Source organism: Phycodurus eques, chromosome 16 (assembly GCF_024500275.1).
Source record: "Phycodurus eques isolate BA_2022a chromosome 16, UOR_Pequ_1.1, whole genome shotgun sequence".
NCBI lineage: Eukaryota > Metazoa > Chordata > Actinopteri > Syngnathiformes > Syngnathidae > Phycodurus > Phycodurus eques.
The window spans coordinates 3,157,639-3,298,275 of record NC_084540.1 but is presented as its reverse complement, the minus strand read 5'-3'; the positions used below and the strand labels follow the sequence as shown (position 1 = coordinate 3,298,275).

General features: G+C 43.5%; 9 protein-coding genes across 15 annotated transcripts; 6 read left to right on the top strand and 3 right to left on the bottom strand.

Annotated features, from left to right (window-relative positions):
• Positions 1 to 10,441: 10,441 nt before the first annotated feature.
• On the bottom strand, positions 10,442 to 40,229 carry mybpc2a (myosin binding protein Ca). Of its 2 annotated transcripts, XM_061700893.1 has the most exons (30): positions 40,202 to 40,229; positions 32,434 to 32,451; positions 32,267 to 32,287; positions 31,537 to 31,551; positions 30,732 to 30,815; positions 29,618 to 29,766; positions 29,382 to 29,499; positions 29,148 to 29,196; positions 24,835 to 24,891; positions 24,588 to 24,760; positions 24,357 to 24,489; positions 23,711 to 23,835; positions 22,195 to 22,300; positions 21,949 to 22,118; positions 21,031 to 21,196; positions 19,954 to 20,060; positions 19,852 to 19,881; positions 18,712 to 18,851; positions 18,473 to 18,632; positions 17,407 to 17,511; positions 17,129 to 17,317; positions 16,161 to 16,295; positions 15,535 to 15,702; positions 15,361 to 15,449; positions 13,600 to 13,795; positions 13,149 to 13,288; positions 11,836 to 11,995; positions 11,366 to 11,502; positions 11,114 to 11,300; positions 10,442 to 10,560 (listed from the first exon to the last, which is right to left on the bottom strand). In XM_061700893.1, the coding sequence occupies exons 1-30, from the start codon at positions 40,221 to 40,223 to the stop codon at positions 10,526 to 10,528; spliced, it is 3,384 nt and encodes a 1,127-aa protein (XP_061556877.1). In that variant the 5' UTR covers positions 40,224 to 40,229; the 3' UTR covers positions 10,442 to 10,525. The 2 variants fall into 2 exon arrangements, with proteins under 2 accessions (XP_061556877.1, XP_061556878.1); XM_061700894.1 differs by lacking the exons at positions 10,442 to 10,560; positions 11,114 to 11,300; positions 11,366 to 11,502 and adding an exon at positions 12,995 to 13,059 and having other exon boundaries at positions 11,905 to 11,995.
• Positions 40,230 to 41,955: 1,726 nt separating this feature from the next.
• emc10 (ER membrane protein complex subunit 10) lies at positions 41,956 to 50,106 on the top strand. Of its 3 annotated transcripts, XR_009770129.1 has the most exons (9): positions 41,956 to 42,095; positions 42,217 to 42,283; positions 42,444 to 42,556; positions 43,929 to 44,042; positions 45,280 to 45,464; positions 47,000 to 47,093; positions 47,323 to 47,449; positions 47,856 to 48,049; positions 49,579 to 49,668. XR_009770129.1 is itself a non-coding variant. In XM_061701541.1 (8 exons), the coding sequence occupies exons 1-7, from the start codon at positions 42,003 to 42,005 to the stop codon at positions 47,407 to 47,409; spliced, it is 753 nt and encodes a 250-aa protein (XP_061557525.1). In that variant the 5' UTR covers positions 41,956 to 42,002; the 3' UTR covers positions 47,410 to 47,449; positions 49,579 to 49,667. The 3 variants fall into 3 exon arrangements, 2 of the variants coding, with proteins under 2 accessions (XP_061557525.1, XP_061557523.1); XM_061701541.1 differs by lacking the exon at positions 47,856 to 48,049 and having other exon boundaries at positions 49,579 to 49,667; XM_061701539.1 differs by lacking the exons at positions 47,323 to 47,449; positions 47,856 to 48,049 and having other exon boundaries at positions 49,579 to 50,106.
• Positions 50,107 to 54,140: 4,034 nt separating this feature from the next.
• zgc:195001 (uncharacterized protein LOC567531 homolog) lies at positions 54,141 to 60,716 on the top strand. Its single transcript, XM_061701289.1, has 4 exons — positions 54,141 to 54,209; positions 58,537 to 58,599; positions 59,410 to 59,549; positions 60,094 to 60,716. The coding sequence occupies exons 1-4, from the start codon at positions 54,188 to 54,190 to the stop codon at positions 60,490 to 60,492; spliced, it is 624 nt and encodes a 207-aa protein (XP_061557273.1). The 5' UTR covers positions 54,141 to 54,187; the 3' UTR covers positions 60,493 to 60,716.
• Positions 60,717 to 60,781: 65 nt separating this feature from the next.
• On the bottom strand, positions 60,782 to 74,255 carry akt1s1 (AKT1 substrate 1 (proline-rich)). Of its 3 annotated transcripts, XM_061701288.1 has the most exons (6): positions 74,108 to 74,253; positions 67,235 to 67,874; positions 65,095 to 65,359; positions 64,443 to 64,526; positions 64,189 to 64,367; positions 60,783 to 62,418 (listed from the first exon to the last, which is right to left on the bottom strand). In XM_061701288.1, exons 2-6 carry the CDS (start codon positions 67,604 to 67,606, stop codon positions 62,281 to 62,283), a joined length of 1,038 nt encoding a protein of 345 aa, XP_061557272.1. In that variant the 5' UTR covers positions 67,607 to 67,874; positions 74,108 to 74,253; the 3' UTR covers positions 60,783 to 62,280. The 3 variants fall into 3 exon arrangements, with proteins under 3 accessions (XP_061557271.1, XP_061557272.1, XP_061557270.1); XM_061701287.1 differs by having other exon boundaries at positions 60,782 to 62,418; positions 64,189 to 64,526; positions 67,235 to 67,640; positions 74,108 to 74,255; XM_061701286.1 differs by having other exon boundaries at positions 64,189 to 64,526.
• Positions 74,256 to 75,165: 910 nt separating this feature from the next.
• tbc1d17 (TBC1 domain family, member 17) lies at positions 75,166 to 83,818 on the top strand. The gene is made up of 17 exons (XM_061701232.1): positions 75,166 to 75,285; positions 76,180 to 76,275; positions 76,352 to 76,429; positions 76,506 to 76,617; positions 76,719 to 76,902; positions 76,996 to 77,107; positions 77,785 to 77,943; positions 78,939 to 79,064; positions 79,160 to 79,263; positions 79,369 to 79,463; positions 80,241 to 80,357; positions 80,449 to 80,549; positions 80,965 to 81,064; positions 81,136 to 81,233; positions 81,992 to 82,108; positions 82,185 to 82,271; positions 83,284 to 83,818. Exons 1-17 carry the CDS (start codon positions 75,244 to 75,246, stop codon positions 83,440 to 83,442), a joined length of 1,887 nt encoding a protein of 628 aa, XP_061557216.1. The 5' UTR covers positions 75,166 to 75,243; the 3' UTR covers positions 83,443 to 83,818.
• Positions 83,819 to 87,521: 3,703 nt separating this feature from the next.
• On the top strand, positions 87,522 to 90,153 carry ccndx (cyclin Dx). Its single transcript, XM_061700870.1, has 4 exons — positions 87,522 to 87,776; positions 88,206 to 88,421; positions 89,111 to 89,413; positions 90,016 to 90,153. The coding sequence occupies exons 1-4, from the start codon at positions 87,522 to 87,524 to the stop codon at positions 90,151 to 90,153; spliced, it is 912 nt and encodes a 303-aa protein (XP_061556854.1).
• Positions 90,154 to 90,758: 605 nt separating this feature from the next.
• Positions 90,759 to 99,700, top strand: nucb1 (nucleobindin 1). Of its 2 annotated transcripts, none has more exons than XM_061701027.1 (12): positions 90,759 to 90,831; positions 91,999 to 92,119; positions 92,184 to 92,424; positions 92,608 to 92,711; positions 93,243 to 93,428; positions 93,510 to 93,600; positions 93,678 to 93,736; positions 94,682 to 94,774; positions 94,848 to 94,937; positions 97,547 to 97,717; positions 97,788 to 97,902; positions 98,536 to 99,700. In XM_061701027.1, exons 1-12 carry the CDS (start codon positions 90,821 to 90,823, stop codon positions 98,625 to 98,627), a joined length of 1,374 nt encoding a protein of 457 aa, XP_061557011.1. In that variant the 5' UTR covers positions 90,759 to 90,820; the 3' UTR covers positions 98,628 to 99,700. The 2 variants fall into 2 exon arrangements, with proteins under 2 accessions (XP_061557011.1, XP_061557009.1); XM_061701025.1 differs by having other exon boundaries at positions 98,533 to 99,700.
• Positions 99,701 to 101,267: 1,567 nt separating this feature from the next.
• Positions 101,268 to 131,920, top strand: ppfia3 (PTPRF interacting protein alpha 3). Its single transcript, XM_061699809.1, has 31 exons — positions 101,268 to 101,457; positions 103,446 to 103,944; positions 106,443 to 106,544; positions 107,547 to 107,786; positions 107,882 to 107,935; positions 108,959 to 109,087; positions 109,224 to 109,316; positions 109,751 to 109,803; positions 109,872 to 109,965; positions 110,042 to 110,176; positions 110,964 to 111,047; positions 111,135 to 111,266; positions 111,597 to 111,659; positions 111,747 to 111,826; positions 112,009 to 112,171; positions 112,459 to 112,652; positions 112,935 to 113,175; positions 113,251 to 113,384; positions 113,467 to 113,621; positions 113,723 to 113,822; positions 113,889 to 113,970; positions 114,041 to 114,241; positions 114,728 to 114,793; positions 115,226 to 115,252; positions 117,055 to 117,230; positions 121,328 to 121,425; positions 122,249 to 122,424; positions 124,316 to 124,384; positions 124,588 to 124,750; positions 127,810 to 127,877; positions 128,792 to 131,920. The coding sequence occupies exons 2-30, from the start codon at positions 103,600 to 103,602 to the stop codon at positions 127,860 to 127,862; spliced, it is 3,702 nt and encodes a 1,233-aa protein (XP_061555793.1). The 5' UTR covers positions 101,268 to 101,457; positions 103,446 to 103,599; the 3' UTR covers positions 127,863 to 127,877; positions 128,792 to 131,920.
• A 539-nt stretch (positions 131,921 to 132,459) lies between these two features.
• On the bottom strand, positions 132,460 to 140,274 carry LOC133414451 (uncharacterized). Its single transcript, XM_061699810.1, has 2 exons — positions 139,874 to 140,274; positions 132,460 to 135,138 (listed from the first exon to the last, which is right to left on the bottom strand). The coding sequence occupies exon 2, from the start codon at positions 135,117 to 135,119 to the stop codon at positions 133,962 to 133,964; it is 1,158 nt and encodes a 385-aa protein (XP_061555794.1). The 5' UTR covers positions 135,120 to 135,138; positions 139,874 to 140,274; the 3' UTR covers positions 132,460 to 133,961.
• Between the last annotated feature and the right edge of the window lie 363 nt (positions 140,275 to 140,637).

The following is a 140,637-nucleotide window of genomic DNA, read 5'->3' as shown; positions in this document are numbered from 1 at the left end:
TGAAACGCACGCACGCGCATGAGCTCGCAGACCCTCACGTGAGCACGCGCCACGCGAACGCACACACTCCAAACACAGCCATGCGCACCACATGCCGCACTTCCCATCGTCTTTGTTGTTCCGCTGCAGTCCTGTAGGTGGCAGTAATGAGCATTAAAGGGTCAGGTGCACATTTTGATTTGTTTCGTGGCAGCTCCATCTGCCGGGCCCCACGTGGACCCCAATGCAAGTAGACTGTAACGGCAAAAGTGAAAATAAATGGTTTGAGCTGCACCTTTATCGCGGTCTGGCGGTCTCGCTGCACCACCTGGTGATGATGCGAGCAGACCACAGCGGGACAACAGGAAATAGGTTTTTCATTCGCATCTTGAACTGGATTGGTGGGTCACTGCCCCACTTCGGCGAAATGAGAGCGGACTGCTGTCATGGCGAAAATTGTTAATGAATTCCTTGATACTTACCTTTATGTGGAGCTCATGGGTCACTGCCACTCTTTCCCCCAATGCAAGCGGACTGTAACAGGCCAAAACCTTCCACGGAATTTGTTTTTGGAGTAACTCACTAAATCCGTTTGAGAATGTTGTTGCCATCGTACGTGTACTTGCCGGGCGCGCACCTGACCCTGCGGGCTGTTATGCTCCTTCGCCGTCGAATCGGCAAATTCCCTAATCTGGTTGGCCTAATCCCGTTAGACTCGTGTGGATTACGCCTCCAATTTCTGTGCACATCCACGAATCCACGTGACATCCAGGCTTTCGCCAAAAGGCTAATGCTACGCCGCACGCTAACCTCATTATGCAAGTGTGTCAACACAACAAGACAGTGAGTGAATTTTACCGAGCGGCAACATTAGCAAGTTCTTTTTTGTCACGTAGGCAGGGTCGCTTGTTGCTAGGCAGAATTCATCGGGCTCAATCAGAAATGCCCCATAGGGCTGCTTTTTAATGAACCTTTTAATCCCGGCATGGTCGCTCGTTGCCAGGCAGAATTCAGGGGTCTGAAACAGAAATGCCTCAAAGACTAGATTCAATTGTCTATAGGTGTGAATGGTTGTGTTTACGTGACCTTTGGTTGATTGGCGATCGGTCCAGGGTGGACCGACTTCTCTTTCCAAGTCAGGTGGAATAGACTCCAGTTACCCTAACCCGAAGGAGGACTTAATTGTTCATTGGTGTGAATACAAGTGGTTTTTTTTTTGCCTATTTGTGCCCTGCGATTGACAGGCGACCAATTCACGGTGGAACCCACTTCTCTTGCAAAAGACTCCGGATTCCTGCGAGCCTAATGAGGATTTAATTGCCCATAGGTGTGAAAATGAATATGAATAGTGGTTTGTCTATATGTTGCCTGAGGTTAAGTGGCGACCAGTCTAGGGTCACGCCGACTTCTCTAACCAAGAGACAGCCAGGATAGGCTGCAGTTATGTGGACAAGAGCTACGAAAAAAGGGATTGATGAATATTGTGGAATAGTTGCTTGTATATACAGTATTTGCCCTGCTATTGACTAGTGACTCATCCAGGGTGGACCCCACTTCTCTCACCAAAAGTCAGCTGGGATAGACACCAAACCCTAAATTGTCCATCGGTATGAATACGAGTAGCCGTTTGTCTACATGGGCGTTGCGATCGAGTGGCGAACCCCACTTCTCTCACCAAAAGTCAGGCAGGATAGGCCGCAGTTACAAGTTATGAGGACAAGAGAAAATGGATGAGCGGATATTGAGAAATTGTTGCCAAATGAAAACTAACCAGGGCATCCGTTAGATTGGAGACAAGTTCAGTTTGTCCCTCTTACTGCATTTAACTTCAACACGCGCGATTGGCCAGTGGGGGTGATGGAAATCTCAATTCTCCCACATGATTGGAGTCTAAGTGATTTCTCATGTTGCGCCTGCTCGATCGCTCGCTCGGCCGGCCGGCGTGCGGAAGAGGGGGCCGGCGGGCGTCGTCTGCAGGTCAAGGTTGGCGTCGGGAGCCTTTGACGGCCCTTGTGAAGGGCGGGCGTCATCGTGCCCCACCCGCACCTCCCTCCATCGATCCCTCGTTCTAGCGTAACCTTGGAGATGGCGTCCGATCCTCTTCTTCTTCTTCTTCTTCGTGTCTTTTAGTGTAGTGTGTCAATTATCCTCACTCATCCTCTTTGTGTGTCCGCTGGAAGGACGGGGGGGGGGGGGGGGGGGGGGGCGTGCAGGGAGGATGGTCGTTGAGAGATGAGTTATCGATTAGACAGCAGGATGACAACAGGATGCCACTCGGACGGATGGACGGACGGATGAGCGAGGGGTGGGGGGGGCGAGAGAGAGACTAAAAGCTGATGTTGCGTGACACGCAAGCTTGCAGAATGCAACACACACGTGCTGCAAGTGTTGACACAAGTGTACCAGACACTTTATTATTTGTTTGGGAGTGACTGTTTGTTTCCGAGCCGGGATCGGGAACGCATCAAAAGGAGCGCTCCTCTGCCCACTTTTCTTTTCACCCACAGCATTCCCGAGCAGGACGACAAATGCGGAACGTCCACCGTCCTCTCACGTTTCTCTCAATGGTACGCTCGGAGAATGTGAGGAAATCGATTGCCGTGTGAGGCGCGTCGCCGGTCTCCATGGCGACCGCATCCCTCCTCCTCCCTGGCCGGCTGCAGCATTACGCCATCGAAAGAAGACGGAAGGATGGAAGCTCGTCGTACACGCGTGGATGCACCTGACTCACTGTGCTGAGCAGAAAATCATATTTTTCTTTTTGATTAAATATTAATAATATTTAATATCTCATAATATTGCACTCGTTTTCTCTCGAAAATAAAACTTTAAACTTTGATTTTTTTTTCCCCTGAAAAAATACAACTGCTCTTGAAACAAAACTTTTTTTTTCCAGAGAAAATCTACTTTTTCAAGAAAAATGATTCTGCTAAAATAATTTGGACATGCTGAAAAGGAGAAACAAATCATTTTACTTTGAGACTACAGTTGGAATTTTGTGATTTGTTTTAGTTCATATTAGTCTGTTTTTTTTTTTTAATTTTATCTTGATTGTTTTTCCCCCACACGAATTAATTGCATTTAGAATTTGTTTTAATTTCCTCTCATAATATTATGCACCTTTTTCCCCTAAAGAAATACACCTTAGACTTCAAAAAAAAAATCTGATGTTCTTGAAAAAAAAAAATCTACTTTTTGAAAGTGAATGATGTATTTCAAGAACAATCACTATTCTTACAAAAATTGTGACATGCAGAAGTAGCGGTGGAAAAAAAAATCATGACTTTTTTTTTTCTCCCAAAAATCTAATTGTTGTCAAAAAAAATCTACTTTTTGGAGAAATACAGTAATACATTTTAAAAATACTATTATTGAAAAAAATTGGGACGCAATTAAAAGGCAGAAAAAATAACATTACTATGGGAATGAAGTTGGATTTTATTGAGAAAAAAAATATTTAATCTCATAATATTACACTCCTTCAAAAAATATTCAATTTTAATCCTGAAGGTTTTTTAAAAAAAAATACAACTTTCTTTGAAAAAAAATTATTTTGATAAATTATATATTTCAGAAAAATTGAAAACTGTTTTTCAAGAAATCTTTTTTTTTAAAATAAGTCTAATTTCTTGCCACTATTCTTGTAACGTACTGTCTTATTCTGGAAAACCTTACATTGGTTTTTGAAAATCTACTTTATAATGAAACAAAATCATCTATTAAATAAAAAAAGTTTAAATCTACTTCATTCTTTAAATATTTTTTTTCAAGAATAAATTAAATTTAAAAGAAAATTCCTTGTCACTTTATTCTTGTAACAATACAACTTTTTTCAGAAAAAGTACAAATACACATTTTTCCTTGAAATACAAAATAAAAACATTAGAACTTTATTCTCGAAAAACATTTTTTTTGTTTGTTTTAATTCTTGGATTTTTTTTTATTATTATTATTTTTTTTTTTACTTTATTCTCCAGAAAATATCACTAAGTATACTCGCAACAATTGTGTCATTGTGAAATTTACAAAAAGTCAGAATCTTACAATTATTAGGGTGTATTATTATTATTATTTTTTTCCCAAGGAAATACATTGTGCTCTCAGGTCAAAGGGATATTCTTTACCACAAATCAAGTTGTATTTTTATTGTAAAAGTAAATTAGTATTTTTCCAAGAATAAAGTCAGATGTCTCGGGGGAGATAAAATACATATATTAGATTATTTCCCCCGATCAAATAGGAGGATTAAGGTTGCTTTTGTCAATGAAAAGTTTTTGAGAAAAATGTCCTTGATTGATTAGATTTTTTTTCTTTCGTACAAGGTGGTATTATTTTTTTTTTTAAGTGCTTGGCGAAGGATGTCGGCTGCAGAGCGAGCGGGAAGCGAAGTCGAGTGTTAACGAGGAGTAAATGCGAGAAGCTCGAGGGTTTAATGGCAATCGAGCAGCATTAGTATTGTTCACACGGGCCCACGCTGCCCGCGCCCACTGCCTCCCATCCCTCCATCCCTCCCTCCCTCCGTCCTCTTGCGGCCATCGCTCGCTGCAGCGTTGCCCTGGCGACGGAGGGACGCGGCACTACTTCCGTCCTTCGCCGTGACTACGAGCCACGGATAGAAGGAGACGAGAAGGAAGTAGGGAGGGAGGAAGGATGGAAGGATGCCGGAGAGAAAACAAACAAATGTGCAAAGCTTCCGTGAAGGACACTTGACATGTTAATCAGCAGCAGGCTCCTATGGATTGACCTGCCGCATTGCCATGGCAACCATCTCACTTGTTTACCCCCGTTAATCCCCCCCCACCCCCCCGACGCCACCTCCCTGCCCGGCTGGATCTCACCTTGCCGCCAACCTGCCGCAAAGATCCGCCGCCGCTCTCTCGCTTTCGTTTTATCGGCAGGCAGCATTTCCATGGAAACATCCAGAAACCATGGCAACTGTTTGAATCGAGCCAAAGGCTCTCGCGCAAGTGCGACACTCCGCTGAGGCAGACGCGTGACAACAGCAACATGGACGCACCTGTTATGCTCGGGACAACCCTTGAAAAAAAAGAAAATAATCGTCATACTATGAGTGCAAAGAAAAGAAGAGAAAAATACTTGAGTTTTGCAAAACTATGCTCTTTTTCTTTTTTTTTAATTCCTTTAAAATGAACAACTTCTCTTTACTTTTCTTTTCAGAAATTTTCCTTTTTTTTCGGTGGAATTTTTTTTTTAAATGGACTTTTCTTCTCCGAAAAAGATTTTTTGCTCCAAAAAAAAGTGTGAGTTTTCCCCCCAAAATCTTTTTTATGCATACTCCTAATTTTTTCCCCTAAAATGGGGATTTTTGTGCTTTCGAAAATATTGCATTCTCAAAGAAATATTTATTTTAAAAAAATGATGCTTATAAAATGGTCTATTGTTTTCAAACAAAAACATTTTTATCCAAAAATGTAGATTTTTCTCTCTTAAAAAAATCGTTTCACACCCCCAAATTACCTACACTATCAATTAGATTTCCCCAAAAAAGCTTTCAAAAAATGCAACTTAATTCTCATGAGAATGAAATTTTACTTTCCCCCAAAAAATTCTCAAAAGAAAAAACACATTTATCCGAATTATCTTTTATTTTTTTAAAAACAAAGCCATTTTATGTCACTTATTCTATTGTGATTCCAAAAAAACTAACTTTTCTTTAAAAAGCACTTTTTTCTTAATAAATGACGATGCTTTTTCAAAAGAACAACTTTGTTGCCTTTAGCAAATTAGTTATTGAAAAGGTTACTTTTCTTTTCTCTAAAAATATTTGTTTCTAATTTTATACATTTTCTAAAAATGAATAAATAAAGCTACTTTGGGCTTTTACATTCTTATTTTCTAAAGGACATTTCATTGTAAAAAAAAAAAAATAATCAAATGCACATTTTCCCTCAAAAATATTTAAAGTGAAATGACTTTTCCAAAAATAAAATTCTAAAAGAAAAATTACTTTTTCTTAAAAAAAAGAAATTCCAAGAAAAAGATTTTCCGAAAAAAACCCACTTAAAAATGCAACTTGCTACTTTATTCTTGTATGATTAGAACCTGTTTCTCTCAAAAATGTACTTTTAAAAAATGACTTGTTTTCTCATAAAACTACCATTTTTATTCCATTACGAGTATTTTTTTCTCAAAACATTTTCAAGAATTCAAAAAAAAAAAAAAAACATACGTTACTCTTACGTTATTTTCAAAACGATACAACTTTACTCTTCTAAATGTATACAAAAAAATGTTCCCTAAAAAAAAAATGTATTTAAAAAGTTTTCTTTTGTGAGATTCTGATTTTTCTTTTTTCCTCAGAAGACTGGAGCTGACTCCTTAAAAAAATAAAAAAAAAATAAAAAAAAATAAAAAATACAGCTTCATTCTTGGAAAATAAGCACTTTATTTCCATCGTGGTTGCGAGTTTGAAAATGTGTCAGCGCTCATCCTTTCCCCTGACTCGTCTTTCAAGTCCAAATGTAAATATTGGGCCCGACTTGTTTGCGCAGCTGCTCATGTGAAATCAGCCCAATTGTTTTTAATGAAAACACCTGAAGCCGTTTTCACCTTCTCGCCGTCGGGTGAACACAAGAAAATTAAATCAATCAATCCATACAAAAATACAAACCCGGCCAACAAAAGCAAAACAAAGCTTGGCCTAATAATCCAGCTAATAATAGCAATCCCATTATTGAACAGAACGCAGACGAAATGTGTTTGTGTGTGTGTCATTTTGTATCTATGTGAATGTCTACAGAAATGTGTATATGAGTATATGCGTGTGCGTGTGTTTGTCTATGGAAGACAAACTATAGCAGTGTGAGCGTGTGTGTGTGTCTACGACTATAGAGTCAATGTGTGAGTGAGCGTGCGCGTGTGTGTCTACGCGTGTCTCTTTTATTTATGTGAATGTGTGTGCGTGTTCACTTGTCGATAAAAGTGTATATATTTGAACATAGGAGTTCGGCGTGTGCGCACGTGTGCGGTCGTGCGTGCATGCGAATGTCTACGGAAGTGTGCGTGTATAAATTGTGTGCGTGCTTGTGTGTCCGTGTACTATAAATGTGTGTAGATACTGCGAGTGCAATGTTGTGTGACTATAGATTGTCATTTTTGCGTGCGCGAGTGCATGCGTGTATGCAATAATGTGAATTTGTGTCCAACTTGTCGAACGTGTGCATCCAAATAACAGTTTGAATACTGTGAGTGCATGTGTGTGTATGTTAATGTTTGTGTGTGCCGATAGTCTGATGGTGTGAGTGCGTGTAAGTGTAGATCATTGCGATTTTGTGTTTATAAATGCGTGTGTTGAAAGTTGCTGTCAGTCTCGAGTGATGTCGGTGTTTGCGTGTGTGCATAGAAATGCGGTCGCCGAGCAACCATGCTTCAGTGACTGGCGTGCGTGCGTGTGTGTGTGTGTGTGCGTGTGTGTTCTCCTCTAGCCCCACACGGTGTGTAAGTGCATGTGTGTGCTTGCGCTTTCATCCTAGGAAGACGCCCCCCGCTGGCTTGCAGGGGAAAAGAAAAAAAACATTGCAGCGGCTCTGTGCTGCACTGCCGCCATTCAACATTTTGTGCCGATGTCATTTGAACACCCTGATAAGATGTCGCACGTAAGTACGACATAAGGTAGAGTATGTTCTTTGATGTTTTATATATGACCAAATAATTTTTTTGGGGTTCATTTGAATATTAAAAAAAGAAAAGTTTGTTAAAATTCTTTTTTTTTTTTTCCCCCCCCCAAAATGTCAATAATTCTATTTAATGTAAATAAGTGAGTTTTTACAGGCCCATTTCCCCCCAAAGTTACCGAAAATTATTTTTCAAAGATTCGGTAGCTTAATTTTAATTTTTATTATTTGTATTAAACGATTTCAAATGTTTATTAAAATATTTTTCAAGGTTAAGTATTTATAATTATATTTTTGTTATACCTATCAAAATTGTTATCGTGTCTTTAAAAATAAAATTCAGTTGAATTTGAATTAGGTTTTTACTTTAAAACCTGAGAAATCCGGCCTTGGCGATCCAATCAGAGGCTACAGAGGCTGGCTCTAGGGACGTGGAGGTCCGTCTCCGGCGGGGAAAGAGCCGAAACCGGTATACGAGGTCGAGAAATTCTGACCAGACGTTGTCGGGCTCACCTCCGCACACAGCTCGGGCTCTGGTCTTGAGAGGGGTTGGACTCTCTTCCACTCTGGAGTTGCCCATGTTGAGAGGCATGCTTGGAGTCCTTGGAGGGGCTGCTGGAGAGCGCCCCTGCTGGGGACTCCCTCGTTCGCGAGGACTTCAACGCTCACGTGGGCAATGACAGTGACACGCGGAAGGGCGTGATTGGGCAGAACTACCCCCCTGACTAGTGTTTTGTTACTGTTTGTGCTCGTCACAGACTGTCCATAACAAACACCATGTTTAAACATAAGGGTGTCCAACTTGGCGCCAGGAGACCCTTGGCCACTGTTCGATGATTGACTTTGTGGTCGTGTCATCGTTCTTGCGGCCGCATGTCTTGGACACTTGGGTGAAGAGAGGGGCAGAGCTGTCAACTGATCACCGGCTGGTGGTGTGTTGGCTCCGGTCGTGGGTGAAGATGCCAGTCGGACCTGGCAGACCCCAACGTGTTGCGGGTCTGCTGGGAATGTCTGGTCGTGTCCCCTGTCAGAGGGAGTTTCAACTCCCATCTCCGCCTCCGTTGTTGAGGCACAGAACAAGCCGCCCGACCAGAGCTGTGGCTGTGCAGAGGCGGGTGCCTGTCGGGGAGGCGATCCCCGAACCCGGTGGTTGACACCAGCGGTAAGCGATGCCGTCAAGCTGCAGAAGCCTTTTTGGCCAGTGGGAATCTGGAGGTAGCTGATGGATACCGGCTGGCCAAGCGAAATGCAGCTTTGGTGGTCGCTGAGGCAAAAACCCGGGAACGGGAGGAGTTCGCTGAGGCCGTGGAGAAAGCTACGGCTACGGGAAAATTCGAGTGCACCGTCAACTCTGTGCATAGTGGGGATGATGTGCTGCTGTCCTGAACTCATGACGTGAGTCGGTGGGCTCATTTCCAGTGAGGGTTGGACTCGGCCAAGGCTGCCCTTTGTTACCGATTCTGTTCGTTATACCTTTATGGACAGAATTTCTCGGCGCAGTCGAGATCCCGACGGGGTCTGGTTTGGTGGCCTCAGCATTGCGTCTCTGCTTTTCACAGAAGTTGTTCTGATGGCTTCATCAAACTGTGATCTTCTACTCTCGCTGGAGCAGTGCCAAGTAGTACAAGAACCCTGTTGATTTTGACCCTGATGATCCTACATAATCTTGTTCGTATAGCTCGTGCGGTCACGTCTGCGAGGGTTTTGCCGTCCTCCCTATAGGCTGCGTCGTGTATGTTTTGCGGCCCGCCAGAATTAGCGCTAATTGCTTTGCTCAGTGGTGACGTGAGAAAAAGAGAGAGAACGAGCGAGAGCAAGCTAATTAGGCCGCTGTGGTCGGTGTGCCTTAATGAGCCTCTCGTGTTCCGTGCTAATGAGACCCCGATACCCGGTGTTTGCACGAATGGGTCAACACTCAACAGTGTGTGTGTGTGTGTGTGTGTGTGTGTGTGCGTGTATAGCAGCGCTGTATTAGCTTATACTGTAACAAGCCCAAAGGTGGGAAGCAATTCAGTGAAAATATAGTGCTACCTCGATTTAAGAGTGGCCTGACTTACGAGTTATTCCCAGATTTTTTTTTTCCGTCTCGAGCAAACATTTTGAGATCGGAGCACGACATCGTGGCAGCTCACTTCACAACAGGCATAAGAAAAACTAGCATCAATGTCGCGGTGATATAACCCTTTAAACAAATATTCGAACACGGACAATAGCGACACATGCATACAGCGCATACAATAATATTCACATGCATATATTCTTGATCCTCTGCGAAAAACGACTATTACTGCATCTTACTGAGCAGTTGTGATCGCCTTCTTCGTGTATATTTAATTATTTACATTCAATTCATGTTATTAGTATATCTTTTTATGCAACACAATACTGTGGAGTTAAATTTTCCGTATTGAAAAGATTACATTTCCGTTGGTATTTTTTTTTTTAGGCCGCTGGAACAGATTAATGCCATTTGCATTCATTTCAATGGGAAAAGATGATTTGAGATACGTGTTTGGCGTTACAAATGAAGTCACGGAACAAATCAAACTCGTAAATCAAGGCACCACTGTCGTTTGTTGCTGTATTTCAGTAGATTTGACAGGTATCTGTACTTTACGTGACTATTTATTTCACAGACTTTTTGACTCTTACTCCATACATTTGAAAACATATCGGCAGTTTCGACACCTTATTTTCTCGAAATAAGCTTATGTTTTTCCACCTCCGCAGATGATGACACGTGACGGGAAATGCAAGCGGCATCGAAAGTGACGTCAGAAAGAAAGAGACGGACAGACGACAGCAGCAGCTGTACTTGAAGGATTTTATACTTGAACAAAGATGTGAAACTAACAGTTGATGGCATCTTAAATCATTTTTTTTCTCAGCAGGTCATCCATTCAGGTCTGTCCTCATTTCTTTTCCTCCTCGGCTTTCTCCCTGACCACTGTGGGGGGGGGGGACAGGATGATGACGTGTTGATGTGTGATGACGTCACGGACCGAAACTCAAGCCCATAATAATAATGCTCAAGATATTATTGGTGTTATTATAAGAAAGAGCCATACGACTGACGCAATCGTTGCCAAACTAGAGTGCAGTTTAAAACATAACACTTTATTAAAGTAAAAAAAGATTTTTTTTTTATTTGATAAAAAAAAAAAACTTCTTTCATACATAAAATGCTTTGTGAAATTATAAACATTAAAAACGTTTTTTTTCACAGCTGAAAAAAAACTTAAAATAAAAATACTTAAATTAAAAAAAAAAACTATAATAAAACACTGTTATTACATAAAAAAAATTGAATTTAAAAATAATCCAAACAAAAAAAGAAATTTTAAGATGGTCACTTATGAATCCACTTGCTGGTTTGTGTCCCGCCTTCCTACATTGGTTGGCTTTTGAGTCACTGCTGATCGAGATGCTTAAACCTCCTCATGTAAAGACTGACAAAAGATTCAGTGCTGAATTGAACTCGATGAAATGTTTTGTCCTACCTCGAACCTCCAGCTTGCACTCCACCTCGTCCTCTCCAAGCGCGTTGACGGCCTTGCAGGAGTAGCGTCCGCCGTCGTACAGGCTGGGTTTGCGGATGTTCAGCGTCAGCACGCCCTGGTTGTTCTGCATCAGGAACTTGGGGTCCTCGCCAATGATCATCTTGTTCTTCATCCAAACGATCTTCGGCTACAGCGGGAAGAGAAGAGCTCAAGATTGAAGCTAACGCTAACTTGGCGTAAAAGTGGCAGTACCTTCGGGTAGCCGCGGACGGCACAGCTGATGGCCGTGGTGTAGCCCGCCACCACACTCCGGTCCACCAGGGGCGCTGTGAACTTGGGGGACGCGCTCTGGTCCTTCTCTTTGAAGGGCGGAGGCTTGCATTCCAAACCTGGAGGACCGATCAGGCAGTGGTGCAAATACTTCCTCGGTGTACTTAAGTAGATTTTTCAGGTATCTGTACTATACTTGGCGGCACGGTGGGCGACTGGTTAGCACGTCTGCCTCACAGTTCTGAGGACCCGGGTTCAAATCCGGCCTCACCTGTGTGGAGTCTGCATGTTCTCGCCGTGCATGCGCGGGTTTTCTCCGGGTTCTCCGGTTTACTCCCACATTCCAAAAACATACTTAAGTACAGTGAGCAAGTACTTTTTTTTCCTCACCTCAGCAGTCAGGTATATTTAGCATTTTAATCTTTAACATTTTAGCACGGCGTGTCGCTTACCCGTCTTGCAGACGAGCGCCGTGTTGGTGCTGATGCCAGGCTTCTCGCTCGGGCCGCAGACGTTCTCACTGAAGACTCGGAAGGAGTACTCGTTGCCCATGACCAGGTCGGACACGGTGCAGTTGGGCCGCCGGTTGTGCTCGTACACGGTGAACCAATCCTGCCGTGATTGGAGACGGACGGATGAGCTGAGGGATCATCACCTTCACACTCGTAAATCAGTTGTAAAAATGTACTAAGCGTGTTAGGGCAGGCTGAAGTCCCTGTAAAGTGAAAATAAATGTCTTGTAAGGTCATCACACCGCAGAGGCCCTGCCAAATTTGAACAATTAAAGAACAAACCAAAAAAATGCCAATTACATCAAATCAGGCATCAAAATGATGAAAAATCGAGACATTTTCTCAGCTCTCAGATGCTGTGGGTGTGCGCTTGAAACCGCACTCTACTCATCTGTCAACTACCAATCAAACACCTGGAAAAATTGGAGGTTATCTCGTCTAGTTTCTTTCTTAAGCTGACACATAACTACCGGTACATGCTTGGCCTAAAAAATATACCCACTTAAAGCATATACATTTTGTCGGACGATATATATTTTTCCAAAAACTATCACGACAAACGACAGTATCGTTGATGTTTTTTTATGCCACTGATATAATGATAGTAGAGCTCATAACTCATGTCCATCCTTCAAAAGAACAATTCGCTTTTCATTCCAATTCGAAGAAATTGTAATGTATGATTCAAGATTTGTGCTACTTTTTTTGCAGCCGTGCTTGAAACGCTGCTTCGTCAACATGTTCAATGGCTACATCGCTTACAAATAATAGTGAGTAACGCTATACCGCATACACATTTGTATTTGCCTGGTTGGGCAAAGGGTTCCGTCATTGCAAGCTGACGTGAAACAAGAGATGTCCTGTGTTTTTTGTTTCCGGCTGAAGACATTTGGTGGGATATATATGTATATGCGGTTTTGAGTTAGGCTTAGGGGAAGGGTTGGATGAGTTGGGGTTAAGGTTACAGTTTGGCTTTGGTTTAGTCGGGTTTGAGATTAGGGATATGGTTGTGGATTAGGGAGATGGTTGAGGTTAGGGTTGGGTTGAGGCTTTAGGTTAATGGTTTGAGTTAGGGTTAGGAAGATTAGGGCAGAGTTACCGTTTGGGTTCAGGTTACGGGGTTCAGGTAAAGATGAAGGGTAGGCTGCTGTTGCCCACCTTGACCTTTGGGTTATTGTCGGGAGTTATTGTAAAAAAAAAACAACAAAAAAACAACAAAAAAAGATTGATGGATCCAGTCGGAGATGGCCGACCTTGGTCTTCATGTCGGCCTTCTGAATCGTATAGCCAATGATCTCCGCGTTGCCGTCGTCTTTGGGTGGCTTCCACTCCAGCGAGGCGTTGAAGCCCCAAACGTCGGTGACGCGCACCTCCACGGGGGGCCCCGGCTTTTCTACATCAAGAAACATGACAGAAATGTTCTTTTTGGAAGATGATTTGAGAGCGGGGGCTGGTGGGGGTTCATCTTCTCATTAGCTCAACCTTCTCAAGCGTCAAGTATGAACCTAATCCCGGTCTCCATACAAATAATCCTATGGCGTAATCCCTTTGACCTGTGAAGAGATGAGGAATGAGCTGGCGGTCAGGATTAAACCACCGCTTTGATGACTTTGGGAAGTTGGGAATGAGGAGTTGTGATCACACGAAGAGATTTGTGCGCATCCCCGCCACATTGCGGGCACATGCGATGAACCTGCGACTCACCAACGACCTGGATGCGGATGTCAGCGCGGTCCTCCATATTCTCGATCTGCACGGCCAGCGTGTACGTGCCCGAGTGGACCCTCTCGACCGAGCGGATGAAGAGGATAGTGTCCACCTCGCTGGTACGTGTACCCACGCTCCGGTCCTCCAGGGGAACGCCGTCCTTGTACCAGGCGGCAACCGGGCGAGGTTTACCCTGGAAGGATCCAAGATAAAGACAACAGACAGTTTTTCTTTTTTTTTTGGTTTACCTTTTCAATCTACCTTTTATTTTGTATTTCTTGCGATGTAATAGTTTTCAAGCATAAAGCCAAAGGCTCCGCCCCGGCTGAACCCCGCGCCCAAGACTCCTGAGTGCATTTAGCACATTCACACACAAAAAAAAAAAAGAATAAGAAAAAGATGGGAATCAAATATTAAAATGAGCAAGTCAGCAGTTCTAAATCTGCCAGTCGTTACTTCACCGCCACTTGACCTACTTCGTGCCAACGCACTGACATTTTTTTTAGGATATTTCTGGCTTCTTCACTCTGCTTTTAAATCACAGCTGCATGTTTTTGGTGAGTCAACAATAACACAACAGGAGATTACTAGAAAAGCTACCTTTCCCGAGCTCAAACTGTAACCCTACTTCTCATGCCTGGCTCAGACTACAAGAATTTACCCCTTGTTAATGGCCTCATTTGCTATCGCAAATGATTTTTCAGATAGGGCGGGACATATTTTGCCAGGAACGAAGAATTCCCTTGTAGTGTGGCATGATCTCAAAATGATTCGGCCCTACGAGAAACCCAACGATGCCGAAATGAAACGTTCAGCACGATTGATCTGTTTGGGAGGCGGTCGGGTGGGCGACTGGTTAGCACATCCGCCTCACAGTTCTGAGGACCCGAGTTGAAATCCGGCCTTCCTATGTGGAGTCGGCATGTTCTTCCCATGCCTGCGTGGATTTTCTCCAGGTACTGCGGTTTCCTCCCACATTCCAAAAACGTGCATGGTAGGTTAATTGATGACTAAAATTGTCTTGTCAGCGTGAATGTGAGTGTGAATGGTTGTTAATATGTGCCGTACGACTGGCTTGGCGACCGAGACCAGAACTCACAGAGACCAAGACTTCTGGGAGTCGAGATTGAGTCAAGACCGAGACAAGCCGAGACCGTGAGACAAGACCATTAAAAAAAGACATTTTCAAAACCATGACAAGGTTGGGGGGTTGCCTCAGTCACAACACCACAAAGGTTGCAGTCGTTACAGGGGTGAAGAATAGATGACCAGTACTGGTCTCAATGGAAAATCCTGAGTCCGGCCAGTACGAGCCCGAGACAAGGACCAAGACTTTTGGGAGTCGAGTCAGAGACCAGAGCAAGATCTTCAAAATGTGGTCTTGACACCGGTCTTGAGACCAGGACCTGTCTCGAGTGTTACATCACTACCAAACCTTCCACTCCGGAGGACCTAGTGACAACGCCACATGTTTTTTTCTTCTTTTGTTCTTTTTTTTTTCAACACAAAACACTGCCACAATCAAAACTAGCGCCTCTTCCTCAATGACTGTTGTTGTTGCCGCTATGGCAACGGCCGCATCTGGCAGCATTGATACATTTTCATTCCCCCCGCGGTCGATTTGCAAGTGATCTGACCGAGACACGGCAGGATTTTATGGCAGTAGTCTGACATAGTGCCATCACGTGAGACGAAAGTGGATCTAGGCATAACCCTCAGCACTGTCCTAAGTAGGTGTAAATCCAAAATCAGGCTGACCTGGAAGGGGATGACCAAGTTGACCTTCTCTCCAACAACCTTAATCAGTCTGGTTCTCAGCTGGCGTGGTAAGCGGATCTTGGGGTGTTCTGCAGAACAATGTAGATAATATAGAAGCTCATTGTTGACAGCTTCCCTCAAGATCGGTCTTGACCGCGACTTCGCTTGTCTGACCCATGATCTCTCTGATGGTGACGCCCTGACAGAGCGTGGCTGGGGGGCTGCGCCCGGCAATGTTGATGGCCACCACCCGGAACAGCATCTTCTCCCCCACCGGCAGATCTTTCACCCGGTACTGGTTTTTCTCCACTGGCTTCTTGTTGGCCGGCACCCACTCGTCACCTGAAGATGACTTACAGGCTATTTAGCTCATTTAGCTTTTTTCAAACCTGAGCAACACATTGTAACTAAAATAACAACATTGCAAATCGTCTTCCCTTTTTTTGATTGCAAACATTTTTCTCACCAATCCCCATTTCAAAATAAACTGAATTAACAACTTTCTCCTGGCTTCAAATATAGTTATTCATGGGTTTGTGTGTGTGTGTGTGTGTGTGTGTATATGTAATAACATGAGGCAATTGTACATTTACTGTATATGTGTTCGCGCTCATGACGGCCCTCGGAGGGAAACCATAACTACGATGTGGCCCGCAGCAAAAAACTGAGTTTGACACCCCTGGGTTAGTTGCTCGCTAACATTGTTGTCTTTGGAGCTGCACTTTCTTTAAAAAAAAAAAAAAAAATGTTCCCATGAATGCGTTCAGGGTCAAGCACGCCCCAACGTCCGTCCAACTTACTTCCTTCTTTGCAGTACTCAACGATGTAACCGTCAATGCCGCCTGGTCCCACTTTCTCCGGAGGAAGCCACCGGAGAGCACAGGTGGAATCTGTCACGTCCTCCACCAAGAGACGAATGGGCTCGCTGGTGGGGGCTGGCGAGAGACAAAAGCCATGTGAATATGTCGTGGAAACACATTTCCCATGGTTGCACTGCTTCCAGGAAGTGTATGCAGCTGTTCGATATTTCGTCCAATTAGATTTCAGCCTCTACGTGTTGCCATGTCAGTCTCATCTGCCGAGGGCATTCAGAATCAGTATTGCTGGCTGATTCAACCTAAACTTAATTAGCGATTGGATTGTTTCTTGTTTCTGCCATCGAGAGCCCTTTCTCAGTCTTGTTTTGCTGTTTAGAAGTTTGAGGTGTCACAAAAGCGAAAAACAAGTCACTGTTTCTTTTCACAAAAAGCGTTTGCTCTGCTGTTGGTCAAAAACTGCTGTTTTTGGTGAAATCTACCGATGTTCCACAGCTGATTACGAACGAACGGAAAAAGCTAGAAACGGACTTTTTTATTCCGGTGAAAGAAGAGCGTCTACTCTTTCTTCTGGTAGGTGGCTATATTGTTACAGAATGCGATATTCCGTGGGTCCTGAAAGATCAGATAAAATGCATTAAAATAGCGGGCAATAAATATGGGGAACTGAGCTTTGAAAAACAGCTGGCAGTGAATGTGTTAATGTTATCAAACAATTCTGAACCGCTCCAGATCCAGACGATGAACGTGGCACACCTGAATGCTATTGTATTGTGTGTTGTTTGTTTCTTTGTCTGTTTTTTTAATCGTATTGATGGCTTCTATAATTGTGACGTGATAGTTTTGGTATTAAGAGGCGGATTAAGTGCCCGCTGAAGGCCCATATATCAAATGCGAGGCCCTCCACTGCGTAAATGTGACATGAACACGTAAACATTTGAGTGTCTGTGCACCGATTGGCATGAAGGGCTTGGAGTTGACACTGGGCTGCGAGATCCCAACGCCATTGACGGCAAACACTCTCATCTCGTAAAGGACGCCCTCGATCATCTTCTTGGCTTCGTACGTGGTGGACTCGTACACGTCAAAATTGAGTTTGGTCCACCTGGATGAGCCGATCTTCTTCCTCTCCATCAGGTAACCTGGAGCCATGAGGCCAGAGATGTCACTACGCAATCCAATGTTAGATGGAAAATCAGTTTTGGTGGCTGGGGGAAACGGGTAGGGTCACCTTTAACGGGAACGCCGCCATCGAACGCGGGAGGGTCCCATGTGATGGTGGCGCAGTTCTCGCCCACCGATGTGCACTTGACATTCTCGGGAGGGTCGGGCACATCTAGCGTGCCAAGGAACAGCACAAGGACAAGGACAAGAGGAAGAAGAAGGCGAAATCATGTTATGTGTAAACAGAGAAACATATTGTTGGGTTTGCATCATTTTATCCAACTCACTGAAACATATCCTAACCCTTACTCTGAACATAACCCTAACTAATAACCCAATGCTAACCATACTCTAACCCTTAACACCAAACCTAAGCCTACCTAGCCTAAACTCTAACCTTCACACAACTACTACCATAACACTAATGCCCACCCTAACCAACCCTTCTTGCATTAACCATAACCCAACCCTGACCTAACCATACCTTAACCCAATGAATGGTTCTCAACTGTCAACCGCATTTTCCAATTGTTGCAAAGTCACAACCGACTTTCATCGAAGTTAAGAGCAAGAAAGAATGTTTTTTGTTTTTGTTTAAAAATAGCCTCTTAAAAACATATCTGCAGTATATTATATTTATTTTCAAATTAGTTTGCTCTCCACCAAAGGCATATTGCTTGCCATGATGTCCGGCAGCCAAGGGCTGCGCTGCACTGTATTTGTCGACAGATTCAAGTAGCGGCTAGAGAAGTAACATTCCTTCTCACTTTCCCACTATGGTCCGTGCGGGAACTTAGAACGCCTTTGTTTTGTACTGAAAAAAAAAAACATGTCATTTTATACGAGCTGTCTGCGACCCACCCAAAATGGGTCCGCGACCCACTTTTAGGTCCCGACACACCAGTTGAGAATCACCGTCCTAACCCTTAAAAAACAAATCTAACTCTATGGTCCCGAAAACCAAATTTAACCCTAACCATAGCCTACTGTTAACCCAATAATGACTGAACCCCTAAAAACCAAACACCCTACCTTCTCTAACCAAGCGTAGTGGTATCATAGCATACCCTATCCTTATACTGCCCCTAATAGCGCCGTAACCCAAACTAAAAAAACGCTCATGCCCAACTAACCCACGACCTTGACGAAGAGCTCAGCCTTGTCCTCTCCAGCGGGGTTGGTGACAGTGAGCGAGTAGAAGCCTTCGTCCTCCTTCTCCGCCCCCTGGATGACGAAGCTGCTCAGGGTCTTCCTGGTCTCCACGCGGACCCTCCCTTCCGCCTCGCTCACTGTCTACGCCGCAGTCCATAAAACACGCCGTGATGCGAACTCGGCACTGAAATCACGAGACGACAACCACCGCCTCGCTCACCTTGTTGCCCTTCATCCAGCACACGACGGGTGGGGGATCCCCCGAGATCTCCACGTCGAAGCGGAGTTTGTTCCCGGCCACCACCGTTATGGTGTTGTTGCTCCCTGTGCCGCTCGTGTCCAGGTGGATCTTGGGAGGGTCTGTCACGTCACATGTATTAATGTGGTCGTATCTGATGAATACTACTAGAATAATACAATAATTACTGCTTGATAATAAACCATGATTTATGACTGAATATTACGAAAATAATCCAGTAATTACTCATGAATAATCATGTAATAAGGAATTACTACTGAATAGAAATGTTATCATAATTATCTGAACCCTGTGAATAATCCAGTAATTACTACCGAATACTCACGTAATGATCCATGAATTATGATTGAATATGAATCCAGTATTTATGTATTTAAAAAAAAAATAAAACTATCGATTAAAAACCCAGTAATACTTTTTTAGTTCTTGTGTCATGATCAAGTTATTACTACTGAACAGTCGTGTAATGATCCGTATATTTTTTTACTGAATACCACTAAAAACCATATTGAATCAAGAATACCTACCCCATTATAATTGGTTGGTACCCATCTAATGAACCCGTAATTAGTATTGAAACGCCTTGTAAACTATGATTTATGACTGAATGACACTAAAATAATTCAGTATTTACTCAAGAATACTATCATCATTATCCAGAAATGATTACTTAATAGTACTGGAACATTTCAGTTCATACTGCTCGATACCTGTGTGATAATCTAGTAATTACTAATGAATATTTTAACGATGGAATACTAACAAAATAATTTAGTATTTACTCATTAATACTAGCATAAAAATGAAGTTAGCTGTAATACTGCTTAAAACTCGTGTCCTAAAACTAATTATAATAAAATATTCAAGTAATAATTATTCCCAACTCATGATTACTTCTACAAACTTTAGTAGCTACTAAAAAAAAAAATAGGAAGGAAATCATGGTAATCAACGGCCTACTCATCAACATTACTGAAACAATTTGGTTACTAAGGTTAAATAGTGTGTAATAATAGTAATAATGATTCACGATTAACGATTACGATTAATAATCGTAATAATAATAATTGAATCATAAAGTGCTAAGTACGAGGGACTCACCTTGTCTGGGAACGTAGTCAATCTTGATTTCTGCAAGAAAAGAACACGAGTCAGCTCACATTTGCGAAATATAATACTTAAAATGATACTTTACCGGCTCACCCAGGAAGTTGAGCTTGGCCGATAGGGAGAGCGCGTAGCCGTCGGGCACGAAGGTATAATCTCCCACGTCAGAGGGCTTCACGTCGCTGATCGTCAGTTTGTGTGTCCTGGAGACATCGCACGGTTACCATGGACACCACAGTCTTTGCTTGAGCGGCAATTAAGCAACAGAGAGGAGACGTTTCTTTTCCCCGGCAACAAAATCACCCCAAATGGTTTTCACCTTGCGTGACCGCTGTCGCCTTAGCATGTCTGTGATGGAGGGATTACGCAGAGAAGCCGACGACCCTGGGGGCGTTTGTCTGCAAGTATGTGTGTGTGTGTGTGTGTGTGTGTGTTAAAATGGCTCCACTTTTGCTGATTACTCCCTATCTGAAAAATGGGTCAAACACTAAGAGAAACATTTGGTATTGATCGTATGATGTCTCGAGTACAACAGCAGAGTGGACAAAGTGACTATCTTCACCGTCCAGTGTGACCAGTCTGATTTAGATACCTTCCAGTGGGACTCAGATGCCTTGCAGTCCATCATTGATATCTTCAGGAGCGACGGTGATACCGATCAGAGTCACTCCGATATCTTCGAGTGTGATAAGTGCGACTCAGATATTTTCCAGGGCGACTCCAAGACCTTACAGCGCGACTAATACAACTGATTCGTTGTACGACTCCATTGTAAAAATTGTAAAAAAAAAAAAAAAACAAATAAAAAAAAAAAATCATCTTTAATAACAATACAGATTAGCTGGTTCCGTCATGTAACAAATCACCTGAATGAAAACACACGTGATTGCTGCTTTGCGTGCGTCCGGTGACCTCACCGCTAGTAGTGACTGAACTACTGTTATATAACGCTATTGCTAGCATTAACACATACTGTACCTAGAGGCACGTACGTATGTAGGCAGCAGTGAGTGACGGGCTGTACTGACTCCGTTGTGTGTAATCACTTGAGTGACACTCGAGTGAGCGAAACTAGGAGCTCGACGGACGTGAAACCAGGAGCTCGACGGATGGCTCGCTGCGGAAACTCACGGAGCCGGGGCGAGGAGGCGACTCTGACTGTGACTGAAATACCTTCCAATGTGTGTCATCTTGATGCGCTCGCCGGGCTGCACCTCTACGCCGCCCTTGAACCACTTGCCCGTCACCTTCTCGTCAGACACCTCGCACTTGAACACTGCCTGCTCGCTGGCCTTCACCGTCAGGTCCGCAATGCTCTGCAGGACCTGCAGCTCCTTATCTGCACACAAGAGAAATGCAGCACATATTAGTTGTTAGCCTAGCAGTTAGCAGCTGTTTCCAGTCCGAAGACTACAAACCTTCTGTTTGTTTCGCCAGAGTTTGGCTATTTTGAGGCAACATTGAAGGAAAATTCCAGAGATTTAGCTGCATTGCAGGGAAGATGAAGACGCAGATGGGACCCTGGCGTCACTTGCGGACATGTAGAGCAAATTACCCTGACGAATGACGCCAGGATAGGCGGACTCCCAGATAAATTGAGCAGTATTAATTATGGCCGGAACTAATTGATGAGCTTCCACGCTTGTGCGAATGGTAAACATCAACATGTAGCGACAGCTAACCTAATTGAAATACCTGTCAGCAAACGTCCCGCCGATGCTGACGGCCAATTAGTTCGTGGCTCAGCTCCCATTAGCTTTCATTTTGGTTTCACGCGCTATTTGATGCGTTATCCTCGTTTAAGATTGAGAACAGCGTGACGCTGTCAGCTAGATTCACAAATCTGCGGCAAGGCAGAGGTGGGAGTGAGTCCCCTATGTGCAAGTTAGAAATAACTCTCGTGCCTTAAACTTCTGGTTTCAAGCAAGTCCCAAGTGACTCTGAATGTGCGTCGCTTTAAGCGGCGGAGCCTGGCCTGTTGAGTGAGGTCAGAGTCAGAGAATGAGAGTGAAGAGTTGGCTGACTGGTAAATGGCCAACCCACTGGACTCGAGTCAAGTCGAGTCAAATAACACGAGGAGCCAAGCGGTACCTTCTACTTCCAGCTCGGCCTTGGACTCTCCGCCGTTGGTCAAGGCAAAGTAGGTGCCGATGTCCTCCTTGGTGGCATCATTTATGATCAAAATGTGCTTCTTGCCGTCCTTCTTGAATCTGTACTTTGAAGCTGCGCTCTCTTTGGTCAACTCCTCCCCGTCTTTCATCCTGAAGACCAAACGCGCACTCGTTCAGGACCCTCGAGATGCGGTGATCATTCACAAAAAGGAACGGTCTCGCTCACCATTTCACGTGCGCGCCTTCCTCGGAGACCTCCACCTCGAACTCCACTTTCTCACCCACCACCGTGTGGACGTCATCTAGAAGCTTGGTGATGGTCACCGGAGGCTCTGAACGACCAAAGGGGAAAAAAAGTCAAACATATACAAAGCCTCACATTTCACACACCGATTCGCACACACATTCATTCGCCAATGGGTGGCTGCTGCCATACAAGGCGCTGACAGGCCCACTGGGAGCAAAGTAGGGTTCAGTGTCTTGCCCAAGCACACAAGCATCAAAATAGGAAATTCCTAATATGTACATATTTTGAATAGCACATATGAGTTGTTCGCTACTTCAAGACGCCTTCAAAGGACGCCTCCAAATGATGAGACGTTCATTCATTTGTGCTGCCCAAGCATGACGCGACACCATAAATATATTCAATATTTATAGTAGAGTATATTAAAAAAAAAAACGTCTTATTTTATTTGGAGTAATTGTATTATTTATAGTTATTATAATTGTGGAGTATTTATTGTCATTTTATGTTGAGTTATAGTATTTATTGAAATTGTATTTAATTGTATTTGTATTTTTCTGTATTATTATGATGATATAATTTATTGAAATATATAATATTATTCATAATAATAAAAAGAAGAAGAACAACGACAACAATAATAGCGACAAGAGCAAGAAGAAGAAGAAGAAGAAGAAAAATGTACAATTTTCTTTGTAACTGTATCATTATAGTATGGACTTTTAATCGTATTGTTATATTTTACTGATGTGATTTATTCTATTGTGTTTATTTTAATTGTATTATATTTTATTGAAATTGTATTTATACCTTGATTTTTAGAAATGTTCTTAACATTCACAGTAGTTAAATCTTTTAGTTTTGATGTGGTTACTGTAATGTTATTTGTATTCATTTATTGTATTTATTTTTCATTGTCTGCTATGTATTGTATTACCTTATTTATTGTGTTTATTGTAAATTTATGTTGCATTATTCTCTATTTATTTCAGTTGTATTTTTATGTTGATTTTATTTGATAAATTATTTTAATAATTCTTTACAGTACTTTGTATTAAATTTTATACATAAATCATATTTACTTTAGTATATTATTGTATTTGTCATTTTATGTTAATTATTTTATCATTTTATTTTGATTTTTCACTGTAGTCATTGCTTATGTACTGTTTTCTTTTTGAAATTCTTATTTTAGAAACAAAAATTCATTCAGTTTATTGAATTTAATATATTGTATATTTGCGATGTGCTTTACATTTCCCAGCACATTTTGTACACAGCTTTCCGGAAACGATATCACGTTCCCCTGCACAGTTAGCACGTTGATCACCGTAATCCTTTTGATGCTTTTCATATGACTAGCATGCCTGCTTCGTCTTGTGTGCCGTGCGGGGACTACTGAACGGCGAATATTCCCTTTTGGAGGAATAAATGATTTTCCGTGCAGATGACTTTACGATGACGCGGCATCAAGACAAACAGGTGAGTCAGCTACCTTTGACAAAGACCTCGGTGAAACACTTGTCGTCGCCCACCACACACTCGTAGGCCGCATCGTCCGACAGGTTGCACTTGTTGATGGTGAGCGTGCGCCGATTGCCCACGCTCTCAAACACGTACCTGCCAGACAAACCGTTTGTCGAATTTATGAATTGTATTTGTATTCATTTAATTTCCAAATGAGTTGTATTTTTTTCACAGCAAATGCATTGCATTCTATATATTTTTTTTAAATACTTTTATTGGAATACTTAATTATTATTAGTATTATTATTATTAATAATATTAATAATAATAATAATATTATTCATTTTCCGTACCGCTTATCCTCACTAGGGTCGTGGGCGTACTGGAGCCTTTTTTTTTTTTTTTTTTTTAACTTCCGTAACCTTTTCAAAAAATCTTCATCATTGTTCGATATTGTGCACTTCCTATACTTTATCATATATTTACGTACCGGCCATAATTTCTAATAACGTATCAGTTTAATAGAATCATCTTTCCTTTTAATTTAGACTTTTTTCCTTAACGTCTTTGCTGATTGGCTGCGAGCGATCACGATTCTGCTGTTACCGATATGCAAGTATAACCATCGTCATCGTCATCATCATCATCATCATCAATATGGATCATGTGCTCACTTGGCCGAGGGTTTGATCTCGTGACCATTTTTGAGCCACTTGATGGGGGCGTCGGGGTCGGCCACCTCCACGCTCAGCTGGATCCGTCGGCCCTTGTCCACAGAGTAGGCCGGCTCCGGCTTCTTTAGGAAGGCTGCGGGCAGACACGCAACAACCTCCGGTCAGTCCGTGCCCCGCCAGGGTCCCATGGCGGCCCCCCACCCCCCCCACCCGCCCCTCCCCTCGTCTCACCGTCGCTCTTCTTAGGCTCCACCGTCTTCATCTTCTTGAGCCTCTTAAGCATGCCGCGCAGGTCGGTGATGCCGTACTCGAAGGCGATCTTCTCATAGTCGCACGGCTTGGCCGCCTTCAGGATGTCCCACACATCCACCTCCTCCTGGGGGGCCCGCTGCTGCTTCTTCTCCCTGAGGAGTGGGATCCGTGGTGGGCATCGATTCGGCAGCGGGGTGGGGGGGAAATGCGGATGTGCTGGCTGTACCTTTTTTTGAGCAGGGCACTGAAGTCTAGATCGCCAGCATCCTCTCCTGCATCACCACTGTGGGAGAAGAACATTCATGACGAACTTCTCCTCCACCGCTTGCCCGCCTTGCGAGGCCGTTTGCGCTACTTGCAAAAATACAAAGGTGTCTGAATCCAAACATTTTCTTTGCGCTTTTTCTGGCTTCGTCATTGTTTTGGACTCAACTTTCGTCATCACTGATTGACCGCGTCACGCACAACCTACTTGCGCCACTCGCAAAACTAGAAAGGTGTCCGAATCCACATTTTTCTGAGCAATTTTCTTGTTTTTAGTGTTGAATTACTTTCAACCGTGTTCACTTTCTGTTTTGGATTCAAGTCTCTTCCTCACCACTTGTCAACCTCGCATACACCTACGTGTGCCACTCGCGACGCTTGAATGCTGTCTGGATGCGCATCCGCACTAAACATCTTTTACTGTTTCGTTTAGCGCTTAATTTTCGTGCTCACTGCTTGACCGCCTTGCAAACACCAACTTGCCCCGCTTGTAAAGCAATAAAGATGTCCCAAAAAAACTGCTTTAGTTCCCTTCCTCTTCGCTGCTCTCGCTCTCTTTTTTTTATTTTCATCTCTTTAAACTACACTTGTTTTGCCCCAGTGCTCACCGAACTCAGAAACCCACTCATTCCACTTGCGAAGCGGCTACGAGAAAACCATTTGACTTGTTTTGTTAAACAGTGTTTGTTTTACCACCGTACTGGTCTCAGAAGACCAAAAATCAATGGTGATATAAATTCTCAGCCTCTCTTGTGCCTCCACGGATGAGTGCTCCCTTCAAGGATAACACGCTCGCTTGATGGTGGTGGTATAATCCCGGAAGGAGCGCTAACCCTCCCCGGAGAGGGATAATAACCTCGTGGACGGGACGTGCCGACTCTGTGGTCGACTAAGCACGAAAACGTCATTACGGCGGCCTACTGTACTCGAAGGCCTCTGCAGGGAGACTCAGATAACCTTCGTGCGAGGAGGGCACAGCGGGCTGTTGAGTAAGCGAAGGATGTCAAGCAATTAAAACTATTTCATCAACTTATTAGGCACATTATTGGACACCACGGTGATATTTTGGGCATTGTGCTTACTAATCCATGTACTTTTTTGAAGCCTGTGGCACTGTACGGACTCTTGGATGACTCTCATGTCTGGATCTGCACTCTCATGGAAGCTTTGGATGTTTTTGGCTTTTCTTTTGTGTTTTTGTGACATATATTCCAAAAAAAAAGAAGCAACCTCAACAAAGTCTTTTTTTTTTTTGTGTGTGTGCAGATTTCTTCAAAAACAAAACCTGAAACATCACAAACCCATAAGTAGTCAGACCCTTTGCTGTGACACTCAAATATTTCACTCGGTTGCTGTCCATTTCTTCTGATCATCCTTGAGATGGTTCTACACCTTCATCGGAGTCCAGCTGTGTTTGATTATACTGATTGGACTTGATGTGGAAAGCCACACCAATATCTAGACCTCACAGCTCACAGTGCATGTCAGCGCAAATGAGAATCATGAGGTCAAAGGAACTGCCAGAAGAGCGCAGAGACAGAATTGTGCCAAAGCACAGATCTGGCCAAGGTTACAAAAACATTTCTGCTGCACTTAAGGTTCCTAAGAGCAAAGTGGCCTCCGTCATCCTTAAATGGAAGACGTTTGGGACGACCAGAACCCTTCCTATAGCTGCCCGTCCTGCCAAACTGAGAAGAGCCTTGGTGAGAGAGCTAAAGAAGAACCCAAAGATCACTGTGGCTGAGCTCCGGAGATGCAGTCGTGAGATGTGAGAAAGTTCTAGAAAGGCGACCATTACTGCAGCCCTCCACCCGTCGGGGCTTTATGGCAGAATGGCCCGACGGAAGCCTCTCCTCAGTGCAAGACCCATGAAAGCCCGCATGGAGTTTGCTAAAAAAAAAAAAAAAAACACCTGAAGGACTCCAAGATGGCGAGAAATAAGATTCTCTGGTCTGATGGGACCAAGATAGAAATTGTTGGCCTTAATTCTAAGCGGTATGTGTGGAGAAAAGCAGGCACTGCTCGTCACCTGTCCAATACGGTCCCAACAGTGAAGCACGGTGGTGGCAGCATCATGCTGTGCGGGTGCTTTTCAGCTGCAGGGACAGGACGACAATCGGAGGAAAGATGAACGCGGCTAAGTCCAGGGATATCCTGGACGAAAACCTCCTCCAGAGTGCTCAGGACTTCAGACTGCGCCGAAGGTTCACCTTCTAACAAGACAATGACCCTGAGCACACAGCTAAAATACCGAAGGAGTGGCTTCAGAACAACTCGGTGACTGTTCTCGAATGGCCCAGCCAGAACCCTGACTTCAACCCAATTGAGCATCTCTGGAGAGCAAATGGCGGAAATATAACGGAGAGTGACAAATTGAAGGGGGTCTGCATGCTTTCCGTACCCACTGTACCTGTTGACAAGCGTACTTGACGTACAGTTGGATATATTTGTTGATGGACGGTTGGATTCCACTTGACAAAAATAAATGTCCGTGGCAGTGAATGAGTCAAGAAGACAGTCAAAAAAAACAAGATGCGTGAGGTGCAAATCACCTTGTTCTGCCATTGTCAGTAAATCTTTGACTATTTTATTCCTTTTACAATGTAACCATAACAGTGGTTAACTAACTTTTTATGCCAGTTGAGAATGTTAAAAATATGTTTTCATATAATATTCAATAATACATTTGTATTTATTTAATTCAATTGGTTAACCGTTTTGAAGATAAAACGGGAATAATAAAATTCATGATTTTACATGCGCATTCATAATTGGTTGATAAATACAATGAATTGAATTACAAATGTAATTTTAAAATTGTCTAATAATTTCATACGCACATTCATTCGTTCATTCAACTTCCATTCCGCTTATCCTCACACGGGCCGCGGGCGCGCTGGAGCCGATCCCGGCTATCTTCGGGCGAGAGGCGGGGTACACCCTGAACTGGTCGCCAGCCAATCGCAGGGCACATAGAAACAAACAACCATTGTATATTTTCTTTAAAAATATGCTCGCGACCCTCGTGAGGATAAGCGGCATGGAAAATGGATGGATGGTTTTCTGCAGTAATAGAGAGAGAGAGCGAGGGAGAGAGAGAGAGAGAGAGAGAGAGAGAGAGAGAGAGAGAGAGCGTTTAAAGAAATTAGGCTGGGTTGGGAAAAAAAAAAATCACGGTGCTCATAAACATTCACCGAGCGACAACGTCCATGTTTAACCTTGCAGGCTAATAAATTTGACTTCTAAGCAACCGTTCGCTTTTCATTTACGTCTCCTCGCCCGCTCTTCCTCTTGGCAGTTGCGATATGAAGCCCCGTGCAAACGATGTGTCCGCCGGCCCCCGTCCGCGGCTCAATATCGCACTGTCGCTTCGTACGCTAACGAGGACAGGAAATGATGCTTTCACGCGCGGATTACCGATAACCGGGACGCCTGCCGAAGGTGGACGCTGATTTATCGTTGCATCGTAAACAGGACCCGAGCGCTCGTGGTTGAAAAGCTCGCTCGAACCTGCAAGCCACTCAGGTGGCAGTCATCGCAAATAACTGTGAATTCACTCATGCTCCGTCATGGACATTTATAGTCGGTAAATAGAATCCAACATTTTCACCGCTTGCTCGCCTTGCATACGTGCTTGCTCTGCACGCAAAAACGTCTGCAGCCACATTTGTATTTTTTATTTAGTTGTCTTGTTTGACTCTTTTTATGTCAACTGCGTTTTGTTTATTCTTGGTTTTCTTATTTACCGCTTGCCTGCCTCGCACACCCGCTAGCTCTCCTTGCAAATGTCGGAATCCATTTTCTGTTGTTGTTGTTGCAGTTTTCTCGCTTTAGTCATGTTATTTCAACAATGCTTGGGTTCACCGTTCTTCCTCACCGCTTACCCACCTCGTTCGCACCCACTTACCAATATATGAATGTCAGAATGCTCTAAAACGGCTGGCAATATAAGGCATTCCGCTTTGAAAATGGAATGAAAAATAATTGTGCGGCACGTCTACGATTGTGCGGCACACGTCTACGATTTTTCGCAAGAAAAAGAATTGTGCGGCACGTCTACGATTGCGCAAGTGCGTCGGCAATCTCGCCGGGCCGTAGCCTACATCGTCCGGGCGCGCCGCGGGAGGAAAAGTGTACTGAGCTCGAGTACTAACCGGAGCACTGAAAATGAATGGTACGGATCGCCTCGTTGTGCGTGAGGTTTCAGGCGTGGTAAAGCATGGACACGCAACAGAGAGCCTTGGTGAGGCGGACAGACGGACGGCGGACACTCACGATCGCTTAAAAGCCTCCAAAATGTTGTCCTGCTGCTGCTCTTCCACAGCTGAAAGCAAAACAGAAGAAAGAAGAAGAGCGCTGAGCTGCCTTCATCTTCACGCCAATAACAAACTCATGACCTCGCCAGATGACGGAATAAAACAACGCACATGCGGTTATTGTCTGACAAAGCCGGTTACGTGGCGGAGGCGGCCGAACGGAAGACGACAGCAACGCGATTAAGCAACGCACCCTGCACGGACACCTCAAAGGTGCAGCTGTCGCACTTGTCCTTGGAGGTCACCTCGCAGCGGTAGCCGCCTGCGTCACCATCCGCCACTTTCACGATGCGCATCTCGTACGTGTAGATCTGGAAAATAAACAGACACGCTTAAAAGTCGGACACTTTCTCGCCGGTCAAAGTCAAAGAAGTCAGGGCTGGGAAAAGCCCGGTTTATCATCACCGTCGTTAGCGTTGCGTTGCATACCTTGGTGTTCCTGTCGTAGGTCTCCTTGAATTGCAGGTGCTTCCCAGCTTTGCTGCCCAGGTCCAGCCACTTGCCCTTCAGCCACTTCACGGTGGGCTTCCTCATCAGCGTGGACGAGTCCACCTTGGCCAAGAACGTCACATCTTGGCCTGCTCGCACAAGACACGTCAAAGAAATCTAACAATACTTTATACTGCATATCTTATAGCACATTTCACACTTAAAAGTGTTTCACAAACCCCTCCACATCCAGAGCCATGTGTGTGTGTGTGTGTGTGTATACAGTGGGTACGGAAAGTATTCAGAACCCCTTACAATTTTCACTCTTTTTCATATTTTCCATGTGCTAAAATCCTTTAAGTTCATCTTTTCCCTCATTAATGTGCACACAGCACCCCGTATTGACAGAAAAAAACTGAATCGTTGAAATATTTACAGATTTATTCAAAAAGAAGAACTGAAATATCACACAGCCATAAGTATTAAGACCCTTTGCTGCGACACTCATATATTGAACTCGGGTGCTGCCCATTTCTTCTGATCATCCTTAAAATGATTAGACGCCTTCATTGGAGTCCAGCTGTGTTCGATTATACGGATTGGACTTGTTTCGGAAAGCCAAACCTGCCTATGCAGCTCACAGTGCATGTCGGAGCAAATAAGAAACCTGACTGAAACCCAATTGAGCATCTCTGGAGAGACCTGAAAATGTTACAAGTTTTTCAAGATCCAAGCTGTTGCTTGGCCAATTTTCTATGTTGATTTAGGAGCAACAAATATCTTCAATGTTACTTTCAACAATTTTTTTTTTATACAAAATATTGCAAGATTCGCATGAACACGAAGCAATAACTGATAACTGTGTCTGACCTGTACAATAAATAACGTGTACGACAAAACAAATGAATACAAGACCAGTGATGGCAAAATGAATGAACAAAATTCGCAATATAAATGAAAGAATACCATTCGACAAAATGTGACGGACAACAAACGTTTGTAACATAAAAATGTAAAGAAAAAGCTAAATATGTTGAATAAGGATAAAACATAACTAAAATAAATATTGTCTGTTGGACAGAGGAGCGGACGCCAGAGGGGATTTTTTGCAGACCTTTGATGGCGTCGGCGCTCTCCGGCTTGAGCGCAAACAGGCCGGTCAGGCCGGTCAACTGTGGGTCCTCACCTGGGGTGACCTCTGCCAGGGTGACATACATTAACATTACCATCAAAACAAACAACAAGACATAACGTGTCTTTTAGGAGGACACGTGCAATTTTAGGGTGCGTTCACAACACTTTTTTTTTTCTGGTTTGATCTGCTTTGTAAGCAATGGTTAAGTCTGTGTACACAAGCAAAAATCCCAAAACGCCTCATAGGTTTCGCCAGACTTTATCTTATTAGCTGCTGATGCTACGGTACCGCTAATGCTAGCGGCAGCTCGAGAGTCGATTCGGGTCAAACTCCGTGTAACTCGGGTGCGCTCGGTTTTGCCGTGTTCACGCGTGACCGAGTGAACCGCGACAAGGGTGGGCACCAACGATCCCAAATATAAGCCAACTCATCCATTAAAATTGTGTGAAAGCCCCCAACATTTAGCATGAGTACACGCCCAAGACTAAGATCACCATTGTACATTTAAGGGTACAATGTATTTGCTTTGAACCCCAACAATTAGTCCTATGCGACACATACGGTCAATGTAGATTGCGTCATCGCGAGCTGCAGTATTGTTGCCGATAATTTCGGACACATGCAGCCATTGTGATAAACGACAAGGGTCCAGTGAGGACCAATGACAAACGGTAATGGACCAGAGTGAGTTACCATTCAAATCAACCCTTCTGGCAACGTTGTTAATGAATAGTCAAACCATTTATATTCTCCAGTTAGTAGGCAGATCCTCGGCAAGTCTTACCGTCAGGCGGTAACTCTGCATCGTATCGCGTTTTGGTGGGAAAAGAGAAAGTATGTCAGTCTGTATAACAGCATGATTGTTTTTAACATACTATATACTGTTGTGGTTGTCGCTCAGAAGATGACAAAACACATTAGTTCATGATTAATGAGTTATTTCAACAATGCACACGTTATTATGTGTGGTTTAGATAAAGCTATGCATAGTCATTAACACCCCCCCCCCTCCCCCCCAAAAAATCTAAAGTAATTGACATTTAAAAATGTAATGGGAAAAAAAAGAAGAAAATCAATACTATACTCATTTGAGGCCATAGAAAAGCAAAAGGAACACATACAAAATTCACCATGCACACTTGCTCCAAACTTGGTACTTGTTTTATTCGTAAAAATAAATAATTTTTAAAAAGTAATAAATGAAATTAATTATGCTTTGTTAGCTCCAAATGGTAATTTTATGCTCCTAACTTACCTTGTTACCATTCGTGGCTAACGCTACAAGCTAAAGAGTCACTTCCTGATACGTCTCTCTCTCTCTCGCTCTCGCTCACACACACATACACGCACACACACACACGCACACATGCGCGCGCACACACACAGAGTGACAGACGCTCATGTTTACCGGTGCACCAAACGCAACAAACACAACAAGCAAACAAACCGCAAGCGGGGGCATTTGGGGGGATTTGTGAGGGTGCTTTGTCGTTGGCACACGATCGCCACCTTACCGTCGCTTGGCTCAGAGTTTGCTGAGCGAGAGGAAACATGGATGCCAGTGAGGCGTGGAGGCAGGAAAACGGCAGGGCGGGAGGGTGTGTGTGGGGGGGGGGAGAAGACATTTGGTGACCGACACAACAAAGAGCATGCGAGAGGAAGAGGTAGCGGGTGAGTTTACCTGAGGTCGGCTGGACGTCTGCTGATGGAGGAGATGCAAAAGTCAGCAGGGTACCACAGCGAACCCAGGACTCATTCAAAAGAGCCCTTTAAGAGCCCCCCCCCCCCCCCCCCCCTCAACGCTAAAGCCCCAACTCTAATCATGAAGAAAACCTTAATCCTGAATGATTCACCCCTAACCCCTCTACAGTAAACCCTTAATCCCGAACTCTAACTACTCACCACGAACTCTAACCCCTCAACTGGTGTTAACCATCACCTTAACGCCTTCATTGTAACACTTTACCACTCATCCCCAACTGCTAACAGCAATCTTTAAACCCTGACAGCTCACCCTAAAATAATCCCAATTTCAGTTTAGCATGTAGCACAAACACACATGCTGTCCATATTCCCACAGGGCATCACGAGTGACTTTCAAGTTTTACCTCAAGCACGGTGAAGGTCAAACAATTTTCATTATGAACACATTTGCAGGGAAAATACACGGAAAACCACACAAAATGAAGCGCAGTCACGCATCAGAAATGCAAATGATGTCACCCAAAAAAAAGGCCGCATTTATGGCCGGTATGCATATACGGTGTGTATCCATGCGTGTGTGAGTTTTCCTCATGGCGCGGACCACGCCGATGAATGTTTTATGTGTCCTTCAGCTACCTTTGTGCAAGTTAGCAGTCCGGGCCTTTGATCACTCTGGTACTAAACTTAAAAAGATCTGGAGGAGAAATTTTGTATTAAAGTCAAGTATTCCTGGATCGTGACGCCGGAGGTAGAAAGGAAGGCTCGTAAAAAGATGCTTGGAGATGTTTGCCTGGCGAGAGGCGGGAAGCAGCTAATCGCTAGCCGCCCCCCCCCCCCCCCCCCGCCCGAGAGTCACAAACACCTTTTTGTGCGCTCACCTTGTCGGATTAAGACGCGCTCATGTTAGCCAGGCAAAATCTAATAGAGGATGAGAGTGTGTGTGTGTGTGTGTGTGTGTGTGTGTGTGCGCGCTGTCAATCCAGGTGAATTAGCGCATAAGAAGGTGCAATGATGAGGAAGAATGGAGATGCAGATGAAAGCTCATCCGTATTCCGTATTTCAAATACCACACTCACCAGCGGGTGTAGCTTGAGCGCCATCGTTGGCGGCCAATGCGCAGCAGACACGAAGTTGAAACCAAAAGACATTTGCTGGGATTAAAAAACAGCAAAAGTCGATCCGGTAGAAAAGGACGTCCAATAAAACGGACGATTAAGACAGATTACAAATCGTGCGAACAACTTCGCGGCAACTCGAAAAAATATATCTTCCGCGAAGTGTAGTGTCCATCCATCCATTTTCCGTACCCCTTACCCTGACTAGGGTCACGGGCACGCTGGCACCTATTTCAGCCGACTCTGGGCGAGAGGCGGGGCACGCCCTGAACTGGTCGGCAGCCAATTGCAGGGCACAAATAGACAATCAGTCCCCAAGGTTGTGTCTCCTCTCCGCTGCTCTTCCTCTCGCGACACGAACGACTGCACCTCACCTATTGTGACACAAGTCAGCCAGCGAGAGTCGTGGGAAGCGAACGGCCCAAAAAAAAGCCCTGCTACAGCCACTTCGCCGGAATGTTCCTCCTTAATCTCCCCTGACATTTCACGTCTCATCCAAGTCCAACATTCGAGCATGCATGTACAGTATGTCATGTAACTGTATCCAGGGCGACACACCTGTTTCCTGCGTGTGTGCGTACGTGGATGATGTCACCTGAGTCGTAAAGTCTGCGCTGACCCGAAGCCATGTCGCAGTCCGGCCGAGCGCCGGGCCATTTGGCGGTACGGCATCCCCTCCGCCTGCGCTCTTAACCCACAAGCGCGGCGGCCTTTCGCGAGCGCCGCCCGTGTTGATTACAGCGCGGACGCACGCGAGATCGACTTTTTCTAGGAAAGAGATGATAAGTCAACAGATGGATCGAGAGTGGGATCCAAAGTTCCCAAAACTTTCTCAGGGAATGTCGAGAATTCAAAGGAACTTTTGGTTTCCACAACATTTTTGGGAGAAATTCCAGTCATCAGTTTCCATGTCAGACCATAAAATCTAATCTTCCAGTTCACGGCCTTTTTTATCCCGTAAGCCTTACAACCGCATTCCCTTTCTTCTCCCATAAATCGTCACGGGAAGACATGCCGAGGCGAAATGCGAACAAGCCCTAATTCCAGTCATCGTAGCCAAACATCGCGTCCTTGGCGTTCTGAAATGGATCGGATGCCTGACCGAGGCGGAATGTCGGGGCACCGAGCGTGTCCAATGACCCTTGGCGGAGTGGGAAGAACATTTGTGGCAAGACAAACAACAACTCGGGAGCTTTAAGACTCCGGAGTAGTGATTGGCTAAATAGTCCCGCTACATTAGCCGCTGCGTGTTCGGTCACGCTCAAGGTCGTCATGGTAACAAGGACAGGGAATTAAGGTCCATCAGCCAGGCTGCATTTACACTGCAGTTCGAAGCCACCAGATGTAAATGATGATAAATCTTTGGAATAAGGATATATTTATTTCACTTTAATTGCGCCACTTGGAATTCGGTAGGCACATCTGTCACGGGTATACCAACAACAAAGTGTCGGAAAGTCGCGCCTGTGGAAAAGACGCCGGAAATCTGCCATTTTGCTTGGGAGGAGTTGTTTTTGGATCCTTTTCCAGGTGTCCTGAAACGGACTCATCCGAAAAGATTTTGTCCTGGAGCGAGGCAGCAAAGTTCGAGGTCGAGCCGTAAAAGCACAAAACTCCAATAACTAAACTCTAATAACCAAGCGCATGATTTGATTTGATTTTTGGAATTTGATTTTGTTTGATCGCTACCGAATTTGGCGCAAGTATACTTGACAGATGGACAATGCTAAACTGCGCGACATTTGAGTTTTTGCCGTCGCGCGTGGCTGTAAGTTGGATGTAAAACGTAAAACTCTGGTAATAACTCCATTTGTGATTTTTTTTTTTTTTTCTTCTTCTGAATTCAGCCACCTCATCCATCTTCAGTCCATGCACCATGAAATTTGATACGCGTGCCTATCATGAGTCGACCCACAAAAAAGACACATTTTGCTTTGAAGCAGCCATCGTTGTGTGGGTAGAACATGGCGGCAAAGAATTTCACTTTCATATTCTGTTCCAATTGTCGCATTTCCCAATTCACAGATAAAACCTGTCTTAATTGATCAGGCTGACTTCTTCTTTTTTTCCCTCCTTCTCTTATAAAGCTGTCATACATTCATGGGATAATTAAAAAAACAAAATACGAACTTGTTGGGCCTCAGCAGAAGCAATTTTATAAAGTAGGGCAGACAAAGATCTCCACACATCTCCTTGTTCCATTCTGCCGACATTACTTGAAGTTGGAATGAAAAGCTTGGAATGTCGTCTGACGCTAAAGTCGTCTCTTTCCGAGAATATCAACCATCACTGCCGACAGGACAGGTGCCCTCGTCCATGACTGGGATTCCCTCTTATAGAAGGCAATGATCTCTTTGGCGACCGTTCAGACCGAGGGGGAGAATATCAAATGAACTCATGTGTCCAGCGTCCCGGTAATAATGCCCCCCCCCCCCCCCCCTCCTTGCCGTTGTCCATTATGGCCACCGCCCAAGTGCCATTAATCTCAGCGATACCATCTGTCCACATGTTCAAAAACAGATCCTTCTTAATACAAATCTTACCCTTTGTCTCTAGGACCAGGATTAAAGTGGCGTGTCGGTCACGCCATGGTGCGACAACCGCTTGGCCTCAAGGGGGCGCAGTACGGGGAGAGAGGCTTCCGAAAGTGGTTCCGCGACTAAATGAGATCGGTTTGGAATTTGAGTCACTTAAAAGCAAATGCTGCCTTAAATCTCACCGGACTCACAACTCCGCAAGCAGCAGCTAAAAATAGACGCTAATTAGTCGACTGTGCTAACATCCTTCATTTGACAATAGGTTTATTATTGTGGTAGCAGTTCACAGCAGAGTACGACGGTATCAGCTACATTTTTGTATGAACTTCAATGTATATTATATCAGACCGATGGCAAAAAAAAAAAAAAAAAAAAAATGTTTTATGCCGAATCAGCTAATGTTGCAGCTGTGCTCCACCTCACAAAATGATGGAGACGTCACATTTCACAATTTAGTGCCAGCCATCTATCTAGTATACGAGGTTCATATTTGGTAGCAAAATCTCTAGGGGTCCGTCTTCGATGGACACCTGGAAATGGTCAAATTGACCATAAAATGGCAGCTTCAAACAAAAATGGCAGATACCCTGTGTCTTTTCAAATATGGCATCCTGGGGCAAACTTCATGTTGCTAAGTGAAATTGGCTTCGGGGGCAGAATTTTCAAAACTTTACAAACATTACAGGAGACCCTACTGCCAATTTCTGGAGATATGATGGGGTTTGCGAACATCCTCATCTACTTAGTTGGCCTAGGAAGAGCGCGGCACCACACCCGCATTCACCTCGCGCCCCCCCCCGCAGGCATCAGCAAGTCCACAGGCTGGGCAAGTGACTCCATCCGAGAGGCCTTTCGCGCCTCTCACATGTCGCGAGGCAGGATGATGATCCCCTGCCAGATTGGCGAGGTGACACCGTTGAATGAGCGCAGCCTCCGGCCGCCTCCTCGCGACTCCCTCAACTATTCTGGTGGCTGTTTATTGGGCTGCGTTTACCCCCCCCCCCCCCTTCCAGATCTCCCCACCGTCACCCAGCACCAGACTACCGAGGGAGTCACATGGTCTGGCTGAAGCCAAAGAGGCCTGGAGGGCTTCAGAGGTGAGACGGTGTCGTGAACTTCAAGAGTAGTCGGGATCAGCGTCTGCCCGACAGCCAGAGGAACTCGAGTCACAGGGTGCGAACAGCCTCTACAGCGCAGGTGTCAAACTGAAGGCTCGGGGGCCAGATCCGGCCCGCCACATGATTTGACGTGGCCCGCGAAGGCAAATCATGTGTGTCAACTTCCATGATTCTTGTTCAAATCTGTACCAAGATTGCAAATTGTCATATTTCGTAAATAGCATTGAGATACTGCAAGCCTTTCTGTGTTACCAAATATGAACAATAGTTGAAAAACCCATTACCCTTTGATTTCTGATTCCAAAACTCGTTTATAATATGATGAGGCGATTAAAGATCTTTATGGTTTCACAGTCGCAACGGCCCTCTGAGCGAAACCGTAACTACAAGATAAGTTTGACACCCCTGCTCCACAGTATATCGTGGTTCATTGTTATAGCGCCCCCCCCCCCCCACTTTAACTGGGATTTTACAGTATACAAGCAAGTTCCAATTTAGCACCTTCAGTGTAGTACCAAGTTGTGCCACGACATGTCGGGCAGCACTGAGCTCTGATATCTGCCTGTTAGTATTGCTGCAAGCTCTGTTTGTAATGTACGTGTTGCTGTTCCGTGTGTGTTGAAGTAGCAGTTGTTTGAAGGGTTAGTGTTCCAGTAACATAGATGCGAGTTTCCGTTAGTCCGTCAATGGCATTTCGTATTGTATGTTAGCATGAGACTAGCAGACTTTTGTTTGAGTTCACTATATGTGCCCTAGTTTTCATATGATTCAATTTTATATATCTCACAGCCATAAGTATTCAGACCCTTTGCTGTGACACTCATATATTAAACTCGGGTGCTGTCCGTTTCTTCTGATCATCCTTGAGATGGTTCCACACCTTCACTGGACTCCAGCTGTGTTTGATTATACGGATTGGACTTGATGTGGAAAGCCACACACCTGTCTATATAAGACTTTGCAGCTCACAGTACATCAGAGCAATCATGAGGTCAAAGGAACTGCCTGAAGAGCTCAGAGACAGAATTGTGGCAAGGCACAGATCTGGCCAAGGTTCCAAAAAAAATACTGCTGCACTTAAGGTTCCTAAGAGCACAGTGGCCTCCATAACCCTTCAATGGAAGACGTTTGGGAAGACCAGAACCCTTCCAAGAGCTGATCGTCCGGCCTAACTGAGCAACCATGGGAGAAGAGCGAGAGAAGTAAAGAAGAACCCAAACATCACTGTGGCTGAGCGCCAGAGATGCACTCGGGAGATGGGAGAAAGTTCTAGAAAGTCAACCGTCACTGCAGCCCTCCACCCGTCGGGGCTTTATGGCAGAGTGGCCCGACGGAAGCCTCTCCTCAGTGCAAGACGCATGAAATCTGCAAAAATGTCAACATTTCATTTTTTTTTTTTCCTGTCAATATGGGGTACTGTGTGTACATTAATGAACAACCTCCTCCAGATTGGCATATACAGGGGATAAAGGACAAGGTGGTTCCACCTGCCTTGGCAGAGGCCTCCCCATTCATCCTCTCTCTCCTCCTGCACTTGCGTCTCATCTCAGGTTTCAAGCTCTGATTTACGCGCCTGTTGATAAAAGGCGGCGACAGCGCATATTTTAGTCGCCGTGACAGCACAAACGCGTTACAGCCCCCACAGTGGGATGTCACGACACAGGTTATTCTTGAACGCGACACCTCGAAGTTTATGACCGCAAAGAGGTCCAAACTCAACAAGTGTCATTGGGAGTGAGACAGGTCACACCATTAGGTACGCCGCCATAGACGAACCAGAGCCAAAGCAGCAAAACTCCAAATATGACAAAATATGTACAAATACAAATTGTATTAGACCAAAAAAATACAAATATCTATTGGATTTTGGGGGGAACACTGAAATAGGTGTCAATATCGGGTGGGGGTAATACAAAACGGATTAAAAATAAATAAAGCAAAGCAAAGCAAATGTATCGATATAGCGCATTTGGTACAAAAGGTAAGTCAATGTGCTTTACATGAGTGAAAGCATTTCAAAACCAAAATACAGTCAAGCTAAAATGGTAGAGAAACACAATGGGGCAAAAAATATTTTGAAAATAAGTTGATTAAAAAAACTGAAAGATAAAAAATATTACAATAGCTAAAAAAAAATAAAAATAAATACAAATACAACATACAAAATACAAAAAGGATAAAGGAATAACATACTAAAATGGTAGACAAAAAAAATCAGAAAAAGAGAAATGTACACACACACACACACACACATATATATATATATATATATAATATATAATAATATTATATTATATATATATATATATATATATATTATATATATATATATATATATATATATATATATATATATATATTTAATATATATATATATATATTAAAAATATTACACAAATACCAAACTATGATGACGGGAATACAAAGCTATTCAATTGTCTACACCGTTTGTCTTGATTAGGTTGATGTGAATACAAAATTGACAAAAAAGCAAAAATGGAAGACAAATTAGAAAAAAAAATAAAATACAAAAACACAAATGTTAGAAAATGAAATGGAATAGATAAAAACAAAAAATAGAATGTAAAATAATAGATTTGAAAAAAAGAATACAAATATAAGCTCATTGGCAGATACGCTACGCTACAATATAATAACACAAGTGCAAATTTAACAATTCAAGAAATGAGTCCCTTTGGACATTTGTAAATATCGCAAAACTGTAACCCTCGACGAGACCAATCGTCATCTGCCTTCATTCAAATGCATAAACCGTGTACTTTCTAAAGGTGGCCGAGTCACTGACATTAAGCTCTGTATTAAACTATAGAAGAGAATATCAAATTTCAATCCTCTCTTAAGCCGTGTGGCCCCTGGTGGGCCAACAGTGAGTCGAGCGGTAGATGGTGATTGACAAGCTACGTTAGCTGCTCCTTTGTGTCGACATGCCAGCAGCTTTTTGTGCAACATCTTACCGGGCTCCTGGAGCTCAGGCATGTCTGTCACAGTCACTTCCAAAGCGTCTTCTTCGTCTCGGGGATCTGCCTGCACTTCCTGCTCCATCCCTTTTTTTATCACCTCACCACCTCCTCCTTCCTCCTCCGCCTGCGAAGACTGCCAGTCATCACATCTGCTTGGAGTGACAGAGCGCTTGTCACCTGAAACCTCGGCAGCAGCTTTGAGAGCGAAAAGATCAGGGCCGCCGGGAGACGCCGGGGGTGTTAACGACCGCCGCGCGCTAATCAATCAACGGGTGCGACAGAGGCCCCGATGCCTCGCGTGCGTTCCTCTGCTCCAAAATAAAAAGAAGAAAATGTGCAAAATGGAGAACAAGGGCCCGTCTCGGACGATGACGTGCCCGAGCTGTCCGCGGCGAGGACTCCACAAGGTCAAGAAATCTCATGTGCTCTTCAGGAGTTGGCCCGTACACTCACCGTGACCCTGATGCAGACATGGCTGCAGATACTTTTACAGCGGATGTAAATAGAAGCTGGGCAGACACAATATTAGATGCACCTAATGCAGTAGCCGCGACCGAACTCCACAATTGACCCTGAGATGGCGACTTCACAGAAAAATGCTCGACTTCTTGAGACTTTTCCGTGGGTCTACTCGTGATAGACGTGCGTACCAAACTTCATGGTGCGAAGGGAAACAGCTTTTTGGCGGGCTGAATTTTGAAAATATTACAGAAATCGACCCGCAAATGGCCACTTCAAACCACAATATCTGACTTCCCGTGCCTGCGTGGGTTTTCTCCGGGTACTCCGGCATCATGAGACGCATCTATCAAGGGAAAAAAAAAAAAAAAAAAAAAAAAAAGATGACATCTTTGGTCTCCTTTTTTTCACAGCACGACATTTGAACACGTGACAAAGTGAAAAGTTTCACATAAAATCTACATTCACATTCAGACTAAGAATAGCACAGCTGTTTAAGGTGTTAAAGAGAGAGATAACACCCAATCGGTGACCAGATACTTCATCTCAAGTTGTGCAAAACGTACACGAGTCAGCTACTTTCTATAATCTCCTTCCTTATTAGACGTTTTATTGCACTTTAAGACATCATTCTTCTTCTCAGCTGTTGTACGGCTAATAAACTGTTTTGGTATTTTTTAGAGCTCCATAGCAACGTTTTTTTTTAATCTGGGATGATCATAAATACACTTATTTTACATATTTCTATTTTTAATGTGTTTACATATTTCTTAAATATGTATTTACTTGCGAATATTCAGAGAGAAGCATTTTTGAAAGTGCGCGAACTCGGCGTTATTAAAGCTCATATTTGGTCGTTTGGCGGCCTCTGTCGTCCAAAGAGGAGAAGCGTAGCGTGTGAGTGTTTTTCGTGTTTCAAAGTAACGCCCATAAACACCAAATACAGACTTTTAAATAAATATATGATTTTGCCAGCTAAATGTTAATATACAGTACGTTGCCGTTTCTACGGTAATCTTGTCGCGATAGTGTACCGGAAGGGCTAAACGTTGTACTGTTCCTGCGTGTTCCCACGGGCGCCCTCGACTCTTTCACGATTTGACATTCGGCAGCTTCTGTTAATCCATTCTACGAAAATTAAATACGTTTTCAACGCTTTATGAATTACAATGTCTGTTCTATCTTCTTAAATGTTAACGGGGGGGCGGGGGGGAATACTAGTTTTCCTTTATTTGTGAGAGTTTTGTACTGAAAGAGCCCACCGGAAGTATTAAACACCGTTACGTGAACGCTGCGTCGCATTTGCCTTCCTGAACCTGTTTGAGTTAGTACAAAGATGAAGCCTTTATTAACATTTAAAACGGCATTTCTTTCTTTTATTGTGTCGCTTGTGTGCGTTGAAATCGCCTGGTGCAACAATGGCAGGAGGGTACGTGTGTGCCGTTTTAAAAATCGTCCTATTTGGTCTTAGATGAAGCTATTAGCCGTATGTGCAGTAATGCTAACGGTAGCTAATTGTGGATTGTTTGGCTTTTTTTCTCCATTTCCAGGTTGGCGACGTCCTAGAAGCGGAATTCAATGATTTCTCCGTGCCTCTAGAACATTCTTTTGAAGTCGGTGAGGAATTTTTAGTGTCTTTTGTCGTGTTTTGGGGGTGAGAAAACGAAGCTGTTTAAGTGCTACTAGGAGAAGTAGATTGATTGAACTGTCGCCGCCATTTGAAGGTGCCATTAAACAGGTGCCGTTAACGGCGAACTCTCGCGCGATCTCTGTCCAGATGACGTGGGCAGGTTCCGGGTGCGTGGAACGCTGCTGCTGAAAGCCGGCAGGGAGCCCGGAGCGTCTCTGAATCAGAACCAACTGTCGCACGACGACAGAGTCCAACTCAAAGTGAGTCCGACCAGCAGAAATGTACATTTTAAAAAGTCCTGTGATATTTGTTGCATTCATTTAGCCGTTTATTATTCAGATGGAACTTTTGCATCTGTTGTATTTTGTCATTACTTTCATTTTTGGATTAATTTATTTCATTAAATAATTGGTTGATTGATCTGTTGTAAGTAATGCATTAATGTACAAAAGTAAAATACAAATCTCGTTAATTTTTGTATTCTATTCAATCATAGTTCAATCAATTATAATTACATTAATTATAAATAATGGAATTTAAAATGGAAAAAAAAGTTACGATTAAAGTAAACCTTTGTACCTTATGTGTATGTATTTTTGTTTTGATTGATCCATTGATATCATTGAATACTTTTAAAAAGTCAAATGCATACGCATTAAAAAAAGAATTGTATTTAGTTTATTAAATTAATGGTTAATCAAATACAATTACATTATCTAATCTAAAATGGAATCATGACATTGAATTCTTGTATTATTGAAAATAACCTTTTGCACATCTTACATATAGTTAGAGGTGCAACAATTAAATTGACAAATAATCGATTATCAAATTAGTCGATAATCGATTCATTGTGCGGACAAGCGGGAGGGAAAATGGACGGACGTATACAGACCTTGTTTCATTTAAAATTGTCCAAAGCCTCTCAAAAATAAATATTCATTATATTTAGTAAAAAATAAAGCAGATCTTTATGTTTTATCGAAAATAAGACATTTGCAAACATCTATTACGTTGGAAAACAATTATCAACGTTTCAGACAGATGTTACGAACTAAACTGGCAACTGATACATTATCAAGTTATGTATCCGTTTTCTTTTACCGCTTAGCCTCACGCGGGTCGCGGGCGGCTGGAGCCTATCCCAGCTATCTTCGGGCGGGAGGCGGGGTACACCCTGAACTGGTCGCCATGGAAACAAACAACCATTCGCGCTCACATTCACACCTACGGGCAATTGAGAGTCTTCAATCAACCGACCACGCATGTTTTTGGGATGTGGGAGGAAACCGGAGTGCCCGGAGAAAACCCACGCCGGCACGGGGAGAACATGCAAACTCCACACAGGCCGGGCCGGGGATTCGAACCCCGGTCCTCAGAACTGTGAGGCAGATGTGCTAACCAGTCGGTGACCGTGCCGGCTTGTTTAATCATAATAAAATTAATTATAAGTATCACAATAAAAAGAGAACATGCTTATTTCATTATTGAAATGGATAATTTGACATAGCTTATCAAAGAATGACCTTGCCCCTCTGTCTGTTTTAAAACTTAAATGTGGCCCTTGAGCACAAAAGTTTGCCCCGCCCGCGATTAAAACCAAAATCTTAAAACCGGAAACCTTTTTCCCAGGAAGTGGCGTCGGTGGACGGTCTGTACCGGATCCGAGTGCCTCGGATTTCGCTGCAGGCCGACAGACAGACGGAGCGGCAGATGGACGGATACGTCACGGCGTTCGTCAGAGCTGTAAGCCTTTCAATAATAGTATTATTAATTAATACAATAATTGTGTGATCATAAGAGCCAACATTTTGATTATTTTTCCCTTTTTTTTTTTTTTTTTGTCATAACCTGCACATTTCTTAGATAGATGCTTAGATTTTTGCAGTTTCCCCACTTTGTTTAAGATCATCTTCCAAGTGTAAATATCAGACAAATATAACCCAAGTGAACTTATAATTGCTGTTTTTAAATGTTGATTTGATTTATTAAGGAGAAAAAAAACTATTCAACGTTACCTGGCCCATGTGTGATTTAAATGTAATTACCCCCCTTGTTACAACATGACTTAAATTGTGACCAATCACAATTTTTGTTCAATTTGTACTTATCACACCCATGCCTGATTACCTCCAGACCTTTTCAATTACGAAATCACTCAAACAGAATCTGTACCGACAAAATCGAGTCGGACAAAAGCACGCGACCGTAAAGATTTCAGATGACGAAAAACAACTGCTCTCATGCATTGTATTATTTTTCTCGTACTGTCTGCCCAAATGTGGATATTCCAGCCCACTTCTAACTTGAGAAAACAGTACTTTCTTACTCATTTTTATTTTTTTTATTTTTTTTTGGAGGACTACTTTTTACTAGAGTCACATTAATTTCAAGTAACACAGTACTCTTACTTGAGTACAATATCCGGCAACTCTGCCCAACTCTGATAACACGCTAGCACAAACTGACACCTGGGCAAATAAATATGCGTGCAAGCACTTTGCACAAACATAATTGTCATTAAACTCACCTTTTGGCATTCGTACACAGTAACAAATGTTAGGAAACATGGGAAAATGTGTTAACAGTAAAGTAGACTACACAGGAAGTAACATAGTTTCTGTGCGCACAAGGTGCATTCAGGAATGCCAACAAAACAGAACGTATCAAAGGCAGATGAAAAACATCACCGAAAACTAACATCAACACCAAGATTTCACCAGATGGCGCCATGGTAATACTAGTATTGCTTTGGCCTGAGCACACAAAAAAACAGTGAATAGCTGCGATTTTCAGTAAATAATGGAGAATAGATTGAAAAAATAAATAAACTCAAATTTGTGAATGCTTAAGCGCTAATATGTGGGGTTCACTGTATTTTTCTAGGTGGTACTTTCTGTGTAGTATTTGACAACTACTTGGCTGTTAATAAATGATCGTTTTTAACAAGAGCTATCATTATTGATGCATCCTTTGTTTTTAGTGTGCCATGGTGGAGTCCCGCCTGAGCGACGTGATCACGTTGCACACGGACGTGTCGGGCACGCTGATCGGCGTTTCCATCGTCACGCTGCCCGGAGCCTGCAGGGGGATCGACGTGGACGACGACGTGGACCTGGACCTCTTCAACACGACACTTAATGTCATGGCCCCTGTCAACGCGCCCGGGTCAGTCACGCAGAACGTGGATTGTTTCCAGCCTGTTCTCGTTGTTTATTTCTGTTGTTTTGAGTAACTGGCAAGGGGAGCGATGACATTGATTGCATGACGATGTTCGCCAATTAACGTCACTCGCCAGGCCAGGCCTGTCGTTTAAAGCCACACATTATATTATAGTGTGAGGATGGCAACCACAAGCTTAAAAAAAAAAAAAAAAAAAAAAAATGCAAAATCAATGTTTATCCGATTAAATGTTTGGGGTAATCGGAGGAATAATTGATTGTAAAAATATTCGATAGCTGCAGCCCTATAAGTCAGTACAGTAGCTGTGACTGAGTATACTTTATTTCATTCAATGGCTGGTGATGCGCTGCGTGCGCGTCACCTCTCACTTTTCATTCTCCACCTCTGAATCGACTCACCTCCTGGCCAGTGGTGCGACACTTTGTATGTGATTCGCATTGGATGGACAAAGGGGTACACTCGACCCCCAAAAAGAAGTGGCAACCAAAGCAAGTAGCAGCGGCGTGAAGCCCGGCGCCTTCGACTTTTCCGAGTTCGGGTCGCGGGGGCGGTAGCTTTAGCAGGGAAGCCCAGACTTCCCTCTCCACAGCCACTTCCGCCCGCTCTTCCGAGGGGATCCCGAGACGTTCCCAACCGAGCCGAGAGACGTAGTCTCTCCAGCGTATTCTGGGTCGTCCCCGGCCAGCTTCTGTAGCCGGGGATCGGATCTCCAAGGTCCCCGCCTTCGGCCGCCGCCCAGCTCGCACTGCACCCGACCCCTATGGCCCCTCCCACAGGTGGTGAGCCCATGGGAAGGGGGACCCACATTAACCTTTCGGGCTGTGCCCTGGCCACCAGGCGTTCGCCTTTGAGCCCCCCTCCGGTCCTGGCTCCAGAGGGGGGGGGGGTCCCCGGTGACCCGCGTCCGGGCAAGGGAAACCAAATCCATTTGATTTATTCTTCATAGGGGTTTTTGGAGCCGTGCTTTGTCTGGTCCCTCACCTAGGACCTGTTTGCCATGAATGACCCTAGCAGGGGCCTGAAAGCCCCAGACAACTTGACTCCTAGGATTATTGGGACGCACGAATCCCTCCACCACGATAAGGTGACGGCTCAAGGAGAGGTACATTATTGTCCCCCAAACAATTTTAGATCTTTTATTCCTCCACAAGGTGAGGTAAGATTCCAGATATGTATATATGTCTCACTGAATCTATATCAAAGCAATCGAATGTGAACATAAATCCATTTGAATCACAAACTAAAGAATCAAAATCAAATTGAATCATTGTGTCAAGAATCTATACTGAATTGAAATGTGCGGTTCTGAGCAATAGCCGGCCTTAGTTTTTGTTTAATTGTTCTGTGGTGCATCAGTCCTTTCCTTTCTTTTCTCAGCCGCCTCCACCTGTTAGCATCAGCTGCAGTTGAGTCGTACGCATCTTAGCGTTTCGCTCCCATCAGCATTCCAGCCCGCTCTCAGCACTCGCTCGCACTTTTTGCCCTTTTTGATTTCTAATTGCCACAAAATGTCCTTGCAGACCCGAGACGGCGCTGTTCCTGGAGCGCATGGAGCAGGAGTCGGCAAAGAAAGGAAAGAATCCCCAGGAGCAGAAGTCTTTCTTCGCTAAATACGTGCGTGGATCCCACCCCCACAACTCCTCCTCATCCTCTGAGCTTAGCATGTCTTTCCCTCTCGTCAAACTTCCATCTTTTTGCTTCCACAAACACACCGAGAATTGAATGTTTACAATAGCGCTTCCTCAGTTGTAATGCAACGCATTCGCCTGAAGGTGGCGCTGTCTGGTGGCCTGTGCTTGCGTCATGCTGACAGCTGTGTGCCGCTTGCTGTGCTGTGTTGCAGTGGTATTTGATATTGGGAGGCGCCATCTTCCTCATGGCTTCCAATTCAGCACAGCCCCCAGCAGGGGGAGCCAGAGAGCAGAGCTGACCCCTTCATAGTTTCCCCACCTTAAGATCGTCAAACAAAGGTAAATATCAAACAGCAATAACCCAAGTCAACATAAAATACGGGTTTTAAATGATTTTATTTATTGAAGAAAAAAAAGTATATTCAAAGCTACTTGGCCCTGTGTGAAAAGGTAATTGCCCCACCCCCCCCCCCCACACCCCTTGTTAAATCATCAATTAACTGGCTAATCGCATTTCATGGAAAGCTGAGTTAATTTTCACTTGCCAAACCCAAGCCTGATTACCTCCAGACCTCATCAATCAAGAAATCCCTGAAAAAGAACCTTTCTGACAAAATGAAGTTCGACCAATAGATCTCGAATAGCTGCAACAAAATGCCACGATGCAAATAAATTTAAGAACAGACAAGAAATAAAGTAATTGACATCTATCAGTCTGCAAAAGGTTACAAAGCCATTTCTAAAGCTTTAGGACTCCAACGAACCACGGTCAGCGTCATTATCCACGAATGGAGAAAACATGGAACAGTGGCGAACCTTCCCAGGAGTGGCCAGCCTACAAAAATTACCCAAAGAGCACAGCGACGACTCATCCAGGAGGTCACAAAGGAACCCAGGACAACATCTAAAGAACTGCAGGCCTTCCCTGCTTCAGTTAAGGTCAGTGTTAATGACTCAACAATAAGGAAGAGACTGGGCATAAATGGTATCCATGGCAGAGTTCCAAGGTGCAACCCACTACTGACCATAAAGAACATAAAGGCTCATCTTACTTTTGCACAAAAAAACAAACAAAAAAAAAACACCTGAATGATTCCCAAGACTTAAATAAAATATTATTATTATTATTAAAATATTCTAAGGGCTGACGAGGAAAGTGGAACTTCTTCGAAGGTGTGTGTCTCGTTAATTATGGTGTAAATGTAAAACAGCATTTTACAACAAAAATAAAAAACATAGCGTCAATCGTGGTGGTAGTGTGATGGTCTGGGGCTGCTTTCCTACTGTAGGACCTGGATGACTTGCTCTGATTGATGGCGCACTGAAGTCTGCTCTTTACCAGAAAATCCTAAAGGAGAATGTTCAGCCATCAGTTCATGACTTCAAGCTGAAGCGCACTTGGGTTCCGCAGCATGACAACGATTCAAAACACACTAGCGAGTCAACTTCTAAATGGCTTAAAAAATATATGAAGGTTTTGGAGTGATCTAGTCAAAGTCCAGACTTAAATCTGATTGAAATGCTGTGGCATGACCTTAAAAAGGCCGTCCATGCTCGAAAATCCTGTCTGTGAATTAAAACAATTGTGCAAGGAAGAGTGGGCCAAAATATCTCAGCAGAGATGTAAAAGACTCCTTGCCAGTTATATAAAACGCTTTATTTCAGTTGTTGCTGCTGAGGATAGCCCAACCAAGTAGCTTTGAATAGTTATGTTTCCTTCATAAATAAAATCACCTCTAAAAACAGCATTTTATGTTTACTTGGGTTGTCTTTGTCTGATATTTACATTTCTTTGGTGATCTTTAACATTAAAGTGGAGAAACTGCAAAGAAATAAGAATTTGGGAATGGGGCAAACACTTATTTACAGCACCCGTATGTATTGATTTGGCAGCACTGAGTCAGGCCAAAGCCAAAAATTGCTTTGCAGCCATCTTGTGGCATCTGTAAGCAATTCTAAAAAAAAAAAAATATATAATGATAATAATAATATTTCCTCTCTCTCTCTCGAGGGGAGAGTGTTAATTATCTACTATTCCCGGCGGGGCTCACTCGCTGGACGTACACAACATCATAGGTCAACTGCGTCTCAGCCGAACCTCTGTAAGTGCTTCTGTTTTTGGTTAGCGACAGGGACATCGCCAAGTTTGGCGGTATCAGTCGTAGTAAATTGATGCCTCTTGTCACAGCCCTGTTTAGGGGTGGGAGGGCCTGCATTTGGGGGAGTCGACGATCAGTTGACGGGTTGAGGCGCGGCGTCTGTCCTAGCAGAGGCCACTATTTGAGGAAATACTGCGCTTTCTAACAGTTTAAATATTGGGAATTTCTAACAGAGAATGAATGTGTGGACTTAGTGTCGTGATCATGTTCCACTTCACCGCTAACAAACTGCGAACAAGCTTTTCTTATTCTTGTGTTGACAATAATATGGATTAAAGTAACGGTTAAATGTTTTTGTTTGTTTTCCAGTGGATGTACATAGTACCTCTGGTTCTCTTCCTGATGATGTCAGGTGCTCAGGACCAATCAGGGGGCGGAGCCGGTGGCGGCGGAGCAGCCAATGGTGGTGGCCGATGATCAACCGCTAACTTTTTTTAATTTTTTTTTTTTTTTTATTAATTCTCTTGTGATCTGCTGTACATGAGCATTATTGTGAAAAGAATAATAAAAGTATTTATGACCTGACTGGATTGAAGTGGTTCGAACTCGCAGGAGTCGGTAACGTTGTTCATTTTAAATTCGAACAACAGCAGCAGCAACTAAACGTAGTTTGTAACTGCATCTCCAGCACGTGTAGCTCCATAGCATACATTCAATGATGTAGACAGATATGATATGACGTCATTTGATACGACTCGTTAGGATGTGATGCAATACGTGGCAGTGCGCAAACGGCTTGGTTTCGTTTTCAAAACATTTAAGAATAACAAAAAAGAAAGCAACCTGCTATAAACTGTTGTTCGTGCAATAAATAAAAATGTGCCCCATTTTTTTTCAGACTTGCCCTCTTCTTGTACAAAGATAACCCCTAAAAGATTTTTCAAATACACGCAGTGTTTGTTTTTCAAATATGCCTGCTATTGTTTACACTATGATGTATTCGCTTTGCAAACATGTGCTCTGTTGATTTTATAAGTATGCCTTTTTTAAATATACCACCTTCTTTTAATATGCACCCCAGTTGTGTTTTTTTCCTTGGAGCTATGCCCCCCTATTTAAAAAATAAAACTAAATCTTGCTTTAGCAGGGATGCTAATTTTGGTGGGCAAATATGCTGCCTATTTTTACTTCATTATATATATTTATTTCAAATATGGGCCTTATTTAAATACACACTCTTTTTAATATTTTTTGGGGGGGGGGGGCAAATATGCCCCTTCTTTATTTTCAAATGGGCCCACCTCCATTTTTTTTTCCAAAAAGATTTGACCCCATTCTTCCTTTTTTTTTTCTGTCGAACTACGCCCCATTTCAACTTTATTGCAAATATGCCTCCCATTCTTTTTATACATTTTGTTTTTTCCCAAAAAGTCCTCGTATTTAAATTTTTTGGCAAAAACACCAATGATTCTTTTGGCTAACATGCCCATTATTTATTTCTCATATAAGGTATGCCCCTATTTATTATTATTTTTTAAAATATCCTGAATTGACATTTCTTTGGAAATATGACCCGATTGTTGTTGTTCTTTGTTTTTTTTTCTCGAACAGCTATAGTGACCGTAGATACTATTATTCACTGGTTTTGAATAAATAAACGAACCTAAATGTGCACACAAAAAGTATACTAAGTACAGAAATTAACTTTTGTAATATTTTGTGTGTTCAGATTTTAAGCTCGATGACGTCACGCTGCAGTGTATTTTTTTAATCTGCGTTGCACGCTAAGCATCTAAAACGTACAATGCGTGACGTCAACGTATGCGCTTGCTCCCGCTGGGCGTGGGCCGCGTCGTCTGGCTGTTTTTAGCGCGGTCGTCCAACTGTGACAAATACTTTAGCCGCTTATTTCGGGCGCCGCCTCAACACCTCGCTGACCCTCGGCCCCGCGTTCGCTCGGCAACGGGCCTCAGCTCGCGGGGCCTCGGTGCATCATGGGGGATCTCTCGGCGTCGGCGCTGATGGATGCGCAGGAACAACACATTGATGAATGGCCAGTTTTGAAATCAGAAGCCTATAGAAACATGTTTTTCAACGATTACATTTCTTTTCAAAGGGGGATTGTTCATGACAGCTCCTAAATCTGAGAGCATGTGGCTCGGCGTGCCAGCGCCATGATTTAGGCTCCTTCTTCATGTTGCACTAAAAGCCAAAGGGCCCGTTGGTTTTAACCAGCCACTAAATCGGAGTGCGCTAAACCGCGAGCATTCCGATTTGCTTCCAAGAATAAATTACGAGTTTCGATTTTTTTTTTTTTTTTTTTACACTAACAACTTTATACTAATTTACTACAAGTGAAAGTCACATATTTTCATATTAGCTTAATTTTAGGAAAAAGTCTGGGTTTCCCCCAATCCTTGTGTAATACTGACAATTTAGCAGTAAAATATGATATTATTATTATCATTATCATCAAGAATACATTTTAATTAATATATATAGAATACTGAGAGAAAAATAAAATATACATTTTGTGACAATGTATTTTGATACTAACTTCTTAATACTACAATTCTACAAGAATCAATATGGAATCTAAATATTATTCATTATTATTTTAACTTTTAAAAAAAATATTTTGGGAGGTGTAAAAGTAAATTTTTTAAACCAGTCAGATTTTAACATACAAAAAAAATCTCATATTTTTTTAAATTGACCCAAAAAAAAAGGGATTTTTTTTTAAAAACAAAAGTCAGATATGTCAAATGTTTTGTGACCAAAAAAAAAAAAAACGTTTTTTTTAACCCCAAAAATAATTTGTATTTGAATTTCTCTTTAACAGGTCAGCAAAAATAGTAACTTTGACAAAAAGTTTAGATTGAAAGTTTTTTTCAACAAAACGTTCCTTCAGTTTCATTTTCCACGAGGATTTAGGATAATTTTTTTCGACAAAGAAAAGCCTTTTGGTTTTTTTAGATTTTAATTTCCTTTACTTTTTGACCAAAAGTCTGATTTTTTTCAACCAAAAATAATTCCAGATTTGCTTTTTCTTCGACCAAAAAAAAAAAAAAAAAAAAAAAAAGTCTTTTTTCCCCCAAAAAATATATCATTTTGTTTTCATTTCAACAAAATGTCAGAATTAGATTTTATTTTGACAAAGAAGTGAGATTTGTATTTGGTTTGTAAAAAGGGTTTGATAGCACATTAAGATAAAAGAGTAGGCCGGCCTTTAGTCTTAAATCTGTGTAAAAAAAACATTAGCCGTTGTTGGAGAAGCTCCAGGCGGTCGGGGATAAACGCGGCTGAGCGAGCGCACGAGGTCGGGCGAGTCGAGGAAGCGAGACGCCCGCCCGCGGGCCGGCTGGCAGCTGGCCCCCGTCAATCAAGCGAAAAGCATCCGCTTATCGCGCTCTCCATTTCACCCATAGCGGCGACGTGTTAGCATGTAATCAGGCAACACGAGCGGACGCCGACGCCGGCCCGTGCTCTTAAACGCAGGTCGAAGGTCACGGCGCAATGCAGCTGGCCAACGGCAGGTGCCGCACTTCGCGACATACAGCGTAGGCTGAACGTGCGCCTCGTTAACATGCCCAAGTGCCAACAAAATCAACAGAACGTCATTAACGCAACCGTTATGCATGGGACGCTTTCAAGGATTCAAACAAGGGTTAGGGTCTCAAATTAGGGTTTTAAAGCAGGTTTAGGATTTCAATGGCAGAGTTACTAAGTATTAACTCTGTGTTAGGGTTTCAATCCAGGGTTTGAGTTTCTAAATAAGGTTTTAAGTTCGTCTAAAGGTTTCAAAGTAGGGCGTCACGCCGAGGTTATGGTTTCAAACCACGGTTGGGTTTTCGGAGTAAGGAGTCGGCTTATACATTTGGGTTTTGAGTAAAGGTTAAGCTTTCAAGGCAGTGTAACGGTTTAAGACAGGGATAGGTTTCAAAGTCGGGTTTCAAGTCAGTGTTAAGGCTTCAAGCCACGGATTGGGTTTCAGGGTTTCCAAACAAGGGTCGGTGTTTCAAAGTAGGGTTTCAAATTAGACTTTACGGTGAGAGTTAGTTAGGGTTAGGATTTCAGAAAAAGGTTTCAAACCAGGATTTGGGTTTCAAAGTAGGGTTTTGAGTTTATGTTAAGGTTTCAAATTAGGGTTTCAAGCCAGAGTTACAATTTCAAAGAAGGATTAGGTTTATAGAATAGATGTTTAAATTGCTGTTATAGTTTCAAGCAGGGATAGGGTTTCAAATTTGGGTTTTAAACTGGTGTTAAGAGTTTCAAAGTAGGGTTTTGAGGCAGGGATAAGGTTTACAAATGACAGTTTTTAAGTCTGTGTTGGGGTGTCAAATTAAGTTTTGGGTTTTGGACAAGGGGTTCATATCGGGGTTAGGGTTTAAATAGGGTTTCAAAGTAGGATTTTGTGTAGAGTTAGGGTTTCAAATGAGGGGTTTAAGTCTGCGTTAGGGTTTCAAGCCAGTGTTTGGGTTGCAAACAAGTATGAGGGTCTTAAACCAGGGTTTCAAACTGAGCATAGGGTTTCAAAGTATGGTTTAAAGCATGGGGTAAGGCATCAAAGCAGGGTTTCAAGTCTGGATTTCGGTTTCAAATTCGGGTTCGAAAATCACGGCTGGGGTTTCACATCAGGTTTTCGGACACGGGGTAAGGTTTTCAGCAATGGTTAGGTTTTGAAGGTAGGGTGACGTCTCGCTCCTTGCGTCGTGTTCTATTTATAGCCCTTTGCCTATGTAGTATGTCCATCCTGTTCTATTTATAGCTCGTAACCGCTCGCGTGCGTTTCCCAGCGCATGCCAGACCGCGGCCATGCAAATGAGCAGCGGCACGGCATCATCCGACACCTCGCCGGGCCCGGTCCTGCGTGACGGCGGTCTGGGAGCTAATAAGAGGGCTCCCCAAGAAAAAGGAGAGCCTCACTACGCCGGCGCCTCCTCCTCGGACAACGCACGACAAAACAAAAGGGGACAACATGCCTACACCCAATAAAGCAGGTAGGACCTCAAGTCAACAACAACAACAACAAACAAAAGTCACTTTTTACGGGAATCTTGTCATTTCTTTTCTTGTATTGGTTTTTTTTTTTGTGGTTTTTTTTTAAGAACAGTGTTGAAGTCGAACTCTTACTGCTAAATGTAACCTTGTAACCTTGAGAATCTTTGGGTCCCAAAAGGTGAATCCCGATTTGAATCCCGATTTGAATCCCAATGACGTCATACTAAAATTAGACGTGAATCCAACTGTGACCTTGCGAGAAAAACAATATATGTTTCGAGAATGAAGTACTTTTTTTCCCCCCCAAAAAAAAAAAAAAAAATCACATTTTGGAGAGCAAAAAATAATAATAATAAAATAATGTATTGAATCTTGTGATAAAAAAAAAAAGAAAAGAAAAAAACCACCCAATTTAAAACAAAAAAAAAACTTGCTCCAACAATTAAGAAGTCAATAGTTTACCTTGTTAATACAAAAAAAAGATGTATTTGTATTATCTTGACACAAATATTGTTTGCAGTTTTATGACAAGTATCGACCGAAATGATTAATCTATTACTAACACAACTAACGTTGGAGATATATATATTTTTTTTTTCCACAATGAGTGTTTTTGAGAGAAAAGAAAATGTTAATCTTGTGAAAAAAGTTAACTACGAATCATTTAAAGCTAAAATATTAAGAGAAAACTACACATTTCTTTCAATAATAAATTCATATTTTAAAAAAATACTAACAAAATAATACATTAAGAAGCATGTTCCGTTCATAAAAACATTTTTTTAATCATCTTATTAAGATAAAAAATAATAAAATCATACTGTCAATATTTTCCTTGAAACTTTTGTTTTTTCATTTTTGTTGCTAATTTAATGTGAGCATACTATTAAAGACAGTTGCATTTGGTCAAGAATGAAGTCGTGTTAATTTTATATACAAATCATTTTTGAGGGAGAAAGTTATAGTTGTATTTAAACAAAAATCCTAATTTAATACAAACAATTTACCTTATTTTTGTTTGTATTTTTTTTTGTCTTCCCAAAATAAAAAGTGATTTTTGGGGAGAACTTCCCATTGGTGTTATTTGGAACTCCTTCATTTTCTTCGCAATAATTGCCTTCGTTTTCGTGCGTCCTAATCCCTTAAAACGGCAAAGTAGGCCACTAAATATGAGGAGATATGGAAACATCATATTAATGTTGGGCACGTCCACGAGTAAGCTATTTGTACCAAACAGTTTGCGCCAACGAGTGTCACTTTAGTCGTCTTTTGAGCGTTCCACGCAGCAAGGCCTGTTTCCTCGCCGTTAGGCAACCATCTGAACCCTGACCTCGTCTCAGCGTCGTCCCGTGAGGAAAGGGAGGATCTTTCGGTCGTCGAACGACCTTGAAAATCGTCCGTGACGACATTGAGAAAGCTCAAGCGCTGGAATGTCGCCGTGGCGAGGTTTTGCGGCGTCCCGTCGCGAGGATCCGTTGGAAGCTGATTTTTTTTAATGCCGCTTGATTAATGAGCAGCGTTATCCCGGTCAACATATTTTGGGAGCCCTCGCCCGTCGTCATCATCCGCCTGCCATCAATCCGGTCACTCAGATATCCCACCGGCTCAGTAGAAATAAATAGCACTTTTCAAATGCCCGGTTCTTGTTTCATGGCTTGTGCTGGATACAAAATGTCAGGAAAAGCCTACTGGAGCAGCTGAACTTGATTCTGGATTGATCAGAGGCACTTTCAATGGTGGGAGTTGAACGGGTTCAATCATTGAATTGAATTTGCACTCTTGCAAAGCTTTTTTTTTTTTTTTTTTAAATATGACAAAAACATTTTCTATGCACACTCGGTGATGACCATCACAGCATTGCACCGATCACAAGAAAGTTGGATTTGTTTTTGGGTTTTTTTTTGTTGACACCCCAAATTTATTTTTTCAAAAAAGAAATCATCAATGAAGAGGTTATGTTTTCTCTGGAAAAAAAAAAAATCAAAATCAATCACAATTTTGCCAGGATAAAGTCTTTTTTTTTTTCTCCAAACGTTTTTATTGTCTGAAGAAAGAAATGAATATTGTATGGCCTAATTTATTACTTCTTTTTTTTTTTGCCCTGTTTGGCTGTTAGGTCGAGCTGAAAGGATACTACTACTATACTAACCTAATAGAAAAAAATACTACGCTCAGCGCTAACTAAAACTTTGCTAAACCTACGCCAACTAGCTGTGAAAGTGCGCTAACCTTGACCGTTCTATGCTAGCCATCGTAAATGTATGTTTGGGGGACAAAAAAGTAGTAACAATCAATCGTCGGGAAAGAACGTCAAGATTTTTATAACAAGACTAATATTTCATGTTGTAATGGCGCAAAAAAAAAAAAAAGAAAAAAGAAAAAATCCGATATCCAAGGTCGCTCACTCGAGGCTCGCTGGTGATTAGTGTTTTTTTGGCGGCCTCGCTGATCCCTCGTATTTCAGAGCTCGAGGTGTGAGTTATTCTGTCAAGTCTCTTCTTTCATCTTGTGAGGAGAAGGACGGAGGAGCTCAAGTCTCACTGGGGCGGCCCTGCGTTGTCAATAATACCGACTTAGATTTCGACACAATTCATATTGTTTCGACAGGAAAAAAGGCATAAACCGTGTGCAGAATTATATGCAAGTGACCATTATAGCCGCTATTCTTTTCAATCACGGTGATAAGCCTTCCATCCATGGATGTCGTCAGTTTATTGATTTGTGGTCGATCCAGTTTTTTTGCGCAGAAGAAACCGCAGCCTCCCAGACATTGCTCCAAGGGGCGTATTGTTTTGCCTTCACTGTATCGCTCCCGTTTTAAGAACCGCCCACAAGTTCTCCGTTGGGTTCAAGTCAGGTGAGGGAGCGGGGGCCACGCCATCAGTTTTTCTTCTTTTTGAAAAGAGGCAGACTTCTTTTATTTCAGTCATGCAAAAACGATGCAAGAATAAAGTTCGAGGAAACAATGTAGTTTTTTAAAAATTAGTTTTCTTATTTAATGCTACCAATTTAATACTACGATAAAGTCGGAGTCTTAGTAGTATTTTTGGAACAACAAATAAAAAACAATTAGAATACAGTTTTATAAAGTGTGATTATGTATACACTGTAGTATTCGTGCGTGTGTGTTATGTGTGCCTTTAAGAGGCATGGCCTAGTGAGTGAGTTCAGCACCAGGAGTTGTTCAGTGCGCATGTGAGCGTCTGGGCGTGAGTTGTGACCTACAGCAGCTCCTTGCTGGTGTTCTCTCATTTGCTCTTTTGGCTGGCAACACAGAAAATTGACCAACTGGCAAAAGAAACTCCGAACGTTGGAGCACTCATAAGTCAAGGTAGCGCTGCGATAACAACTTTGATTTCTGTAGTGCGAGTGAGGCGTTCCGCTTTAGATATTTAATTGCTCTGATAAATGACGGGATTATCCCGGGGATCTCGGCTCCTCAGCGGGAATGCCAGGATCATGCCAGAGTCTCCTGGAATCAAAGGCCGCTCGTTAAACGCTCTCACGCCATTTCGAGGAAAGAGAGGACCCCCCCGACGATGCCCCCCAAACCCCCACGAGATCCCCCCCCCCCCCCCCCCCCCGTCGATCACCCCGCCTCCACCGCAGCTAATGATTGCACGTTAACTTTGGCAGGTTAAGGTCGCTTTTGGGGTCAGTTGCCAAGCTCATGCAGTGCAGCTGACCAGCTAGGATTGCGGCAAACGTTGTCAGTTCATCAATCAAACTTTATTTATAAAGAGCTTTTCATGCAATTAACAAGTATGTTTGGTATATTTTTGATGTCGAATGAAAGCGCGTCAGATGTTTCACAGCCTAAAACTGATCGCTGGGCGACACCACGTTATTTCATAGACTTTCAAGAGGAGCATATATCTAAGTTTACCCTAAAAGGTTCTTTAAACACTTAAGATGACTAATTTACACGCTGTAAATACTTTCTGGAAACTCTCCAGTGTTTTTTTTTTTTTTTTTAAAACGACAATCTAGTTTTTAGCAACAATGACAAAGTTTTGTTTTGTTTTTATACACAGTAATTAGCATTCTGACTTAAAAAGTATTTTTAGATGAAAAAAATAAACCACGAAATTTCAAGAGGGTAATTTTGCATAATTTAATAATAATAATTTAGTCATTTGCATGACAGCTCACACAGTGGGTATTTGGAGATTTGGCTAACTGTGTTCTCCTTTTACAGGAAGAAAAAAACGGGGCACCAGGAGGTTACCAATTTATAAAAAAAAACAAAAAAAAAACAACAATTGTGACATGTTACTTCATCGTAATTTATACATTTTGACACTTTTTATGTTTTTGTCTCCTCAGAGAAGCTGCCGCCGTACGAGCCCAACATCCCTGAACCAACCACCAGGGCTGAGTTTCTCAAATGTCAGCCCCAAAAAAAATTCTAATTTATTTTTAAAAAATTATAACGACACATCCAGTTAATGATCATTTCATTGTGTACACAAACTAATGGGCTTTGATTTAAAAAAAAAATAAATAAAAAAATAAAAAATTAAAAAAAACACTGCCATTTTGGCTAACTGCTAACTAGCGCAACATGTCATCCGCTAACTAGCGCTGGACTGTGGGAGCATTCACGAAAAGTCATTGTGACGTAATTCTGGCGCACACGCATTAACATTGATTGGTAGAAATCCCATTCACTTCCAAAAATCAAATTCTTTTTTTTATTTTGGCCTACACAAAACACTACACGAATTAGCTCTATGAGCACAAGTTCTGTGCTGAACACCGCTGTCCAACATAGCGATTCTTTGCTAACTAGGGCTACGTCAATGCAATCACTGCCAACTCGCCAACTCATTGGATCTATGCTATGCTAGCGCCATACGTAATACAACCCCAATTCCAATAATACAAATAAAAACAGAATATAATGATTTGCAAATCATATTCAAGCTATATTCCATTGAATACCCTTTAACATAACGTCCCAACTTCATTGGAATTGGGGTTGTAGATTGAATTGATGAATTATTGTTGAATTCTTATTCCACGAACACTAGATTAACAAGCATACATTGTTTTGATTAGTGGTGGCCCACACAACGTGCACATGCAAAAAAAAAAAAAAAAAAAAAAAAAAAAAAAAAGTTGATTGACTTCCCCTTCAGTTAATCTGCACTCGACTTGTTTTTGCCCAGCTAACAGTTTTCTTAACTCCCTGTTCAGACTGGATGCCGCTGTCTCTGGACGACAAAACGGCGCAGAAGCTGCTGTGGATCTCGGAGAACGGGGCTAAAGTGGCGCGCACGTCCGATGCCGTCTGTCCGTACCCCAACAGACCGGAGAGATACGAGCACTCGCCACAGGTGAGGAAGTCGGACATTTTGTTTTCAGGCGGACATTTTAGGGGCCCTTTCAACTGGTCCTTCAACCTACTCCCGCAGATATTCTCCGATTCTTTTCTTAATTCGACCCCTCAAACCAGTTTCACGTAGCGAAATGAAACTTGGTTGAGAAGTCTATCGTGAGTAGAACCACAACAAAAGTCTTAAGAAGCAGTGCCTAAAAAAAAACCAAAAACATATTCATCCATTTTGCATTGAAGCAGCCATTTTAGGGTCATTTCCTTCACATTTTTTCAAGGGAGAAGTTTTCTTTTTTTTGAACTATTAATACTATTATCTCGATAACCCAAAAAAATCAATTCCACCAAACGTCTTATTTTAATAAAATCATATTTTTCCCCATTATAAAAACTACAGTATTTATTTATTTGTTTATTTTTTTTTAAAAAATCACAGAAAATACATTGACATTCTTCTCTGCAAAGGTTATATGTTTTAAATACTCAGCACCGTTTCAGAAAGGATACACGTCTGACCTCGCCTGATCCGACACTTTCCCGTTCAGGTGCTGTGCAAAGAGGGTCTCCTGGGCTCCCGCGGCTACTGGGAGGTGGACTACGACGGCTGGGTGGTGATCGGCACGGTGGCGGACAGCGCCCCCCGCAAGGATGGCCCCTGTGGCCTGGGCGAGAACGCCAGCTCCTGGGGCGTGGGCTGGTCAGGCTCCTGCTACCAGGTGTGGCACAACGGTGAGAACGTGGACATCAGCCTGCCGCTGTCCCACACCCTTGGTGTGTACGCGGACCAGCCGGCTGGCATCGTGAAGTTCCTGCTAGTGGAGGGCGAGGGCGACAAGGAAGTGCGGCTGGTGCACAAATTCAAGATCAGCGTGCAGGAGAAGCTCCTGCCCGCCATGTGGGTGGGCACAAACTCCTTCTGCCTCATTCGGAAAAAAGATCAGTGACTCGGCCGAAGGAACAAGTGGACATTTAAGGTCCAACAAGCACTAGAGGAGTTGAGGGCTGCAGTAGTGTGACGATGTTGATGCGCAATTGTTTTATTATACTGTTGTGTATTTTTGTTTTCTTTTTTAGAAATAGGCAAGGTGACTTGTGATATTTGCATATATACTCAAGAGCTTGTTTTGCATCTTTCTGTGTGCCAAATAAAGTCAACATCTGTGTACAAGAAAAAAACAAAAACTTGCTCACTCTTGAGGAAAAAAAGCAGCCCCCCCCAAGAAAAGTCAGGATTTTGGGGAGACAAAAAGGACAAGTTTTTCTGAGGATGTCACATTCTTTAGACAAAATAATTTTTCAGGAAAATAGGTCATAATATTCAGACGAGCCCACATCTTCTCACTTGGGTGTTGCTCCTTTATTTGAACCACAAAAGAAAAACTTAAGAGAGCATCTACCGAAATGTCACTTTGACATCTTTTACTTTCAGTCCCAATGTTTTCTGTCTCACTTCTGTCAGTCTCAGTCATTCGTTCACTTCAAGAAGGAAAAAAAAAAAAAAAAAACATGAAGTACAATCATTGGATGAGTCAGTCATTGGTTGGTAACAAGTCAAAGTACAAAGGGCAAAGAAGTATGTTAGGATTTATGAATGACAAATTATGACAGGTACTGCTGGTGTGCCAACATTTTCAACACGAGCTTTTCACATTTTAACCTTCAAGGAGAACAAATGTTTTTGAATGAGGGCCTGACGACGCACCAGGAGCTATTATTGTTGTTAACATCGGTGTGCTCCACGCTGACATGCTCGCACATACTAAACCGTGACAACAGTGACAGAAATACTCAAAAGAGTTACAGAAGATGAACAGTTCTGACAAGCGATGTAAACGGTGTTACGTTTGGAATCGTTCGTGCCATTGGGGAGTTAGCTTAGCGATGACGATATTTTGAGATAAGACACAAATCACAGCTTAACAGAAACAACCATTTTATAGTGTCAGTAATATTTTGTAGCTATCAACTGGCTTGATTGGCTAGCAATTTTCCCAACATTACTAGACAAACACCAAAACATTTTTGACTTTTGATTTTTTTGTGTGAAAAGCAGATTCTGACGTGTATTTTGAAATGTTAGCTAACTTCCTGCTTTCTCTCTCGATGCTAAACTAACTTAAGCGAGGCTGAAAGTTGCCTAGCAGTTGCCTAGCTGGTATGACCAATTTTTGTGTCTGTATATGTAAGCTTGTGAAAAGTAAAACATTATATATATATATATATATATATATATAAATTTGTGCAGTAATTTTTTTTTTAGCCATTGCGGGATGCCATTGCAGGATGGCGAGCTAGGTACAACTAGCCAGTTTAGTTACTGAGTTTCCTGTGTGCTAGCATAACCAGCCACAAAAAAAAAGAAGAAAAAAAAAACACGTTTGACTTTTATTATCAGATTTTTGTGTCGACAACAGACTATATGTATTTTGGAACGTTATCGACATCAATGCTAATCCAGTAAATTTGAACATTCCACTCCCCCCCATGTGCACTATAAAAAACATTAGCATGGAGCAAATGGGGGATACAAAGCCCAAACAAATTGTTGCGCCTCTTTAGTGTAGCTATAGTACATTAGTGTAGCTGTAGCATTTGCATACTCTCCAGGTGCGTCGTCAGACATTTTTTAGTTGCGATACCTCCTTGAATTAGCGAGCGATGAATGGAGGTGCAAGTTTTTAATTTCACGCAGTTTTCACATTGCATATGACTCTCGGCCCCCGCGCTCGCACTCAGTGCTTGAGCGAGAAGTCGCCCGTGTTGACCCGGGGCCGTGGCAGGGCCCCGAACATTTCCGTCCCGTCGGTGGCCCCAGGCGCCAGGAGGGCCTTCATGCTGGCAGCGATGTGCTCCAGGTCGGTGCAGCCCACCTGAGGGGACACACAGGGAGTGAGGAAGATGTTGCTTCAGAGGGGCCATTTTATGGGCCCATTTCCAGTGTTGTACCCGAACAAGTTCAATGTAAGAAAGTTCATGAACTTGTTCGTATTTTGGGCGAACGTGAACTGAATGTAGTGTATTTCTTCCTGATGAACGTTACTGTAAATGCGTTCATTCTGGCGTCTGTGAACGGTTTTTGAACAATGGTTGATTTTGGTTCATTAAGAGTGTCAGGTTTCCTTAGCGACTTCCAGGAGAAAACACACTGTAAACGATTCTTCATACGTCGGGGATAAATGCTTTATTTGGCAAACCCACCTACTAATAGTCACAAGGCCACATGAGTCACCGAAATGTGAAGCATGCGGAGGTGGGGGGAAAAAAATGTTGTGACGGTTACTTCAGTTGGGAAATCTGTAATGGTTCACGACAAATTGTAAGGTAATATTTGCTCAACCTGGTAGGCACAAGAGTGTTTTCCCTTTGGATTTCGCCGGGGTGAGGGCTTGATACTGTGGTGTTAGGCAGTTAGAGGGACACAACTGGAGTGTCATCTAATTTTCTACCTCAACCTGGTTCCTAGTTTAGATTGTGTTTATGTGCCCTGTTTTTGTTTTAATCCCTCATAAAAAAAGACCATGCAAGCAACAGGTTTTCCTCATGTTTGGTGAAAGCTGCAGCTGGTTACTAGTGTGGACTGATTGGGTGGCCACAAAATGGAAAAGACCTTCCACTTTTGCCCCCTGATGAAGCCCTTTGTTGTGTTGGCAGTGTGTTTTGGGTCATTGTCTTATCGCATGACGAACCTTCTCCCGATTAGTGTGGAAGCATTGTTCTCTGTACATTGCCAGACAAAATGGTTTTGTAGACTTCAGAATTCATTCTGCTGCTTCCATCATGAGTTAGATCATCAATAAAGACCCGTGAAAACCTTTGTGGCTTATCTCTGTATTTCTTTGCAAAATCCAATCTGGCCTTGTTTTTGCTGATGAGTGGTTTGCATCTTGTGTTATGGCCTGTATATTTCTTCTCTCAAAGTCTTCTTCGAAAAGTAGATTGTGATATCTTCACCCCTGCCCTGTGGAGGTTGGCAGTGATGTCACTGATTGTTGTCTTTGGGTGTTTCTTCACAGCACTCACAATGTTTCTGTCATCAACTGCCGTTGATACCATTGGCCGACCTGTTGGACGTCTGTTGGTCAGCACACCAGTCGTTTCTTTTTCAGGACATTCCAAATTGTTGTATTGGCTACGCCCAGTGTTTGTGCAATAGCTCTGATCGATTTTCCCTCTTCTCTCAGCTTCAACATGGTTTGCTTTTCTCCCATAGACAGCTCTCTGGTCTTCATGTTTTCTTAACAGCAAATGCAGTTTTCACAGGTGAAAGCCCAAAGGCAAAAAAAAGGAATGTTGGCTCGGAATGTTGCATTGAAGGGACTTGGGATGCACCCTATAAGTGTCCCTCACCTTCTTCCCAACATCCCATAAATCACCTATCCATCCATCCATCCAACCGTCCATCCCTCTTGTCGGGCAATGCCTTCAGGGACAATCTGAAATCACACTGTTCCTCAAACATTGTTCCAAATGTCCTTAAATGTTTTGTCTGTCTGTCCATCTGTCCCTCCATGCATCTATCTCATGAAGTCAGGTGTTGCCATCAAGGACAAGCCAAAATCACAGCATTCCATACAGCGTCCCATTTATTGACTGTATCTGTGTATTGTTAGTAAAAGTGTGCAAATGTGTGTTGTTTTTACCCGTTCTCCACTGTTGCCTTCTCCCGGCGCAGCCCGGCCCCCCTTACACCCCCACACGGGCACCGAGACGGGCAGCGAGCGGGCCAGCGCCATGGGGTGGGTGTGCCTGGACGCGTACGTGCCGTGGTGGCCCACAGCCATACCACGTGAGGGCGGCGGCGCTTCCTCGCTCAAAGAGCCTGAGGAAGAACTACAAATGCGTGAACGGACCGCTCGTATTCGTTCATGAGCAGAGTGGGCGTGGGCCGACTCACCGTCGGTGCTCTCCTCCTCGCCGTCAGACTCAAAGAAGGGCTCACAGTCACGAGACAGTGAGTCCTCATCCATGGAGAACACACCTGACACACAATAATCATAATACTCTGGGTTATTTCTGGTCGCCGTGTTTATTTCTATTGTGCAAGGTACTCTGGACGTTTTTAAAAAAAAAAACGTTTTATTTTATCTGTGGGTTATTTCTAGTCGTCGTGTCTATTATGATTTTTAAAAGTGCGAAGGAATGTTTTTTTTATGCTCTGGATTATTTCGACTTGTTGCTTTTATATTGATTGTGCACAGGGCTGTGAATTTTTTCTAATATTCTGGATTATTTTTACTGCGCAGAATTCCATGGACTTTTTATACTCAGCTGCTTTTCTGTTGCGGTTTATTTCTATTGTGCAAGGTCCTCTGGGAGTGTTTCTGTGAACTCTAAATCTGGAATCATTCATAACCCCCTCATTTTGGCTCTCACAGGCGAGGTATACCCTATGATGAAAATGACAGGCCTCTCTCATCTTTTTAAGTGGGAGAACTTGCACAGTTAGTGGCTGACTAAATACTTGTTTGCCCCACTGTGCACGTAGTGCACTCCAATGACATTTCCAAAGTCTCCCCTGTATGAGCAACGCAAATGTCAGTCCTCACCTGCGCTCTCATTTCCGAACGGTCTCTTCTCATCCATGTCCTCCTCGTCCTCCTCCTCCTCCTCGTCATCCTCGCACTCTTCCTCCAGGTCCACGATGCCCGCGCGCTGCCTGTCCTGCCGAGTGGCCTCCAGGGCGCTCTTGTCCCGCTCGCCGTTGTTGCCCTGGCCGGGTGTGCCTCCTGAGTTGTAGATGGACGGGTAGTTCTCAGAGTACAGTCTGGTGTCGGGGCTGACACCAACCAGCACACCATCACCTGTCACGTTCTGGAAAGGACAACAAAGGTGAGGCTGGGCTCATGTATGTATACAGAAAAATCTCATGAAAATTATTATTATTCAAAACAAGTTTATAGTTCTAGTCATTGTGTTTATTTCTGTTGCACAAGGTGCTGTGGACTTTAGTCACATTGTGGATTAGTCCTAGTCTTTGTGTTTATTTCTATTGTGCATAGTGCTGTGGACTCATTTCTAGTCATGCTTATTTTTATTGTGCAAAGTCCAAGGGCCTTCCCCCCCCCCACCCCCCCCCCCCCCCCCCCAACTCTGGATTATTTCTAGTCATCACGTTTACTTACTGTACATTGTGTAATGTGCTGCATGGACTTTTTCGATAATCTCAATTGTTTCTCGTCGTCTTCATTTTTATTGTGCAAGGTGTCATTGATTTATACTCTGTGGATTATTGGTAGACTTGTGTTTATTTTTATTGTCCCAGTGCTGGTGACCTTTCTTAACACTGTGGATTATTTATCATTCTTCTGTTTATTCCTGTAGTGTGGTGCATGTGGATTTTCTTTATACTGTTACGGCAAAATGACAAAATATAGTCTATAGACTCTTTTATTGTATTATCCCATTTATTATAGCCCATAGTTTTGTATGTGATTATTTTCTTACTTCAATAGTCCCTAGTAGCTAAATTGTTTCTAAATCTTAGTCCTTTCCGTCATACTGTCTCGGCGGCTGTACCAACCTGCCTTTTCTCTCAAGGACAAGATGAGATAACTTTGTTAATAGGCCTTTATTTCCTCATTCCCCTCCCATTTTTTCAGTTTAAGTAGGCACGCGAAGCAACTTGTAACCATTCTTGACTGTCTCTCTCTTTGCAAAGATATTATTAAAACTGCAAAAGACAAGATTGTTTCCCGATTTCATTTCCGAAACAATACTCTGAATATTTTCCAGGACTTTTTTGCTCTTTGGATTATTTCTGGTCCTTTTGTTTATTTCTACTGAGGAAGGTGTCAGTGATCATGGATATCTGCAGAGATGAGCAACTGCATTACTTGTATGACTTGCCCTTGCAGTGGGCTCATTTCTCTGCGTACTTTGTGCATTATTTCGAATTGTTCCATTTATTCTTATTGTGCAAACTGCCAGTTACCATGAATAACTGGCAAGAGGAGGCATGGCATTCAGTATATAGGCTAGGCGTTGAACTACCGAACAATCGAAAATAAAATAAAATAAAATACAATCATACATTTTAAAATGTATTGCATATTTAAAACACGATACATTTTTAAAATGAACAATAAAAAATAAATGTTATATTTAAAACAAAATAATGAAAATAATCAAATACGGGCCGGCACGGTGGGCGACTGGTTCGCACATCTGCCTCACAGTTTTGGGGACCGGGGTTCAAATCCCGGCCCCGCCTGTGTGGAGTTTGCATGTTCTCCCCGTGCCTGCGTGGGTTTTCTCCGGGCACTCCGGTTTCCTCCCACATCCCAAAAACATGCATGGTAGGCTGATTGAAGACTCTAAATTGCCCATAGGTTTGAATGTGACTGTGTATGGTCGTTTGTCTCTATGTGCCCTGCGATTGGCCGGCGACCGGTTCAGGGTGTGCCCCGCCTCCCGCCCGAAGATACCTGGGATAAGGCTCCAGCAGCCCACAACCCTTGTGAGGATAAGCGGTGAAAAAAGATGGATGGATGGATGAATAAAATACGGGTAAAATAAAAAAAAAATGTACTGATAAACTCAAATTAGAAATTATACATTTGCAAGAAAATAATAACATTTGCTATGAATGGATACGTCCAATTTTAAAAGTCCAAATGTACTAACAAATAAAGTCAAATATTTTTGTTACAATCAATTCATCGGCCAGTTATTAGGTGCCTGACTCACCCCCCTGCACCCAGCCTCTGATGTGAGGTCCACAGCGGCCTGACGCGTGTGCCTCTGCGCCGTCAGCAAAGTGGTCGAGTGCAGCACGCCGATGTCGTCCACGTAGCGACGCGCCGACTCAGCCAGGAAGCCTTGACCCCAAACACTGTACGAGAACTCGCACTCCCTGGGGAAACCGCCAGCACTTTCCCACTTCTTCTTCGTGCCGTCCATTTCCGGCGCCGAGGAGCGGAACCTCTTGCACGCCGTGAGGATGGCCAGCTCGCAGCCCGATTTTTGGCAGTACACGTCGGCGGCGGCCAGGAGCGCCACCCAGCTGTCTCTGTGGTTGTCTGCGATCTCCGGCTCAGACGACTTGGTGATGGAGGCCATGATGGTGTCAGGTAGTGTGTGGGTATAGAGTTCTCTGCGGGTCGAATGAATGATTTAGCTTAAATAGCAATGCTGCTGATTTGCTGGTGTGTTTTGGTTGTATGTTTTTTTGCACTGGTGAAGATGGAAAGGTTTTTTTTTGTTTTTGTTTGTTTGTTTTGTTTGAGGCACTGGGTGACTTAATGATATGATGCACTGTGACTGGATGGTTTCTTAGCACAAATGGAGCCAGGGGAGAGAATAGATGGTGCCAAGTTGCTGGTGATACCTGGAAATGGGATAAAAATACATATATATGTAAGCTAACTAACTGGCATCTCGCTACAAACATATTTCCTATTTCGTCAAAGTTAATAAAAGCATTTTTTTTGTGGCGTATGGCTGGACTTAAACTTGTCAATATTCCATAATATAGCCAGACATTTAACAACCAAGTCAATACAGTGGAACCTCGGCTCTCATGATGAATTTGCTCCAGAAAGTATGACTAAAACAGAATTGTACCAAAAAAAACATAGCAATATTTCAATATTACTTGAATGTACCGGTAAGTCAAAGTAATCCATTTCAGAGACCCAAAAATATTTGCAAACATTTGATAGAAAATAACCTAGGGCTGGACAATTGATCAAAATGTAATCGTGATTTACAATTTGGCTTCTCACAATCATAAAAACTTCACAGTCGAATGAAAATGATTAACGTGCCCAACAGCATCGTGTGCGTATGCAAGTGCATGTGTCGTAAAAGCACCCTGAGTGCACCATATGCGGTATGTTATTTTTCATTTATTCTGTTACCTTTCCTCCATTACCATAATCCACATGCCACTCGCTACTTTTATATATCCATTGTTGCGTGCGCAATCTATTTTTAGACTTAATCTTCGACTTCCGCTTAGCGTACCTTTGCGCCAATCCAACATGATCATTAGTGTCATTTGACTCCAGGTCACCAATCAGACGGCACAAGGCAGTCACATGACTGCACACAAACCCTTCGTGAGCCAAACAGCAGCCGCACGAGTGTTTACTTTACAGACTGAAAAACAACAGCTTTGTCATGCAGCGTAGTCTTAAACTGAGATCTTAAACTGTGACTGCCCAAACTTGACAGTTTCAGCCCACTTCTAACTTGAGGAGAAAAAAAAAAAGTTGCCCATGTTTTGGCTGTTGTGTTAGCCCCCTTTTATTGTCATGAGTCACTGTAAAACATGCGTCTTTGGGGTACACGTGCCATGCTGTTCTCTCTCACAAAACAATAAGTCGAGTCAGCAAAGAGCTTCTTCATTCGGTCATTTAAGTGAAAACATTTTTATGTTTCTGTAAGGCCCTAAGCATGTTTGTTTGGGGCACTTAAAAATTGCAGTGGTGGCAGGTGTGTATTGGGGGGGGGGGGACTCATTAAATATAAGTAGTAGTTTTTACACTGTGTACTTTCTTACTCAAGTAAATATTTGGAGGACTACTTTTTACTTGAGTCATATTGTTCTAAAGTAACAGCGCTCTTACTTGAGTACAATATTTGGCTACTCTACCCAGCTCTGGTTATTTTGCCCTGCATAAGCGCGTTTATTGACAACACAGTTGGAATTTACTGTCAAACTAAGGACACAACAACAAAACATTACACACATTTTTGAATACAACACATACATAGTTTTAGCTTAGTTCCTGCAAATCACCAGCTTTATGGCATGCAATGAAAAACCCTATTGAGGGGCTAACAAAAATTCAATGAATAATGAATTTCAATAGCTATAGAAATAACCATGATTTTTTTTTTTGTCCATAATCTCCCAGCCCTAGAACAACCATAGTTTTAAATACAGAAAACAGTATGAAATAAACGTAAATGACCATCAAAGTGAAAACAATTATATATATATGAACATATAACATCACTTTTACCTTTATTGAAGACTCCTGATGGCATAAAAAGTGAGTTCTTTCTAGTTCTTTCTTGAACTCTACATCTTGTTTCTCGCCTTTATCAAATGGCTGGCACTCTGAGCTTTGTGTTGCATTGTGTAAAAAAAGGCGCACGCAGGGTCGGTTGATTGAAGACTCTAAATTGCCCGTAGGTGTGAATGTGAGTGCGAATGGTTGTTTGTTCATATGTAAAACCTTATATTGCAATTTTTGTAACCCTACAATATATATTGCAATATGGAAAAATACAGAATAAGATATATGTAGCGCGAAAAGCAGCACAATTCTTTTTTCCCCTCTCAGTATTGTTTGGACCATGTATAATAGCGTCAGTGGAAAAGAAACTGCACGGTCGAGCACAAAGTATCCTGAGTCATTGCTATGAAGTCTACCTCTATTTAAATCCACTGTAGTATCGAGCAGGTAACAGTCAACAACTTTTACCTGACCAAGTACATCCCCAATTCCAATGAAGTTGGGACGCAATCAACTGATGCTTGTAACTTCCAATGAGACTTTGCACCGCTCAGCAGGTATTTTGGCCCAGTCTTCATGAGCAAACTGCTCAGGTTGTCTCAGGTTTGAAATATGCTTTCTCCAGAAGGCATGTTTCAGCTCCTTCCACAGATGTTCAAAAGGATTTAGATCAGGGCTCATAGAAGGCCACTTCAGAATAATCCAATGTTTTGCTCTTAGCCTTTCTTGGGTGCTTTTAGCAGTGTGTTTTGGGTAATCATTGTCTATTGCAAGACAAGACTTGCGACTGAGACCAAGCTTTCTGACACTGGACAGCACATTTTCTCTCTAGAATACCTTGATAGTCTTGACATGTTATTGTACTTGATTCAAGAAACCCTGTGCCAGATGCAGAAAAGCAGCCCCAGAACATATCAGAGCCTCCTCCATGTGTCACTGTAGGGACAGTGTTCTTTTCTTGGTATTACAGCTGCATTTTTGTGTCTGTGAACCTAATGGATGATGTGTCTTGCCAAACAATATCAGTTTTGTCTCGTTTGTCCATAGGACATTCTCCCAGAAGCTTTGTGGCTTGTCAACATGCGTTTGGCAAATTCCAGTCTCTCTTTTTTAGGATTTATTTTCAACAGTGGTGTCCTCCTCAGTCATTTCCCATGAAGTCCACTTTGGCTCAAACAACGACAGGTGTACTCAGACACTAATGTATTTCTTTGGCGGTTGTTCTGGGCTCTTGTTACCATTCATATTATCCATCTCTCCAATTTGTCATCAATTTTTTTCCTCCTGTGGCCATGTCCAGGGAGGTTGGCAGTCCCGTGGATCGTAAATATCTAAATAATATGTGCAACTGTGGTCACAGGAACATCAAGCTTCTCGGAGATGGTCTTATAGCCCTTACCTTTAGCATGCCTGTCTGTAATTTTCTTTCTAATCTCCTGAGACAACTCTCTCCTTTGCTTCCTCCGGTCAATGTTTCGTGTTATACACACCATGTTACCAAACAACACAGTGATTACACCTGTGGTGCTAATCAGAGAACACACCTTGTTTGAACATGTATCTATGGTCAAATTAATTGCAGTCTTTTCTAAGGGTGCCATAATTTTTGTCCAGGCCTGTTTGAGGAGTTTTTTGTTTTTTTTGGGGGTTTTTTTTTAAATAATTTTGTTGAACCACAGTCAAAAGCAATGTCTGATTTACATTGGTTAATTTTATTTTTTATTTTTAAAATGTATTATGACATTTGTCACATTCAAGTTATATCTGTGACCACTGTGGGTTTTTCTTTTATTAACAGAGGGGTACCGACAAGTTCATCCACGTGTGTACGTTCGTTCATCACGTACTGAAGAGCTATACAGTAAATGCACGCGTGTAACTGTTTCCGTGTGTCCTCTTTTATTGTTATCGTAAAAGAAGCTATATAACACTCTGGGCTACACTGTGTGTGTTGTTTGAAGGGTTACAATTTACTGTAACATCGGTGCTAATCTTACTAGCAGGTCCAACCCGGTCCATTATCTGGTCATTTGTTAATATTACAGCTGATTTACTGCATAACAATACAGCACACTCATCATCTCGCAGGACCCTGCAATCTGACTATTGCGCACAGGGCTTTGTGTATTTTGACTGCCTGGCAACGATACAGAGTAGACTTTAAACCGATCTGATCGGCCTGATCGGTATTGGCCGATAATTAGCATTTTCTGCTGATCGGCTTTAATGTCATAATTCGCCAATCCGATCGGCTCCGCAAAAGAAATTTACTCCGCGTCGCCATCGTGTACAGTATATTTGAATCCAAAAGCTGGTTTATTTTTTTAGCCTAGCATAATATCTGACAGCCAATAAAGTTATTAAAAATTAAAAAAATTAAAAAACATGTCAGCGGTGTGGGACAGACAACGCGTAACCGCATCAGACTACAAACGCGACCGGACCCACTCATTACCACGGCAACAATCGATCGCGTCGTGTGTATCATAAGCACAAAATGGGGAAAAACGCGTGCTGGTGGTCACCGGTGCTCGGGAGAGGACTTTAGTTCAAGGCTTGCCTGAGGTATGTTCACATACTTTTAATACGAGCAGGCAACAAAACCTAATGTAGCCTAGCGAGCTAGTGCTAGTACTAACGGTTGTACTAACGTTCTGTCCAATCACGCTCTAAGGTTTCAGTGTGTGTGAAGTAATTTAATTCCAGCAAAGTAATTTAATTCCAGTAAGTTTGCACCCATTATTTCTATCCTGTTGTAATGTTTGTTTGGCCTGACTGATTAGAAAACATGACCTGCCAAGATATTGTTTTTAAGAAACTCAGTATACAGTACACAAGTATGTACAGTAAATGAACAAGTCATTGAAACGGACACATTGCTCCAACTTGTGATCAGATAGGTGATCGGTTACCGTCTTTTTTTTTTTTTTTTTTTTTTTTTTTTTAAACTCGCTGATCGGCCCCAAAAATCCTGACCGCGTAAAGCCTAATCCAGGGCCACTTTCAAGAGACTACACAGAAGCCTTTATAATGTCAAAGCCAAAAGTTAAGCAGAGCTGCATTATGAGCACAGATTAGTGTTAGCTAAAGCCAGACGCACACCCAGCGAAGCGGCTGAACGTAACTGAACTGTTCTGCAGTATGCATGGTTTGGCAACTGTTTTCATGAACTGTTTTCAATCAGTTGACCACTGGTCTTGCCGCGATCACAGCGTTGCAGGTTACAGTCAATCACAATGCACAAAAGCTTCCCCTCACACTAAAAATATATTTTTAAGGGAGCAAGACAGAATGGCAGCCGCGCTGCCCCAAAACCATATCAATACAGTATATATAGCATCAATTAGGGCTGCAAGTAACGATTATTTTAATCATCGATTCATCTGTTGATTATTTTCTGGATTAATCGATGAATCGGATAAAAAAATATATATATATATATATATATATATATATATATATATATATATATTTCCATCTCTCTATTCAAAAACCGGGCAATATTTTAAATTGACAGGGCAGAAAATGAACAAAGATAAATTGATTACGATGCAGTTACTGCGTTAGTCCGTACAGTGTCAGAAATTATTTTCCAAACTAAAAGATGTTTCATTTTTATGAAACAAAGATAATCAGTCTGCTTTATTATGAGAATAAATATAACTATTATTTTAATGTTGAAGGGCTGAAATTCCGAGGCTTTGGACAATTTTAAGGGAAATAAGGGCTCTAAACAATTAACCGATTATCAAAAATCAATATTGGTTAATCGTTGCGCCTCTACAACAAATATTGTCTTCTTACGACACTGATTAACTTTATTTATCATTTCTAAAGTGCCTGTGGATGAAAAAGCAAAGCTTGTGTCCATAATGTATATGCACAGTATGTACCAAGCACCTGCATATTGTTGACGTGTGTTTGGGGATGCGTACGCCACAGGTACTAACTACATCGTCCAATTTAGTGACTTGGTGATGAAGTGCTGCCTCCGCCAGTGAAAATGCAATTGAATCTTTATGGACACTCACTTTCTTTACGGTCGGTAAAGCCATTAAATCGCCCTCACTTTGTCGCAACACCCTAGTTTGGCCTTAGTCATCATGGTAACAAACATTGGCGTGAGACATAACAGTCCCTGCAAAACCAATTGATTTCAACCAGTGTGACAAGTGGATGTTGAGTGTGCTGTCATTCATCATCCTACATTTATTTCGAAGGAAGAATGTCAGGAACCTTTCACCGGGACACTTGGGAGCTGTTTTAGAAGGGGAAAAAAAACATCTTTGGGAGAATTTTGATCAGACTCAAAGCTAATTGAAGAAGCTAAGCTAGTTTTGAAAACGCCATAGTCCGTTTTGAAGCCACGCCGTCCTTTGTGTACACACGTTTGTCCCCTTCTAGTGCTTTTGAATTTGACTTGCGAGACTACTGCAGCTGTCCTTGTTGTTGCTTATTTATTAGCCACTGTTGTTGTTGTTGTTGTTGTTGTTGTGTGCAGACTCCTCATGAGTTTTCCACCATTTTTCAGGCTCTTGCGCGGAGGCGAGACGCGTAGTACGAACGAGCAGAGACATGTCGAATGTTCACCTACCCGTTTGCTCTCTTTCCTCCGACTTGCCACTTACTCGTCGAGCTGAAACTTGACTTTACTTGGACAAACGCGCCGTGCCTTCTTCACGCAATCCTCTCCCCTAGCCAGGCTCCTCACCAGCCGGAAGCTAGCGTTGACTAATATTAGAGACTCCTTTAGATGGTCAAAATAAAATACTGGACATTATTAAAAACATCGTATCTGTGTTTGATAATTGGCTGGTTTCACTATGAATCACCTCATAGCGGTTATTAATTATCCATTACAAATGTTAATCAACCGTCAAAATGTAAATTTGAGATATTTTTCCAGAAACCTAAACCAAGCGATACTGAGCTTTTAATGTGAAAGCAAGAGTGTTCCGGTTGTGATGTCACCTGTTTACTGCCTTGTCTATGGAGCGTAGCATCTACACGTGACAGGGGTCTTTGGGCGGGCTCGTTCCCGTGTTACATCCGCGTTGCATGTACGCCTCCTCCAGAACACACCAATCAGCTTATGGACCTTACGTCACGTGATTTAAATGCATGAACAAAGTCTCTTGTGCTTTGACGAACCTGAAAGCCAACAACAATGGAGAGAAAAACGTATATATACCTATACCTATAATACCTATACCTATAATAATAATGATAATTAATAATAATAAGAACAAATAAGAACATGAAATGTTACATGTGCAAGTGTACGCCACCTGCTGCGCGCACCAATCAACTTCTCGCTCTCCTGTCACGTGATGCAAATTATTATTATTATTGTTATTATTATTATTATTTACTTTTTTGGGGCGCTCGTGATTTTAAAGTCCTGTGCTCCCATGAACATCAAGGTGAACGTCATGAAACGAGACATACAATTGCATAACAATAATAATAATAATGTGGAAGACAATGGACACAACGCAGACCATCATAAATCATACCACTGTTTCATGATACATGAATAAGGACAAAACGATCGTATATGAACAATTCCTCTCGACGTTTCATGTTATGTTATTGCAGAGTTTGTTTTCCGACGCTCGGATAGGCTCACGTTAATGACGTCAGCCAGGGGTGGGCTTGGTGAAACAGGAAGCGTGAGGTACCATTTGTTTTGGAAAAACCAGCATAGAGATATTTGTCTGGTAAGCCACGATGGCCGATTCAACAATGGAGCAAAACAGTGACGATTACAAGGTACCAGCATGTCTTTCTGTCGTCATTTTCTAACGTTTCGAACGTTAAAGAAAACAGTGCAGGCGTTGACCGTGGGCGCTCGTTGTTGCGCTTTAGCTCATTTTGTCGACGCGTCAGCTAGCTAACCGTAGTAACTTCAGTTAAAAGAAGAAATAGGCGGTGTTTAAACGTCGCAAAAAAATAAACCGAGTAAGTTGAATTGGCTGTCTTTGTAGTTTGAAGTTGAAAAAGATAACGTTCCTTCGTCACGAGACGAGCTGTGACGTAACTTGTCAGACCTGCCGCGAACTGATCACATGACGCGTTGACGTGACCAAACACTTGTCGTAAACGATATAACTGTCCCTTGCTTGTCGTTTTAATTAGGAATTAGGAGAAAAAGATCAAGTAATTGTCAATTGTGATGAGAATTATTGATGTAACCTCGAGTTACCTTTTTGAACTTTATTATTGTACGGTAGCTCCGTTTACGCAGTGACCACAAAGGCAACAGTGTTACGTTCCATCGTGTAAATTATTTTGAACCCTTTAATCCAATGTTTCCCAAGATTCATTGATCATAACTTACATAAGCAAAATCATATCAGGGCCCATCACCGAAAGACAAATGTAAAAAAAAAAAAAAAAAAAAAAGTGGATACACAGTTTAATTCTGACATCTAGTGGAAGAGCATTTATTTGTTCCCCCTGTCGCTATATGTCACTGCCACAGATAGATGACCAAAGATACATAGTTATTGTAGTAAATAAATAATAGCGCTGAATGTGATGACATCACTGCCACTAATAATCAAAATTGGGTGCCATTGATGCTTATGTGTTGGATCTTCATTTGTATACCTAATATTCTGAATGGTGGGTATATTTCTAAGCATTTGTCTTTGTTTTCCTCAGCTGATATTCGAGAAGGAAGGTGTGTACCTGCACACAAACGCCAAGAGGAGCAACCAGGACACTAGTATCCCGGGGTTCATACGTATTGTGGAGCGGGTGAGTGAATAATTATGTTGTTGTCATGGCAGGGTGAGGAATAAATGATGAAGTAATTTTTTATTTTTTTTTTCAGGCTGGCGTTCCAGCTTTAGAGTGGAGTCCCCTGGAGGATGCGGGCCGCAGCGCGCCTGCTGTGCTTTACTCCAAAAAGGTGGGTTTGATATGAATATGACACCAATACAAAAAAAATAAAAATCTATGATTGAAAGATTTTCTTTGTGAATCAGGACGGCGAAGGAAGCGAGGAGGACACCAGGTTTGACCCCGGCTATGAGCCAGACTGGGCGGTCATCAGCACGGTGAAGAAAGATCGGGAGCATGTCTCCGTCAGAGAGTCAGGTGCTGCCTCAAATGTTCCAGATTTTCCCCCAGTTTAGCTGCTAAATCATGAGAAAGTGGGAGCATAACTATGTCAATTAGATGGACCGTTCGGCTTGCAGGTCAGTGGTCGTTCTCGCTGCCCCTGTCGGAGCTCTACTCCTTGCGCAGGGCCCGTTTCTCCCTTGGCCGCAACTTCCTGGTGTTGACCAGCCGGGGGGGCCACCCCCTGCCCCCCTTGCACTTCCACCGAGGGGGCAGCCGGGAGCTTCTGCGCGCCCTCAGCCGCTACATCATCCTGGACCAGTAAGCCTGGACGCTCTCACTCAATGTCACGTGATTGGATAAAGAACGTCACCTTTTTTTTTTGGGGGGGGGGGGGTGTGATGTCATCATCAGGTCTCCGGTGGACGGGCGTCTCTTCCTGGCGTATCCCCAAGACCCGGACGCTCTTTATCAGTCCTTTGACAAGCTGCACCTTTTTGATGATGCAGGTGCCGATCTGGTGTCGGTAAGATTGGATTTATTTTGCCAAACAGTTGACGCTGCTGGTTATTAAGCTACTTTATTAAGCTAAGGCACATGCTTTCTGCTAAGGCTTTCTCAAAACACGGCGGTTCGAAGTGATCAGCACAGTTTGGAATGCTTGCTAGGCACCCGTAGCTGACCACGTTTCTTCCCGTGTCCATTGAGGTTCCCTATGCACTAGTCACGTATTAATTTTTCACTTGGAAAGCCCCCCCCCCCCCCCCCCCCCAAAAAAAAAACTCTTGCCGCCGCCTGCACCATTTGTACAACCAAATGCCACAGAAATAAACCATCGTGACATCGTTAAATCATACGACAACAAATATACAAGGACGGGAACAACAGCATGGAACAATAGCACACAATGGCGAGTGAACAGGATGTTTGCCTTGTGTGACGACACACCGCCCCGGAAAGAGACGAAGACCGGAAGGAGCGGGATGCAAAAAAGATGCATATTTATCGATTTCACTGCTGTATAGCTGCTATATAATCACTTTGAAATGGCAGATGTGGTTCGTAAAGGGGTTCCAGAGTTATCAAGAAAATGTTTTAAATCTTTGTCCTCTGATCTTCAAGAGTAAATCCAAAGGACTTTTTTTTTTCCCCAGGGTATCTTTGTTCATTATATATTGTCATTATACAATGTGTCTTTCACAGAGATTTATCCACGATCCCTATGCAACGACCTTCGGTGGCTTCTCCAAGGTCACCAACTTCTTCAGGGACGCCTTGCGGCCGCCCGACTCCCCCGCTGCCGGCAATCCGAGCTCAGCCCCACACCTGGACGAGGAGCCCGGGTTTGAGCTCATCACATGCGTAAGGAGGGCAACTTTTGTCCGAACCACTCAACTTGCATATGAGAGAAACAAATACTGTCGCAAAAGAATCTATTTTAAGATCATGAAAGTTAAGAAAAAGAGTCCACAGTAGGAATGTAAGCAGGGGAGCACCCGCGCGGGTGTCTCGGATATGCTGAAGCTAGCACTCCTCTCGCAAAGTATTCATGACAACCGCCATCTTTCAGTATGGAATAGAAACACTAAAAACACAACAACTCGGTATGTAGGATACTTAATCGATTCTTTATGAAGTTATGGAACTAATCCACAGAGTCAGGGAAGTCCTGGCCCATGTAAAAGGGGCTGTGGAGTCGAAATAAGTTGTAAAAGTTTTCATTTTAATAATTGATTAATTTGTCTTTTTTATTTATTTTCGTTTTGTTTATTAATTGGTGAATAAGATTTTTTTTTAAATAATGTATTTCCATCCCCTTGTTAAAAAAAACGGACATTTTTCAAATTGACAAAAATTGGCAAATTGTTTCTGATTAATTTTATTGGCCTGGCCAATAAAAAGATTTGAAAAAAAAACAAAAATGGGCAGAAATGTTGATCATTGTTTTCCAAAGGAAACGCAGATATTTGCAAATGTCTTATTTTGAGTCAACACAAAGATAATCAGTCTGCTTTCGTGGAGAACTACAAAAATCAGAGAATATCTACTGCCGGAGTTGGACAATTGTAATTCAAACAAAGTCTCTGAATAATTAATCGATTATCAAAATAGTTGTTGATTAATTTGATAATCGATTATTGTCGATTAAAAGCGCTATATAATGAAGTCATAGCACATGTTGAAGTAATGGCGTGACAGAGAGAAATAGAATTGAACAAAATAATTCACAAAGTCAAAAAAAGTTCATGCGAAGATCGGTCACGAACGGGCACATTAACGCGATCGTCGTAATCCACAATCAAGACTTTTAAAACGATTTGATTGCTGCATGTGTTTTTATGTGGTTTTCCCTGCAGGGTGTGGAGCTCGGGCCCAAGCCGGTCGTCAGCAGGGGGCGACCTCTGGACCAGTGGGAGGTCTTCCTGGACCCTGAGGGGCGTGTCCAAGACCCCGAGCGCGTTAAAGAGCTCGTCTTCCGAGGGGTGAGCGAACGCAGTAATCATCACGATAAAATAATCTATTTTTTATTATTATTATTATTTTTTTAAACATGACATGAGTGTGTATTGTTTTGCAGGGGATCACACCGACACTCAGGAAGGAAGTATGGAAGTTCCTGCTGGGCTTTTACCCGTGGAGCAGCACCCACAGCGAAAGAGAGGAGATCCTCCGCCTTAAAACGTCAGTTCCTAATGACAATGGGGATTTTTTGATTTTTTGATTTTTTTGATTTTTTTTTGCCTTGGCGGATCGCAAGGTAAGTCACTTTGTGTTCTGCGTGTGCAGGGACGAGTACTTCCGCATGAAGGTGCAGTGGAAGTCGGTCAGCGAGGAGCAGGAAATGAGGAATTCGCTCCTCAGGGGCTACCGCAATCTGATTGGTGGGTAGACTTGGTCAAGCAGCATGCGGCTCATCAGCCAAAGTTGTTTTGAACACCCCATTCCAAAATCCGGACCAGTTCTTGTACCGAACGGCTCCACGGCGTTGATTCAATCCACCGTCCATTTTTCCCGTAGAGATTATTCTCATTAGGGTCCCAGATGTGCTGGAGTCTCTCCCAGATGACTTTTAAAGTAAACTCAGATTGAAATGACCAATACATTTCATTTCACAACTACTGACCTCTACTACTGAAATGCAGTGGGGGAAAAAATGCAGTATTTATAAATTATTCCTATAAGTCAAAAAAAAAACAACACTTTTTTTTTTTTTTTTTTTTTTTTTTTGGATCAGCCCACTTTAGCAGCAGCAGCTGTTGTAAACAAACCATCACCACCGGACACTCAGTTAGCAGTGAAAAATAGTAAGAAAGGTATGCATATAACTTTACTCTCGGTTATTACTGAATGCATTTACAACATCGGGCAAAACGAACGGAATTGAAACGGAGCGCTTTCCAACCGATGCTCTCATTTCTTGTTCCTTCCTCTCTCTCTCTCTCTCTCTCTCTCTCTCTCTCTCCTCATTTTCCTGATCGCACTCTGGCTCGAACTGAAATGACTGAACAGCGTTTCCTCGCTGCTACTGTGGCTACTGCTAAAAACCACTACGGGCCGTCGGGCACGTCCCCATTTGTCCGGCGGCCAGGTCCGCCGTGTCAGGTGTATATTTCCCTCATCCTGTACGTAAACGTGTTTTTTGTTGTGTTCGTTGCCAGAGCGAGACGTGAACAGGACAGACCGGCACAACACCTTCTTCTCCGGTAACGACAACCCGGGCCTGGCGCTGCTCCACGACGTGCTCATGACGTACTGCATGTATAACTTTGATCTAGGTGAGTTGTTTTATTTTGTATTTTTGTAATATATATTTGAACAAAGTGATCTTCATCCTCATGATTCCGTGTTTGATTTTTGTGTCCTCAGGCTACGTGCAGGGGATGAGCGACCTCCTGTCGCCTCTGCTGTTTGTCACACAGAATGAAGTGGAGTCGTTCTGGTGCCTCACCGGCTTCATGGAGATGGTGGTGAGGGCTCACGCTATCACCAGCGAGCACTTTCTCGTTTTCTTCTCGCCTTTTTCTCCTTCTGCTTCCCCCCTTTATCTACTTCTCCTCTTTAGCTTCTCTTTCTTTCCTCTTTTTCTTCTCAGCTTTTTCTCCTCCTCTTCCTCCTCCTGTTTTTTTTTCTTATTACCCTCCTCATCGTCTTTTTTCTCCCCCTATACCTCTTCTTCTCCTCATTTTCTCATCCTCCTCTTTTTCTGCAGATTATACTGTATAATATAAGATATTGCAAATGAGAATCTGTTTTCAATTGCGTTACCAGGCTAGGTAAAGGTTCACATAATAATACATTCAATACAAATGAACTATTTTATGAAAGTTTTTCTTTGCGAAACATGTATTTATTGAATTGCGAGCCATGTTGTGTGCTCCTCAGCACCACAACTTTGAGGAGTCCCAGGAGGCCATGAAGCAGCAGCTCCTTCAACTCAGCGCCCTGTTGAAGGCTCTGGACCCGGAGCTCTGTGACTTCCTGGGTAAGTCCATCTGGATCGGGAGTTGGACTTTCAAAACCGACGAGGAAATGATTCTAATCCCCACCCGTCAGACTCCCAGGACAGCGGCTCGCTTTGTTTCTGTTTCCGCTGGCTGCTCATCTGGTTCAAGAGGGAGTTCTCCTTTGACGACATTCTCATATTGTGGGAGGTGAGCTCCGTTTAAGACACTGCAGTAGATTGTGTGCTTGTGCCTAATTTTGTGGCTGGTTACTGCATTCCAAGCAATTTGCCAGTCACCAGACAACGTGTAGAAAGAGAGGAACCTTGAAAATGGCCAACATCTACCTAGAACTGTGTCTTTCTTGAGACTATTTTGTGGCTCTACTTCTGATAGACACGCCTACCAAATTTCATGTTGTTGTCCAAGTGTCTTCTGGGGCAAGGATCCCGAGAAAGGAGCCTAAAATGGCTGCTTTGAACCAAAATGGAAGACTTCCTGTCTTTTCAGACATGGCTTCTCAAGACTTTTTTTTTTTGTGTGGGTCTACTCATGACAGACATACCTACCAAATTTCATGTTGCTAAGTCAGACTGGCTTTTATTAAAAAAAAAAAAAAAAAAATTGATCTGGGGTGCGAGGTATTTTGACCCTAAAGCAACCGGTTCAAACAAAACTTTCAGACTTCCTGTGTCTTTTTTTTTTTTTTCATGATTCTAAGTGAAACCTTTGGGGGCTGAATTTTCTTTCTTTTTTGAATCTGGTGGTTAGGGGCGGTGCTTTGGCTCTGAAACTTTGGCTCCAAATTAAAAGGCTTTCGCGACAAAAAAAGTGTCTTTTCAGGCATGGCTAGTTGAGACTTTTTTGTGGGTCTATTCATGATAGTAATGTAGTGTTCCTAAGTCAAACTGGTTTTGATGGCTGAATTTTCCCAAAATTGCTAGGTTGTTTTTTCTTCCCCCCCTCAGGTTCTGTGGACTCGTCTTCCCTGCGCCAACTTCCACCTTCTGATCGCTTGCTCCATCCTGCAGTCGCAGAGAGGCGAGCTGATTGGCTCAGACCACGACTTCAACACTATTCTCAAAGTGTGTGTTCGTGTATTGCGTTGCGATGGAAGAAGCATTGCGCCCTCACTCTCACCCTTGTCTTCATAACACACAGCACATTAATGAACTGACCATGAAGTTAGACCTACAGAGCGCTCTGCGAGGAGCCGAAGCCATCTACCTGCAATTGCTCCAGTGCAAGGTGAGAACAACAAACAGACAAGGCCTTTTGTGAATTTTGTGAATGGGGCTTTGGGTGGTCACTCAAGTTTGAAATAATTTAAAAAAATGTTCAGAACGGGACCGTAATACAGTGGTACATCGGTCGACGCGCGACTAGGCATGGAACGATTACCGATTTTGATGCTATCCCCCTTTAACCAAACCACGCAACTTTGCCTTACAAAGGTCGGCTCGCTGAACTAGGACATAATGGAAAATGTCATAGATGGGCTAACAAAACCAGCATCGATATCGCGGTAGATGCAGTATTCACCTTTTTAAGAATTTATATTTGAATACCAATGGTAGCAACACGTGTAGACAAGAGATTGCAATAGTGCAGTCGACCCTGACATAGTCGAGGTTCGGCACCCGGCGGTTCACCTATTCGCTAGTCAGGATAAGCGATTCGGAAAATGGATGGATGGATTTTATTTGTTGTTTTTTTTTTTTTAAATTTGTATTTATTGTTTATTTTTATTTTTTTAACGGGAAGGCACCAGGATGGGAAGTTTTCCGTAGACTCCGCTTATTAGCGGTATTTTTATGCTCATTCACGTGTTTGTGTAGTCATTTATTTATCTATGGGGGGCTACCCCCATTCATCATGGAAACAGCTTCCCCTTATTTATTTATTTTTAATTCTATTGAATTTTTTTTAATGGCAGTGATAATGGATGTCGATTCATGTGCGGATTTTCCCTTTTCGCGTTCAGGCCCAGTCTCTGTCCCCCGCAAATCTCAGGGTCCTGTAAACCCGCGGTCATATATTCTTTATCCTCTGCGAAGAACATCTGGCATTTGTTGATTACTGATGAGCTCGGAGGAGTTGAAACGTCTCAATGAACAGTAGGTCCTTCTATCTCGTCTTATACGACCCCCAGGTGGCCAAGGCGGTGCACACGAGAAGGAGCAACAATCAATTGATGAAATGTGACGAACATTCATTGAAATTGTATTTCATTTGTTGCTTCCACCCCCCCGGTCCCCAGGATTTGCCCCTGAGGGTCCAGGAGGTTTTGGGTGTGTACGTGCCATCCAGTTCCTCCTCCGACGACAACGATGAGAGCCCTGACTTTCAGGGCGGCGACACGCAGCTTCCCCCCGGCCAATCACAAGCCGGCGCTCCAACACGTGATGCCACCCCCTAAATTAAACCAACCAGCTGACATGAAGATATTTACGAGTGATGACTTATATTTACTGTAAGCCTGAGAGGAGGCTGGAAATACAACATGTCCGCAGCAGGGGGGCAACATGGAAGCCATCGCTGTGCTGCTCATCTTCCTCCGCCTCCCGCTCTTCCTCCTCTTGATTGATGCTGCTCTCTTTTGACATTTTACACTTTTGTTTTTCACCCTTGCTGCTGCCAACCAACTAAAAAAAGAAGGGAATAAAGTGAAGGTTTTTTTTTTTTGTGTAGTGTTTAATGTAGCCTTCCGTGGCAGCCCTATGCAAACCTGGTCACCTTTTAACCTTTGTACAGTTTCCATCTGCTCATCAGTACTGAATAAAAGGACAATGACACACTACTTTGTCTTTTTTTTTTTTTTTAATACATCTACAAAAGTCAGCTATGTAAAACACGACATTACTAAAAAAGATATTATCAAGACTGGACTCGGACAAAAAAATCGGCCCTGGCATTTGTGGATTCAACCAGAGCACACAAAGACTAATAGTTTGTCCCAAACCCGACTTTAGATTTGATGTATTATCTTTGTATATGAGGGCGGCACGGTGGGTGACTTGTTAGCGCATCTGCCTCACATTTCTGAGGACCCGCTTGCAAATCCGGCCTCGCCTGTGTGGAGTTTGCATGTTAGCTCGGCATTTGATGCTGTATATATACAGTCCCTTTCCAAAAACAATTTGAATATCATGGAAAAGTGTATTACCATACTTCCATTAAAAACGTTGAACTTTCATAGGTGATAGATTCAGGACCCACAATTTCAAGTATTTTATTTGTTCATTTTTACAGAATTTGGGCTTCCGGCTCCTAAAAGCCACGGAATCAAGAATTCAAAACGAAATCAGCCCAAATTTTGCAGGCCATAAATGTCTTCCAACTGAGTGTCACACACTCATCCTCGACTAAACTCAAAGCACCTGCATTCCCTCCTACCTCGTACATTTCTGAGACCATAAAAAAAAGAAAGAAAAAAAAAAAGCTCACGAGAGAGGAAGTGTGTGAGAATAAAAACGAAAGTGCGGATACTTCAAAGGCGTCTCCCTGACTTCATTCATTCGTTTCATTCTCACAAACCATCGACCAACGTCGACCATCTTCAAAAGCAAAAGTTGTGTGACGTCACATTAGTATCACACCACTTCCCGGAAATTAAGATATAATCCCCGCCGATAACTTCCCAAAGAATTACGTATTATTAATAATGTATAAATTAATTAAATTTATCATGGCAAAAAGAAGTATATAATTTCTATTTAAGACACTAGTGAGGATGAGCGGTACGGAAAATGAATTAATGAATAGAAATGTTTTTGAGGAAAAACATTTTTTGAATGATTTAAAAATGGTTTATTTTATTTTAACATTTTTGGGTTTTGTTTTGTGATTTTCTTATTTCAATCTGTATTTTATAGAGCACAAATAGCTTCACGTTTTTGTTATCGCTTCACTTATTACTCTGCCTCTCAAAACACATTTATGTAAAAAAAATAATAATAATAAAAAGTCAGACAAATATACAATATTTACACAATATTTCAATGTACATTTTCACCTGCTAAATGAGTACACTGAAAAAAAGTATTGAATTTACTTCATAGGAACATGAACATCGGTTGCACATGATTAAAATGTGTTCAACTAACATATTATTTGATTGTTTTCAATGAGGGGCAAACAATGACGTCGCTTCGGCACATTTTAATCACGTGCAAGTGAAAATCAAGTGCGTTTTTGTCATTTTTATTTCAGTGTGCAAGTGTATTAAAGCTTCCCACTTGGTGGATTATGACGGTCTGATAGACGAGGACTTAACTTGTACGTCACAAAAAAGTAAGTTGTGAACAAAGTCTGAAAGGCAAAATGAATTGAGCGTGTAATCCCGTCAGCGTCATCGCGACGAAAGGAGGCTTAAAGCCGCTGACAAGGCTGCGGCCTTTAAAGCACTTTCAAAGCAGATTGAGGTTGAATGAGGCGACCACACCGTGTGCCAGTTAAGTGGGGTCAGGCCAGGGTGGCCGGCAGGGATGGGTGGGACAGTGGCGCCCGGGTGGCTGGCGGGGCGTCACCCCAACACGGTGACAGATCGCGAGCCTGTTTAAGCAGCCTGCTCAATTCATACGTGGCAGCTGTATTCAAAAGCGGGCGGAGGGTCCGAAAGGGGGCGGCGGCGGGTCCTGAGAAGGGGGCGCGGCACTCCGCCCCTCATTTTCCAGCTCATTTCCTTCGACACTGGAGAACAGAGATCCTTTTTTACTCCTGCCATTCAACTCGCACACAGACACCTGCTGTTACTGCTGGTGTGTGTGTGTGTGTGTGTGTTTGTGTGTGTATTAAGGGGGGGTCAAAGTTTAACCTGTTCGCAAGTTAAGACACAACACACAAAGCACACAGAATGATGTTTACCAATTTACTTCAATTCTATGTACTGTACGCCACGGAACACTCCGGATTGAATTTGCCCAAAGTTGCTACTTCAACCCGAAATGGCCAACTTCCTGTTCAATATCAGCCATGCATACTTGAGACTTTTTCATGTTTTGTCATAATAGACATGTCAACCAAATTTCGTGTTCATGGGTAACATTATTTTTACTTTTTTTGTAACTTTCCAGGAGGCATCACTGAGGGAATTCGCCTCAAATGGTTGGCTTCTTGTTCAATTTTGGGCATGGGTCCTTGAGACTTTTTTGTGCATCCTATTGCGCTAGATATGTCGGCTAATTGTGGCACCCATCAGTAAAACTGGTGTCAGGGGCTGTTTTTTTTTTTTTTCTCTCCAACTTTCCCGGGGGGCACAACCGAGGGAAATACCTCAAAACGGTTGACTCTCTGTTCGATTTCAGGCATGCGTCTTTGAGACTTTTTCACGCAGCAAAACAAATTGCATGACCAAATTTCATGTGTTGGAAAAACTGTTGTCGGGGGCTAATTTTTTTTGAAAGGTGAGCCCGTGGCCGCTGAAGGCCACCTGTAGCCAGTGTGTCAAGTACAAGCTGTAAACCTCCATTGTGTCGAGGCCCCCAGGGGTCTCGGGGTGTGCGACGAGTGCGTGTCCGTACGCTGGGAGCGTGCGAGGCAGAAGGCCAGGGCCTGGTGTCTGACACTGATTTGTAAAGGGAGACAATACGGCTCATTGACCCGAGGCGCCACTGTCTGTTGCACATACCTCCGTCACGGCTCTTTAAACAGCAGCAGATTGGCGCAAGGCTCCATGAGGGACGGGGGGGGGGCAAAGGGGGCGTGGTCAGAGGTACGCTGCTTTGACAGTGAGGGTGCTCTCCCAACTTTGATGGAAATGTCATGCCGGGGCTTTTATTCGAACGCATTGAGACGAGATGGGGACGCGGTCACTTGGATGGTGATCATGTCAGCTGATTGTTCAAATCTTTTATACGAATAATCCACCCAATGTATATTTTCCCAACTTGTGGTGAAGCAAGCCTTTTGTAAAATTCATTTATTCATGGGTGTAAATTGGAAAATGTAAATCAACATAGCATAATGAGCTGTTTAAAATCTCATTTTATGATGGTGTACCTAATGAAGTGAAGTTTTCCTTGTCATTTAGTGATGTTAAAACATGAATGTGTAATATTCCAAGATGTGTGTGTGTGTGTGTGTGGGGGGGGGGGGGGGTCACTAACTAAAAGCTATTTGGGTGCCCCCCCCTCCATCCACGCCGGTGTTGTAAACAAACACCGTGTGGCTATTGTCGTCCGTTCCCATTGTCGGAGTGCGGAGATGACCTTTTTCTTCTCGCTTTTCACCGTCGATCTCAAGCTGTCGGCCCGCCACTCCTTCTCTTGTCCGGGCCCCGCCCGGGCCCCCTCGCCGGTCGCCCCCCCCCACCCCCCCCACCCAACTCGCCGGCCCACCTGTTGAAGCGATTGTCTTCTTCACACTTGACGTCACCGGCCAGGGGCGCCGCCCTCATTCAGGCCCTCTTTCTCCCTCGCGCTTATAAAAGGACGCTCAGGATTCTCTCCCGCTTCACTTGGACCTTTTAGCCGGCACTTTTTCATAGCCAGCGTGCAGATGGACGACAGAGGTGTGTCGCTGCGGTGCGAGGAAACAGAAGAGGACCACCAAGACCGAGCAGCCAAGAGAGTCCCGGGAACGGGTGTCACAGGGGGTCTGCTGCGGGCTGCTTGGGACCCGTCGGTGTCGGGGAGGCGCGTGATCCAGAGGCTGCTTCACGTGGAGGAACGATATGCTCCCTCGCCGCTCTACGTGAGTCTCATACAGCAGGAACCGGAAAGACGGGATGAGCTGGCCAAGTGGACGCTGCAGGTATGGAGATGTCAGGCTCACCTCTTCTTTCGCCAGGTTCCCTCTCACACATCGTGGACAATATCGTCATATTTTCCCCTAAATCAATTCAATTGGTTCATCGTCCGTTAGTTTCACTTTTTTATTCATCGATTTCAAAAAAAAAACAAAACCAATCTATTAACTCTTTGGAACGCCCGACTGTCTGAGAAGTGTCGCGAAACTCAGCCTCTTCCCTCACTTTGCGGGAGCCGTGCGGCATTGTGTCGCCTCAAGATCGAAAATCTGGATGTGTTAGCTTAGATGCATTTGAGTAAACATGGATAGCCGAAGAGGTTCCCGACACGTTGTTGTTGCGGTGCCATTGTTTTGTCTTCTCATCTCTCCTCTTTTCACTTCTTCTTTTCTCCTCTTTTCCCTCGTCTCACAAGTCTTTATCTCCCGGGACAGGTGTGCTGCGATTGCGGCTGCGACGAGGCCGTGTTCCCGCTGTCCGTCTCTCTGATAGACAGGTTCCTGTCGGTCGCGTTGTCGGCGCCCGTGTCGCCGTACTGCCTGGCGGCCGCCTGCGTCCTCGTCGCCTCGAAGCTGAGCGAGTGCGACAACATCACCTCGGACGCCCTCTGTGCCGCCGCGGGGTACGACTTCCTGCCCGCCGACCTGCGGGTGAGGCCCTACATTACCCATGATGCACTTTGGTTGCCCTCTGTTTACCTTTCACCTTGACTGTAGGAAAGATGAAAAACAAATAAGCACAGTACCAATATTTAATCTTATTACATTTTGTTAGATATTTTTTTTCCATCGTTACTTCATTTGTTGTTCTCATTTTATTTTATGACATTAAATCACATTTAGAAACATTTTTGTGGATTGAATGTTTATATCGTGAAACACAATTGAACAAAAGCCCCAAAAAACGGTGTCGATTTAATTTCTACCTTGAAGGACAAAAAAAAATCATTGTATTACATTTTATTACATATATTTTAATTTAATTGAAAACTTTTTATTGTATTTTATTTTACTTCATAAAATTAAATCTAGTCGAAAAACATGTTTTGGCATTCAAATTTTGCACATGTAATAAAAATGTTTCTTAAAATGACTTTTGAAATTCAATAAAATGTAATAAAATACCATTTAATTTGAGGTGGTAAAAATAAGTGGGTTGTTGTTCCCCCCCCCACTTGAGTGAGTAAAACTGATATATACGTGATGAAATAATAAAATAAAATAAAATCAATGTAATTACATTTAAATACATTCAATAAAAAATGATGGCAGAAGACATCATTCGTGCATTTTGGCAGTGGACCCCCGCACTTAATCCACTTGTTCCCCCCTTCACCCAGGAAATGGAGCGCGTTGTCCTGGCAACCCTACGCTGGGACACGGCTGCTGTGACGCCTCAGGACTTCCTGCCGCACTTCCTGGCCTCGCTGGAGGAGAGGCGAGAGGAGGATAGCGCCACCCTGAGGCGGCACAGCGACACGTTGGCGGCCATGTGCGCGTGTGACTCACGCTTCCTGGGGGCGCCGCCCTCCCTGGTGGCCGCCGCCTCGCTCAACTGCGCCCTGCGGGGCCTGGGCAACGACGGGCGCTCTCGGCTCTACCTGCTCAGCTTAACGCTGGCCGAGCTGTGCCAGGCCGACCTGGTGAGTGGCAGCGGGGCTTGTGATTGGCTGATCGGTCTTTATTTTGATTGGCCAGACTTTCTAATCATACGTAGACAGATAGATACAATATGTCATCCTCCCCTCACTTCAACATAGTTCCTTGGTAATAAGATGCCACGAGATGGCGCCAAAGCCGTACACTAGACAGGGCACCAAAACAGCAAGTAAGTGAGTTTTTCAATGAATAACCCAAACGTCGGCAACAGATAGCTAGAACAACCATCCATACATCCATCTATTTTCAACACCGCTTATCCTGGTTAGGGTCGCGGGGCGCCGGAGCCTATCCCAGCTGACTTCGGGCGAAAGGCGGCCTACACCCTGAACTGGTCGCCAGTCAGTCACAGGGCACACACAGACACGGGCAACCATTCGCACTCACATTCACGCGGTCACCGAGTGGGAACTGAACTCACGCTGCCCGCACCAAAGTCAGGCGAGTGTACCGCTACACCATCAGTCACGCTAGCGCAACCGACAAAGTAAAATCCGCTACAGACGACATGACTGCGAATTCTTGCGATTCCACAAGCAGTTCGAGAACAGCTGTTCCAACAGACTTCCTGTGTGTGTACTGGCAGGCGGTGCTGCAGTACTACAGCGAGATGATCGAACGCGCCCTCCGCCAGCGCCTCAGCGGCGGGCCCGTGGACAAAGGCGACGAGGTGGAGGACGAAAGATCTTGCACGCCCACTGACATGAGAGAGATTGATTTCTAAAGCTTTGTTGTTGTCCAAATTGCAAGTGCGGACCAATCAAATGTCGTCAGTCAAACTGATATAAATTATGACCTCAACATAGCATATTTTTATGAACTGAAATGATGAATTGTGTTGTTCATTGAAATGTTGCCATTATTTATTTACCAGAATGTTTTTGTGTTCCTTGTTCCATATTTATCTATTTCTATTAATTTTATTTTAGGCTCGTTTTGTATGTCTGTTTTTCTTTGCATATTTATACCGTTTATTTATTTATCTTGTGCAATTATTTACCCTTAATGTTAATTTATTCAATCTGTCATATTTATAAGTTGTTTTAGTGTACTGAATGAACTAATGAAATGAAGAAATCTATTTTTGGAAACAAATAAAGCCATTTGAACGCACTCTGCATGCAAGCATTACTGCGGGGCGAATGTTGCCTTCAAGTGTTATTGGTAGGTAGACAGACAGACACTCCTTCGATAAGGTAGGAAATTATGGAATTCGTAGGGACGTAATCGCAAATCTTTCAATTTGATTGGCGATTACAATATAGTTTGCCGCAAAAGTTTGTACTATTTCCGCTGGTCATTGAATGCATCACACGATCTCGGCCGCATGTGTGTGACGTCAATTGCTTCCGCATGTTGTTGTTGCCTGTCGGTCGGGCCACAGTCTGAAAATGCACCTGCGGTAAGACAATATACTCCAACAAATATGTATTTATCGATATATGTACCGACTATTTTGTGATGTAAATTATTAACTGTAAGCACATATTTGAGAGGCAAGTAAAGCTGCGTATGTAGCCCTTCGCGGTGTTTTAATATTTGTGTTGTTTCACTTCAGCTAGCTGGCTAGCTCACCTCCCTTCAAAGCCGAAAGAAAAAACCCCGAACAGATTTAAAACAATAACTTTCCAGTATTTTAGCTTCCCTACTCTAACTGGGTAGCGCACTATATTCAGACAGACATTCTGTCGTTAAAATGTCATCTACGTTGTTCTGACGCAACGTCTACTCCTGACAATAAACGACGTCGCGCCGAACTCCCAAATACTATCGACGTATTACGTCATTAAGTCGACATATTATGAACATTTTGGATTAATTAGTTATTAGCCTGTCTTGTGTGTGAATTAGGCGTGTTGTACCGTCAGTGGAATCCCCAGCATGCCGAGCGGGTTTGTAAATTCTAAAGTGTTGTATAAATGCTGACTTCTTGTTAGTTAGTGTTAGTTATCCCCAAGTAGTGTTAATAGACTTTGTGTGTTCATTTTCGCCCTTCTCCCCGTTGTTTATTTTTGTGCACCAGGAGTAGTAACACACATTGCGACCAATGACTCTCCTCGTTGTTAGTTTGTGACAAAAAGCTCTTCTTTATTAATGCCACAGTGTAGGGCTGCATGATTATGGCCAAAATAATAGTCACGATTACTTTGGTCAGTCTTGTGATCATGATTATTAATTACGATTAATCCTCAAGTTAGGGAAAAGTCTTTATTGTTGCACTACTTTTCAACAAACAGTAGTCACAGTTTTCAGTGCAAAATTAATCTTTTAATAAGAATAAATGATGGATAGGATGTAAGAAAACAACAACAGAGACACTCATTTAATTGTGGCAACCAAAATCGCTATCACGATGAAAATTGGGTTAATTGTGCAGCCCTACCACAGTGTAATGTGATCACCAAGCGTTCGCGTGTAATTCATGTGGACATTAATTAGGCATAGTTGTTAGTGGCTTTGTGTGTGGGCGCGTGCGTGCGTGTACACTATCATTCAAAGGTTTAGACAGAGATTCTCGTTCTCTAGCAGTAGAAAATGAGGTGTAATTCTTTCACTATGGTGGAACCAGGAGGATGAAGTTAAAACGTGCCTGGCTGCTGCTGCTCCTTGCCGTCTCAGCGTGGTCAGTGCCCATCGATCGTAAAGAGGTCCACCAGGAAGTCAAAGATGGAGAACAAGAGGAGAGCATGGTATGGATTTTTTTTCCTCCCCCATCTGTGTGTTGCTCCTCATTTGACAAGCGTCGTTTACCAGGACACTGGTCTGTACTACGACCGATACCTGCGAGAGGTGATCGAGGTCCTGGAGACCGACCCTCACTTCCGAGAGAAGCTGCAGACGGCCAACACGGAGGACATCAAGAACGGGCGCCTGAGCAAAGAGCTGGACTTGGTCAGCCACAACGTCAGGACGCGTCTGGACGAGCTGAAGCGACAGGAGGTGTCGCGGCTCAGGATGCTGCTCAAGGCCAAACTAGACAGCACCAACACGCAGAGTGTGTAACTGCCAGAACACATACAAACATATCAGATTATTTAGTTGAATCAAAAATACTAGCGACATTAGAAATGTAAAAAAAAAAAAAAAAAAAAAAGCGTGAATTATTATTTTGATGATAAACTTTTTCATGCATAGTAGAGTATAGGCGACACTGTAGTTGAATGACAGTTTTTTTTAGGCCTGCAGATGGACCACGCCTCCTTGCTCAAGCAGTTTGAACATCTGGACCCGCAAAACCAGAACGCCTTTGAGGCCAAAGACCTGGAGCTGCTCATCTCCACGGTGAGAGACGTGGCGACCTTGTGTTCTCCCACAGATTATGTCCAGTCATGTGGACCCCCGCTATTCGTGGGAGACGGAGGAGCTCAATCGCGCACAGCGAATTTCACACCCCTAAAAGTGATTAGAATTGCCCATATTAATAGTTTAAACCATAAATATATGTACCACAAACTATGATCGATCCCAAGACACTTAAATAGCATTTCAAATGCTTACCACCCCTGCTGTAGGCAGAATTTTGTCATGTTACCGAAAATCACGACTGGATGAGTTTTTTCATAAATAATGGAGGTGAATTTGTGAATGGTGAATTGTGAATATGCGTATAATCGTCGTGTTTATTTCTGTTGTGCGATGTGGTAGTTACTATAATAAAATTATCGAGGAGAGCCATTGCATTAATTATATGACACCAACATTGCCTGCGAGAGACTTTTTTACCGTGGATTGTGTGTAGTTGTTTATTTCTGTTGTGCAAAATGCCAGTTGTCGCGTATAATTGGAGATTTTCTTCCTGCCTCATGTCCGTAGGCCACCAAAGACTTGGAGAATTACGATGCCGAGCGACACGAGGAGTTCAAGCGCTACGAGATGCTGAAGGAGCACGAGAGGCGTGAGTACCTGAAGGGTTTGGACCAAGAGAAGCGGGAGAAGGAGGAGCAGCGCATGCAGGAGCTCAAGGACAAACATCGACAACACCCTAAAGTCAACGCTCCCGTAGGCACCTCATTTTATGAATATATATATATATTTTTTTGAAACAGGAAGTGCTTCATCAGTATGCTTCCTGTTCCTCAGGGCAGCGTGGCTCAGCTGAGGGAAGTCTGGGAGGAGACAGATAGACTGGACCCCAAAGAGTTCAACCCCAAGACCTTCTTCAAGCTGCACGGTGAGTGAGACCTCTCGTCTGTGTCTCCCTATCTCCGACTCTCCCGCGTGATTTGATCTGTCTTTTGACTTCTTTAGACACCAATGAGGACGGTGTACTGGATGAGCAGGAGTTGGAGGCGCTTTTCACCAAAGAGGTACGACACCAGTTTCACACATGTCGTACACTTTGCCTGTCACACGGAACCCAGCAAAGTGAGATATTGCTCGAACTGCACACACTTGCAGAATATCCTCACACACTGGAGATGTCACTAATGCTACCCTCGCAGGCAGACAAAACTGGCTAGGCAGTTAATAGCCAGCCGACTATACACTCTCAGTCGCTGGTGCTCTGCTCATGCTAAATACATACACACGCAAAAGTCAGAGATTCTACAGTGAACATGAGAAAGGCAACTCCAAGTGGACAGACATGCGTGCAACACACATGCGTCCACAGGGTTGGCACAGTCATGAAAAACCTGGGAAAGTAATGGAAATTGAAAATGCATTTTTTAGGTCCTTGAAAACTTATTGAAAAATAATATGTCCTATAACGTTTGGAAAAGTCATGCAAATATTGATTGCATGGATAATATTTAGGAAACATAAATAGAATGGTGTAAAGTGCCATTAAAATTTTATTTGACACAAAAGCGTGACGTCACGTTCGTCGTTTCGATGCCCGCTCCGCCCACGCCCCCACCCAAAATATGTGTGCGTGTGCCGCCACACACACACACACACACACACACACGCACACACTGCGGCGATCGAAAGTGTGGCTTTACGTTGTAAAAAATAAGTGACCAGTCGGCTCCGCGCAACACTTCCAAATGAGGTTGCACGACGAGCATGGTTAAACGGACACATCGTATAGGAGTAATGGAGTGGCGTCCAACAAAGACAAAATTCCACAGGAATCCTTAGATACATCGGTTGCTGGGCTCCGGACCGGATATTGCAAGGCTAGGAATCGGTTGTCTGAGGCTTTGCAGTTTTCATCCCCTAAAACAAGCGTGAGAGCTCTTGCGCTGTGCGCCACGAACGCGCCGTTATGACGATGTTGCTTTCAGCTAAGCAACAGTTTATTCTCACAGCTGGAGAAAGTGTATGACCCCAAGAACGAGGAGGACGACATGATGGAGATGGGGGAGGAGAGGCTGAGGATGAGGGAGCACGTCATGAAGAGCGTGAGTCCTTTTGACAAGGTATCAAATTTCGCTATTTAACTCTTTAATCTCTCCGCTGGTGTCATTGTTCAAGGTGGACGCCAATAAAGATCGACTCGTCAGCCTGGACGAGTTCATCAAGTCCACCGAGAAGAAGGAATTTAACACCGCCAAAGAATGGGAGGCAAGTGGATGAAGCTTGAGCTTCGCGGGGCTCCTCGGTTAGCAGAAAGGGACAATTTGATGCACCTTAAAACAAAGACGTGTACAGATTCCATTATCACATGGAGCATTTCATCACCAAGCCGCCGAAATCCACTTCTCAATTAGTGTAGAGGTGTGACGCTGAGACAGTTGATGAACATTTGGATAAATTCACCTGGAAAATCTCCAATGTGCTGAATGCTGCCGCTCTTGTCAAAAGTAAGACGATCTTAAGGCGACCTAGAACACCGTGGGGGAGCACTATGATGGTAAAGCAGCTGAAACCATCAACGAGCTGTCTTGATTCCCATCCGACTTTTTTTAAAACGACTGAAAGTCTGTGCAAGCTGATTTGCGGCAAATAATCAATGGCTCACTTCAGTCAGGCGTATCCTAAAGCTCTTAAAGTAGCTGCCATTAAGCCTCTTGTACAAAATAAAATAATGGATGCTTCCATGTCAGCAAGCTAGAGACCCATCTCAAATCTCCCTTTCATAGCCAGGATTGTCAAGAAAGCTCTTTTTAATCAACTCGGCAATATCTTGAACTTAAATGGACCTTTTGACGATTTTCAATCAGGTTTCTGAATCAATCACAGTATAGAATCAGCTCATATCAAAGTTGCTAAACGATATAAGGTTGAATACTGACTCGGGAACGGTGTCAATTCTGGTCTTGTCGGATCTCAGCGCAGCTTTTGATGCGGTAGATCATCGTATACTGCTGAACAGTTTGGAAACATGGGTAGGACTTACAACCCCAATTCCAATGAAGTTTGGACGTTGTGTTAAACATAAGTAAAAACAGCATACAATGATTTGCAAATCTTGTTCGACCTATATTTTATTGAATACACGACAAAGGCAAGATATTTAATGTTCAAACTGATAAACGTTATTGTTTTTAGCAAATAATCATTAACTTAATTTTATGGCTGCAACACGTTCCAAAAGAGCTGGGACAGGCTCATGTTTACCACTGTGTTACATCACCTTTTCTTTTAACAACATTCAATAAACATTTGGGAACTGAGGACACGAATTGTTTGTAGGTGGAATTCTTTCCCATTCTTGCTCGATGTACAGCTTCAGCTGTTCAACAGTCCGGGGTCTCCGTTGGCGTATTTTACGCTTCATAATGCGCCACACATTTTCAATGGGATACAGGTCTGGACCGCAGGCAGGCCAGTCTAGTACCCGCACTCTTTTACTACGAAGCCACGCTGTTTTAACACGTGAAGAATGTGGTTTGGCATTGTCTTGCTGAACATTAAGCAGGGGCGTCCATGAAAAAGACGTTGCTTGGATGGCAGCATATGTTTCTCCAAAACCTGTATGTACCTTTCAGCATTAATGGTGCCTTCACATATCTGTAAGTTAGCCATGCCATTGGCACTAACACAGCCCCATACCATCGCAGATGCTGGCTTTTGAACTTTGCGTCCATAACAGTCCGGATGGTTCTTTTCCTCTTTGGCCCGGAGGACACGACGGCCACAATTTCCAAAAACAATTTGAAATGTGGACTCGTCGGACCACAGAACACTTTTCCACTTTGCATCGGTCCATCTTAGATGAGCTCGGGCCCAGAGAAGCCGGCGGCGTTTCTGGGTGTTGTTGATATTGTGAGCTTCACCTTGTGTATGAAATGCGGTATATAAATAGATTTGCTTTTGTCTCGTCAGACCACAGAGTATTTTCCCTAAAGTCTTGGGAATCTTCAATATGTCCTCTGGCAAAATTGAGACAAGCCTTAATGTTCTTTTTGCTCAGCATTGGATTTCATCTTGGAACGTTGCCATGCAGGCCATTTTTGCCCAGTCTCTTTCTTATGGAGGAGTCATGAACACTGACTTAAATGAACTGAGAAATTGAAACACGGGTCTGATAATCCACAGCTATGTTTTAACAGGGGATCGGGGGGGGCAATCACTTCTTCACACAGGGCCATGTAGGTTTGGATTCCCCCCCCCCCCCCCTTAATAATAAACACCTTCTTTTAATAACTGCATTGGTGTTTACTTGTCTGTGACTAATATTTAAATTTGTTTGATGATGTGATTGATGATGGGAAACATTTAAGTGTAACAAACATGTCAAGAAATTACAAATCAGGAAAGGGGCAGACACTTTTTCACACCACTATTCTTTATCCCCTGTGAAAAAAAGACATTGCATAATTGCAATGCTCTTCTTCGTCATCAGAACTACGTGTAGTATGTCTGTATAGACTATACTGCCTCCTGGTGGCCAAGGCGCATACACAAGGAGCAGCACAAAGGCCCACTGAATTGTCATGATGCACAAGCTCTTTAATTCTTGATATTCTCTTTCATTAGATTACTGTATGCTCTTATTAAGCGCAATACTGTAAAGTGCATTTTTCTTTGTATTAAACATATTACAACATTTTTTTTGTTGGTATTTTTGGGTGGCATTTCTATTCATTTCAATGGGAAAAGATGATTTGAAAGTGTTTTGAGTGTGGTCACAGAACAAATGAAAATCGTATCTCAAGGCACAACTGTATTTGTATTCAAGACATGAGAAACCACATTTTTCACAATGGCTCCCTTTTTTCGGTTACCAGACTCTGGACGCGAAGCCGGCGTACACTGAGGACGAGCTGCAGCGCTTCGAGGCAGAGCTCCGTGACAAAGAAGAGGAGCTGAAGAGGAGGGCGGACACGCTACATCAGGAGCAGGAGCTGCTTAAGGAGCGAGGAAAAGCCCTGGAGGCCCAGAGGAGGGAGTACCAACAGGTAGGTACCATTTTACTTCCATTGCGTCCTTCCGATTCAACCAAACGTGACTGCAATGTGGGCGTTCCAGGCCGTGCTGGAGATGTCACAGAGGCAGAAGGGGCAGCCGGCAGCAGGCGACGGACAGCCGCCGGCCGGACCTCACGGAGAACTTCAGTTCCAGCCTCCGAAACATGAAGACAAAGGTGAGGACGCGATGCGACGCGAGTGTCGAAAAACACCAGAATGATGACGGCGATGACCGTCAAAAAAGTAAATGCGTCAAACGGAAAAATAGTCACGTAAATAAATGACATGAAAAATGTATATCTTGCAATACACAAATAAAAAATAGAACTAAAATGGATTGATTATAACAAATATGTAAAATGGAAATAAAATACAAATACAAAATTAATGATGCATAACATAATTGAATATGTAACAAAATACATTAAAATAAAAGATTATTGGAACCATTGTCGTCAAACTTTAAAAACTTATTTTTTTAAATAAATGATACATAACAGAAGTTGTTTTGTTTAAAATAGTAAATACATAAATGAATATTGGTAAATATAAAAATAAAATATAGAATATATTTATGGTCATAAAAAAAATACATAAATGATAAATAAATGTAATTGACAAATTGTCTTTGAGCAAACTTGGACGTGTGTTTTGTACCGTTGATAAAGGTTTTGCGATTGCGACTGTTTGACCCGGTGAAGATGATTTCTCTTTACATTATTTACCGGGGGGAAATAAAAGTCTTTTTGGTGCTTTGCTTTAATGTTCCCTTTAACTTGCTCATTAAGTTTCCTTTTGGCTCTTAGCAGGAAAAGTTGCCGTCGTGGAAAACGCCCAGGACGCCCAAGTGCGGAATAATCTGCCCGCCGAACCGCCGCAAAACCTGCCTGCTCACACTTGAAAAACAAACACACGTATACAGTCCTTTGATGTGCACTGATCGACAATAGGGGTTGTACAGACAAGTCAACTCTGCTACTTCACAATGATGTTTTTAGAGCGTGACGTCTACTGGTCGCTAATCACATTTTTGGCCTGAGGAGGCAGAGACTGGTCCTTGTGTGTGGGAGGAGCTTTACTACTGTATTTTTTTTTTTTTTTTTTTTTGCCAAACTCAGGTTGCTGAAGGTCGCTCTGAAGTGTTGGGATTCTTTTTTTTTTTTTTTTAAATTGCTGTTTTTAATTTATTATACTGAAGGAAGTTTCCACCTCATGTTTGAAATTCTTGGAATGATTTTTCACGTCATAAATGCATTATTGTCAAATAATTGATGTAGGTCGTCAGTTCCGCCTTGTTCCCCCGCGCTAATATGAAGAGGTCTTTTTGTTAATCTTGAAATCAGGAGTATGACAGCATACAGGGTTTTAGTTGAGTTTTAGGGCAGACTCTAATGTTTGTAACCACTTTATTGTGAAAAAAAAAATAGTTGATTTGAGGTAAGATTTTCATTTCAATTGTAGCGATTGTTTCGGTCAGCAGAAATATTTTCCAAGTGATTTGTGCTTCAAATTGGTTAGCGCAGTAAATTTTGATAAAATATGAATACCTAAAGGATTCGTGTATCCAATGGGAATAGGGAAATCTGGGATTTGATCTGCAAGATTCCACAAACTTACTTTTATGAGAAACTCAAGGGGGATTTTGAAAAGAGAATTATTCCACTGCACACGAAGAGGTCCGTGATTATATTAACACGACGTGTATGTCCCGTGTAAATTCGGTCTATGAGCTGTTCGTTGTAAGTGAAAATCGATTTTTTTGTTTGTTTGCTTTCTTGGTAATAATAATGGGGGAAAAATGACGTCATCAGCGACTCGATCACATTAGTGTCGACTAAGTCGAAAGTCGTGCAACCCCTAATACAGAACATGATTGAGACTGAAACGTTTGTTCTTTTGCTGTGGTGAGATTAAAGATGTTACATTTTATTGCTGTCATTCAAAATAAATTATTTATGTCCAAAATGCGCTGAATTACCTGGAGTTATTGAAATGTTTCTGAAACCACAATTGGATCCATTTTCAAACAGAGTCAACAATTGCGCCATAACAATGATTTTTTTAAAATGGCTGCTTATCATCTGTCTAGCATGGAGCATCTTCCCACTTTCCACAAAAAAAGTACAAAGTATATTACATTTTAATTTCACATTTTAATCTTTTTTTTTTCATTTTTAGATTAGATTACCATTTCTTTTCATTCCCTCATCAGTGCTGCTGTTTCTCCTTTTTTGGTTGTACTATGTTATTAATAAGTTTTTATCTGTTAATTTTGCTGCTGTAACAATTTGATTAGCTGAGAACATAAAATGTAAACAAAAAAAAATAGAATAATACTACTTTTCAATTAATAATTTATACATCATTTAGTGCCAATTGAAGTTGTTAGAAATGTGTTTTTTTTTCTTCTTTTCCTCACTATAACATGACGTCACCTCCTCTACCTCATGGAGAAGAAGACCCGCCTTGGCTCAGCTCAGATTGGCTGAAACAGGGTATCTAGTTATACAGTCTCGTAGTGTTAAGTGAGTTTGAAAGACTGTACAGGACAAATGCGTACGTTTGTGTATTTATTGCGCGATTTTTAAAAATCAAATAACTGTACCAAATACAAATAAAAATATATATTTTTTTAAAAAGTACGAAGATTTGATGGTGCCGTTTTAAGTGTATGTGACTCGTTTTGTGTGTGAACGTGTAAAAAAAAAAAAAACAACGTTGGCGTGTTCGTGACGTCATCACCTTCCAGGTGAGGGAGACGCAGGGAGGGACGTGACAGGAAGTGGTCAGGTGCACGTAAACGTCAAGCGCATGGGCAGAAAGCGATGGGATCGGGCTTCAGAATAAGAGAGTAAGCATTAGTTTCATAAGATATTCATTTTAGGGCTACTGAACGATGATAATGATCATCATTAAATTTTTAAAACGTGTAAATATTTTAATGTAAAATATGTTATGTTATGTAACTATATACAAAAAAAAAATTATTCATTTAAGAATGCAAGGATAAGCGGTACAGATTGGATAGCTGGATTTAAGAATGGAATGGGATATCCTTAATGTGCCACACGGCCCTTGATTTAGATAAGTGACATAAAACCTCTGTATGGATTTTTAAAAAAGTTACGTGCTCAAATGAAATTGAGAGAAATAGAACAATTCATTTAAAATTCCTGTCCCTCACATATCATTGACAGTTACAATTTTATAAAGTTGGAAGTAATTAAACTTGAAAACGTGATTTTTGTGCGACTTGAATAGTTTTAATTTAACAATCCAAAGTGGATACAGACAATATAAAGTATTGAATTTCAAAGTACTGCACGGTAATACTTATAATACAATGTCATTTTGCTATTTGTGGTCGTTCGTCAGATCCTGCTTGACTTTAGTCATTAAAATAATGTTGTTGTTGTTGTTTTTTTGAAAGTCATACAACAACAATTGACAACAGAAGCGCTTTTAATTTCACCCCGTATCGATGCTCTTATTGTGACATCCCCCACCGGATTTCGTTGTCGTGCACAGCGTCCAACTTGACACTCCTCCCGGGTACCGTCGCTCCCATCTCGGCGGGAGGAGATGTCGCTGTGGATGTAGAGCTGGGTGCCAAGTAACCTTACCGGACAGGAACCGCGGCCAGCCGGCTGTTACTACCCTACCGACCTTGACTGAGGCGGGCGGGCCTCGGTGCTCCTTTCCCTCCCCGTCCTCGGTAGACCATGACACGGGTAAGAACGAGAAGCCACCGCGGCGCCTCCAGCGGGCCCCGGAAATCATCCTCATCATCATCATCGGCGGCGGCCGTTCGACCGTCCAGCTGTTTTAATGGGCGGAAACAGACGTCGGTATATTTAGCCCAGACAAGCATTTTCCACCATTTTGACATGTCAGCCATGTCTTAATTAGGCCTCGTCTTGACGAGAGGATGATTGACACCTCCCACCGTTCCGCGACGTCTGGGAGCGTCCGACGAGCCGCCCGTCTCCCTCCTCCTCCCTGGCAACAAGAACACCATAGCGGCCCTATTTTCTCGAAAAATGTCATCTTCTTTTGAGCTATAAACGCCACCATTCGAGACTTCTTTTTATGACACCGCACGCCCCCCCCCCCGCATCTTACATCCCTCCCTCCCCAATTTATCATTCTCGGCTGAGTTATCGCGAGACTCAATTTCCCCTATCACCCTCCCCGCCCCCTCCCCCCAGAAAACTTACCTATTTGCAGTGTTGGTCCTCACGGCTCATAAAAGTATTCCATTGACCCATTGGCTAAGTGCCGAGGAACTATGTCAAAGTGAGGTGAAGAGCTTCAATTATGCCTAGATCAGACCGCAGGATTTTAACCCGGATATTGTCCCGATGAGCGATCGCAGGCGATTTCCCAGATCGGGCCCGACCTATCTTGTCGGGAACGACAAAACTTCATTGACGACCACCGATTTTGCCCTACGAAATGAAAACATCGAGCATGTTTGATTTTTGGATATCTCCCGTGCCGTGTGACATATCAACGACAACTCTCCGACAGCGACCAATAGGATTGTGCATTGTGACCGGCGCGTCGCTTCCCGTGTTTGTTGTCGTCAACATTTCACACCAAATGTTTTTTCACGTGCACAAAACCAATGTTTACCAACGCTGTTGCGCGTGATTCGACAGAACGCCGGCATGTTTACGAACAACCGTTAGTGCCGGCGCTAGCATGCTAGGCTACATAAGGTTTTGTTGCCTGCTTGTTGTATCATATTCATAGTACATGTTATGAGGAATCAAGCAATCGTTGAATGAACGTCCTCTTCCGAGCACCATTTGGCCAAAAGTAGTGCCGTGCCACCATCTTGTGGCATCTATGGGCAATTATAAAGCTTTTTGGGTAAGCGTCAATTCCACGCGGATTTTTGCTATCGGCGGCAGGGCTCTGTCCCAAACCCTTGTGAGTTTCGGGACACCACTAAAAAACAATTTTTTCTGAATAAAATGCTTTTTGCTCTACAAAAAATGGCTTTTTTGTTTTTCGCAAATAAGGACTACAAATACAAAAAAACATTTTTTATCATAACATCATAATAATAAAAATTATTATTAAAATAATAATTTTATCATAATACTTTTCTTGAAAATATAAAAATAATTCTCGCAATACTACAACTTTTGTCACAGTGTTACATTGTTGTTAAGAAAATAAGATTTTCAGATTTTTTTCATTCAGAATATTGTCTGGGAAAAACAACAACTTTTGCACGATTTTAGAACCGTTCTCAGGTTAATCGCACTCAAGATGATATAATTACTTGTTATTCATTTTTTGAACATTTTGGTATTGAAGGTTGTGCAATGTGTTGCCTGTGCAGACGTGCAAATTAGTTGCTGGGCAAATGTTTTTAAGGTGCTGCGGGATGGGAATATTCAAACTTTGACTTTCAACATTCTTAATAAATTCTCAAAATTAAATATCTTCGCACGATATATTATTAATACTTTATTCTAACAGTTGTATGAATATTCCAACTTTTTTTCACAACAGAACATTCTTGTAACGTTCAGAATATTTTTTAGAAAAATAACCTTTTTCTTATTTAATATATAATATTTTTTTTCATTGTAATCTCTATTCATATTACAACATATACAAGTACAACTGAACTTTTAAAAAACGGAAAGTTTTCTGTAAAGAAATGTAGTAATATTGGTGAGTGACGTTGTTCTTGTCCTCGCAGGTTCCTCTGTGGTCTCGCTGAAGAACCTGGGCTGGGGGTTCGAGGTCTCCCCGAGGTCTGCCCCCCCTCCCCCCTCCCAACCTTACCCCTAACCCTCCCTGGACCATCTCACCCCTTTCTCTCCCACCTAGCCAAACACTAGACCAGCCTCAAGATGATGTGCGAGGTCATGCCCACCATCTCAGAGGACGGGCGAGGCGGAGCCGGCGGCGGCTCTTCCTCGCCGGCGGGAACTGGCAGCGGCCACAGTGGAGGTATTGGAGGCGGCGTGGGGGGCTACAGTAGCCGGGACCCCCGCAGCAGTGGTGGTGGTGGAGACGAAGGGGGCAGCACGGGCAACCTGGAGTCTCTGATGGTCAACATGTTGACGGAGCGAGAGAGGCTGCTCGAGAGTCTGAGGGAGACGCAGGACAGCCTGGGAACGGCCCACCTCCGACTGCGAGAGCTGGGACATGAGAAGGAGTCGCTACAGAGGCAGCTGTCCATCGCACTGCCGCAGGTAGGACCGAACACCCCCCTTTAAAAATGTTTAGAATTACCGATGTACAGGCGCCAAGACTCCGTTCCAGCCGCTTAGAAAAATAGCACTTTAGTCTACAACATTCAATCAATCGGTCAAGCAAAACCTTTATTTAACCAGAAAGAGAAGCAGTCCTAAAATTGAACCCTGTGGGACCTCCTTTTCTAAGGTGAGTAGATAAGAGGCAATTAACATTACTAACCCCAACAGTCTGTGTGCGACCTATGCGATAGCCTAGCATAAGCATAAAATACAGTAATACCCTAACTTAATTTGATAGATTGCAAAGAATGAAACCATTTTTGCATCATGATTTCATGCATTCATTGAGTGTCTCTTTCTGGTGTACGCAGTATAACATGCATATGTATATACAACCCCAATTCCAATGAAGTCGGGATGTTGTGTTAAACACAAATACAAACGGAATACAATGATTTGCAAATCATGTTCACGCTATATTTAATTGAATACACTACAAAGACAAGATATTCAATGTTCAAACTGATAAACATGATTGTTTTTAGCCAATAATAATTAACTTCGAATTTTATGGCTGCAAGGCGGGAAAAATTAAATATTTGAAATATTTCTACTGGTGGTATTTATTTTCACAGAACTGTAGTGTGAAGGCGGCACACCATTTTATATTAGTAACGTCAAGTTCAGTGAGTTTGTCTGGCGTTGCCGAGAGACCGAACTCGCGGGGAGAGCAAGATAAATGGGGGGGGAAAAAAAAAAAAAAAAAAAAACCAGTGCGCTAATAATGATCATCGTGTGGCTGCTCAACAAGGTGGTGCGCGGGAGCGTCACGTACAGTATGTTACAAAATGGAGGCCGCAGGAAGTAGAGAGAAGAGTGGAGAAAGCGTGAGGCTCTTCACACCAGCTTGTTTATTTAGACTCGGCCCAAAAATTCTTCCGGCATCCTTTTGGGCCCACAATTTGCAATCCGTTAAACAAGCAGCCTCTCTCTTTTTTTTTTTTTTTTTTTTTTTTCCCCCAAAATCTCAAGTGCCATTTTATGACTTCAGTCGTCATGTATTCATCCACTCGGCTGGGACTTGGGCTTCTGACCCGCAGCTAGCGAGCTCGTTAGCCTGGGTAACCAGATGTCCACTTTTCCTAGCACATGTTTGTGGGTATTATTTTTAAAATCTATTTTTGTTTCATTCTAAACGAAAATATAGAAAATGCAAGTGACTTCAGTTGGCATGGGTTCATCCACACCGCTGTAACATGCGTTCCGCCTCTAGCTAGCTCGTCAACCTGGGTGACTCGGTGTCCTCTTTTACATGGACAGGTCTGCGGAATTTATTTTTTTCTTTTTACATTTTTCTTTTTTGAAAATCGCAAATGGGCTTTAATGGCTGCAGCTGGCATGTATTTATCCACATCGCTGTACACTCACATTTCTCTCAAACCTCTTCTTTTGGACAAAGCTAGCGTGTGAGCCTGGCGGACCAGATGCCCTCTTTTACTTAGACAAAGTGATTTTGAGATTTAGGGTCTTTTTTTTCCCCCCCCAAACAATTTTAAACAGCAATTTCTTACATAAGTTGGCATGTATTAATCCACGTCGCCGTGACTCGGGTTTCTAACAGCTGTTACTGCATTGCTTTCACATTTGCACGTAGGCCAACGTGGAGTGAAAACGTCGGGCGAGTGTTAACGTCAGCACGAGGTCAGTCCGAGGTCTGAGGCGCGCGCGAGTGACGTGTCGCTCGTGTTCTCTTCGTTGACACGTTGTCGTGGTGACTGGCCAGTTCGACAACGATTCGACTCGGGCTGCTGTCAGTCAGTCAAGGCGCCGGGCCCCTTTCGCGTCGCAATTTCAAGTGCGACAGATTCTCACTGCGCTCCGAGAGCGCCGCGTTCGGAGAGGCAGAGCGCACTCCATTTTCTATGAATTTTACGAACGAACGTGTCGGCCATTGGCACGACGGAGACGTCGGTGCGTCCGCCACGATGAATCTGTCAGTTTTGCCTGTAAACATCTTGTCCCGCCTGACGCTCCAGCCACTCTGTCTCCTCAGTCAGAGCGTGGCGCTCTGAATAACCAAACGGCACACTCCCACAATGCTCCGCGTTTCCGAACGTTTCGGAGCGTGGAGAGCGCGCTTGGAGTGAATTTCCAAACGTACTCATCGTTTATGGATACTTGCTTGTATGATCATATATTTTTCAGATAGCTTTTATTCCTCAAATGAGAAGATTTTCTTCAGTCTTTGAATTTTTTTTTTAATGTATTGACATTTTGTGTTTTTAACAGTGCCTGGAATTGCAACATTGTGATTATATTTAATACAAATCTTTTTTTAAAATATTAAATGCAAATCAATCAAGTTCCCCAAATTCCACAAAAAAATAAAGGATCCCAAATGAAATTGAAAAAAAATACTGAAACTACTCCAATAAAATACTGTAAATAAATAAATAGCAAAATTCTGAATCTCGCCCTCTTGTGGTCTCCTGCAGGAGTTTGCGGTGCTGACCAAAGAGCTGAACCTGTGCCGGGAGCAGCTGCTGGAACGCGAGGAGGAGATCGCAGAGCTCAAGGCAGAGCGCAACAACACACGGGTCAGTACACCTCTCGTCCTATATTGTATATGTTAAATGCTCCCAATTAAATACACTGCTCCCAAAAAGTTAGGGGCGTTGGGTTTTAAAATTTTAAGATCAGCTTCAAATGCACCGTGACCTTGACAGGTTAACTTTATTTGACCTTCTGTGAACCTTTCAATGCACATATTCAACTGTTCAATAGTTCAGTACTTTTTGCACAACTTGCTGTTCTTTAAAGTGCGCTAGCGTAGCCGCTTTGGAGCGCCTGGTTGTCGGCTGTGAGTGCGCGCACGTCTGTAATATAGCCGAATGTTCGTTACATTGAAGCGTTGCTTGGGGCCGTATGCAACCATATTACTGTGCAGTACAAAATGATTATTTTGTAGTTTTCTTTCGTGGCCTAAAACCCCCAGGACAGTACAAAGTTATTGTCAATAAATATTCGAAAAGCTTGAAAATGTGAGAAGGTTTCACATTTGATCCAAACTTGCGGCGCGGGCATACTTGGTCATGGTGACATCTCATTATAGGCGAGTCGCTCTCATGAGCCGCGAGGAATTAGTGTGCTTCGTAGTTCCGAATCTGTTGCCAAAGGCGAACGGGTTGACAAAAAATAATAAATAAAATATTACTGTACCAAAAATAGCGTGCTCCAAAGTCCAAAGACTTGTGTTTTATACTGCTCAGAGGTAACGCCACAGCCACGCCGCTCTCTCGCTCTGCTGTATGTACAATAGACAATTGCATGGCCGCTACGTCAGTGCCCCATATTCAACATGTTCCGCCACATAGGCACATCTTTTGGAATTGGATCGAGTAATATTGTATACAATATCTGTCACCTGCAACTTTGTCAGTCCCATTCTCTGCCTGCATTGCGCCACGGCGCCAGTAAGCAACAGCGGCCAGTTCTGGAACTAGCAGACTTGGTCACTGGCATTTTAATTGACCAATGGGAGGCTGAAATCAGAAGATTTGGACAATGTATACAATGAATGTGTTGTGTGGTTGTCATAGCTGCTGCTGGAGCACCTGGAATGTTTGGTGTCGCGACACGAGCGCAGCCTGAGGATGACGGTGGTGAAGCGTCAGGCGCAGTCTCCCGCGGGGGTCTCTAGTGAGGTGGAGGTCCTTAAGGCCCTCAAGTCCCTGTTCGAGCACCACAAGGCCCTGGACGAGAAGGTCCGTGAGCGGCTGCGCGTGGCCCTGGAGCGAGTGGCGGCGCTGGAGGAAGAGCTGCAGTCGTCCTCGCAGGAAGTCAGCCTGACCGTGTTGTGTCTGCTGGAATCTAACCGGAACCCCGCGCACATTCGTCACATGTGCTCTTCGTGTTGTTGTTGTTGTTGTTGTAGGTGGTCTCTCTCCGCGAGCAAATCAAACGGCGGCAGCAGGGACTCGACAAAGAGGTCGGTAAAGATTGGTTTGATATGGGTGAGTGTCTAGCATGCTGAAACGGCCACGCTTAAAGTCCTATTTTCAAAAGGTTATTGATGGTGTCAAATTTTAGGCGTTCATAGTAAATGCAATCCTAATTGCTAATGAAAGCAAAAAGCGGTGGCCCATTGAAAGACCCTTCTTTTTATAACAGTAAGGACAGAAACAGCATAACCAGACCTTGGCTTGAAACCCTAATTCAAAACCCTATTGTCTGCTTAGAACTGTAATTTAGGGTTCAACCCCCAATTTGAGACCCAAACACAGGCTTGCTTTGAAAAGACTTGAAACCCTATTTTGAAACCTTCATTCGGAACGCTAACTTGTCTTGAAAACCTTACGCAGGCTTGAAACCTTTACTGTAGAACCTCCCTCTGTCTAGAAATCTTCACCTTAGCTAGTGTTGAAACCCTAACTTTAGACCTTTCCTCTGTCTTGAAAGCCTAACCCTAGCTTGAAATCGTAACCCTGGCTTAAAACCCCAATTTGAAACTCTAACCCTGTCTTGAAACCCTACTTTGAAACCCTTGTTTAAAACCCAAACCTGGCTTGAAAACCGAATTTGAAACTCTAACTTGAAACCCCAACCCTTTCTTTAAAACCTAACCCTGGCTTTAATCGCTAATATGAAATCCTAACTCGAAGCCCCAACCCTGTTTAAAACCATAAATTAGATTTTGCAACATTAATTTGAGACCCTACCACAAGACTGAACTCCTACTGTGAAACCACAAACCTTGTTTTAAACCCCAACACTTGCTTGAAAGCTTACTTTGAAACCCCAATCCATACTTGAGACTTTAAGCCTATTTTGAACCCCAATTTAAAAGTTCAAAAACTAATCAAGGTTCGAAACTCCAACTTAAAACCCTACCCCACGCTAATGTGCAGTCAGTCAAGTGTTTTCAGTCTTTAGTTTTAAAGATGTCGCTTAATAGGGAGTATACACCTTACCCGTCTGCCAATAATATGTCAAATATCTCCGGTGGTGGCAGCGGCTTCCCAACGGGCCGTCGTCCATATTAGATGACGGCGAAGTGGACCGCCAGCGCGAAGGCGAGCTCGAACGACAGCGATCCGAGTTGGGACAGCTCAAGGAGAGGCTGGCGCTCATGTGCAGACAGGTACAGCGCGCCCCCCCCCCCCCTGCGGTACAACTACACGATACTACTACCTACATTATAATGCAGCTGACTAGCTCCTCTCGTAGGTAGTAGAGGTCGCACAGGACGGTGATGCAATGTTGCTGTCGCTTGTCAGGTTGGCGAGATCGAGGAGCAACTGACGTCCGCCAGGAGAGAACTGACGCGATCCGAGGAGGCCAACCACAAACTACAGCGAGACGTCAAGGAGGTCATTTTACGCACAACAAAACACATCACGTCATTGACTGTATAATTAATTGACATAGACTGTGTTAAAACATCATGCGCCGGACCACTTTTTCAAACACTAACCCTGGCTTGAAGCATGAATTTTAAACCATAACCAGGTCTGAGAACCCTCCTTTGAAACACTTGAAACCTTAACTTAAAACCCCAACCCTTGTTTGAAACGCTTACCCTGCCTTGAAACCCTAATTTCAAACTCTACCTCTTCTTTAAAACCCTAACTCAGTGACGAAACCTTCATCATTTGAAACCCCAAACTGTCTTATAAAACCTTAACTTGGCCTAAACCCTTAACCTAAGCTTCAACTCTTCATTTGAAACCCTATCTTGACAACCTAATGCATACAGTTATCTCGAGATCCTAATTTGAAACCTTACCCCGTCTGAACGTCTCAGGCTCTGTGTCAGAGGGAAGACATGGAGGAGAGAATCACCACACTGGAGCGCAGGTACGGAACATCTTTATTTGGATTTTTTTCGAAACTTTCTCTTCCCGTCTTCATCCTTCTGCCCGCAGGTACCTGAGCGCCCAGCGCGAGGCGACGTCTCTCCACGACATCAAAGACAAGCTGGAGAACGAGCTGGCGAGTAAAGAGTCTCTGCACAGACAGGTAGAGAAGGCAAAGGCGACGCTACGTTCCCGTCGGCATGCGCGGCTACGTGCTACATGCTACCGTCTGTGGGCAGAGCGAGGAGAAGAACCGTCAGCTTCAGGAGCGCCTGGACGACGCCAAACAGAAGCTGCAGCAAACCCTGCAGAGGGCCGAGACGTTGCCCGAGATTGAGGCACAGCTGGCGCAGAGGGTGGCCGCCCTCAACAAGGTGCAAAAGGAATTACCGTACAACAAAAATAGATGTCTTTTTTTTGGTTTGCATCAATAAAGATGCTACACACAGGCTGCTAATCATTATAAAAATGTTTCAAACATCTTTTTTATCAAAATAGGACGTTCTTGAAATATTGTGCACATTCTATTGGCAGCGGGCGTAGATGCGCGTTCTTCAAGGTGGGCGGAGTCTGCGTGTGTTTTCATACAAGGCCGAGAGTGAGCGGGTTATTTGGAGCAAGTCGGTGCCAGTGGACACGTCACGAAAAAGCTCCAGCGTTTCCCGAAAACTTTTTTTTTTTCCCTCTTTAAGCGCTGCCAAAAAAAAAGAAAAGAAAAAAAAGGCCGCGCCGGCAAAGATTAAAACGCACACAATTAATCTCAGACGTGTCCGGGCAAGACGGACGCATGAGAAGGTGCTGATGCTTTTCTTCCTCTCCCACTTCCCTCTCCTCCTCTAACTCCTCTTCCTCATTCTCATCCTCCTCCTTTCCCTCCTCATTCTATTCTACCTGTACTTCCTCCACCTCATCATCCCTCTCCTCCTCCTCCTCCTCCTTCTTCTCTTCCTTTCTCCTCTTCCTCCTACTATTGCTCCTCCTCCTCATTCCCCCACCCCTCCACATCTTCCTTCTCTTCCTCATCCTTCTTCCTCCTGTTCTTCCTCTTTCCCCTCCTGCACCTCCTCCTCCGTCACCCGTGCTCCCCCTCTTCCTTCCCTCTTCTCCCTCCTCTTCTTCCCTCTCATTCACTTCTCCCCCCTCCTCCCCCCTCGTCTCCAGGCTGAAGAGCGCCACGGCAACTTTGAGGAGCGACTCCGCCAGATGGAGGCGCAACTGGAGGAGAAGAACCAGGAGCTGCAGAGGGTGAGTCAAGCTTTGCTTGTCCCCGCCTCCCCCCACTGCACGTCTTACACGCCTTTCTCCTCCTTTTCCGCCCCCCCCCCCCCGAAGGCCAGGCAGCGTGAGAGGATGAACGACGAACACAACAAGCGTCTCTCGGATACCGTGGACAAGCTGCTGTCCGAGTCCAACGAGAGGCTGCAGCTGCACCTCAAGGAGAGGATGGCGGCGCTGGAGGAGAAGGTGAAACATCGCTACATGACTGTCATGATTCCCCCGATCCCCTGAAAATAGCAGGGGCCCACTGTAAATGATATAGGGTTATATTGTTCTGTAGTGCCATGTTGAGAAAATTGGGGGTTAAAATACTGCGAATAAAGCAGTTTCCGCAAAAATCTTCCACTGGTTGCGTGATGTCCCACATGCGGCTCATCAAGAAATAGTGTTTGTGTGATTATTTTAATATCCACTGTACCAACGGTATTCATGTTTTTGTGATGTCATCATCCAGTGTGTTGTCCATTTGTAAGGACCCATTTTGTAACAAAAACCCGTGGTGTCCGCTCCTTGCAGAATGCTCTCTCTGAGGAGCTGTCCAACATGAAGAAGATTCAGGATGACCTTCTGACAAACAAGGTGAGAACATGTCTCTCCTCCTAATTTGGGTTCTGGCGCTTACGCTGCCATTCTTACCACCTTGGCTGCGTGTCTTCCACCAATCAGGACCAGCTCATTGCTGAGCTGGAGCGCCTTCAGCTCGAACTGGATCAACTGAAAGCCAGGCCCGGAGGCTCCTATTCCAGGTGGGAAAAACATTCCAACTGTTCACCAACAGATTGTGATACTCATACCGTACTTACATTCTTTATGGACTCATACTCTTCTTTGTCTTTACATCGCATGACTTCATTCCTGCCTACGGGTAACTACAACAAAACCTTTCACCCGCTCTCCTATCTGGGATCTCATCTCCCTGTCTCTCCAGTCGATCTCTACCCGGCAGCGCTCTGGAGCTGAGGTACTCCCACGGGGGAGGCTCCCTCCCAATGGGCTCCACCACTCACCTGGACACCTTCGGGAACGCCTCCCTGGGCGGCAGGCGAAGCCACCGGTCACGGTGGAGCTCGGCCAGGGAGGACTCCACCAAGGTGGGCCTGGAAAATGGCCCTAGACCTTTTTTTTCCCATTTTGTATGAGTTTTCATGTCATAGTTGTGCATCAGTCACAGCAATTGTCATGCCGTATGCTGTCACCCACGAGTTCGCCAACACTGGTCAGCCCTGGCGAACAAACAAAAAGTGTCATTGGGATGACACACTAACGCTCACGGCAGTGAGCGATGCATAAATATGACATCAGGATTCATGAATAAAGAGGAAAAAATACAAGTAACAAAAATATTTATTGAATTATTTGCGTACGTGGGTGTTTGCAGTATACAGACTGGGGGACGGGGGCGCGGCCGGGGTCCGGCTACGAGCACGGTGTGGACGTGGGCTGCTCAGACGACGAGGATGACGGAGACCATCGCTTCGGGTCCGAGCTGCTGTCTCCCAGCGGACAGACGGATGTACAGACGCTGGCCATCATGCTGCAGGAACAGCTGGAGGCCATCAATAAGGAGATTAAGTAAGATGCCAGCCATGCCCCAAGGGGGGAACTGCAGGGCACGGGTCATGACACTGTTTGGCTAAACTATAGTTAACAACTTGCTGGAAGTGACGTCCATGTATTACATAACATATAAACAATGCAAAAAGGAATTTGAACTGACCTCATAACATCTTTGTCCTCTGACCTTCCGGCACGGAATTGTCCTTTTGACAAGTTTTGGAACGCAAGATGGAATTCATGTGGGTTCGGAGCTTCCGGGCTATATGCTAAGCTACACTAATAAGACTCCGCTCCTAGGTTGATCCAGGAGGAGAAGGAGAACACAGAGCTGCGCGCAGAGGAGATTGAGAGCCGCGTGAGCAGCGTGGCCCTGGACAGCCCGCCCATCCCGCCCTCCTCGCTGGGAAGGGACGGCGCGGGGCGAGGCTTCATCCCGTCCTCAATCACCTCCTCCACCCTGGCCTCCCCGTCACCGCCCAGCTCGGGGCACTCCACCCCTCGCTTGCCCCACTCGCCGGCCCGTGAGAATGACAGACAGGTGCGTTCGTAGTTACTGTCACCGCTGATTGTGTTGACGATATCCAGTAGGATACTATTGGATTTAACATTTCAGACCGGCAAAGACGACGAGCGCTCCCTGGCCCTACTCGACTCCACGCCACCGCCCACGCCGCGAGCTCTGCGCCTGGACAGGATGACCCTCACTCACCCGGGGGCCCTGCCGGACGACCCCCGCGAGTTCCGCAGGTGAGAGGCGGCGACGCCCGTTTATGCTTCTCTGATACGCCGCGTGGCTTTTTAGTCTTTTGACTGCCTGCGCTCCCTCCAGCCTGTCAGCAGACGGCAGCAGCTCCAACAGCAGCCAGGACTCCCTGCACAAGTCCAGCAAGAAGAAGAGCATCAAGTCTTCCATCGGACGACTCTTTGGGAAGAAGGAGAAAGGCAGGATGGGACAGCCCGGACGGGACGGCTCGGCCTCGCTTGGTAAGAAGACGAGTGAAGTACAACGTTGAGACAAAAAAGACAAAAACCTCTGAAAAAGGTTCCAGTCTATAGGCACTCTGAACTTCCTGTGCCTCCAACAGCGTCAACGCCCTCTGAAGATCTGGCCTCTGGAGACCCCATGGGCATGAACAAGACCGGGACTTTGGGTCCGGCGGACAAAGACCGGCGCAGCAAGAAGAAGCAAGTGGCACATTTCTCTTTCTCTTGAAAGAAATCATACTTCATATTTCATATTCATATTGTCAGGCACGAGCTGTTAGAAGAAGCATGTCGCCAAGGTTTGCCCTTTGCATCCTGGGATGGTCCTACTGTGGTGTCATGGCTGGAGGTACCCCTTGTTTTAAGCCCCCCTTCCTGAGCCCCCCTTCGCCTCATCCGGCTGCCCATCTTCCTTACAGTTGTGGGTGGGCATGCCCGCCTGGTACGTGGCGGCCTGCCGGGCCAACGTAAAGAGCGGCGCCATCATGGCCAACCTGTCGGACACGGAGATCCAGCGTGAGATCGGCATCAGTAACCCTCTGCACCGCCTCAAGCTCAGGCTCGCCATCCAGGAGATGGTGTCCCTCACCAGCCCCTCGGCCCCGGCCAGCACTCGCTCGGTCAGGCTCCGCGACCACCACGCAAACATCCGCAAAAAATCCAATTCTGTAGGCGTTGCTTTTGTAGCTGACCAATTCTTCTGCATTGAAGCATTTTAGCGATCGATTTGTCAACAAACAGGGTTTTTGTTCAAAATTGCACAAAATGTAATTGTGAGGTCTTGCAAAAAGCACGTTTTTGTGCACGCAAAACACGTTCTTGGGCGCACAAAACACGCTTTTGTGCTCAATATTTCCAGTTAGTGGGACCAGATTGTGGCACAAATCTAAAATCCCCAATTTGTACTCTCTGCATGTTGAAAAATATCATCAAAATCCAGCTCACACTCAAATACATATATTTACTCTGAGTGTTATGACACTGGTGTTAGGAAAGCGAGGGCCGCTAACTGTCCCTGAAGGCAACACCTGACTTCATCAAATATGTACAGCAGATGCTTTTGTCGTCATCTCACCGCGCCGCTTTTGTCTTCCGTTGGGCTTCAGTCGACCAGCAATGTTTGGATGACCCATGCCGAGATGGAGTCCTTGAACGCTGCAACCAAGCCGCCGGTTAGTAGCGGTCATCCTTTATTTCATATATTTTTTTTAGTCATGCATTTATTATATTATTACTACTACGCTATATTTAATGTGTGTATTTTTTCACAGTTTTCATATGTATCGTTGATTATTTGAGATTATTTTCAGTTGTTTTTTTTTTTTTTTTTTTTTTAAGATCCATGTTGATGAGTCTCATTCCTCCTCCTCCTTTTCTTCTTCTGTGGTTGTGCCTCGTAGTGTCAAGCATCTTCTTCTTGTCCCTCTGGTTGTTGTTTCACTCTGAACCGCTTCCAGCTAATTGCCCGTTCACTAACACACTCTTCCTCCCTTTGTCCTCTTTCCACGGCTGCCCCTCTGCTTCGCCTCCATCCCTTCCTCCTCCTCGCCACCTCCTCGCTCTCTGTCTATCTGCCCCCCTCTTTTCTCCTCTTGGACTTCTAGGAGCTGAAGGAGTTCAGCTGGGATCAGGTGAGGAAAACCACACTTTATCTGTCTAAGTGCAGGCGTGGGAAAAAGGTTGTGCTTCAAGGGTTGCATTTGAGTTTTAAAACCGACAGAAAAAAAACGTTTCATGGATTTCAAATGGGTGAAATAATTTATTCATAAAACAATAATTACCTGTCCTTTTTTAAATCATCTATAATTAATTTAATTGCAATGAATTAGACAGTTATTTAATCAAATCAAATCAATAATTTAATCATAAATAAATAATTTCTGGGCAAATATTTATTTTAATAACAAAATGACAATCATAACACAGGAAGAAGGTGGAAGAAGGCTGTTTTGGTGATTTGACGGATGTGGGGGGGTTGGAAGGAGACTGTGGGGTAGAAAATGAAACCGAGGTTTCTGATCTGTGGAGAGGGGGTGAGTATGTGACCATCAATGGAGAATGTGAAGTCCTGAGTGGAAGGGAGCAAGTATTTGGGACCAATGATAAGTCAATGATCAGTTCCAATTTATTGCGGTTGAGTTTGAGGAAGTTGGTGGTCATCCATGATTTTTATTGCAGAGAGCCAGTTTGGGAGAGTGCGGCAGCGGTGAGTGTTTTTGTTGCTAAAGTCGCGTGTCGTCAGCGTAGCGGTGAAATTGAAGTCCATCGTGGCGAATGTTGTGTCTAACGGGTCGCATGGAAAGAATGAATAGGAGGGGACCAAACACAGAACCTTGAGGGACACCGTGCGTTACTGGGATGGGGAGGGATGTGCAATTGCTTATGTTATGTTTACGCCCTGAACTGGTCGCCAGCCAATTGCAGGGCACATAGAAACAAACAACCATTCGCTCTCACGTTCACACCTACGGGCAATTTAGAGTCCTTGATTAACCTAGCTTGCGTGTTTTTGGGATGTGGGAGGAAACCGGAGTGCCCGGAGAAAACCCACGCAGACACGGGGAGAACATGCAAACTCCACACAGGCGGGGCAGGCATTTGAATAATAAAATAATAGTTAATCATAATTCATGCTCATTTTGTATTTTATTTATAATGAATTCATGTATTTTTGAAAGTTTGTATATAATAGTGTTAAATTGGAAATATTTTGTATTTTAAGTAAAATAGTTAATTAACAATGATATTATAATAACTCACAGACATTGTTTTATTTTATATTTAATAATGTAATGAAAACTATTTTTTGATGGACAAATAAATTGTAAAATTATTTATGTTCCTCATGTTGTTGTATTTTTGCAGTTAATTTCATTTGAAAATAATTCATGCAAAATTATTAATATGATTATAAAATGTTGTAATATTTATGTAAAATAGGTTTTTTTTACTCATATTTGTCAACATTTACAATAAATCAGTTAACCAAATATTGCATGACCAAAAATAATTAAAAGATTTTTAAAAATGTGTCAAACAATAATGCGAGTGACTCGCTGTCGTGACCCCTGACGGGACAAGCCGAAAGTCACAAGAACAACATGTATAGGAAAAAAATGCATGAATTTGAATTCACCAAATTTAAGTAAAAATGGCTAAGTTGATAGTCAAGTTTATTTGTAAAGCCCTTAATCACCAAAATGTCAACATATGTAAAAAAAAAAAAAAAAAAAAAAAAAAAAAAAAAAAAAAAAAAGAGAGAAAGAAAGCCTACATGGATTTTCCAATACTGGAAAAACATGTCAGGACTCTTATCATGTAAATGCTGGGCGTGCCGATTAAAGAACAGAGCGGGCCAAACATTGCCCTGTGCCGGTCCAGTGAGGTGGGCTCACTGTCGGATGTTGGTCACGGCCATTTTGTCCCCATTTAGATTCTGGCGTACGGCGACATGAATCACGAGTGGGTGGGCAACGACTGGCTGCCCAGCCTGGGCCTGCCGCTGTACCGCAGCTACTTTATGGAGTCGCTGGTGGACGCCCGCATGCTGGACCACCTCACTAAGAAGGAGCTGAGAGGACAGCTCAAGATGGTGGACAGCTTCCACAGGTGAGACCTGGCGGAGACCATCAGCTCATAGATGCTCGGAAGAAACGTGGGGTACATTTGGCAAGCTCACCTCTAAAAATCTGTATGACATTTTCCAATCATGGCAATCCATGGAGAGCTGAAACGGTGATACCCATTTCTCAACATTGTTGATGGATGTCCCATGATGTATCATTGGGTCCGACAATGTCCCCATTATGTCCCATTATGCCCCATCAGGTCCCGATACAGCGCGTACGCAAAGTATTCAGACCCCCTTAAATTTGTCACTCTTTGTTCTATTGCAGCCATTTGCTAAAATCATTTAAGTTCTTCCCCCCCCCCCCCCCCATTAATGTACATACAGTACCCCATGTTCACAGAAAAAAAAACTGAATTATTGAAATGTTTGCAGATTTATTAAATATAAACTGAAATATCACACAGCTATAAGTATTCAGACCCTTTGCTCAGTATTTAAGCGAAGCACCCTTTGGAGCTAAAACAGCCAGGAGTCTTTTTGGGAATGAGGCAACAAATTTTTCACACCTGGATTTGGGGATCCTCTGCCATTCCTCCTTGCAGATCCTCTCCAGTTCTATTAGGTTGGATGGTGAACGTTGGTGAACAGCCCTTTTCAGGTCTCTCCAGAGATGCTCAATTGGGTTTAAGTCAGGGCTCTGGCTGGGCCATTCAAGAACAGTCACGGAGTTGTTCTGAAGCCACTCCTTCGTTATTTTAGCTGTGTGCTTAGGGTCATTGTCTTGTTGGAAGGTGAACCTTCAGGCCAGTCTAAGGTCCTGACCACTCTGGAGAAGGTTTTCGTCCAGGATATCCCTGTGCTTGGCCGCATTCATCTTTCCTTCGATTGTCGTCCCGTCCCTGCAGTTGAAAAGCACCCCCACCGCATGATGCTGCCACCACCGTGCTTCACTGTTGGGACTGTATTGGACAGGTGATGAGCAGTGCCTGGTTTTCTCCACACACAGCGCTTAGAATTAAGGACAACAATTTCTGTCTTGGTCTCATTAGACCAGAGAATCTTATTTCTCACCATCTTGGAGTCCTTCAGGTGTTTTTTAGCAAACTCCATGGGGGCTTTCATGCGTCTTGCACTGAGGAGAGGCTTCCGTCGGGCCCCTCTGCCATAAAGCCCCGACGGGTGAAGGGCTGCAGTGACGGTTGACTTTCTAGAACTTTCTCCCATCTCCTGACTGCATCTCTGGATCTCAGCCACAGTGATCTTTGGGTTCTTCTTTCCCTCTCTCACCAAGGCTCTTCTCCCCCAATTGCTCGGTTTGCCCAGACGGCCAGCTCTCGGAAGGGTTCTGGTCGTCCCAAACGTATTCTGTTGAAGGATTATGGAGGCCACTGTGCTCTTAGGAACCTTAACTGCAGAAGAAATTGTTTTGTAACCTTGGCCAGATCTGTGCCTTGCCACAATTCTGTCTCTGAGCTCTTCAGGCAGTTCCTTTGACCTCATGATTCTTATTTGCTCTGACATGCACTGTGAGCTGTAAGGTCTTATATAGACAGGGGTGTGGCTTTCCTCATCAAGTCCAATGAGTATAATCAATGCGGATGCACGTAAAGAAACCTCACGCTCCCATTGTAAGACGCAGTGACACAATGGCAGCGTGGGATCGATCCCCGATGGGGAGGGGTTGTCAACGGCGTGCAGAAAAGTGTCACCGGTTCCACCTGATTGGCCGACTGTCGTATCCCCAACATTGAGTACTGTATCGTTCACATATATATATATATATATATATATATATATATATATATATATATAAAATATGAGAAGACACCGCTCGTGGAATTATGTGCACGTTTGGCTGATGCTGTTGTGCGGGCCAATGTCACGCTGACTTCAAATTGATCCCGAGGACCGGACGAAAATGCCGGCACGCAGGCCAGGAGCTTGACATGTCTGCCCTATCACATCGTGTTTTATTCCATAATGTCCGTTAATGTACACTTTGTGTCTCTTCATGTCCCATCATGTCTCCTCTTGGGTTTCATCATATCCAATTATGTGGCATTTTGTACAATAATGTCCAATTTTTGTCTCCTATTGGGTTTCGTCTTGTCCATTTACATCGCAATTTATGCCACAGGGTCCAACTGCATCTGACATTTTGTCCCACAGTATAAAACGTTTCCCATATCGTGTCTCACTTTGTCCGATAATGTATGGGCTGAAATATGTGCCGCCCGCAACGAATTTGAATTGCTGCGTTGGCGTAATTGCATTTAAAAACCAAATTTGAAAGACATAATTTGAATGTGTATTCATCTGAATCATTGCATTGAACAACTGAATCTGAGTCGTGTCATTTGAAATAGATTTTATTAGTTTGGAACAAAAGTCCAATGAACTTGAAACTGAATGTAAGATTATAAAACGTACAGTGCTGTGAAAAATGATTGGCCCAAAAATGTGTTTCCCCACTTTAATGTTTAAGATCATCAAACAAATGTAAATATCTGACAAATACACCACAAGTGAACTTCAAATGCTGTTTGCAAATGGTCATTTCATTTATTAAGGGAAAAAAAAAAACTATTCAAAGTTACTTGGCTTTGTTTGAAAACGTAACGGCTCCCGAAAGCTCATAAGTGGTTGGGCCATCCCCAGCAGCAACGAGTGAAATTAATGTTTTCTAGAACTGGCAATGAGTCTTTCACAACTCTGTGAAACAATGGTTTGAATTCAGCAAAAAAGCATCAGCGACCTTTTTAAGGTCACGCCACTTCATTTCAATCAGCTTCAAGTCTGGACTTTAAATAGGCCACTCCAAAACCTCCATTTAAAAAAAAAAAAAAATATATATATATATATATATATATATATATATTTTTTTTTTTTTTTTTGAGCCATTCAGAAGTTGACCCGCTGGTGTGTTTTGGATCGTTATCTTGCTGCAGAACCCAAGTGCGCTACAGCTTGAGGTCACAAACTGATGGCTGAACGTTCTCCCTCAGGATTTTCTGTTAAAGAGCAGAATTCATGGTTCCTTCAATCACAGCGAGTTGTCCAGGTCCCGAAGGAGCCCAGCAGCCCAAGAGCGTCACACTGCCACCGCCATGTTTGACCACCATTTACGCCAGGTGTAACGAGACACACACCTTCCAAAAAGCTCAACGTTCATCTGGTCAGTCCAGATGAAATTCTCCCAAAAGTCTTGAGAATCATTCAGATGTTTTTTGTGCAAAGGTAATACGAGCCTTTATTTTCTTCCTTGTGTTATATTTGTCTGATATTTACATTAGTCTGATGATCTGAAACATGAACGTGGGGAAACTATGCAAAAATATAAGAATTTGAGAAGGGGGCCAATACGTTCTTACGGCACTGTATTTCCATTTCTCCGAAAGTGTATTTGATCGTCAATGAAAATTCAATTGTCTGTGTTTTCACATATCAGTTCTCTCAATTAAAATTCGGTTCTACAAATTCAATTTTAAATTTGCTGTAACAGAAATTCCGGGTACGTTAGGAATTGCAATTGATCGCAGCTACACGGATATCCTCTTTGGCAAATCGGCAGCTTGGTGCTGTTTCGACCTCCGGGCGGAGTTCAATACCTGGATTTGTCGGAATTGGAATTGAAAGAACTGAATGTAAAAATGCATCGAGTTGAATTTCCAGCGGTGGCACGGTGAAGGACTGATGAGCACATCTGCCTCATCGTTTTGAGGACCAGGGCTCAAATCCCGGCCCCGCCTGTGTGGAGTTTGCATGTTCTCTCCGTGCTTGCGTGGGTTTTCTCCGGGTTACTCGGCACGCCTGGTGAAGTGAAGACTCTAAATTGACACTGTTAAATCCCAATATGTCCCATTTTGGCCTGTACTGTCCTATAATGTCCCCGAGTATGTCACATCTTCTTCCATAGTGTCCCATAATATCCACGATTGTGTCTCCTCATGATGTAGCGTAGTGTCAGCCGCGGCTCCTCCGCTAACGTAGCCGCAAAAGGCAGAAGAGCGATACCCACTCGGGCGCGTGTGCCCGGGCCTGCTCACGGGGTCGGGCCATTCAAAGGGGTGTCAAACGGTATCGAACACCACCCTGTGACCTCTTCACCTTTCACCTCTCCCATCTGGTCTGGCAGGGTGAGTTTGCATTACGGCATCATGTGCCTCAAGCGCCTCAACTATGACCGCAAGGAGCTGGAGAGGCGGCGGGAGGAGAGCGCACACCACAACAAAGGTGAGACATTGGTTTATTATGACCTTTGAATTATGAATTGTTAAGCAGTATCGAGCATGGAATCGGACCTTATCGGATCTTATCAAGTCCCAACCCTAGCATCAATTTCTTTGGACTTTCAATTGCTATCAAAATTTGTAGAGAAATATATATATATATATATATATATATATATATATTCCACATCATATTTATGACTAAATTATTTGTTTCCAGATGGCCATCATGTTTAGCGCTTTGATGTCGATTGTATCATTGTTAATTGTTTGTAAATGCTATTGAGTTCACTTTCGATTCAGCCCCTTTCACATTTTGAACAAAACAGACTTTCAATTTGTTGATAAAATAACAGATGGCGTTGGGGTACTGACCATTCGTATCGATTTGTGACAAGATTGTAAATTGACCATATTTGGACATACAAGCTGAATATATTTTAAGGTTCTTTCGGTTTTATTTCGTTTTTTTTCTTATTTCAACTTTAAGGATACAGTTTAAGGATATTGAAGGAGAAACACTGCATCAACCAGCGACGCTTCTTTGTTTTTCCTGTTTTCATGTGCATTACTGCTGCCACTTTTTGGCAATATAAATGTTGAAGAAAGACAATAAGAATTGCCAAATAAATCGACTCTTCTTTCACGCAGAGATCCCCCCCCCCCCCCCCAAAAAAAGTTGATCTAGGATTAGCACACTTTGCTTTTCACACAAAACCCAGTGAAGCAGGATTTCCCACCCGCTAACAGTCCTGGCATGCACGTTACAGCGTTTTCACCGGTCGCCTTACATTCTTCCTTTTACCCGGTTCCCCCTTCTTTTCCAGACGTGATGGTGTGGTCCAATGAGCGCGTGATGTGCTGGGTGCAGACGGTGGGCCTGAAGGAGTACGCCGACAACCTCCGTGAGAGCGGCGTCCACGGCGCCCTGCTGGCCCTCGACGACACCTTCGACTACACCGACCTGGCGCTGCTGCTGCAGATTCCGAATCAGAACACGCAGGTAGATGGATGAGGCAGCCGTATTGCATTCACACAATAGCGCACGTCAAAAGAAATAGTGTTATTTCTGAGATATGAAAGAATATGTATGAATTGGTGAAAGTGTCGGAACTGTTGCCTGTCTTTAACATTATTACGATTGCAGAAAGACAAGAGTGTAATGCGTTTAATGAGTCGTTAGGATCATTTATGCACTTGTATCTGCAGACTTTGAAGGGCAACGCATGTAAATTGCACAACTTACACGATTGTTATGAAGCTCTTTTGTCTTTACTGTGAAGCACTTTTGTCTTTGCCGTGATAAAAAGAAGTGTATTTCAATGGGCCACCGCCATTTGCTCTGTCAATAAGGATTGCCTTTGCAATGAATGTCTCAAATTTGAAATCGTCAGTAACGTTTTGAAAATACGACTTTAGTGTGGCTGTTTAAGTATGGGAGACATTTACCCATAAGGCCCATGGTGATATCCGTCCATCCATCCATCCGTTTTCTGAGCCGCTTCTCAGAAGCAGAGAGGCAGTGTAGGGCAAATGTAGAGGTGGCAAAGGCCAAACGTGGCATATAATGACATGTATGCCAGCTTGGACACTAAAGAAGGAGAAAATTATCTATACAGGTTGGCCAGACCTGGATGTGCAGCCGGTTAGGGTGATTAAGGATAGAGATAAGTCATGTGCTGGATGAATGAGGAAAATGAAAGAGAAAGAAGAGTAGAAGAGGCAAGTGTGGTGGACCAGGAAGTGGCAATGATTCGTAAGGGGGGAGTTAGAAAGGCTTTAAAGAGGACGGAAAATGGAAAGGCAGTTGGTCCTGATGACATTCCTGTGGAGGTCTGGAAGCATTTAGGAGAGGTGGCTGTGGAATTTGTTGACCAGCTTGTTCAATAGAATTCTTGCGCGTGAGAAGATGCCTGAGGAACGGAGGAAAAGTGTGCTGGTGCCCACTTTTAAGAACAAAGGGTGATGTGCAGAGCTGTGGGAACTACAGAGGAATAAAGTTGATGAGCCACACAATGAAGTTGTGGGAAAGAGTAGTGGAGGCTGGACTCAGGACAGAAGAGTCTCTGCTAGGATGAAGGGCAAAGTTTAGAAAACAGCGGTGAGGCCAGCCACGATGTACGGATTCGAGACAGCGGCACTGAAGAGACAACAGGAAGCGGAGCTGGACGGAGGCGGAAATGAAGATGTTGAGGTTCGCTCTCGGAGTGACCGGGTTGGATCAAATTAGAAATGAGCTCATCGGAGGGACGGCCGAGGTTCGATGTTTCGGAGGCAAAGTTCGAGAGAGCAGACTTCGATGGTTGGGGCACGTCCAGAGGAGAGAGAGTGAATATATTGCTGGAAGGATGACGAGGATGGAGCTGCCAGGCGAGAGAGCTCAAGGAAGACCAAAGAGAAGGTTGATGGATGTCGTGAGGGAAGACAAGAGGGCAGTTGGTGTTCGAGAGGAGGATGCAGGAGATGGGATGATGCGCTGTGGCGACCCCTAAAGGGACAAGCCCAAAGGACAAGAAGAAAATACTGTAGAGTATATATTAGTGCTCCGACTCGCCCCCTAAAGCCCTCATCGATGTTCTTGTCTTTGGCAAGCGGTGATTGAATCGATTCGAACTCTTATTCCTTCTATTATTCAAAAAGAATAGTCCAACAAATGAAAAATCCAATTTGTTTATTTCATAAACTCTTGAGAGCCCCCTGTGTACGTCCCGTCCCGTTCGCAGTTTTTTGAGGTCGCAGATGTAGTCACGACGGAAAGACACCGAGCACCTTTTTTTTTTTTTTTTTTTTTTTTTCCCCCCTCCTATTTGTCACATAGAGGCTACTGATGCCTGTGTAGCTTTTGTGACATACGACGCTGCTGCCGTCACTCATGCACACACTCCGTCCTGCAGGCTCGCCAGCTCCTTGAGCAGGAGTACAACTCGCTCATCGCCATGGGAACCGAGAGGCGGCCCGATGAGGTCTGTCAAACATCCGCACGCACGCACACAAGAAACACGTGCACACAATAACCACGCGCGCGCGCGCACACACACACACACACACACACACAACTGCTGCAGGCAAACAAAAAACACAACACATACACGTACACAAAAGGGCCCCTCACTCAAACACAGAAGCACACACACGTCGAGCGTGCGTTTTCGGTGTGCCCTGGCAGGACGGCACCAAGACGTTCACGCGCTCTCCTTCCTGGCGCAAGATGTTCCGCGAGAAGGACCTGCGGGGCGTTACGTCGGACTCGGCCGAGACCCTGCCTGCTAACTTCCGTGCCTCCGCCATCGCCACGCCCTCCGTTACCCTCAGGAAGGTCCAGAGCGACGGTGAGTGGCCGCCCGTCCACCCGCCCGTCGTGCCCTCGCCCGCCGCACCTTGCCGACCCCGCGGGGCGAGGCCGCTTTGAGCTGCCATTCGGGGCGTGACTCGTTGTCAGGCAATGACGGGAATCGGGCCTCAGGGTCTTCAAGGAGCTTGTTACAAACTATTATTAGGCCTCTTTAGGTTTAGCGTTATTTCCTTGGTAGGACAAGGAAGAGACTTCCTAAAAGGATGAATTACGATGTGAATATGAAATGATGAAATATGATTAATGCCATAGGATATAGGTAGGTAACACGAGTTCACATGTTTTGTGTTCGTCTGATATTTACATTTGTTTGTTGATCTTAAACGTTTAAGTGGGGAAACGATGCAAAAATATAAGAATTTGAGAAGGGGGCCAATAGTTTTTCACGACGATGTAATTACTTGTTACCCCGACGTCCTTACAAGCAAAAACAAGGCTCTAAGAAGTTTCACCTGCGCTGCGCAGTATGCAGGTATTTCTTTCACAGTCACACTGGATGAATTTTTGGCTAAAAAGTTACTGAATCGATTTTCAACCATTGAATCGTTTTGGATTGTAATCATTGTAAATGATCCACGAATCATGATACGAATCGAATCGTTGCTAAAACGAATCAATACACCCTTACCCTGTAGTTGCAGTATTTAACTTAGCACACACAACCCACTATGATTTTACGGTTATTTAGGTTTGATTTTAAGGTTTTATTTCATTTCAATTTATGATTGGATATTATATGTGTTTTAAGCTGATTTTAGGATATTTATGGACACAATTTTAGGATATTTCAGGAAATAAATTGTATTCACGTTTTTTATTTGAAGGATATTTTATTTATTTATCAGTTTTATTTTAAGGAATTCATCGATTTTAATTGGTATATTTTAAGCATATTTGAGAACACGTAATAGTTATTTCTTTGTATTTAATGCAAAACAATGCAAACACAAAGGGACTTTATTCTACAGATATTGAAATATATATTTTTGTATTTTATTTGGTCTTCTTTGATTTGATTGATTTTTATTTATTTTTTTAATTTCAAGCTAATCAAGAAACAATGCTTCAACGCTTTAAATTCAAACTTCTATTACAACGAAGAAAACCATGGAAAAATCTCGTTTATATCAAATCTGAGTCTTTCGGCGCATCTCTGTGGGTGCGGCGGCTCGTATTTGACTTCCTCGTGTACTGGAATGTGGCTGGAAAGTACACACTGCATGATAAAGTTCCTGTTGAGTTGCTAATCACACAAACACACACATTCACACACAATATATGTTCTCCGCAGCTTGTTGGAACATGCCTGCAGCAACACACACATGCTTATGTTCCCCTGGAATTGCGACAAAAAAATGGTACTTTTTCAAATATACGACAGGAAATGGGTTTTGAAGGTGGGTTCAAACCTAAAACTAACATTGAAAAGCTTGTTCAGATAAATAAAGCGTGTAAATAAAGCGAATAAAACTAAACATTGATTGAAGTAGTGAGTAAAGGAGTTAGTAGTGAGATATGAATCAGATTTAATGATCCTGAAGTGCCTGAAATGAACAAAATAATGCGAAAATGATGCTAGGTCAAACTGACCTGTTTTAAAAAAGTTAAAAAAATAATAATAATAAAAAAAAAAAAAAAGCTGTTTTTATGAAGGAAACATTGTTCTTGACTTAACAAAACTAAATTTGGATTGAAATGGTTCATGATGAAGTTAACAGCGGTTCCGTTATTGAGGTTCCGTTTTAATTTCTGACACCTTTGGATGGTTAAATATAAACTACATGAACTCGACCCATTTTTTAAAGTGAAAAATTATGATAAAAAAAAAACATGTTTTGAAACATGTTCTGCTTGGCTTAATAACACTATCTAGCCATCCATTCTCTTAACATCTTATTCAATGTTGAAATTGTGAGTAATGCACGTACTAATGCGACATGAATCATGTTTATTTGTTGTTTCTTTGTGACACTTTTGGTTTGCTTGGGTCAAATTGACACGGGAACGTTATTGTTGTTCGTGAGAAACAAAACACAACAGAAGGATGAGGGAAGTTTTAATGCCTCTCACTCACGAAATATGACCAACTCGGCTTTATTTATAGAGTACTTTAACAATAACCACAGCAGTAACAACGGGCCATACCACAAATTTAATAATAATTATAAAAGTAAATAAACCAGCATCCATTTTGAGAGAAGAGACAATGATCACAGCTAGCTCCAGCTCTAGGAAAATAGTAATTAGCCACTAAACAGCTACACATTGTACCTCTTTATTATTATTATTATTATTATTATTATTATCATTATCTGTTGAGGCATGCATTTTGAAAAAAAACTTGATAGACTTTCTGTAGCTAACTAGCAGCCAACTAACATTAACATTGTTCACGTCACTGTGGAAGGTGGAACTTATCGTACTAACAATTAGCTAGTAACCAGCGTCCATTTCGAGAAAACGTATTAAAATGACAGCTACCTCGAGCTATTCGCTAGCGTCCTGTGTCGAACTAGCAATTAACTACTAACTATCTGTTTTGAGAAAACATACAAAAATGACCACTATCTCAAGCTATTTCCAAGCTTTCTGTAGCCAAGTAGCAATTAACAAGTAGCTCGCTACACATTATACACATCTGTTGAGGTGTCCGTTTTGAGACAACGTACAGAAATGACACATAGCGTCAACTACCGCCTCGGTTTCTGTAGCTAAGTTGAAACCAAGTCGCGAGTTATCGACATTATTTACATCAGTAGTGTGGTTTCCATTTCGGGAAAATGTACAAAAATGATAGACGGCTACAACTACCGCCTGGTTGCATGGCAGTTAGCTACTAACTAGCGTCCATTTTGAGAAAACGTACTAAAATGACAGCTATCAATTAGCTACTAATTAGCTTGTTACACTTTGAATGGTGGATTTAAGGCTTGCGTGTCATCTTTTTGTCGGGTGTGTACATGTGTGCGTGCGTGCGTGCGCGTGTGTGTGTCTGTGTGTGTGGGGTGTGTGTGTGTGTGTTTGTGCTGTCTACAGCCAGCTCCGGTGCCCGGGGTGAATCCGCCTCCGTGAGGACGTACTCGTGTTGAGGGAGAGCAGCTGAGGTGAGGGAACGGCCGCCCATGCGCTCGTTAAAGCATTGAGAGTCCTTTCGTTAGCGCGGCGAGATGAGATGGCTTGCACATGTCTTTTTGTTGTTGTTTTTCCCCACTGCTAGTTAACACGAAATTGCTTTGTTTTGCTGTTGTCATTTCAAATAAAGTCACTTATTGATGGCTTTCCCATACTTTCTTCAGCCCAAAACATGGCCCCAGGAATTAAGGAAAAAATGTTCAGCCCCTAAATCCAGATTAATTTAGCAACATGAAATTTGGTAGACGTGTGTATCGTGAGTAGACCCACCAAAAAAGTCTCAAGAGAGTCTTGCACAAAAACATGAAGGAAGTCTGCTCTTTTCCTTGGAAGTGGCCATTCAGGATCCTATTTTCGCGACCGGCGTAAATTCGCCGTGGCGTGCGGTGCAGCAATGAACAAGGGACGAGTTAGACTGTCTTGGTAATTTCGTAGACCAGGGCAGCCTGGCGGATCCAGGAGTCACTGTGGGTGTGTTTGCAGCCGACTTCGTTCACCGCCAATCAACGCTTCTCCTCTCATTCCCTTTAAATGTGACGCATTTAAGCGAGCCTTGCGCTTGCACGACAATGCGAATCCGCAAACGTTTGCAACCCGCCGCAGGTGCGCCGTCTACAAAAGTAGAGCCATTTATGTCCAGTTTGGCCCTTTTTCCACGTACTCCTTCAAAGGAGGACTTTATTGCTTATTGCATTACTACCAAATTTGAACCTTGTACGGTATACTAAACAGACGGGCACGGCTAAATTGCAAATGATTGGAATTTTCGTCACTGCGTGTGGGTGGAGCATAGCGCCCAAGTTTGATGACTCGACATAAATCACATCCCTCCGAAAAGTTAACTCCACAAGGTCAGTCAAATGACTCACGCCGTTTGTCTCCACAGGGGCCACCGATTACACTGGGACCCTCCGACTCACTGAAGAATGACTCTAAAGAAGAAAAAAGCCCCCCCCCCCCCCCGCCCCACAACACACACACACTACACTCAACTTCTGGCTAGTTGTGCTCCGAGCATTCTGCAATAACACGAACAGGACGAAGGTGACCTGATGATTTGTTAATTTTTTTTCTCAGAGCAGGAAGTCAAAGTTCTCTCTCTGTGGCCCCTCTTTGTATGAATCCTCGTTACGCTAAGCGAGTTACGACGCCATTGTTGCCGTCAAGGTGGGGGAGGGGGGGGCGTGTTCATGTGGGAAGTAAAACATTTCGAGCGCCGGGCGGCAGACCACATCACAGCCACGCCGCTCGTCTTCGTCTTTTTGTCTCGAGCACCTTGAAAGCCGATCCGAAGTCCTTTGAATGCATCCCATAATGATATACTTGAAAGGCTCCGAGGAAGAGGGGGCCGGTCACACAGGCATCAGGTTCGACTGTTTCCTGACTCTTACGCAGAGAGCCCAGAAGTAGACCCTGTCTCAGGGTTCTGTGTGAAAGGCGCTGAAGGCAACTCGACAATTTGACAAACTGACACAACAGAAGTAGAATCAGCATTTGGCTTTCACACAGAACTCAGCGTTGTGGAATACTGAGGTTTCACACTGTTGACAGAAACAAAAAAAGCACACTTTGAGAGGAAGTAGCAAAGTCAAAATCGGTTCGGAAGGTACCAACGGTGACCCGAAAATGTACCCATCTTCCGAGGTATCGGAGGTGGGATGCGGATGCGTTTATGTGAAAGGGAATAAAGCTGGAGAGGGCGTGTGAAGTATAACACCTGTCACGCACTGCTCTGACAAGTACAGTGGGGCGAAAAAGAATTTAGTCAGCCACCGATTGTGCAAGTTCTCCCACTTAAAAAGTTGAGAGAGGCCTGGAATTTTCATCTTGGGTATACCTGACCTATGAGAGACAAAGTAAGAAGAAAAACAAATCCAGAAAAATCACACTGTCTGATTTTTAAAGAATGTATTTGCAAATTATGGTGGAACATAAGTATTTGGTCACCGACAAACAAGCAAGATTTCGGGCTCTCACAGACCTGTAACGTCTTCTTTTAGAGGCTCCTCTGTCCTCCACTTGTTACCTGTATCAATGGCACCTGTTTGAACTCGTTATCAGTATAAAAGACACCTGTCCAGAACCTCTAACAGTCACACGCCAAACTCCACGATGGCCAAGACCAAAGAGCCGTCAAAGGACACCAGAAACAAACGTGTAGACCTGCACCAGGCTGGGAAGACTGAATCTGCAATAGGTAAGCAGCTCGGAGTGAAGAAATAAACTGTGGGAGCAATTATTAGGAAATGGAAGACAGACAAGACCCCTGATGATCTCCCTCGATCTGGGGCTCCACGCAAGATCTCACCCCGTGAGGTCAAAATGATCACAAGAACAGTGAGCAAAAATCCCAGAACCACATGGGGGGACCTAGTTGAATGACCTGCAGAGAGCCGGGACCAAAGGAACAAAGGCTACCATCAGTAACACACTACGCCGCCAGGGACTCAAATCCTGCAGTGCCAGACGTGGTCCCCCTGCTTAAGCCAGTACATGTCCAGGCCCGTCTGAAGTTAGCTGGAGAGCATTTGGATGATCCAGAAAAGGACTGGGAGAATGTCATATGGGCAGATGAAACTAAAATAGAACTTTTTGGAAAAAACTCAACTAGTTTGGAGTTGAATCCAAAGAACACCAGACCTACTGTGAAGCATGGAGAGGAAACATCATCCTTTGGGGCTGTTTTTCTGCAAAGGGACCAGGACGACTGATCCGTGGAAAGGAAAGGAAAGATCTGCATGGAGGAATGGGCCCCAAATACCAGCAACAGTGTGTGAAAACCTTGGGAAGACTTACAGAAACCTTTGACCTCTGTCATTGCCGACAAAGGGTATATAACAAAGTATTGAGATGAACTTTTGTTATTGACCGAATACTTATATTCCACCGTAATTGGCTAATAAACTCCATGAGCGAACTCCTCTTTCACACCGGTATCTCGCAAAATGTACACATTAAAGGTGTATGAGTAGGTCCGTCCGCGCCGCGCACGCAGAACCGGATCAGACGTCGCATTTGTTGGTTTCTGACGACACAATTGCGATGACATCACGGGATCTATAGTATTCGCCTTTGCTGGATTCTGTGTGAAAGGCAAAGGCAGATAAAGACCATATTAACTCACGTTTAAGGTTTTCCAAAGCAGGTTTCCTCACATTCACAGCCATTCCCCCCTAAAAAATGTAAATAAAAGGTGTTTTGGGACTTTTGGGAAGTTGTTGAAAGCGGACTCCTCCGTTGGGATCTTTGGCGGGACATGATGGTGAAAGATGAATGACTGGAGGGGCCACATTTGAGACAAAGCATATTCAAAGAAAATGGGACAGACAGAAGCCGCTCATTTTACACACGCACGCCATAACAAAATTCTCTGGAAGGGGAGAGGGGGGGGGGGGGGTGAAGGGGTGAATCGGAAACCCAGGAAACGAAACCTTTAGCCTCCTTGTTTACGATGCATGTCTTAAAAAGAAAGAAAACAACAAGGAAACAAATAAAAGACGACCAGATATTTTTTAGTTTTTTTCCCGTCATGGTGAAGATAACAAGGCGCGGTTCCAAAATGAAAACTGACAAAAAGGGTTTGGGGGAGGGGGGGAGGGGGGGTGGGGGGGGGGGGGGGGTCAATTTGTAAAATGTGTTGAGATTTTTTTCAGTTGTATTTTTTATTTTTTACAATGACTATTTTTCTTTAAGGTATGTATTGGATAAATGTATGTACGTGTAAGTCCTTGTTCCCGCTCTGTCTCTCTCTCTCTCTCTCATTAAAGACCCATTCAGTTTGGAGCTAGACCGAATGGTCGCCAGTCCAAACACAAGGTGACCGTTCCACTCACTAGCGCTGCTGATCCGTGTCCACTCTGGCGACAGGTCGCGCAATGATCGCAGATTTCCGTGATTAAAGTGACCGTAAAACAAAACTGAAGATATCCTATATGGAAAATGAACAAATATGATAAAAGTGGTGATGTAACAAAAAAAAATAATAAAAAAAAAAATTAAAAATGAATAAAGCAATCCATGTAGATCTGCTCATCATATGAAAGTTGCTGTCAATTCTTACATGCTACATTATATCATATATCTATCGATCTCTCTCTCTATATATATATATATATATATATCAGGACAGGACACACAGAGAAGTCTCAAGGACCCAAAGTTGGAATTGAACTGGTCGTCGGCTTTTTGAGTGTAAAGAGGCCATTTTGGGTCAATTCCCTCAGTTGGTGCCCCCTGGGAAGTTGGGGGGGGGGGGAAAAAACAAAAAACAATGACACAAGTTTCACCGATCCACCTGAAATTCGGTGGCCATGTCTATCAGGAGCGGCAAGGTGGACGACTGGTTCGGACAGTTCCCGGTTCTGAGGACCAGGGTTCAAATTCGGCCTCGCCTGTGTGGATAAAACATGCACGGTAGGTCAATTGAAGAGCCTCAATTGGGAATGTGAGCGCGAATGAATGACTGCGTATTTGTAAATGGTAAATGGACTGCCACTTATAATAGCACTTGATCGGCACCATCACAGTGCCCAAAGCGCTTTACAAAGCCTCACATTCACCCAGTGCCCTGCGATTGGCTGGCGACCAGTCAAGGGTGTACCCCGTCGATCACAGTGAACGAACACTCGATGGCATTCATGAAGCGCTGTCATTTATTGAAAAAGATGGTCCCCGTCTGGTACAACATTCATACAAAAACCTCAGTACGGGGCGCCGCTTCTGCCGTGGAGAAGCGTGCTCACGCACCGCCGCTCTCCTATAAATATACAAGCGCCGGACATACATCCATACATCCATGCATACATACATACAAACGTACATACAGTGCTTAACAAATGGATGCCGATGGAAGCTTTTAGCCGCAGCTGCTCGAGATGAAGGGGGAAATCCCGAAAAGTGTCTTTTTATGTCTTGGTTACAATGTGAAATGAAAACTATTGGAATCATATTTTATTCTCCCCAAATTGTGACTTTTTTCAAATATTACACATTTTAAAATTGTGTTGTTTTTTTCAAAACAAATCTGGTTACATAAAAAAACATTCTTACCATATTAAACAAAATGTGTAAAAAAACATAATCAGTTAATATGATGTTGAAATTGTGACTTTTTTTGGTTATCTTTTATTGTTGTATTACAAACTGATTACTGTAATATGACAATTTTCTTGAAATAAATGCGTTTTAAATTTTTTATTTTTTAAAAAACAACTTTATTGTTTTAATACTTTTTTTCTGGTATAATTACATTTGACATCATGCTTACAAACTGCTTCTTTATTTGCTTGTCAAGCGACCATTTCTTTCTCTTAACAATATATAAGAATAAAATATTTTTATTTTTCAAATTAAAAATAACTAAAATTGTTCTCGTAAAATTACACCTTTTTATAGTAAATGTTCAGCATTTTCCATGTGAAAAAAAAATGCTTTTCCTGTAAAATTATAAACTTTGTTTCTGGTTATAGTAAATCATTTTTCTCATTATATTAAAGAACATACAGTAAAATAGAGTAAAAATGATGACATTTTCTCCTGATATGATTCAGTCTAATAAAATTGTGACTTTTTTTTTCTCTTACGATTACAAACGTATTCTTACAAAATGTTTTTCTTATTCAATGACACGCTTTCAAATAAAATATTTTTCTCATAGTCAATGGTTAATTTAAATTGTTGAGTTCAATTTCCTGTATGCATTTATTATTTTTTTCTGGTACAATTACCTTTTTTTCCCCACTACAACTTTTTCTGTTCCTATGATTTTTGCATCTTGCAAAATTACTACTTTTAAAAAAAAAAAAAACATTTTTTTTCTTGACAATTTCTTGAGTTTTTTTCCTTCCACATTTGATTCTAACTGAAAATGATGACAACTATTTGAATAATCCATTTGTTAAGCACTTTATGTCCACATAGACAGATGTAGGAATATATTAATATCAAAGTCATACACATGCTTACGTACTAATAACTTAGGTTATGAAAGGTAAATCGTAGAAAAACATCTCTATATACTATGTTGTCATGTGAGGTTTTTGAGGTGTGTCGTATGGTTATCCCCGCCCCCTCCTGGCAAGCGCCTCGCGGGCCAGGATCTGATTGGCTCGGGAGAGCAGCACGCAAACGCAGGACGAGTCGATTCGGATCCACCTCCAACCTGTCCGGTTGTTGGCGTCCTTGGTGAGGGCGCGCACATACGACTTCTTGGCCTTGCACTCGCTCACCCACTGTTTCTTGTCCACGCCCAGGCAACCGGCGCCCGCCACCCCAGTGGGCTGGGACGCCCCCCCGGTGGCAGGGCCGTGGCTCTTCTGCTGCTCGGCCTGGCGGCAACGGGTCTCGTAGAAGTACTGCTTGAGCGGACCCGTCTGGGTCTGGATGTCCTGCAAGACGGTGACCGTCTGGCCCTGCGCGTCGATGGCCGTCGTCTTGTCCGTCACCCATACGCTCTCCGCCTCGCACACCGACTTCTCGCCCCGACGCCGGTCCATCGAATGCGAGCGTTTGTCCCTCCTGAGGGGACGGCCCACGTCGGATGCAAATCCCGACGCGTTGACCCAACTGAGGCTCCGATCCCCGTGGCCCTCCACGCGAGCGTCCTCCGATTCTTCTGCGTCGTCCTCCGGAAGGCCGCCTTCCAGCATGACCAGGAGGGGCGGGCGGTCTGGGGGCGAAGCCGAGGAGGAGAACAGGACCCGCGGGTGGCTGTCCAGAAACATCTCGTCCCTTTCCGGGAGGCCTTCCAGGACGCTCAACCTTGCCCCCGGGGTCCCATTGACCATGCCGCTCACTGGAGTCGGCGTCGCCCCCGTCGCCGTGGGGCCCCTCCTTGACGTGTTCCCGAACTGCTCCGTGGGAACGGTCGTCGTAGACCCTCTCTGAGTCCTCCGACCGGCGGATGCAGGATTTTGGATTATCTGGGTTTCCACCTCAGAGACTCGCGTGGGTGCGTTAGTCGAGTCCAGAAAACCGCCGCCCACCCTGGTGCGGTGCGGTCGACTGCCGCTCCTTTCCGGCGAGTTATCGGTGCGGTTCTCCAGTGCGGCCGTTCTGTAGTCCTTTTGCGAGGCATTTCCCCGGGAGTTGTAGTCCAGCGGGAGGCGACGCCGGTCGTCGTCCACGCTGGCGGCGGAGGCGATCCTGGACGCAGGCTTGTGAGGGAAGGGCAGGGCCGAGGCGATCACCATGGCAACCAGGGGAAGCCAGTGCATCACTCCCAGGACGTATCAGCTGGGTGAGCAAGAAAGAGAGAGAGAGAGAGAGAGAGAGAGAGAGAGTGAGTTACTTTGGGAATGTGCTTGCTGCCATTACGCTAAGTGGCTCAATTAAGATGTAAAAAGGGGGAGATTTTACGGGGGGGGGGGGGGGGGGGGGGCTGCGGCTTTACGAGCTCGAGCAAGAACGGCCCTTGCAATCTTGGCACAACCTGTGGAAAAAAAACGACAGGTCGCCCTCTGCTTCCTCAAAATGGAGATCCTGCACACTTAAAAGTCTCACACAAACACACTGACACGCGCACACTCAGTCTTTCACACACACACTCACACGACCTCACTTTCTCACACACATAGTAGTCAGACTTGCGTGCGCCACACACGCGCGCGCGCAGGTTCAAAAATGTTCCACGTGAAAGCCGCCAAGGGAACGCACACGCCTCCATTTGAACACCGCTTGTCACAGACTTTTTCAAAGTCAAATTGACATCGTTCCGCTGATTTCCCAGCACATAACTTTCATTATTATAATAAATAAATAAGTTATAATGGACATAAATTATCTGCAGATTTTCGCTATTTGCGGTTGAGCCCGGTCCCTATCCCCACTGTCGTAATAATTAGACAAATAGAGCACAAATAACTCATGAATATGCAAAAACAAAAATGAAGACCACGCCCTGCAGCACCTGAACAGCGGAGGTGGCATCTGTAAAGCTGACAACGGTTTCAAGTGCTGCTGTAGGCCAAATAATCACTGACAATCTATGCAACAAGTTGTTGCCGATACCGCCGCGGTTGCCACTTCGCTGCACTTGCTCCTTTTGGAAATGCCAATCGAGCCGCGATGAGGACGACAAGTCAAATAAGACACGCCCCCCGCCCCGCCCCCACAAACACGTTTGACGCGTCACATCACGGATTCAGTCATCAGTCCGAAAGGATGACGACCTCACACACAACATGCGCGTGCACACAAACACACGCGCTGTCAAAACACGCGCACACACCGTCTCTTACACACATCACGTGTGTACACAAATGTTTTGTCAGTCAGTGAGTGAGTGTGTGTGTGTGTGTGTGTGTGACGGAACATAAGTCAGCGCGTTGACAGGGTTTAAAAAGTCTTTCATAAACCACACCCTGCTGATGAAACATAGCGTCAACTTCCTGTGTGCCCTGACTCAACAAAAAAAGGAAACAACCGCAAATAAAAACAAGCATGTCTTACCCCGATGTTGTTGTTGTTTTGTTTTTGTTTGTTTTTTTTGTATAGAAGTGGGATCCCTAAATGGCAAGCAGTATTTTTCCCCACGGGGAGAACATGCAAACGCCGCAGAGTCGAGGGCCGGACTTGAACCTGGGTCCTCAGAACTGTGAGGCAGATGTGCTAAAATTACTGATGTTTACCAACAACAACAAAAAAACATGACAGTCACCGAAGACAACATTTCTTTATTTTATTCCAAAAAAATGTTCTCGGTTCTCTCTAAATTCTTTGAAGTTCGCAAAAACATTTTTTGGGGTCTTGGTTTTTGGTGTGTGCTGTTGTGCGTAAATCTCATTGCAAAAAAAATATATATATAATATTTCTTTTTTAATAAATCAGCAACAATTTCAGCAATTCACTTGGGTCGCTTGTGTGTACGTTAATGAGGGGGAGGGGTTGGGGGCGGGGAATGAACTTAAATGATTTCAACAAATGGCTGCAATATAACAAAGAGTGAAACATTTAAGGCGGTCTGCATACTTTCCGTACCCACTGTAGCTCGAAAAAAATAAAAAAAATAAAACTTATTTGAAGTTGATTTTATTCTTTTTTTTTTTTTTGCAACGAGACTTACGCACGACAACAAAACCTCGAGGACACGAACGATAAATGAGTCAATCTTAACCATGACACATGACGAATGCGTGATATTTAAGTGTGTGTGCGTGTGGTCGTCAGGTGTGTTTAGTGTGATGACGCCATAGGGGAAGGCTCACCCCCGGCATTTAACACGCCCCTCGCATACACGGGGGGCTAATTACACTGTGTGTGTGTGTGTCACACTAAGTGTTTTTGCATCTTGCGCAAGCCTTGATGATAGCGCGCTCCATTTGCTCCTGTCACACGCTCGGCCGGCGCAGGCCTCGACAAAGACCCTCCTCGCCGTGTGTGCGTGCGGTAACGCTAACATGCTTCCAAACGGAGTATAAACAAACACAGGAATAGGCAGCCCTCCCACTCGTCACGTTAAAAAAAAAACACACACAAAAAAAACAGCAAGGAGACTGACCTCTGAACTCGACCTCTGTGCTTTTCCATGATGCTTGAGCACTTAGCATTTAGCATTTTCAACTGTATTATTATTTTTACAAAGGTGCCTCTCTTACTTCACATTGATTGACGTCATAACTCCGGATTGTGTTAACTGCAAACTAATGAAGTCAGTACATCTGTTGAAGCCAAATTTGGCATCATAAAAAAAATGATAACTTTTTAAATCGATGATTAAAGCGGCGGAACGGTGGGCGGCTGGTTAGCACATCTGCCTCACAGTTCTGAGGACCGGGGTTCAATCCCCGGCCCCGCCTGTGTGGAGTTTGCATGTTTGCAGGTTGTCCCTGCGATTGATTGGCTGGCGACCGGTTCAGGGTGTACCGACGCCTCTCGCCCGACAGGCTCTTGTCACTTGGCCCTAACACGTATAACCTAAAGTTAGAAAGGTTAGAAACACATAAATCTAAAAAAAAAATATGTATATTTTGCAGGATCATGCTACAAAAAAATACCACCAAATTAAAATTTGAAATCCAATTTGGAAAATTAATAATAATACTTCAAGCAGCAATGAACAGGCCTTTGTCACTGGGCCCTAACGCATTTAATAATTCATGTATCCTCGAAAGAAAAATGCAGAATTATGCTAAAAAAAAAAATTCCACTTGAATTTTTGTCAATATTAAATACAATTTGGGTGTGATTTTCTTCAAATGATTTTGTTGTTCCCTTATTGTGTCCTCAATGTCACTATTGATACCGTGTTTAGAATTAAATGAAAGATGTATGTATTCTTTATGAGTACCTACATTCTCGCTGGACACAACATTAGGTACGCCTCCTCAATCTAATGCAGTCCCAAAACAAATGAAAAGTAAACGCACCCTAAAGACATTCAAAGTCAGTGCTATTATCTTTGTAAAGGCAGATATTTCCCATGGCGTACCTAACGACGCGCTCGTCGTTGCGAAAACAACATGGCTGAAATGAAAGCCTCCCACGTGGGCCTAACCGGGGGGGGGGCATTTATTGGAGTGGATTCCGTTGAACCCCGTAAAAAGCGGGTGGCGGCACCGTCGCTCTTGCCTTCAAAGGCAAAAAAGCCCTTCGGCCGTGTAAGATGCGATCTTGCACTCTGACCGTGACGCATGTTGGGAATCGGTATGGAAGAAGGGACGCCACGAAACGGGACCACACGTGGCGGCAAATAGTGCGGCGTTAGCCCGCGGGCCTTTTCACCCGAAATGACAAACCATCTGACGGCTGATGAGCTCCATTGTCCTACAGTAATCCGCGCGCTTTCATCTGCAGAAACCTGGGGGCACTTCACAAAAAAAAAAAAAAAAAAACACGAGCACGGAAAAAACACACGAGGCCCACACAGGAAGAGCTGAATCCCCCCAAAAAGCGGAGTTCATCTTTCTGCTTTTCACTTGATGACGTCCGGCGGTGTTCAACTTTAGTCACCAGCTTCTTCACTTCACAGCTGCTCCTTTTTTTTTTTTTTTTTTTTTTTTTTTTTTGGGAGTTTCCGAGCGATTCGATTGTAGATTATCCCTGAAAAATCCGGGTCAAATTTGTAAATTTCCGACCTGCGGCGCCGACAGACTTCAGTTCACGTAACGTACGGTGACATTGGCGGGGCGGGGGCCTCGGTGCCCAATTCTGTCGAATTTGGAAGAAAAAATAAAAATCAATCATCCCTGACACCAGTTTCACCAATCGATTGGGTGAATGTTCATCCTAACGGGACGCATGAAAAAGTCTCAAGAACCCGTGCCAAAAGTTCAAAAGGTGGTCGGCCATTTTGGTCACGCGTCATCAGCAATCGCCAGCACTTAATGAAGAAATCCCACATAATGCTTGACATCTCACCAGAAGAACATCATCTGCCATGTAACTAACTACTTTTACACTTTACCGCCGCGCACACATTTGCGTGCTCCAACACCCCCCCCCCCCCCCCCTCAAAAAAAAAAAAAAAACATGCAAGGAATTCGAGCGTTGAGCAGAAAATGTCACAAAGGTTCGGATACAATTTTTTAAAAAACACACACAAAGTCACCCAAGCACACGGCAGGAAACAGAAAAGGACCCACAATAACACAATAAAAGTGTAATGACATGTTATTCTGTTATTCTTATGTTCTCTAAGCTTAGGGTATATTTGGACTTTTACAGATCGCTTTGATCTGTGCTAATAGTTGCAACATGCTTCTTCTAACACTAAATAAAAAAAATAAAATAAAAAACATTAGCGATGAATAAATCAAGTTTTAAGGTTGCATATGCCAAGTCTTTTTCCAACGCAGCAGACATTTAATCCTTATCATATCTAATTGACCCCATTTTAATGATTTTCTTCTATTCTTGTCAAGGGACTCATTCGGCCAAGATTTTTTTTCTTCTTTTTTTTTTCTTTTTTTTTTACGTACTCTGCAGGTAACAAACGTCTTGAATGTTGGGGTTAAAAGTTAATTGTCCATACCGTTGAGGTGAGATCCGGACCCCGCGTCCTTCCAGCTGGCACCGCATTGATTCCCAAGTCCTGGCCCCCAGACAGTCGCTCAACTGATTTTAGAGCGGGAGTCAAAAACACACACGCACACGTCTCTGTACTTTTAAAAAGTCCATGACATCTCCCCAAAAAAAATCAATCCAATGTGGCGTAAGTGGGGGGGGAGAAAGTAGTAAAAAAAAAGTCCGTCTGCTGTCCAGGGAGCGCACCCAGCCAAAGTGCTCAATTATCCCCGACAAGCAAGGCGAAGCAGAAATCCGGCGCCTGAATGCCCCTCTAAAGAAGGCCAAACATGAAAACATTCCTGGGTGCAAGTATGCGCGGTGGCGAGCTGAACAAGTTGGCCCAAACGTTGGAAGAAGCTCCGCAACTCCGCCTGGCTGCGAGCGAGGCGCATAAAGTCAAGTCGGGAGTCAACACGCTGGCATTACCGCAACACCTAACATCCGGGTAGGGCTCGCACAAACAAAAGCATTTCAAAGAAACGCGAACAGGGTTTAACGTTCCTCTGCTACTTTTATTTTTCATGAATGCAAACTGTTATATAAATCTATTCATCTAAATCTACGCGGTACAGTTTCAGCTATCATTTTTAACGCTGCTTTTATTTGACTCCTTTCCTGTGTTTAGCTTCGCTAGCTTGACGTAGCTACTTATGGCTGGGTGATTTTCCCTCGTTTGATAAAAGACGACGTTTTCAAGATGTTACTCGTTGAAAACCACACGGGCCAAAA

Bases quoted from the DNA above. Each gene is read 5' to 3' on its own strand.
- nucb1 (XM_061701025.1), top strand. The intron at 92,712-93,242 runs GTGAGAGACGTG...TCATGTCCGTAG, and splicing joins TGGAGCTGCTCATCTCCACG to GCCACCAAAGACTTGGAGAA. The intron at 93,601-93,677 runs GTGAGTGAGACC...TGACTTCTTTAG, and splicing joins GACCTTCTTCAAGCTGCACG to ACACCAATGAGGACGGTGTA.
- ccndx (XM_061700870.1), top strand. From the start codon at position 87,522: ATGGACGACAGAGGTGTGTCGCTGCGGTGCGAGGAAACAGAAGAGGAC. The intron at 87,777-88,205 runs GTATGGAGATGT...CTCCCGGGACAG, and splicing joins TGGCCAAGTGGACGCTGCAG to GTGTGCTGCGATTGCGGCTG. The intron at 89,414-90,015 runs GTGAGTGGCAGC...GTGTACTGGCAG, and splicing joins AGCTGTGCCAGGCCGACCTG to GCGGTGCTGCAGTACTACAG.
- tbc1d17 (XM_061701232.1), top strand. From the start codon at position 75,244: ATGGCCGATTCAACAATGGAGCAAAACAGTGACGATTACAAG. The intron at 76,618-76,718 runs GTGCTGCCTCAA...TTCGGCTTGCAG, and splicing joins TGTCTCCGTCAGAGAGTCAG to GTCAGTGGTCGTTCTCGCTG. The intron at 79,065-79,159 runs GTGAGCGAACGC...ATTGTTTTGCAG, and splicing joins AAGAGCTCGTCTTCCGAGGG to GGGATCACACCGACACTCAG.
- zgc:195001 (XM_061701289.1), top strand. From the start codon at position 54,188: ATGCCTACACCCAATAAAGCAG. The intron at 54,210-58,536 runs GTAGGACCTCAA...TTGTCTCCTCAG, and splicing joins GCCTACACCCAATAAAGCAG to AGAAGCTGCCGCCGTACGAG. The intron at 58,600-59,409 runs GTCAGCCCCAAA...CTCCCTGTTCAG, and splicing joins CAGGGCTGAGTTTCTCAAAT to ACTGGATGCCGCTGTCTCTG.
- akt1s1 (XM_061701287.1), bottom strand. From the start codon at position 67,606: ATGGCCTCCATCACCAAGTCGTCTGAGCCGGAGATCGCAGACAACCAC. The intron at 65,360-67,234 runs GTGAGTCAGGCA...TGTCCTTTCCAG, and splicing joins CAGAGGCTGGGTGCAGGGGG to AACGTGACAGGTGATGGTGT. The intron at 62,419-64,188 runs GTAAAAACAACA...GTGTCCCCTCAG, and splicing joins AAGGCAACAGTGGAGAACGG to GTGGGCTGCACCGACCTGGA.
- ppfia3 (XM_061699809.1), top strand. From the start codon at position 103,600: ATGATGTGCGAGGTCATGCCCACCATCTCAGAGGACGGGCGAGGCGGA. The intron at 103,945-106,442 runs GTAGGACCGAAC...GGTCTCCTGCAG, and splicing joins TGTCCATCGCACTGCCGCAG to GAGTTTGCGGTGCTGACCAA. The intron at 113,176-113,250 runs GTGCGTTCGTAG...TTAACATTTCAG, and splicing joins CCCGTGAGAATGACAGACAG to ACCGGCAAAGACGACGAGCG.
- mybpc2a (XM_061700893.1), bottom strand. From the start codon at position 40,223: ATGCCTGAGCTCCAGGAGCCCG. The intron at 22,301-23,710 runs GTAGCTGACTCA...TTGGTCGTTCAG, and splicing joins CACCGAGGTCTTTGTCAAAG to AGCCTCCGGTGACCATCACC. The intron at 19,882-19,953 runs GTGAGCCGGTAA...CTTTTCTTGCAG, and splicing joins GGCCAAGCTCAACTTCCTGG to AAATCAAGATTGACTACGTT.
- LOC133414451 (XM_061699810.1), bottom strand. From the start codon at position 135,119: ATGCACTGGCTTCCCCTGGTTGCCATGGTGATCGCCTCGGCCCTGCCC.
- emc10 (XM_061701539.1), top strand. From the start codon at position 42,003: ATGAAGCCTTTATTAACATTTAAAACGGCATTTCTTTCTTTTATTGTG. The intron at 42,096-42,216 runs GTACGTGTGTGC...CTCCATTTCCAG, and splicing joins GGTGCAACAATGGCAGGAGG to GTTGGCGACGTCCTAGAAGC. The intron at 47,094-49,578 runs GTGCGTGGATCC...TTTGTTTTCCAG, and splicing joins AGTCTTTCTTCGCTAAATAC to TGGATGTACATAGTACCTCT.